The following is a 144179-nucleotide window of genomic DNA, read 5'->3' as shown; positions in this document are numbered from 1 at the left end:
AAATGCGAATTTTTCATTCGACGATTGCGGCAAACTCCCACAATATTTCGCTATTGGTTGGTCTACTTTCTTTTGATACGTTTCAGGTCGATGGACCACTTGTCGCCATTATCGACACCTGCCATCAAATTTGTTCAAATAGACCCACTTCACGTTGGTCCACTTTCTCTAATCTTCGAATGTGTCTGAAAAAATTTGCATATCGATGAAGAGGAAATGAGGATTCTTCTTCTTTTTTTTTGCGGAAAAGATTTTATCGCCTAACACACTCACACAGACAAGTACGTGCTCGAATTAATTTCCTATGTACGAGACGATCGCCTCGGTGTGTGTCGATAGCGAGTATATTTATTAACGATCGACGAAGATCTTCCTCCTTCATCATCATCATCATCATCATCAAGCTCTTTCACGCTCTCGTCTATATAGGTTCATCTTCTTTGGATCTTCTCTAGGCCTTTTTTTTATCTTGGACGCAACTTTTTTTCTTCGCCTCGATGCAGCAGCAGCAGCAGCTCGTTGCTGCGCTATACGAAGTTCGTTAACCTTTCAACATCGCACGATACATACACACATATACGAGATGCATTTCGATTTTTGATGAATTTCTATATTGATATATTTTACCCCTTACATTTTCACACTTGGTTTTTTTTTTTTTTTTTAATATTTTGTTATGCAGAAATATTGAAAAGGCGAGGGAGATGACACAATTACGCGCCACAATATAATATATTTATTTATACACGAATGCAGGGATCGGAATGTTTTTTTCGCGGTGCGAATATTTTTTCTCACACTCGTTCGTTTTTTTATTGAATCGACGCTTGTTATCGCAATAAAAAAACAAAAAAAACAACAAGAAGCAGTCGATGCATAGCTTTATAAATGTATATTTCTTCACCTCCGCAGAGATCGGCTGATTTATTATTATCAATTTTCACTTGTGAAGCATCGCATCGTCGGTCCGCGCACGGGGTGAATCATCGTCATCTTTCGGGTGCCCCGAAAAATGAAGTTTTATTATAGGTACGTGTCGACAAGAAGCGAGCGAGCGAGAGAGATATATGCTTCAGAGTAATTCGCAAGGTCAAAATCGCATTGTTTATATGATTCGTGGGAATTCTCATTTGAATGAATATTAATCGATCCTTATAAAAGACATCTTCGAATTCTTCCTAACCACTCTTCTCCGTCTTTTTTTCGGTATATTTCTTCATTATCGCCTTTATTTTTCTTCTCCTATACTTTATTCGTTCTTATTATTTTAACTAAACGCGCAACAACAAACCGCACAGAGTACCGTGCACGCGCGGAGGTACGAAAATACAAAAAGAAAAAAAAAGCGCGAGTAATTAATTCAATTCGATCGCGCGGCGCGATCCAAACGAAGGTCGCGATCGGCAATAATACAATGCACGCGTTCGTGGATATTTTCTATTTCGTCACGTCGTCGTCGAGCGGGTAATCCGCTGCTGCCGCTGCACGTGTCAATTTTCGTCGCGCGACCAGGAAGTATATAGTCGTTGTATTTATTACACACGCACCGAACAAAATAAACACACGACTTGTAAGCAGTTTCGCGTTAACGAGCCTCTCGTGCGAGAGAAAGTACATAATATTAACGAGACATTATATCTCTCTCTCTCGAGGCTCTCTTTGCATATTATATACTCGTGCCACACGGCCGGGGCCCCCATTCATCATTGCCGATCTCGCTGAGAGGCAGCTGGTATACTGCCTGCGGCGCGCGTTGTACCTTACCGATCCATCAGTCGGTCTATGCACATTATATTATAGATAATAATAGCGCGGATAAAGAGAGAAAGAGGGAATCAATCAATGGCTTCGGCGCAAAGAAAACGCGCAAACGCCGAACGGAGGGAAATGACTCGTTACGTAAACTAATCATTAATATATATGTACACACGCTCTCGACGCTATAGCTGCATATAGCCAACTCTCATTTTTCCAATCGACGCGCGTGTTGAGTGCGGTTCAACTACCACACGATCGCGTCCCGATATATGTATACAATAGAAAGCTCGACTGACGCACACGAGACTTTTCCTTCCGTTTTTTTTCTCGCGATGAAAATCTCCATGAGTCTATTACGACGATCGCACACACACACGCACACACATTGATGCATTACAGACAGTCCGCACGCGCGTAGTAGACCAGTCTCTCAGCACCTCTTGATTTTTTTTTTTTTTGCTCGAAATCGTGTGCGTAAACTCACGAGTATATGAATCACGCGCCGCGCGTGCTTAAATCTCCGCGCTCGTAATATAATCGATGCATCGACGTACATTCACGATCTTTGATAGCTCTTGCGTTTATAAGGTCTATATAGCGCGAGCAAATTTTCGATGCAATATGTTCCGCCTGATGACGAGGTTTTTTTTTCACTATCGATTTCCGCGTTGATTTAAATCCGCTCGTGAAAAGAAAAAAAAACCCTAATTAGATCTTAATACGCGCGTGTTCCGTACGATGTCCAAAAAAACGCACGGCAGCAGCTTGTAACATGCATACACACTGCTGCTATACATACGTACGCACGTGTATTACGCGCGTACACATTGAATGCGAAACCCCAAACCACATTGTAACAAAAAAAAAACTACTAAGCATCGTGCAGCAGCACCAGCACCAGCACCAGCCCGTATAATAGAAAATTACAGCGGACAGGTATCCGCATTGTTTCATCGGTGCGAGCGTCTGTGTGTGTGCTGCTGTATACGTGTGTGCGCGTGCAGCCACGACGACGACGACGGTCGAGCGAGCGGTTAAGCTTTGCAATAAGAAAAAGAAAGAATAAGAGAGGGACCGCATATATACATGCGAAAGTGGGTCAACGCCAACATACACACATATGTTGTGTATATAAATGTGTATGTCTATGTGTGTGTGTGTGTGTGTGAAAACACTTAGAATGTGGTTTCTGATGGGTAAATAATACAATATGCACTTCGGAGCTCGAGAGTTATGCGCCGCGACGACGACGACGACGACGGAGACCGTCAAGTTCAGGGGCGCCGCGCCGCGCACAGGCAGCTATATACTTCAACCCACACTTATACAACACTATTATACACGCCGGTAATCTCGTATTTGATTTTTTTTTTCCTTTTTTTTGAAGATCTCGGCTCGTATCGTAATTAGATTAGATTTATGTACAAATAATAACTTACGATAGACGCTAGCGGAGCACTGAAAAAGTCACGCCGATCGCGCGCACACCTGTATACAATTTATAAAGACTTTGTGACTTACAAATTATGTATACAATGGCAACTTTTCAAATTACGCTACCGAATAATGATGACGATCACAGGTCCCTGCGACGACAGACAGGTTGTGCACACACTAACACACACAGGAGGTACATAAGGTTGGGGTCAGGTTTTCATCCGCAATACAATACACGAGCGAATCGAGAGCGGCACACATATGTAGATCGATACTGGTTTAAGGCGGATGAAGTTTGTGCGCGTATATTGATTCAACGTGTGTCGCTCGAGGTGCGACGAACAATAAACTTTGTTCAAGACAGACATGACCTGTCGATCGAATCGTAATGACTGATAAATGTGTGTTTCTTTTTGATATTTGCATTGCGACGCTTGTAAGCGCCAACGAGAGATAGAAAAATTATTTGAATATAAAATTTTTCATTTCATATTTTTCCCTCGAACAATTGATTAATAGTTCAAAGATTCAAAATTTTTCTATACAAGTAGCAATGAATAATTGAGAAAATGTTCAATGTTAGGCTTCAAAATGGTTATATTAGATTATTATAAACATTTCATCAAATTGTAATCAGTTTTTTAAGAATAGCAGTTATAATTTTAACTTACACCAAATTCCTCAAAAATAAGAAAAAGAAGCAAATGATTGAGTTCAATCTTAACGAATTAACTGGGAATAAGCACTTTACGAGATTTATCGTAGTCAAAGATGTCACATTTGATTGTGAGCTTTTTGATTTTGTCAACAGATGGCGGATTGTAAAACCACAAGTGAAAAACAACGTTTTCATACTTATAATGCCTACCTATTTGAGTAGGAATGACTTAATTGGAACCTTGGGTCACGATTCTCTGTATACACACGTAATACATACATGAGAAAAAGGAATCTACTTAACTATTATAAATTAATCCAACTTACGCGTATACGCATCTGTTCTCACTCGTATTATAGGTACTTCCGATAGAAATCTCTCGTATACACACGCGTGGGTTATGAAAAAAAATAAAGAACGAAGGAAGAATAATAATTTCTCGCTATCTTCGTGTGTACGGACACGATGATAAACGAAAAAGAAAAGAGCAGCAGCAGCAACGCCAAGTAGTGCAAAAACAATGAAAAAAAAAAAAAAAGATAAATATCTCATTGCGATCACGATGACGACGACGATGATGATCGCATTGTAGTAGTGGTGGTGGTGGTAGGTAGTTGTAGTAATAGCTGCAGTGTCTGCACGTGAGCTTCGTCAATTCACGCGACCTGTGCAGGGCGCTTCCGTGTTCGCGCGCGGCTTCTTCTCTCTTCTCTCTTCGTCTTCTTCCGCGCCTCGGCTCGCGCGCGCGCAGATTCTAATCGCGAGAGCAGCGCGAGGGCCTAATATAGTACGGTTGAAGCGAAAGATCACGATTTTCTTTCTTCGCTTTGTTCCTGACTCGTATACACACACATACACGTATATCTTTTATTGCTGTATATATAATAAAAACTCAGAATCGTGCATTAGATCGAATATGAAAAACTAATTTTTCTCTGTTCTTCCATTGTTGCAGATAACCCAGCGGATATGACTTTTTGCACTGCCGACTGATTACGAATACGAAGGAATAAAAGATGAATGGGAAATACGAAGGAAAAGAGGGCACTCAACGATTGCCAAAATCTCGACGTTCGCTCGACCTTCTTCTTTGGTGTTGGATTCGCAGAAAAATTTTCGGATGAACTTTGATACACGATAGAAGAGGAAGGAAACTGAAAAAAAAATTCTTCGGATTTAACAGTGCGAATTTTTCTACTTACTGTGGTATGCGTCATCGTCGGTTTCCGTGTAACGAGCCAATTTCTCGTATAGCTCGTAGCATAATTATTAATAATGTATCCATTACATATTCACGCATTTATTATTGAAAGATAAAAAACTGAATCTTTTCGTAAAGTTTGAAATCTTACCGCTTAAGCTTACGTTTTTTTTGTCGTTGTTGTAATGTAAATTGAAGCAGATTTTTACCGCACCCCCGAAAAATATTATAATGGTTCAAAGGTTGAAGTGTGGACACCTCCAGGGAGCTCGATACATTGATTTATTTTGCATTTCGGTTTAGCGTTACCTGTAGTTTGTAAGGGTTTTCAAAGACTTTTTGTACTCTTCTGCTTACTCATTTATTTCGTTGCATCACTTTTCTGAAAAAAAATACAAAAATCCATAAAAATCTAAAAAACAAAAGAGAAATTGTTTTTATATTCTTAGACTGTACGATTTTTTTTGTTGCACTTCGATGTCTAACACAACTCTACTGTCTCTTCGAATTAAAAAAAAAAAAAAAATAAAATCGATCCAAAATACAAGAATAAAAGCTTTACTAGCTGTAATACAAAGAAAAAAAATACAAACTGACATGATGGAATGGAAGTGGCGGAAAGGATGTATTTCCAATTGATCGTGTATTCACGTATTTATTATGTGTAATTTATGTGTACGAGTTACCAGCTGACAAATGCGTCGTTATATTTATTAGATTTTTTTTGTTGTTGTAAAAAATTCCCAATCGATTCACCAGCGACTTTTCATCGTGTTGCTCCCAAAACAAGACATATATTGTAAAAAAAAAGAAAAGAATAAAGAAAAAACCGTTGAACGATTTTCCAGTCCATTCTCAATTGCTCGAATTACAAAGACAGTCGTTATTTTGCATTGCAATGGCGTTATTACGATATGTTTAATTTTTTTTTTTTACAAATATTTCACCAAAACGTTATATCTTTACGATTTATCAACGTAGGTACACACATGCTGCTTTTTGAATGTTTTTTTTTGCCTGTATTTTTATCAATAAACGTAATGTTATACACGTATCAACGAACTGGCGACTGATGAATAATAAATTCAAGCGAATTGGGGATAGTAAAATAAATAATACATGTTATCATATGAATATTATGAATTAACTTTGTCCAATTGCAACTTATAATTGTTACCCAATCATGTACTCAGACTTGCATTTCTCATTTTATGTTGTAACGGTAATTTTTTATTATTATTATATTTTTTGTGTTCTATTTCAACGAGTTTATATACAGTATATATTTTTTTATACGAATATTAACGTTTGCTTGCGAACAAGAAATAACACATGCAAACGAATTTGAAAGAGGAAAAAAGTATCGATAATAGCTTGTTATTTAAAATGTATGAATCCGAGGTTGAAGTGGATGAAAAACAGTATATATATTATATATTTACATTGTACTATCTCATAAATAAAATATATTTTTGTACTACGTACTTTTTTTTTAAATTTGTTTGTTGAAAAAAAAGTGGAGGGGGAAAAATTGTGTCAAAAATGTAGATTCAAATGATTTTTCACAATTTTTCGACGACACGCACAAGCACACTCAACGATGACTGGTGGCATAGTCAATTTTATCTAATTTAACGTCTTAGCAGTTATTTATATTCATTGTATATGGCACAATTCAAATTATTGAATTGGATAATTTTTACGTACAATAAAAAGTATTTCGATACGTAAATTATAATTTTTTCCATTATTTAAATCCCCATTTCCTGATTAGAAACTACATCGATTCAACCGGTGGAGGAAATGTAAGAAGAAGATTTTTATAAAAAAAAATCTCAACCTCGTTCCTTTTTCGTCATTTCTCACGCGCAACAGCGACGTTGTGTTTCATAGGCGAAGAACAGCAGCATAAGCATTAGCGCGACACACAATCGTCGCTGCCTATGCACGCACGAGTCGCACGCGTAGGATAAAAACGTGTTTACATATACGATCGTCTGGGCTGCTGCTACATTGTATATTACCGCGTGCGTCATAATCGTCACCGTAAAAAGTAAAATCTCTATGCTAGTGTGCGAGAGATAGACGGAAATTGCATGAGCAAGAGATCTTTTTTTGCGTACGTTAACACATCGCTCGTTGTGGGCGACCATAAAGGTATTACATATTATTATGTGTGTATAGGTCCCCGCGAGTTCTATGGATCTATATGCCTTCGGAGAGCTGGCGAGTATTGAGTTGAGATTATTCCGTCTGCGAGAATGAGAATGAGGAGAGCTCGTAATCGCGCTAAATTTTAAAACGATTAAACGCCTTTATGTATTTTAAAATGGGACGTTTCGGATGCGCCTATAGAACGCCGGCCCGAGATCAATGGAAGGAGACGAGAGACAGAGAGAGATAGAATAATGCGAATATCGATGAATCAGATATATCGCGATCTGTATGCGCGGCTCCTCTGCCAGAGGAAGCATGTGTATCAGCCGTTCTCACCCGCCGTTCCTTGTATATATGGGATGTACCACTTGGAGTAGGTGAAAAAAAAAATTGTAAAAAAATCTGTAGTTAAATGGGCATGTAATGTAAAACTAGATATTGAAATAAAATTAACTGATAATGAATTTTAATTAAAGTACTTTTGCATGAAATTATCGTTGAAAATTAATGTATCAGTACTGACTTATTTTTTTTACATTGACTGTACAAAAAATGTATGAAATTGCAATCACATACACTACTTTTAATGCATAAATAACAAAAAATGTTTATTTTATGCTCGAATTTAAATATTTTGATTGAAATCGCTCGAAATTTCACGAAGCTTCCAATACAATTAATGCCACCTTTCACCGCTAGATGGCGAGTACCTTTTTATGCAAATCTGCAAGTGGCAAAGTGAAAATATTTGTATAAGTAACCATAAAATTATATATTCAAGTTACGAATATCCCGTGAAATCTGATTTTTTTGAACCATCACATTTCTCGCAGTTGTCCCATATACACAAGCGGAAGAATTCGCTTAGCAAAACGATTCCCACAAAAAAAAAAAGAATCATCATTCATCATTTCGGAAATATTCGAAATTCCGCTGCTGCTGCTGCTGCTGCAATGGTCACTCGTAGAGCATCAAAGGTTAATTGATAATTAATGATTCATCGGTCGACAATAATTGCCGAAAATAATAATACAATCGATGAAATAGTTTAAACATCTGCCAACGTCATGAAAATCACGCATATCTCGTGGGACCATCCACACGGCTTGTAAATTTAATTTCTGCGAATAATCGTTGAGAATCGCAATGATAAAAGAAAAAAATAAGAATCAAGGGTAAACGTTAAAAGACACAAGCAACGAATTAGACAAACTCGTTATTATACACGCGCGCGCGACCTCCTCTCGCGGACGGAAGCTAATTTCTCAAGCCACGTAAAAGACCTCCTATATTAGCCACCTCGAGATATAATACAGTTGTCATGGATTATACAGTGCGCGCCGCGCGCGAATACGAATCTCAACTCGTATATTTTATTGCAAGAGATAGACCTCTCGTCGTTATTGGATTTTCCGATCGGCTTATATAGAGATTTCTTCCATTGGACAACGGCACTCACCCACCAGGCATCTCCATCGTCGTCGTCGTCATCATGGTTTCCAGTGGTACCCACGCGCGAATCCGCGACACAGATATTGTGTGACTCGTGCATATAATCTATCGGGACTTCCGATCGTTACAGTTCCGCCGATCCGTCGTTATTATTATATACTTCTGCGTGTGTGACGGAAGTAACTCGTTCGATTTTTCATTCGTTGGATGTCAATATAAGGCCGGTTTAAATGGCCGCAATGAAATAAAAAACGCCATGGCGCATGGAATATCGCGATGACTCTTTCGCTGATATGTAATATAGGCGTGTTGATTTTTTTTTTTTTTTTTTTAATAATATAACGGATTTGCATAAATAGGTGTCGATTCTCTCTTTTCTATAGTATACGCGCCGCGACGTTTATCATAAAAATAAATTTAATATATATGAATATGACAGCAAAAGAGTTTCGTGTATTATAGATCGATCGATGTACATTCACGTGGGCTATTGAAATCCAAGGGGGAAAAAATTATCACAATCGTCATCTCGTCGTCACCTATGAATAATAGCAAACCTTACGTAATGACCTCGTATACATACAAGATGCAACACGTCGCGGGGTAAAGCGTACATACATTATTTACGGGTTAATGCAATGGACACCTTCCATTATTCTTCTATGCATTCGTCTGTTGCGCGCCTATTTATCGAACTTTCGGTATGCCAAATGGAAATGAAAAAAAAAAAGAACGAAGGGAGTCTCACATTTACAGACGTGCAAAAGCGCAGCTCCCGATTCAATGCCGAAGGTTGCTGCTCCTTTCTTCCTTTTTTTTTCTCTCTCTCTCTGCGTCGTCCCGTAATAAGGCAACCCTTGCCGAGAGAAATTATACGCACACAGGAGGCAGATGCAGGTTCAACGGTGAAGTACGTATATATCCCTTACACATGTGTGTACACCTCTTACATCGTGCAGCGTGCGCTATATATTAAAAATTGAATTACGATTTTTTTTTCCGAGCGATCGTTTCTTACGAATTTATACACTTCGCGGTAAATGTATATAGGAAAAATAATTATTATACGGCGTGACAATTCGCGCGCACCGATGGGCCACGTGGAGTCCAGGAAAAATCCGCGCAAATCCTTTTTTCACGCTTAAAATTCTATGACTAAGCGCCGGGCACACAACACGTGTGTTCAGCCCATCCATTATATATATTATACAATTAATATACCGCGTATACCACCGCAAAATTGACATTTATGTACGCGCGAAATGTTGCGTGTGTCAGTGTGTCGATTTACCGCGAATGAATTCTCTCAAATATTAATAGATTCGAGAGAGAAAGAGAGAGAGATAATTTCCTTGTATTTAACGCTGTTAGCGCGTAAAGCATGAGGCTCTCTCGTTTCGTGCATTCTTCCGACCGTATATACCTACACACACGAATTTCTCGTCATCTCGCGCGTTCCTTTTGCCAGGCTCTCCTTCCTGGATCTAAACTATTGCACTTACATCTCTGACATTCAACATCTTTCTCTCTCTCTCTTGAGAGACTTTTATCGTCCTTGTTTGCGATGAATAAAAAAAAATAAAATAAAATAAGAAAGAAAGGAGAAAGAGAGAGACAGAGAGAGAAACAAAAAAAGGCCGGCCATCGTATGTGTGCGCTCGGTGTAGTACCATGCGACCTTGGGCTCGCGCTCCTCGCCTCGCTCGCGCATATGTATGCGGTCCATTGATGTTTCGTCGAACGCGTGCCTCTACTGCTGCTGATGCTGCTTTTATATACACGCCATAATAACATAATGTATGCCAAAAAATGATGCGAAACGAGGTTGCAGGTAATACACCGACACACATGCATATAACAACACGCGTATATTACGTGCTCACGTGCGCGCGTCGTTACATCTAGGCGAAATCGCAATATTGAATCAGCGAATGAAAAAAAAAAGAAGAAGGAGAAGAAAAAAGCATTGGAGGTGGTCTTCCGCGGATATAGCTCACCCACAAAGATACGCGTTTGTATTCATAATGACTCGAATGCGAGAGCTAGAGATGCCTTTATATAAATTGGTGACGATTCATGCACGCACACACTGTGCCTCCTTTGATGTCGCGAGTAGCGCAGTGTACAAGAGAGGCCCCCGCAGCCGCAACACCAGCAGAGAAAGAGAGAAAATGAGATCCATCGGTGGTATATAGTGGCGCGATGATTATCGTTTATATACCTGCAGCACATCACAGACGAGGCGCTAGACGCATGACGATGCCGACGCCGACTGCGATCTTCACGCGCGCGCGCGGCATTATTGTATTGCTATATAGCTCTTGATCTATCTATCTATCTATCTATTCGCTATGTAGGAGGGCTCAATTTTGGAGCGGAGAAGATAAATTTCGTGACTAATTTTTATCATCGCTTTTACGCCCGCTCGTGCGATCGCGCACACCATTTTACAATTTCATTATATTATTATTCAGATGAATCATCGAGACTTGATTTTGACAGATGCTGCAACGCGGTTGATGGTGCTGCATTGGCGATATCATAGCGGCTGTGTAAAAGACGTACAATAGAAAAATTGTATCCCTCCCTATTTGTCGTAATTAGCATCTCGAATCACTTGTTTGACGATTCTTATATATACACACACAGCCCCCTACGTTGTACGTGCTTTAATGTATGCATAATACCTGCGCACCGTAACTATAACCGAATGGAACGGAGCTTAGCTGCCAAAACAAACACACGACAGACAAAGCACCTCTACTCGGCGTGTTATTATCCTTACAAGCTCGCGCGCGCGCGGGTGCAGATCACGAGTGCACACATAGCGTTTATAATACCGTTTTATTTTCGCCGCGTATCACCTTGCATCCGCGACATCTGCTCGATCTTTCGCGTGTGCTGTTTTTTTTTTTTTTTTTTTGTAAGTATATACCATAAACGGCAAGCGTATATATACAAACACGTGCCTCCTCGGCGCGCGGGTCGTGCGCCGAGCTCCATATCTATCTCTCTCTCTTTTTCCGCACGCGGCGGCTGCCCGATCCTGCTACTACTGCTACTACTACGTACGAGAGAAGAAAGACGAGGTCCCGCTATCGGAAATGCGGAAGTCGCGGATTCTCGTGTTCTGTAGCAACAGCAGCACAGTTAACCCGCTCGCGACGGTCGCGCGAGCTACTATATATATATGAGAACTGCTGCCGGTATAGCGATCGTGCGCGAGCGGGGGGAGGATCGCGAAAAAAGAAATGAGTATTATGTACGCGCAAAACTCGCGTGGGCGCACTCGCATCGAGAAAGAAAAGGATTATGTATTATGAAAAAAAAAGAAGGGCCAGGAGACGCTCGTGACGCCACCACCACCACCACCGAGAGCATGTGCAGGAGGACCAGGTACAGTTTAACCGGTATAAAAATATAATACGAGCTTCGCGACCAACGCACGTGAGCTACTGCTACCGCTGCTCCTAAAACTGCCGAAATATGTACCGTAATAGCCGTTGTGTGCGGGGGTGTTACCCGCGCAAAGATGTGTATTTTTACCTCTCTTATTATAAAGCATTAACGAGCTTCTCGGTTTTGTACTCGAAATTGGATTTACGTTTATATTATACAAATGCCACAATAGCAGTGCTCCATATAAATTAGTTCGGTCATTTTTCGGCTCTTTTCATTTTCTTTCGTTCGTGAAATCATGGAAATAAGCACTTAAAGGATATAAAATAAATTTTATTACGCAATCGATCAAAGATTTAAATCTCTATACCGAGCCAATGAAATAAAGTATTTTTTTACACGTTTATGCACCGGTTCTAAGAAAAGAATCGTTATCTTTTCCGTACACGCCTGCGCGGTATATGAATTTTCCAACGATTTAACTCGAAAACTACGTATATATATCTAGAAGTATACTCGCGAATTCGATCAATCGATGGAATATCAATGAAATGTCTCGCGAAATCCTCTTCCCATCGACGAACATTTTTCCGTATAAACGTTCGTGAAAACGAGAAACAGTGGAAAAAAAATCGTGCAGAGATCGGCTGCCAACTCCGCCGCGCAGAGATGAGTTTAGCGCGTTGAGAGAAAGAGAAAAAAAAACAGATATCCTTGCAAAAAAAAGCGTCGAGATTACAATGTAATGTAGTTATCGCACGAGCGCCACCACACACTTATTCCGTGACATTGAATTATCTTTGACGGCCGCCCTCTCGACTTCCGCGCGCTGCTTACTACTGCTACCTACTACTGCTCATATAGCCGCGTGTTTTGCACCTCTCTCTCTCTTTCTAGTATTAGTAGTAGTAGTAGTAGTAGTCGTGTGGCCAAGACAATGCCGCGAGCGCGGCAAAGTGAACAATGAACTTGAACAATGATCTTCGACTTGCGCAATTGGCGGCGGGGATTTTTTTCAAATGTACTACACACTCGTGCATCGAGAGCAATTCTCTACTTGCCCGCAGCAGGATTATATACTTGTATCGCGGGCTGTGTGCAAATTTCGTTATTTCTGTTACATGAGATTCGAGATAACGCGCGCGACAAAAAAGCGTACAAGGTTTTTTGTCGTTGGGCAGAAAAAAAAGGAGGCGATAGAAATTCGATCGATCGCGTTTGTGCTTTTCGCGCGAATTTTACGACGAGAGATATGCCCTGCATCGGATGCGGCCGAGACCCATGACTACTACTACGACTACTGCTGCTGCTAACACAGGAGGCCGCCGACAAAGTGACAGAATCTCGGCTTCGAAAATCACCTACGCGCGAGCGTATATATTTATACACGCGTTGTAATATTGATTCCGCTAAAAGGTTATATGAGGAGAGAATATAAATATCCGTGAAAATAAAATGAGACGTGTATATGGTGACGGTGGTGGTGGTGGTGATGGTGCTGCTGCTGCGCTTGCACACGCACACACAGAGAGAGCCGCTATCGATCAAATCAAATTTTACCCAGAATGAGAAGTTAAAGAAAAAAAAAAAAGGAGTTGAGAGAAAGAGAGACGCCAGCAGCGTGCAGGAATGAGTCATTCGCACACGAAACACACGAAACACACAGACAAGGAGCAACATGAAACGCACGTCGCCGCTCGCGCGCTGACGATCGTATTATATGCGCATTTTTAATTGGCTTATCAGCGCTCGTAATATTATATGCACATTATTATTGTGTGGTTTATACGTGTCGAGCGACGAGGACGACGACGACGTCGGGGGCAGAAAAGATTTTCGGGGGTCTTCAGATAGAGAGAGCTGCGCGCGAGGCATAAAAGCGATGTTTCGTGCTTGTTTTGTATATGGGCAAATTCGTATATTACTGACCGATTTAGATATATCTTTTTGTTTCTTGAATCTTGCAGTCAGATTTTTTATTGCTTATAACTCCAAAAATGAGCGCTGGAGTGTTTTTTATATTTTTTGTTTACATTTTGATGAGTTTGCTTGAAAAGGACTGGATCTTCGATTTTTGCGTGTTTTTATGGATCGAATGATACATTCGTACATCTCGACATGGCATTTTCATAAACCGGACTTTAATGCGATTTTTAATAGATCTTGATTTTTACTATGTGTCAAAAATGGCCTCTGTGGTATTGCTAAAGTGTGGCAACGATGTGGATAACATGTTGCAAAGGATCACCTATTGTTCATTCATCGACAAAGAGCTTCCTCATAAAAATGTGATTTTCGTATTTTTCCTTACAGATTATAGAAATCTGAAATTACACAAAAAAGCCACATTTTTTCAAAATCATTAACTTTTCATGTAACCATTATATTGCAGTATTATAACCCTATTGTAACGCAACGATTAAATTTGCAAAGGGTTTCGAGCCAGCCTAGGCGCTGAAAGTGAAATGATGTTCGAAAAAATGATGTAAAACTAAATTGTAAAGGGTTAAAAGCTCAGCGCATAGGCTGGCTGGAAGCGATTTTCATACACAATTACAGTTCAGTGCGTTACCAGGCAACCAAGAGTTGATGTCACCGGGCAAAATTGTGCACTGTCTAGACTTTGTAAAATTCGGATGTATTAATTAATCAGTGAAAAATAAACATTCTAAAATGTTAAAATTTACCATGAAAAGGAAAAGAAAACCCTTTTTTCAGAATTGAATTAAAAAAGGTTCGATTTAAAGGTGCCTATGAGCCCTTGATTTGTAAACAAAAATTTATTAATATTCATATTAAAAAGTGTATTAAAAATATATTAAACGTAAGCAATTCATTAATGATTATTTTGGATAAGTTTTAATAAAATATTCTATTCAATTGTCTGTGGAAGTAGTCGAAGTTGATCTTATGCTTAGCTTGAGGTTGCACTGATGGCCAATGATCCATCAAACAAAATGAAACCACCTACGCAACTCGATTGTGTCATGCAAACACTTGGAAACCTACGGCAGGCAGCTTAGAGACGACAAATACTTATCTCTGAAGGTTTACAGACTTATACCAGTTAATTTAAGTGTTTTTAAGTATCTAACTGGACGTACTTTCAAATGGGGTATTAAAAAAAGGATCTTATGCCTGTTATCTGAAAGAAATTTTTTTTTTTGTTTCAGCTTGATACTATAAATAGAAGTATAAAATTATTTAAGCCCTCTTTGAGCCCTCAAGCTAATTATGAATAAATTTTAATTTTTTTCGGGTTTGCCAGCAGATCACATTTTTAAATCAACATATTTTTTTAATAATGCCAAAAGAAATTTACAATCGACATTTGAATTTCGCACCAACTATCGAAGCGCTGCACTCGTAGAGTAATACCATAGTTTTACCATAGCGAAAATGAAAAAAAACTTGAGATCGAAGAGGAAATTTTGACCCGTAATGGTTTATCAAATTACAAGATTTTTGGTTTCCAGGCAAACTTGGGAAATAATGAGATTAAACGTTTTGGCCATTTAACATTAGATCTTATGGGAAGTGGCAGTTTTCGTTTACTGTGAGCTCAAATCTCTTTACAAGTTAAGGTGGCTCGTCAGCAATCATAACAATAGTACCGCGAGGCATCTGTCTGTCTCTTTCTCGCATTATAGGCAGGCAACCGCTCGCACTATTCGAAATCAATAATTTTACGCACATTTTGTTTAATTACTCATTAGTTAGTTCGGTAAGGGGTAATTTTTAACATATTTTCACAGGCTTCGTTCTAAAAAATTAGTACGCTGAAATTTCTACAGCATATCGAGGGCATTTTAAATGACATTTCTGCAAAGTTTCATAAACATCTGTTGTCGACCCGTTTTACTGATGAGCCACCTTAATGAAATTTATACATGTTGTAGGAAATTTCATTAGCTTTTTCGAATAATATAATAAAAAATGTGTGTTTCCAGACAAATAAGAAAGTTATGATTTTTTGAAAAATGTTACCGCAGCAGTAACAAGTCACACGACGTAAACTGTATGGCTCTGCATGTAAATTTGAGCTTAGCTGTAGCAGAGGCTGCTGTTTACAGTGTGCCGCGCTACGCACTGCGGCGCAGCGTAATCCAAGTGCACCTTAGGTCGAGCTAGTCGCTACGCCTACAGCCTTCTTTGTGCAAGCAAGAAAAATAGACACGTCAAGTTACAACGCGGCAGTGTTGTAAGTGAACAGCTGCGAAGATCGCATATAGACTCGAGCTTGTGTTTCTCGTGACAAAAAATAAAAATTATTTCTATAATATTTTGTGTTGTGTGTGATTGCGCAAAATGGATCAGTTAGAAAATTATTCTCTCGTGCAGCAAGAAAAATTAGAAGTATTGAAGCATTTACGAGAAAATATTAATTGGGAGATCGATGAGAAGCGATTAGAATTTCTTGGACAATTTGAAAAATTATTCCTTTATTGGCCGGGTCAACTTCCAAATCTTCAAGATATTTTTCAAAAGGAAGAAATCGAGCGTCTTCTCTTGGATTCCATACAAGACGTGCATCCAGTAGAATTTTTTGTTAATTTTGTGCTACAAGCTGGCTACGAGAACGAGCCCGACGTAGATGAAGACGGCAAGCCACTATTGCATCGCACTACGGCACTGCATCGCGCGGCTAGACTCCACTACGAAGACCGGATCGTTCGTAAACTTTTTGATAATGTGTACAACAGATTTGACGTGAATTACACCGATAAAGATGGATTGACGCATTTCCACTTGGCCTGCAGATATGGTTACGACGAGATCGTTGAGAGATTCCTCGAGTACGGTCAAGATCCCACGTGCGTCGTGAAAAGAACAGGTAATTCGCCACTACACTTTGCTCTGTCCGGGAGCCATATAAAATTAGTCCAGCTGCTACTGCGAAGAGGCGCCAATCCAAATCTGGCCAACAAAAAGGGATGGACTCCTCTGCACGTCATCTGTTGCAAAAATCATGACGAAGACTTGGTACAGATTTTCTTTGCGTGCAACGACAAAATTCAGCAAACAGTGCAGATTGATGCGAAGAACAAGTGGGGTGACACAGCACTGCACTTGGCTTTGCGCAACGGAAAGAAAAAGACAGCCGAACTGCTGCTGAGACGTGACGCAGACCCTAATCTGGCCAACAGTTATGGTAGGACTCCTCTGCACTTAGTATGTCAATATTATCGCGACCATAGTCTTGTAGAATTTTTCTTCGATATCATCGACGACCTCCAGAAGACTGTGCAACTCGACGTCCGCGACGATTGTGGAAAAACCCCATTGTACTTGCCTACGTACACCCGCAACCTCAAGGCAGTCGAGTTGCTATTAAAAAGAGGTGCCGATCCCAATTTGACCTTCGAGATGGGTCGTACAGTTCTGCATGTTTGTTGTACCGGTCAAAATATTGAATTCGCAAAGATGTTAATCAAGATCGACGGCGAAAACCGTAAGAGGTTGCAGATTGATGCTCGGGACGAGTCTGGTGACACACCGCTGCACGTTGCTCTGTATTGGGACCGGAAAGAAGTAGCAGAATTACTGCTGAGAAACGGAGCGGATCCCAATGCGATTAACAATGACGGATTGACGCCTCTCCTAGTCATTTGTCAGAGAGGGCACGGCGATGGCTTGACACGAAAATTTTTTGAGATCTGCTCCGAGCTTGGGCATACTGTGCTGATCGACAAGTCGAGGCGCACACCACTACAATGGGCCGTGGCGAATATCTTGCCGGATGCAGTTGACGTACTCTTGGATTTTGACGCTGATCTGTCCAACTTCGTTTTCCCCACCGAGGATTACTATGGGGCGAGGTACGACCCGAACATCAATTATTACTGTACAGTTAAATTGAGAATGGCGTCCGGAGCTCTGGCCATCCTTGACAGTCTCGAGGACAAGGGATACGAGGTGGACCGTAGCATCGCCCTGATGATCATGAAATTTTTCGCTAAGCATGGATTGTTCGGAAAGTTAGCGGATTTTGACAATTATTTGCGTGGCAATGAAGCGTTCGAGATCGCAGCAAAATATATAATGGGAGATCAAGGCGTGTCGCTCTACGACTCAATGCAGTTACCACCCGATGTGGCCTCGACAATTGTCACGTACAAGTACTACTTCAAAATTGGCTGTAATTTTATTAATTTTTACCCCTCGCATCAAGCGAATAAATGTGCTGTGTATCTGTGCGAGAAACTATCGAGAAGATTTTTCCGCAGTTGGGCCATAGAATCTTTCATGAGGCTGATAAATTACCAAGTGCCACTCGAGTGCGCTGAACTAATCATAGACGAATCATTTAGGAACAAAGATTTGTGTAATATTTGCTTGGCGGCTGCAGGTGAAACTATCAGTTACGGTAATAGCAATAGCGTTGACAATAGCAATGATAATAGCGTTGATAGTAACGATGATAATAGCGATGATAGTAACGATGATAATAGCGATGATGAAAGCGATTATAATGGCGATGATTATAGCGATAATAATAGTTACATTGATATGGAGGACGATAGTTATAGTGATTACGGTAGTAATCGCAAAACTGTTTCCCATCGTATGATGGCTTTTAGATAATAAGATTATATGTAATAATATATTATAAAAATATCTGATCCACTAATAATGTTTTCACAAAAAAATAGCACTTATTTTAGTTGTAGTACGTTGTACAGTTTTTAATTTCACATTCAAATTACCTATATGTAATTAAAAAATGTTAAAAATATTATTGAGCATTAAACATTTTTTATCACCTCTTTCTACTTCCAACAAGTCACAAACGATAACCATAGTAATAGCGATATATTCAAGGGCTCAAAGGGGGCTTAAAATCGAAAAAAATTGTATTTCATGTTCGAATAGGATTTTTTGTCCCCTTTCCATTGCATTTTCTAAAACTTAAAAAGTTTGATTATCACTGAGATACAGCTATTTCCGTGAGCCTTTTTCGTATACTTTGTGTTTTAAATTTTTTCTTCTTTTGCGAGTTGATCGAACTCATAGGTCACTTTCAATCAGTAGATTCATGATGGAGGTCACAAACAAAAACTTACAAAGAAAAAAAAAATCGTGTTTATGTGTTTGTGCAGGGTGACTCAAGGGTCGGATCGGCTCGCCCGAGGTTGCGACCGTAACCATTGATGCCCTGAAGAAGTGTACACGACCCTGGTGCTGTAACTCAAACGGTACGCTCTGCATTTTACGACAACTGAGGTGCACTTTGTAAAAACATAAAACGTCAAAAAAACGCAAAAGAAGAAAAAATTTTACCCGCAAAGTATACGAAAATGGCTCAGGGAAACAGCTGTATCTCACTGAATGATCAAAATTTTGAAGTTTCAAAAAATGCAATGGAAAGGGGACAAAAAATCCTACTCAAAAATGAAATGAAAACTTTTTCGATTTTAAGCCCCCTTTGAGCCCTAAAGCTATTGGCAAACAGTCACAGTCATTTTTGTTTCGTTAAAAAAATATTGTTCTTTCAAAATTAGGAAATATTTTTTTATTCCATTGAAATAGTACAAATTTCAAATTAATTAAAATTACTCAATTTGTGATGAGCACTAAATTGTAATATTATATCTCTCATAATTGGCAAATTTTATTTCATTGTCTGCAACACTGAGAAAAAGGTTTAGTTGAGTCAATTAAATATATTTTATTTTATTTAATTAATTTTTATTTGATTGAAGTAACAAAATTATATTTAAACCAACTAATTATTTTCTAAATTCAAAGAAATATTTATTTATGTCAATTAAATTATTTCATTTTTGGATTCAACAAAATATTTATTTATCATGAATAAATATTAAATAGTTTTGAACAACTCGTTTAATTGACTCAACAAAATCGATTTCATTGTTTGCCTGCATGAATTTCAATGAAATATTTATTTGTTCGAAATAATGCTAAAACTTTGCAATTTCTCTTTTGGTTTCGCAAAATTTGTTCATACGCCATCTAGTGTTCACTCATGAACCACTACGTACTCGAAAAAAAAGTTAACGTACGTGGATTTTTAACATGCTTACTTTGGTTTCACAGTAAATTGAAGTTCTGTTTGTAGTATACTTACTTTTATTTCAATATTAGTATCACTTCATCGATTTAAGTATTTTAGTATTGATACATTATTTTTCAAATGAAAATTATTGGTCTTTTAAGAGTAACTTTTTTAGTTTTAAAATAAATCCAATGTATTCGTTTATGCAAACTCACTTAAATAATAAAAATACATCAAATTTACGAATAATTTCTACCTGTAGTTACAATTTCTTTCAATCTCGATAACGAAGAATTCATACTGTCTCATTTATTGGCTACAGAACTGCAATTTTTTCGTTTGATAAGTCTTACAACTTTTGTCCAAAAAAATAATCATTCAACTTGATGTTTCTTTTCAGCATCATAGCTGCACTTCAAACTCACTCAACAATCGGTAACTTAAAATCAATTTGAGATACGCAACACCACGACAAAGTTATTGTTACGAATCGGCCCATATACGTAATATAGGGAATTTTTTCACGCATTCCTGCACGGAGGGCGGCATCGGCTCGATCGGCCACACTACACACGCAGTGAAAAATGAAATGGTCTCGCGCGCCTCGAGTGTCGATTCCGCGAAACATCCCTGATTATCTAGTCATTTCCTTTTTTTGTCTGTGCGTGTGTTATAGTATTTCGCGTGGCATCTAGCAGCAACAGCAAAAAGAGTTGTCGAATACCTATATTCCTTTTATTTCCGGCCCGCCTCGTCCTTTTTTCGCACGCGTTCGCTCGCGCGCGCATATTTACACAGAGCTTCGAGCACGCGTCTTCAGGCTGTGTGCGTTTCGATCTATAAAGATGCCTCACGCGTCTAAACTGCCTCGCGCGAGTCTGCACGTGTGTGTTCTTGTTCTTTTGCCGGCCTGGGCGGCTGCGGTCACTGCTGCTGAGCTGATTTATGCGCGCGAATTCGGGACACATATTTATTCCGGGTAGCCTTCTATGCTATGGTTTCCTCTTTTTAGAGCTGCTGTCGCTGCTGCCGATGCTGCTGCTACTTTTGCACTGCTGCCCGGCTACTCACTCACGGCTTCTGGGACCATCTTCATAAAAGAATCGGAGATTCATGGAATAATAGCGATGGCCTGGCAATACGCGCGCGCACGAGGATGATATATATCTTAAAAAGGCGCGAGAAGAGATTATGCGCCTGAGAAAGATCAATTATAAATGACGGCCTCTTTATAAATCGGTTACGAATAATCGGTTTCTCTCTTTCTTCTTCGTCTTCTTTATTTTTTTCTCTTTAAGGGATTGAAATGGACATATTTCCGCTTTCTTATGTATGCGCGTGCACATAATATGAATATGCTCTCTGGCGCTCGGGGAATGAGGTAATACGTGTTTTGCGACCATTATGTGCCTTATTGAGCGGATCATCGTGTATATAATACACACTTGACCGAGTGGGACGTGTTACCGAAAAAAAAAAAAAAATATTTTATACACACGTTACGCATACATACATGTAACGAACCTCTTGAAAAACTCGCCCGGGACAATAATGTGTCAGATTAAAAGATTCACACAGGAATTCAACGAAGTGCTGCTGCTGCCGGGGGATGGCCCTATTAATGCATTGCTGCCGCGGCGCCATGCATCTCGTGGCGCGCCGCCACCGCGGCACTCTCTCTGTCTTGCGCGGGCGGCTCCCCCCCTTATCCGCATGCCAATGGGGTTTTCCGCGGAATTGTGTGTGTTTGTGTTATGCGACGACATAGGCGCATAAATATTTGACGCAAGGAAGAAGAAGAAAAATAAAATCGGAACAAGAATTAGTACTCGCCGGCATTATATTATTTAAGGTAGGCGTATCGATCCTACATGACGTATATTACGTATGTATCTCTCCTCTAAACGCGTCTGACTCACCTCGACTCAATGCTGCTGCTGTTGTTGCGCGTGCGATCGCGCAAAATTCATCGGAACAGAGAGTGAGAGAGAGAGAGGAAAGAAAAAAAATGTTGCAACTTCGCGGAGCAGTTGCAACAACGTTATTCAATTTGTGAATCGAGTCTCGGGGAAGGAAGCATCGCGACATGATTTTGCTATACTCTTTTAATGTGCCGTGTCATCGTTGCTTCACGATCGCTATATTTTATTCGTAATTTGATACTTCGTTTTATTTATTTCGATCGAAAATTATATTTCAAAGAGCAGTGCAACTTCGAGTGTAAGCGTCTTTTTTGCTTCGACCTTAAGTGTCACTTTGTGACGATACGTACACTTCGATCCGGAGGGAGAAGCTTTGAAGTTTTCACTTCGAAGCTGTTTCGAGCGAAAAGTCAAACGGCTGAGTTTACTTCATTTACTTCGAAAAGACTGGAGATACATATTTTTTTAATAGGGTGAAGAACGCGTTGCATGGGAAGTTATAGGGGGAAAAAAATAGAGATCGAAGCTTTTTGACGTCGAATATGCCGGGAAAAGGGGTGAAACTGTTAAATTGTCAGGTAAAAGGTAATGTCAGTCCGACGAAACATACTTCACTTTTGTCAGGTTGCGCTGAAAAAGTAAAATAAGAAATGAAAGGCGCTCGTGATTTTGACGAAGTTTGAAGCTACTTCTAATGACAAGTTTAAAATTGTGTTTTCTGAAGTGTGAATTTTTGGTAATCGAACGTGGGGTACATTAAATCGTATTAAAAATTGTTCCTGATATAACACGAGAGTTGACTATTCAATTTTTCATTCAAACTTCATTTCGAAGTGAAGTCCATAATATAGCTCGTACAATTTTTTATGGCACTAGCTCTATCTTGGAAGGATAATTTAAGAAAATTTAAGTTTTTTGCCGTAAAATATTATTTATTTAATGATGATTATTATTCACGAACGAGATCAATCAATTTACCTCGTCAATTGTATACACTCTGTTCGCATGAGTTTCCCCTACTTATCGATATGTAAATATTATGGAACTGGAGTTCGCTTGGCGCGTAACATTACTTGTACAGAAAGATTAGTCGTTCACAAAATATTATTTGAGAATGATGGAGCCAAGTGGTTTATACAGTGTCAGGTAAATTTTATTGTATGAAAATGAAAGAATGAAAATATTTCAACATAATCCTTAATCTCACTGAAAATTTTTTAGAGTGAAAAAAGAGCCTTGTGAAGAGTCTTTCAATGAGATTGATTATGAAGTAATTGACGAGACGCCAGCTGCTAGAGATTTTCAATCCTTGAGGCATCTGCGGGAAAATTCAGTAAGTGTTGAAAATTTTATGGGACCATGGCATTTTAGTTTTCTAAATAAATATTTTTACATAAATTAAATTTTATTATAGACTCAAGCGCTTCGAAAATGTGACGGAAATCAAGAAAATGAAGTTGCCGACCTGCGAATCGAATTGGAATGCAGAGAACAGAAGCCTATCTTGAATTTACTAGCAGTCAAGAAAATGGAGGATCATTCTCAAAATTACTTGCAAGGCATAAAGTATTGCTACGATTATCATACTCTTAATATGATTAAAGTAGAAACTGCAGATGTAGTAAAAAAAGAATCTTTCGACGAAGATCCAACAAATGGACTCAGCGAGCCCAACCAAAACAGAAGAGTTGAAAAAAAGTTAATCTATGAATGCGGAAGCAAAAAACACATCGACTCGACACATGATCGTATCACCCACACTTGCGATATATGCGGGAAGACATATGCCCACAAAAAGTCTCTCAAAGTACACATCGATTCAGTGCATAATAAAATCACTCACGCATGCGAAATATGCGGAAAGAAATTCACGCAAAAGAAGAATCTCCAAATACACATTGATTCGGTGCATAATAACATTACTCACGCATGTGAAATATGCAAAAAGACATTCAAACATAAAGTTAGTCTCAAAATTCATGTAGATATGCACAATGGTCAGAAAAAGTACAAATGTGATGTATGCGAAAAGAAATACCTGACAAAGGGTGATCTCCAACAACACATAGATTCAGTGCATAATAAAATTACTCACGCGTGCGATATATGCAAAAAGATATTTACACGTAAGAGTACTCTTCGAGTCCACGTCAATGCAATACATAATGGTGTGACCTACGGATGTGATTTTTGTGAAAAAAGATACACCAATCGATCTGGTTTACATAAACATGTCAAATCGTCACATAATAGTATCGAACATGCTTGCAAGTTGTGCGGAAAGATATTCGGACGAAAAAGAAATCTCGAAAACCACCTAGGTGTGGCGCATCGCTCACATACAACGACCGAATAAATTTATAAAATGTCTATGTTAAATAGAGTCAAAAGCCCTGACGTGTATGTTTGACACGATATTATGAACTCCAATATTATGTTACTGAAAATAGCTTGAACTTGAAAGCATTGTCAATTTCGATAATAAAACAATACATATTTTTGTGGCAAAGAAACCATACTGCTTGTTTCAAATCAATCTTCATAATATATCGCCGTGCACCCTTCATATTTTGCGTTGAGCTGCAATCGTAATAAGACAAGATGATTGATTCCTTTGCTCGTATCAATGCGAATTTAAAACAGCTTCGCATCATTTTTTTATAGAGTATAATAAATTAATAATGCCAAAAGTAAATTGAAAATACAACGAAAATGCAACGAAAAATGCACGATGTCTCGAAAATTCACCGTTACGAATTTTCAGCTGGACAGAGTAAATCGGTATCCACATACATACATTCCATCTGCGTATACGAAAGTGCTTGGGTTACAACATATCCTCACTAGCTGCATGACTGCTGCTGCTGTATCGTAGATATCTTAGCGCGCACACACACACATAATTGCAGCCGGCCATAGCAGTAAAATATCAACTCTCTGATTCATCGCGTAGAGATTTTTGTACGCGTTATCCCTAATTCTCTCAACCACCCTCATTGGCATTTCCGGCGGTATGTCTATGTGTATAAGTAGAGGCGATCGCGCGCTTAGCTCGTTCGGACCGATTATTCGGAAAAAGGTCGGTGTCTTGGCCTCCCTCGCACACAAACACAAGCGCCTGATGTATGTGTCTGCGTATAGGATACTTAATACACCGCACGCGACCGATGAAGAGGAGAGAAGAAGAAGAAAAAAAAGACGAAGAGAGAGAGCGAAGCGCTGCACACGACGAGGCGCGCGCGCGCGGGCGGATGGCCTTTTTTCCAGATTTTCGGTATGTGCTACCTACGCGTGAGTTTTTTGCGCCCCCGAGCGAGCCTACATGTTATATATACATACGTATATATGCGTATATGGAAAAAAAATACGCACGTATCTAGATTGACCAGCGCGTGTCCGGCACGCAGGAAGTGGGGACGGACGCAGCACATCGGCCGAAATCGAAACTCGATCTTTTGTTTCTTTTTTAGAGGGGCTACTGTGTTGCATGTGGCGAGTTTTTGATTTTTATATACTTAACGATCGATTGCACGTCTCTCTCTTATATATATATATTGGAGAGAAAATGCGTATCTCTCTCTCTTTCTGTCTTGACGTCGAACTGACATCGCTATATACATCGGAAGGTATTACTTGCCGAGAGGCTCATTGTGCTATGCGTATTATATAAAAGGTGATACTGCAAAAGAAAGCGATTTAATAGGCAGATGTTGGTTTTTTTTTGCGCTGTGGCGTGGAAATGTCAACCTATGCGCTCGCACGCACACATGGTCGACAATAGAGAGAGAGAGAGAGAGAGAGAGAGAGAGAGCGAGAAAGACATTGGGTGATGAACTTTTGTATAGTACATCGCGATAGATTTCACGAATGGATGCATCCAGTGTGTCGTGGCACATTTCTACGTCAAGTGTCCCTCGCACGCACACACACGTCAACCGAAATCGATACGAAAATCCGCATCAATTTCGATTTACCGAATGCAAATTCGTTTTTTATTTCATATACAGCATTATGCATCGATGAGACACACGCGATCGTTCAATTATACAACGTCGCCTATGATATTGTTATTAATCGTTTCCTTGAACTCGAAGCGACAAGTTCGCCGGTGTGACTTTCTTTTTCCTGTTGACCTCAAAATTGTTCAAATTCAAGATATAATAGAGGATGGAGAGAAAAAAATGATTGAATAAACCGTACACTGGCTTTATCCTTACGTAAATGGGAGGTTTAACGTACTCGCGCAAGGTAAATTTTATTATGCACCATTTGGTGATATAAGACTATGCGCTTCGGGTGTATATTGTCGGTTCGCGATGTTTCTGGTCGATTCGGTGGAAGCTTGGAGAAAAAATAATTCAATGATTGGGTTGTTTAATCAGACAGGGTGCAAAGAATCAGATCTATGATGCACTTAGATGCTATTTTTATTCTGTATGCCCCTAAACTAAACTTACCTAAAAGCTTATATCGTTTTTTCGAGAAACTTCAAGGTTACTTATTAACATAGGCCCAATTCACAGTCGTTCTTGATGATGATAGTCGATTTTTTCTTTGCTTTTTGCACTTCGACTGTTCGAGTCCTTAATCCAAGAAATAATCAAAGGTATTACACATGGCGGTATAACAAAAAGATAGAACAATTAACTATCATTTCAATAACTTAAACTAATTTTCGATCTTCATATTGAAAGAAAAACGAATTTCGAAAATGTTCAAGAGTAACGCTGTTATCATGATCAGATATAAGTAAGTAGGTCGCATTTTTACCATCGAAATTTCTACATTACCAACAGTGTGTTATCAAAAGTAAAATAACGCATTTTTGAATCGTTATATTTAAGAGCTTTAATTGTATTGTATTGTCTTTAAAAAATCAACCACCAGCAGCTTTTAATTGTTTAAATTTAATAATGCCACTAAATCCACTTATATTCGTGTAATTGTTCGTTGGCTAAACATGAATCGACCTTACCAACCGATTCGTACCAATTGAGGTTCATGTAGTTACTTTGTGAGCCCAGTTGGTAAGAAAAATTCGAATCGATTAAAATCGAATACTTAAAGCTATGAATAAATAAGAGAAATGTAATATAATAATTATAAGAAAAGACTCGAGGTCAATGTATTTTCGTGTAACAACGTAGAAAGTCTTTGAAATAATGAACTTTGAATTGTTTTTCTCTACCACATCGAAATGCTTTGAAAACTTTACAAAAATAAATCTATCGATCACAGTCTCTGAATTTCAAAGGTCAACCGCAAAACGAGGCATTTCATCATCGTTTAAAAGAAAAAAAAGTCATCATCAAGGAGACAGCGAGCGATATATTCGTGGCTGCGGGTAAACAAGGACTAAATTTCGAAGTAGCTGTCATTACGCGGAGGCATTCGTGACTGGAGCGCATCAATCGCAGGGAAGAACTCGCGCACAAATTGGAAATGGAACGATGTTCATTGCACATGGCATGTGTTGTCGGTCACGCGCCGAACTAAAGGTAAAGGAGAGAAAAATGCCATTTCAATATAAAACGTAATATCGCTGCATCGGAACAGACATCATGTTTTTAATTAAAAAAAAAACAATCATAATCTTTTCTCTTACGTCGTTTCGATTCGTTGTGTTTTTTTTTCTAACAACTTTCCGAAGCCGCGTAAACCTCCAAGCGACACTCTTGGCTACCCTCGCACGACGATTTCTCATTACTGTTGTTGTCGGTACGGCAAGGTCGAGCCGTGGTCGAGGGCGAGCACGTCACCGGCTTGCAGAGGATCTTGGTCGAGGCGGTCTTGGTCTGGCTGACGGTCAGGCACTTGCCCTGGATGAGGCAGCAGTAGGCCAGACCGAGCACGGGGCTGCCCTCGTAGGGCTTGCTGCACTGCGGGTAGAGCGCCTGGCCGGCCATGTCGATGTGCGTGTACTTGATCGGCGCGCAGCTGTACAGGCCGTGCTGCGAAAGGAGGAACAAATGAGGGAGTTGGGAGTGGGTAAGGTTCTCAAAGATCATCATAATGTTTTTTTTTTTATGAACAAAACTTTATTCAAGTGAAATATTAAAATATATTCAATAACAAATGGACTTTAACTGTATTTCTTTTCTGTTTTTTTTTATCATTTTTATTATTTATTCCTCGGTTTTCAAAGCCTTGAATTCGTTGGTGAGGAAACGATTGGCCAAGGCCAAGATCGGTGCGCCGGTCGGCGCGTCGGGCAGATCGCCCGCGCTCGCCGCGATGTCCAAGTGACTGTACCTCAGTGGCTTCTCGGACGCTTTGCCGTGCTGCGGAAAGTAATTAAAAAAAAAAAAGAAGTTTTACTCCTGTTACTGCGTAAAAAAAAAATAATAAGCTGGAATTCGAGGACGGAGACGGGAGAGATGGATTTCAGCAGAGCTTGAGTCCCGAAGGAGAATCAGGATTTACCGTAACACTTAGCCGAGATCCAATTTGTGAACGGCGATATCCGTCAAGTCGTGCAGTATATCACCAAAAAGTAATTCTTTGGCTTTAAAAAAAATTGCCGCTGCTCGTGCGCATAGCGAGATTTTCTCGTAACCCGACGTAAATTCGAAGTAATGCGCGCGATATATATGCGCGACGAAGAGTCGTCGTCGTCGTCGTCCTACGCTTACAACTCTTCCAACTCTTACATCCTGGGAGTAGAGAGAAGAGCTGCAGTAGCAGTGGTAGCCCATGCATCATCTCGAGCGCGAGCCTTCTTACTCTACGCGAAAGCTTCGGAGCGGGAGGAGGAGGAAAAGCTCCGCGGACCGAGAAAAAAGATTGTGTGTGTGTGTGTGAAAGCTCCGATCCAGCGAGCCATGCTGCTGCTGCTGCGCTGGGGTGCCCCCCTCAAGTTAAAAGTAATAAGTGGAGCGAAGAAAAATGGAAAAAGTTCCGTGAGTTTTCGGGGGAAGCTGCTGCTGCTGCTGCTGCTGCTCCTCGAGCTTGCAAGCTCGCGCGCGCAAAAAAGACTTATTGTTTCTCGCGTAAATATCTCTCGCGTGTTGCGTTTTAATGATTGATTATACTTACAAAAAAAAAAAGAAGACGAAAGAAGAAGAGAGATTTAATTACGAAAATCTCGCGCGCGAAAAGACGGGGGCGCTTGTCGGATATATTATAGCCCCCTTTTCCCGGCCAGGCGCGAGAGTAACACGTGTATTACCATCGGTGACAGCAGCAGCAGCGCGTGGATTGTTTGTTGTGTTATTACGTAGAGCGAGACAAGCGCAAACAATGTCGGCGGCCGAAATTCATCGCATACAACAGCAGCACGCGACAACGATGTTGAAAATAGAAATTAAAGCGTCGCGCGCCTCTCGTGGCCCAAAAGGCCATTACGGTATACAAGCGATAAGCAGCTCTGTATCTTGTCAACGTCGACGAGTACCGACTCCGAAAAAGGTATAAAATCCTGAGTAGAGGATGTATAAAATCGATCGAGTTTACAATCATCGCGCATCCGAGCCGAGAGAAACGTTTAATTGCCCCCTTTCGCGGAGAGCTATTAAATACCGTGTGTTGCGCCTCTCGCCCTTCGCGAGTTCGAACGGATTATTTATTACACGAGTGCGCGAGTTCGTCGTTGTACACTCGTGTTGCTGTAAGCGGCGGCGTTCGCGCTTAAAAATCCCATTTTAATCGATGCACAAATAATTATTGCGCTAAAGAGAGGGAGAGAGCCGCGAGCTTGAAACGATAGATTTCTCTTGTTTTCCGTGTATAAATATAAATACACATCGCACAAGGGGGTACACTGCTCCGCTGTTCGTGCGGGAAAAAGGTATTATATACAGGTGTGTGGAAGCTCAAAGCTCTTCGACAAATAGCCATCGAATAAATCAAAATGACCAAACGAAACTCGTAAATAAATTCGATCAATTACCTTGTCGAGTCCGGAGGCGAGGACGAGGAAGGCGCAGGCGCCCTGGTGGCCGCGCTGTCCGGCGGTGCTGGCGCCGCGGCCCTGAGTCTGCAGCACGTCGTCGCCCTCGCACTTGCCCTTGTAGTTCGTGAAGTCGTCCTTGCGCAGCACCGAGACCTCGAACGGGTCGCCCATCACCTCGCCGCAGGCCTGCAGCTTGTAGGCGTTGGATATCGATCGGGCCACCGAGTTGTCCATGGCGATCTGCGGTAGAGAGAAAGAGACAAGTGTCATCGGTCAATCTCACGGTGTTATATACATAGTATGCGCGTTGGGGGGAAAGAATCGATTCTTGTCGCCATCGAGTGGGGGATTAATTTGCTCAATTTCAATTAGGTAGTAGGTTGATGGGCTACATGTGTAGAGAGAAGCCCCAACTACAGCAGTAGCAGCAGCAGAGAGAGAGAGGATGAATGTACAAGTTAAACGGATAAAAAGTGTCGGGAAAGAGGAAAGGAATTAAGGGCATTTGTCCCAGAGATGATTAAACTCCGGCAAATAGAGAAAAAAAAAGTAAAAAAGAGAGAGAGAACGAGAAGAGAGAACGGGAAGGAAATGAAATATCGCGAGCCATTATTAAAAGTAGCGAAAGAGGTTGCAGCCGAGCGATCTTTCAGTCGGTCTCTCGCTCGCTCGCTCACTCACTCTTTTACGCTGAAACGCGCGCGCGCCACCATCCCGCGATGACGTCTATACCCTCTCACTCGCTACTTTGGAAACTTTTTCTGCTAATCATCTGCTTCTCTCTCTCTCTGTGTTCTCCTCGTATATAAGCTGGAGAAGAAAATTTCAAGCCCCCGGACGAGAGCGTGTGTCTATATAAGCGACGACGACGCGCTGCCGGGGTCTCTAACGAGAAAGATTCTTCGCGATTTCGGGGGGAAAGCTCATGCCGAAGCTTTCTGTCGATTTCGTATAAACGCGCGCGTGGATTCGACGTACGCGTATATAGGAGAAGATGAAAAAAAAAACGGCGAGTCGAACGAGAAGCGGCTCAGAAGCAATTAAAAATTTCCATGAGGGAGAGAGACGGAGAGAAGCAGATGCAGAGGGAGAAAAAATCGGACAAGAATTTAATTATTGTTTGAGTTTGACAAACTTCAAAAAAGAAGAGGGAGAAAGAAAAAACTACCGCGTAAGAAGGCCAAAATGAGAAAAGAGTCGAAACTTTGTTATTATTATATAACGTTGTGATGATATATATATTACCGAGTATCCGCTGCCGGCCGACTTGACGGCGTGTCCGGTCAGAGTGGCGATGGTGAAGATGTGCGGATTCACCGAGCACAGGGCCATCTCCTTGACGTGGTAGAGGATGTCGGCCATGGCCATGCGGCCCTCCGCGTCGGTGTTGGTGACGCGCACCCTAGCGCCGGAGCGCGCGGTGATCACCTCGTCCGAGACGTAGGCGTTCTCGCCGCAGCTGTTGCGCACCACGCCCAGGGCCACCACCACCTTGACGGTGGGCGGCTGCAGCACGTTCACGACCTGTTTGTTTTTTTTTTTTTTTTAAATAACGTTAGCGACGTGAAAATAAAAAAGTATAAAAATGCATGCGTTGTAATTGTTTTCGTGTGCGGATTTTTTAAAAAAAAATGTTCTGGGATAATTAAATTTTTTAGTTTTCATATACGCGAGAGAATGAAAACGTAATTCTATATTTCCCTCGTGATATTTTTAACACGAAAATTCGTTTACCCACTTTTTACCCCGAATTTCCGCACACAACACAACAAGGCGCGCGCGCGCGCGCACAGAAAAATAAATCCATTACCTGCATGAAACCAGCCGCGGCGGCGGCGCCGCACTTGTCGCGGCTCATGCCGGCCATGTGGCCGTCGGTCTTGATGTCGTTGCCGCCCGTGTCGTAGGTCACGCCCTTGCCCACGAGCATCACAGTCTCGAGGACGCAGCTCGGGTCCTGCGGCTCGTAGGTCAGAAAGATGACACGCGCCTGATGCCGGGGCGTGACGGAAGCGCCACGATTGACCGCGGCCAGGCACGGGTACTCCTTGAGCAGGGTCGGCTCGTCGCAGATCGACTGGACGGAGACGCGCGAGCCGTGGAAGAGCTGGCGCAGGTACTCCTCGACGCGGGGCGCGGCCATGCGCTCCGGGTCGGCGCCACCTGCGAGATAAAGAGTAGTTTTTTTTTTTTTTTGAAAAAATGTCGGAATCGGCAATTTATTCGCTGCGCTAAGGTGATTTTGCCGTGCAGGCAGCAAGAACCATTCATTTTTAGCCCCAAAGACGGCATTATTTAAGATCGATCATTAATTTCATTTCATTCATACTGCCGCGCACTATTAATCATTTTTTCCCCCTTACGTACACACATACACACCGCAACAGACGTTTAATCGATAGTCATGTTATGAGAAGCTGAAAAAAAATTTGACACACCGAGCGAACACGATTAATTCAGTCTCTGCCGTGCACGGGTTTTACGCGCGCGCACATCCACGCAATCGCTGATGAAAAGCAGAGAGAAAAGAGCAGCACGCGAAGAAAATTATTAATCGTATAGATCGAACATTTTTTCCGACGTTTCGTCATTTTCGGTCGGGTTATTCTCGCTCGTACACTCTCCTCTCTCTGTGCACGATAAAACGTCGTATACGAAAAGCTTTCGTCGTGGCAGTGCTGAACTGCAGCTGCAGCTTTATACGACGCGGTTCTCCCCGCAGAGAGCGATAAGCGCCGCCGCTGCCGCGCGACTTTGACAAAACGATTTTCTCGTATTTCTCGCGACTGCTGCCGCTGCTGCTGCTCTACCGGGGTAAATCCAGAAACTGCACTTAGATAGATCTCGCGTCGTTGTGCTTTTAAAACACGCGAAGAGAGAGAGATGAAACGTTCGATCGATTATTTGCTACGAAATTGCCGATATAAAAGTTTTCGAATTACATTTAAACGTACACACAAAGTGAGCAAAATGCAATAAATAAACCAACACACACACACACACCTGGTCTCAAAAGCGAATCTCGCAATATATATAAACGCAATATTTGATTTGTACATAGTAGACATATATATTTACTCACCGATGTCACGAGCGACGTATCTGCCGCTCTCGAGGGCCTGGGCGAGCTTCACGACGCCCTGAAGCTTCGTGGCGCAGATCGGGCTCCAGACACCGAGGCGCTTGGCCTTGTGGGTGCGTTCCGCACTGATTTCGCGTACCTCCAGGGGCTACAGCAGCAGCACAAGCAGCAGCAGCATGGAAAAGAGAGGCAAAAAGAGAGAGGACGAGCCATGAGACATCAGAGCTTTATATATTCATTATATACACAGAGATAGAGAGGAAGAGAGAGAAAGAGAGAGAGATAACATTTGGAAAGTTGCTTATTTTAAGTAGATTACGGGGGATGATTCGAATTATGTGTACTCTCGCTCTTTTCCTGCGTATATATACATTCCGCATTCGCCATAGCTGTACGTTATATAGGTATACGCGCGTGTGCATTTAATAAAGCGACACAGAGAAAAGAGAGAGAGAGAGTTTGAATCGTCAAAAGTTTTGGCCCGCGCGTTGCTAACCGTAGGACAAGTTGCCGGGAGTTTGCACATTTTACCCGCGTGCGCACGAATTTCGGTGCGGGATATGGCAATTAGTCGAAATTTCAGTTTAGTCACTCGCGCGCAGCACAGCAGCGGATATAAAAAAAAAATTGAAAAAAAAAAGTACCCACGGTTGGGAGCAGTAGTAGAAAAAATATAGCACGTCAATTTTCCAAATAAAAGTCGTAAGGGATTTTTTTCAACCGAGTCCTCTCTGTGCGCGCGAGGGCCAAAAATAATCAATCCTGTCCTCGCTCGCTCGCTCGGTCCAATCTTTTGAACATTCCATATTCTCTCTCGCTCGCTCTCTTATTCGATCTTGGCCCTCCGGAGTTTTGCACTACTGCGGGCTAAAAGTTTTCCTCTCTCTCTCTCTGCAAAGTGCAGCGCAGCGCGACACGTATACCCTACGTGTGTTATACGTATATAGAGGCGTAAATCAATGGCGCTTGGGTGTTTGAAAACAGCACCATCTGTTAGCTATACATACGAGACACACACAGAGTTGGATCTAGAGCTAGACGAATAAGTGTGATTCGACTTTTTCAAACTGAATGACATGCCCTCGCGCGCGCTATCTTTTACAAAGAACACACACACACAGACACACCAACACCCAGACGTCCGTTACTATTTGTCAGGCCTTCGCTTTCCGAATTCAAATCCTTTCCTCGGTGCTCTCGGGTGGTGCGGCGCGCGGAGCCTTTAAAATTCTGCTTGCGCGCTTTTTTGTGTGTGCAGCGAGCAGCAGCGGTAGACTTCAGCTTGCGAGGGCCTGAAAGGGCGTCGAAAATCGGAATAAAAAAAAAAAAAGAGAGAAAAAGAAAAGTAAAGAGGAAAATTCGGTATTTTCTTCTTTCAGCGCGAGTCATCTCTATAGGTATATTTTTTTCTTTTTTCAACCTCGAAATATATTCTGCAGCGCTGCCGAGAAAATGTTTACGCGTTTCGATTTTTGTGTCAATCACCACCAGTTGAAAGTGAACAACAACAACGGCCCCCCCTTCGTACATACATACAGCGAACAACGCAACGCAAGTCCGCCTCTAGCTCGTTCTCTCGTACATCATACTCATCCCAAGTAGAAGCAGCCGAGGGCAAGTCGAGAATTCAATCGATGCTAAGCATCTCAAGAGTGCCGAATATCTATCCGGTTGCCTCTCAGGCATCGAGACTGCTGCTGCTACTGCTACTGCAGTACACACTCCGTAGAAGCAAAAGAAGGCCCGTGAAATTTCGCTAATTAGGTCGGTACCTCTCTTCCTCTGGCATTATATACGCGCGTATAATCCCTCTCCCCACCGGAAGAAGAAAGAAATTAAATGCCTCGCTACGCGGACATGCCTCGTTGTACACATCGTTTATGTATATCATCCGATGCTGTACGTGCCATTCGCGCGTGTGTATAGTGTGCTTACATAACGGAAGACAAAGTTTTCGGCAAAATTCGCAGGAGGCACGGTGTGTATATGCGAGTATGTGGAGTGTGCATAACGTGTACATAATACGGCACCGATAAATCGATCAAACGAGCCGAGTGTATGAGGTTGTGCGGAGCTCTGCGCTGCTTCGAGGAGGAGGGGAAAAATATTCGGAGGCTCGTGGTGATGATACAGCGAGATAGAGAGAGAGAGGCAAAAAGTTCCTCTATGACGGTATTTGATTAGTGTCTCGTTCGACAAAATTTAGCCGGTCAAACGTGCTATTATATAAGCTCACCCCCGTTACGACCCTTGGCCTTTTAGTTATTTCCTCCTCTTATCCTTGCCTTTTCTTTATATTATCGATGACAAGTATGTGTGTACGTTGGGAATTTTCGTTAATGTCGTGGTCCGGAATGGGTGAATGTACTTTTGCAATCTCTCTCTATGTCTTTCTTTTTATCTCTGGTAAGAACTCGACGCGATGATGTAAGTAATTTAGTCATCCCTGACGTGGGCGTGTTCGTCTGCGACTCCAAGTGGCAATTTTCACCCGAGTAAAAACAACGAAAAGAAAAAAAGAAAATAGCACGAGGGCACAAGAAGGACGATGTCTCTCGAAAGTATTACTTTGCCGCCCCCGGTATATAGCGTGTGGCAGTGATTGCATTGCACGCGTCGACGCGCGGAACATACACACAGAGCAGAGTAGAGAGAGAGAGACAACAGTTTAATGCCAGAGAGAAAATTGCAGTTACCGCACAAGATTTCGGGTATCTACTACAACTACTTCACGGAGGAAAGAGCAACAAGAGTAAAAAGCTAAGAGAGAAAATGAGAGCGAGTGAGAGATTTTACTTACCACGTAGAGAGCCTCGAGGGCGCCGAGCAGAGTAACTAATTCCACATTCTCGAAGCGCGAGTCGGGCAGCAGCACGAGCAGCGGACATTTCACACCTGCTTTCAGAGCTCTGCAATGAGAAAAGGAGAGAAGAAAAAACTTAGGCGCGTTATGTACAAATGAGAAAATAACGCAGCTCTCCTCGTGATTGCGGCACGATTGTCCTTTCCGGAGCTTGCGCAGTTGTTGGTTGCTTCGCTTCGTTGGAGTGATTAATTTTCGAATAAAAATCATACTACTGTATTACTGACTGACATATATTCTGTATACATTTGCACGCTCGTTCGACCGTGAGTTCAAACAATTTTTTTTGTTCTGCACCCCTCGCGTCGCGTTAGAATCGCGTTTGATTATAACGAAAATAGACGGCCGAACGAAATAATAAAAAAATAGAAAATACGAAAAATCGAAGAATCATAGACAGCAGCGAGGCTATGCATATAAACTTGGACGCAAACGTCGAATAATATCGGAGGGTACGCACGCGTATACGTGAATCACGCCCCGAAATTTCGGGCGATATCAATATTTTTCCACGTACGTATGTATAAGCTCGACACATATTTTAACAATGAGTATATCACGGCGGTACAGCCCTCCGTCGCGCGACGAGTGTATACTTATCCCATGAATTATCGTACACATCGATGCTGGATTAGTCATGCAATAACACGCGCTCGAATTTTCCCTCGAAATCTCGAATACACACTCGCACGTATAAATACTTGCAGTTTGTACACGACATTATATTTGCGCGTGCGTATGCATCCGTGCCCGTTATCCATGCAACGAAAAACGATCGCTTTTCTTTCGCGCGCGCGCGAAAATTACTCAGCGCAGCAGCAGCAGCAGCGCCACGAGCTTTTCTCGAGAGTACCGAGTATATAAGAAAATTCCATTATCTCGTGATTCACGTGTATAAATACACGACGATGTATGTATAAGAAAACCCTCTCGACGCACGAAATACACGATACATGTATATAATATATAGGATAGCCCGCGAGACTTTGAATCGCATCGCATCCCCTTTTACCCGCAAGAAGAAGAAGAAGAAGAAGACGCGGTCGGTGCGGGTACACGTACAGTAGCGAAATTTAATGCACACACACGCTTACATACATAGATACGCGCAATTCTATGCTTGTGTGTGTAGAGCTTGCGAGCTTGCACGCCCTGTTTACGTATACGTATTATATACGCGTATATATATAACGACTAACGCACACGATCAAAGCGGAAAGTTCGCGTCGGTATAGGGTATATATTGCCTCGGCGGAAAGGAGAAATCCGTCACGCCTCGCACACGCGTGTGAGTATATATTCTCTACTACCTGCCGCGCCGCAGAGCGAGATAAGCTGTCGTTACCGCCGCTGCTGCTTTTCCCGCGTGATGCGATTTTTTGTTTACTTTTTATTTGCGGTATCTTCTTTGCCCCCCATATATGTGGTGTATATATACGTAGGTAATTCCCTTCTTCTCCCTGGCTGCTGCTGCTGCTGCTGCTCTATGTGCCGCGCGTGACTTTCCATTGTTATTTCTGCATTATGCACCCCCGCCACGCCGATAATACATACGTATACTCGTTCTTTCTTTTTTTTTTTTTTATTACCATATAAGAGCGCGGCGAGGGAAAACGCGCGCCTTGTTTATATCGCTTTACGCGGAATATATAAGTTGACGTTGTGCAGTGTAGGCGATATAAACAAAGTTGACGCGCTTGTAAAAGTTTCTCCATTGCTTTTTTGATAATAATAATAATACGTGCGCCTCCCTCCGTCCGACTTACCGTTTGATACCTTTGGCGGCGGCCTCCTTGAACACGCGCACGTCGTCGTAGTCCGGATTGATGGCGCCCGTGGGGCTGTAGACGAGCCGCTTGGCCGGCAAATTGATGGGCAGCACGGCGCCGCAGTCGAACAGACCCGAGTCGAGCTGGCCGCTGCAGTAGAGGACGGATTTGAAGGGCTCGGGCTCCTCGCCCTGGCCCGGCGGCTTGCCCGACACGAGCACGACACCGTCGTAATCCGGGCTGCAGACGTTGGTCTCCACCAGCAAATCCGTGGGGATGTACCTGCGTAAAGTAAGGATGAAAAATCAGACCGAAGATCATTACGTATCGGAGTGCGATGTAGCTACTACTAGGAGGATCGGAGGAGCTTAGGATAAGAGATGTGTGTAACAGTTTTATAGGGTAAAAATTAGTGGGCGTTGTGAAATTTTTATCAGTACGAATAACCGTCTAAAGAGTGACAAAAAAAGGTCAAACGATTCTTTTTTTCTGCAAACACAAAGCACGAAAGGCAAACAAAATGCATGCGTACACTGAGTCAGAAATAGCCTTTGAATAAATTCCACTTTGAGAATAAGTAATATCGCGCATACCGCCCCCGAAAACCCCGTGTGTTGCTGCTACAATTATCAATTCCAAGTTGGAATTTATCCGACTCGGAGAATGCCTTTCTCTCTCTCTCTCTCTCTCTCTCTCTCTCTCTCGCTTTGACGGGTTTGGAACAATGCACACGCGAAACACTCATCATCTTGCAACTGCAACTGCTGCATTGCACACTGGGTTGCAGAAAAAAAGGCAATTCGCAAAATAAATAAATACGTTGCAACCCGGAGAGTTGCACGAATGGCTTATATACAGCTGCGAGCGAGCTCTGGGCGGTCAAGTTAAATGGACCACTCGCGAGAGAGGATATATTTCACGTGTATGTGTGTGTGTGCGTGGGTGAGTGAGTGCACACATGGCCAATAATAATACGTACGATCGAGAGTGGAAAAGTATAAAAAAAACGAGTTTGTGTGTGCAGTCGTATAGCGCAAACGTGCGTATTTCTCGACTTACTGAATTCAAAAAGATCAATACAACGGGGCAAAAGAGAGTGAGTGAGAGAGAGGACGTGTGCATACAATGCGTGCGCCACGTCGACGACGCTGGATCAATTTTTCTCTTTTCTTTACGCGCTCGCGGGATCTATATACATTCGTTCGGTTACAATGCGCAAATCTCCATGGTGCCGTTTTCTCGCGGCATAGGTCAACGGGAAAAGATGTTGATAACACGAAAAAAAACAGCAAGAGAAAGAGAACGCGGAAGGAAGAAAAGCCAAGTGGGAAAAGAGTCGGATTATACGCTGCAGTAAAAATGTATGTAGGTTGTCAAGGATCAAAAACTACACACACACGCACGCGCGCACCCGTATGTATTTTTCGCACGAGAGAAGAGAATAAAAAAGTCGAAATAAGAGTTGGGGCGAATCGGCGATCAATTTGTAACGAAAAAAAAGAAGGAAAGAAAGACAGAGAGCATGGAAAAAAGCAACGTAACCCAGGAAAAGTTTTTTAAATCCTCGCGTATTACAACGATGAAATATTACAAGTCCGCGCGATTGGCCGAGTAAAAAAGTTTTAATTCAATCCACTGGGGGTAGTTAGAGCTTTTGCCGTTTTATGTACCTTTTTTTTTTTTGATAAATTTTGGAAACCATAACGCGAGTTAAGTAGTTTGACAGTTCTTAATGAAAAACAATTTTTCGGATTTATCCAATCTATTACGGTACTTTTCGAGAAAAAAAAACACAACGTTGTATGTTTCAAAGAGATGAAAATCGATTCGAGAAAATCACTTTCCAGGGAAAAATTTTTCTTGGTACAAAAATGGAAAATGCTATGATAAACTTTTTCTTGTTTTTTCTTTTTTGTTTCGTCAAAGCTATTCGAAGTCAAGCCGTGAGAGAGAGAGAGAGAGAGAGAGAGCAGTTGAACGAGGAATGTCGAATGAACTCGACACACAATCACTCGATCCATTGTTTTCTGCAACTTCATGCATAAATTGTTGCGCTTTTGTTTGTCGCGCGCGCACGAGAGAGAGAGAAATTTTATGTATCGCCGAGGTTGTTGCTGCCGTGCACGGGGAAAAAAAAACATCTCGACACGCACCATTCAACCGTTTAAAAAGTATAGATGATCCGGTTAGTTTATTATATCGACGATGAAAAGCTCGAGTTGCATTATTATTATTATACCTTTTAAAATCAACATAGCATTGTGGAGAGGCTCTCTAAATTCTAAACGAGAATACTTGAACTAGAGTAAAAAATTTAAAAAAAAAAGATTTAGTTTCGCTAGTCGACACACAAGCAGGAAAGAAAGAAAGAAAGAAAGATAAAAGCAAAATCTACAAATAAAAATACGTTTACGACAAAAAAAGCAGTGAACAGTACGTTGAGTAATCGTTGGCCATGGAAAATCTGTTGCTCCTCAAGAGTCTTGAGAGTCTAAAGTGAGCCTGCCTATCGCCGAGTAGCGGCGAGGTCCGTTGCGACAGTGTACGAAAATGGAAGGATCGGCTCGATGGAATGCCGCCACCACCACCCCCCGTTCTTGGCAGCAGCACTCGACTTCCGCGTGATCCTGTGGCTAGCAAGAGTCTCGCGTCTAACCTGACCAGAGACAATATCGCGAGCCCCGCACCTCCCGTCATGGTCGTTTTGTTTTGTTTTTTTTTTTAATATCTAATGTATGCTGTGTTTTACGATTTTTTTTTTTGGTTTTTATAAGAGTTACGATAGCATTAGAATGGCACTACGGCGGGCTGAAATAGGAAAAAAAATAAAAAAAACAATGCTTGGTAAGAAAAAATAATTTAGATTGAGTCTCGCAGCCAATAAATTAGAAGAGAAAGAAAAAAAAGCTAATTAGTGCAAAGTAGGCAGAAAATACATGCTGGAGAGAGAGAGTCATTAGAAAAAACCAAATGTAGAAAGGAAATTACAAGTCAAAACGGTCTTATTTTGTAACGAGGATATGTACAGAAAGAGCACAGTCATCCGATCTCATTGCAACCGTTAGTCGGTACTAAGCAGAAAATTGTCGAATCAGTACCACGTTGTGTACTCGAGTGATTAATTTTTACCGTGAAAACGGCGACGTGTGAAAAATTTACACAGAGGCCAAGGTATTATTATTTCTTTTTTCATTTCACCCACAGACGCATTAGAATTGGATCGATGTAGCTTTCGAGAGCCGAATCATTCGAGCGCCTGAGAGAGTGAACAGACGAAAAATAAAAAAAAAAAATAAATAAAATCATCGAGAGAGAAAAAAACACGATAAGATGCGCGTCGAGTGCCGCGCGCGCTCTGTGACAATAAACAAACGCGAACTGGTATACGAACTCGTCGTGCCGTATCTTTCTCGACTCATTTAACTGCTATCCATGTGTATTCATATTTCTGTTCTTTTTTTTTTTAATATCAAGTGGACAGTGTGAGCAACAACAAAATAAAAAAGCCTGGGAAAGAAGGTAGGTAGGTAGGTAGGTATAGGTGGGTGAAATCAAGAAGAGATTATAAAAATTATTAATTTCTAAAAACTCACCTAGTCTCCATTGCTGTGCAGCGATTGTGTCGCAAGGCGACTTTCGGCGATTCTCAAAAAAAGGTTATATCAAATCCACAGTAGCACCCTGGATCTGTCTTGGGTCGAAGCGATTAACCTAGAAGGCAAAAAGAGAGAAAAGGAAGTTAGTAAAAAAGAAAATCAATCGTACCGGCTCGATATCACGGGGATTCCTTATGGAGTGTTGTCAATGCTTGTTTTTTTTTCATCATCTTCTTACCTGTATGCTTACGATACATAAGTAAATGACAGTCGAACGGGTATAGACACACGCACACACGGAGAAAAGAAAAAAAATTGATAAAGACAAGAGCTGCTGCTGTGCAGAGCGATGCTGGGAAACGATAATGTTATTCAACGGAGTTGAACTGCGTACGATTAGATAGCGCGCGAGGAGGCGCAATTACATTGCATAAAATTCCACCGGTGTGGCGATGATGATCGACGACGACGATGATTAATTAATAATTTCGTTCGTAAATCGCAAAAAAATATGAAGAAGTAAACATGGAATTAACGGCCAACGTAACAGTACATTTTATAAAAACACAAACACGACTCTCGTACGTATAATAAGCAGCGATATGTGCGCGTAGCAGAAGCTATATATAAGTACACACAGACACGAACCACAGACCTATATTTTGCTCGCTTTACATATGACGCGTTTTCTCGAGTTTACTCTCTGCGTGGCATTCGTGAGCAAATTTGTAAACGACCCGTCTTGAATGATCGACACGATGCGTAAAAAGCACGAGAAAATCGACGAGAAAAGCTTCTTCGCGCGAATCTACGTACAACGATGACATCGAGGAAGCAGCGCGAAATAACCTCAAAAACAACGTCGATGCCGCGCGTATAACTATACATGCATACTACGACATCGTCGCCGAGCCGCGGGGGGTTAATTCACACACGCACACAAGAACTCGAACTGTTATATATCGCATAAAAACGAAAGAACGAAGCGAAGAAACTGGACGAGATATCGCCTTTATCGCTAGGTGCGTTTTTGTCTATACGTACTTCTCTATGCGGGTCGTGGACTGCAGTTCGCTGCCGAAGGATGACTATATGACGATGATATGTATCTTTTTCGGTATACACGCACGCGCTGCAGCACAGACGATTCAACGCCGACTGCTGTATATAATCTTCTCAGGCGGCGGCACGGAGACAGCCTATATATCGTATACAACTCGAGACTCCGAGTGACTGGCCTCACCTGTGTACACACATATACAAGCTGAAGTTTGTGGTACTGGTGGTGGTGCTGCTGCTGCGACTACACTTGTATACAGCATGCGCGCGTGTAAGCCGGGTCGACATAAAAAACGGCGCGGCAAACCCTTTAAAAAATCAAAATTACTCGTTCATTTCTTGGGCTTCATTTCTTGGATTTTATTTCTTACACACATCGACCGACTCATCGCAGGTTAAGTCCTGATTTTTGGTAGTGACTCTCGTTCGATCCACTAAGAAGTTTCGATAACACGTAAGTTCGTATATTATTTATATACAAAGTATATAAGTGTGTCAAAGGGATTGTCATCTCTCTGTCCCAATACGTAATATTAAGGATATGTCATCCGATAAAATCTTATACATTCGAGTTGATCGTCGTCGTCGTCGTTGTCTGGCGCATAAAGAAACTCACCACCGCCACTATCCACGAATGAAATATAATTGAATTCTCGTCATAATTCTGGATTCTATATCCAGTATGACCCCTGCTTCGTATATGTATAGATACTCTCCCTCGGCTATTAGCTCCTCGAAGCTCGAGCTAGCTATCACTCGGGTCATGTGCAGAGACAATATTCAGAATAGTTCCTCGAAACTCTACTGCTACTACTACTCCGCTGCGATCCAATCTTCTTCCTTCGCACGAGCAGCTGTATAGATATGATAAATGTTGGATATACATATAGATGTAGAGTATATTGGAAAAGGATCGTAATGAGTGGTGGTAGACACGATCGATTTTACTAACAAAAATTTGTTTTAATTCGACGACCTCGACGCAATCATGTACATTGTACATGACGATCGTGGTAATAATAGTAATAATTATCTACATTTATTATATTATATAGTTCTTTTAACTACACGCCTATTAAAAAATAATAATTAATAATAATCAATGATATCTACTCGATAACTCCTCTCCTTTCTTTTTCTTTCTTCGCATCATCGTTATTTCGCATTGGGCGGGAGAGCGATTAAAAAAAAAAAAATTATCGGAAACACGTATACACGCACTGCTACGTCGCTCTCGAGATTAGAGCACACACACGATTATTTAAGACATTTTTACAATGAATTCGGATAATAACATTTAATTGTACACATTTATAATAATGATAATAATGTATAGGGCTCTCGCCAGTCGATTCGCGGCAAATCACAATGCACTTTATAAATGACAAACAACAACAACAACAACAACAACAAAAATCATCTATCATCATCCACGTCGAAACGTCGATTATTCTTTCAAACATGTTACGTAACATGTATCGCTTATTATAATATTATTTATATTTAAAAGTCGCTCTCGCACAGTACTTCGCACTCTATACATAAATCGTGTATATAAAATATAAATATTTTCCAAATACTTTTACAATATACATTTTAAGATACATACTCCTACGTTTATGGTTTATTTTTTTTTTATAAAAAAGGGTGTGTATTATTTATAAACTTGCAGCCTTTTACCCAAGATATTTTTCTTTAAAAACGGCTGATTATTTAAAAAAAAATCAGCCCTCGACTAAAGACCGATTCAAAGGATACGCACGATATACCCTCCATTTCTTTTCTTTTTTTTTTGTCGTACTTATCAGCGAGTATTCGATTACATATTTCGAATAATATGCTCGATTTATGATTATAAGTATTATTTTTTTTTAATAAATTAAATATACACATAGGAATATATCAGATCCTACCGCAGTATTCGATTTGTTTTTTTTTTCCAAGATTTAAGCTAATATACGATTGCTATACATTAAAAAGATACGCACTAAACAACGATTAATTAACAATGCACATATTTAAAAAAAAAAGTCCCTCGATTCAGGCACTCGAGTCGTTGATTAATTTTTCCGCTCGCTTCGTTCGCTTTGTGTGGTCACCGATCACCGAATACTGACAACAACATCGTCCTAAGAACCTCTTCCATTCGACACAATTACATCTACTTATATTTAATGCAGCCGCGCGCGCGCACGATATTCTCTCGGACAACAACGATTTAAAATTAAAAAAAAAACGAATGAATAAATAAAGAAAAGTCTCAGTCTCAAAAGTTCGAAACATCGGTATACACGTGAAAAGCCGCTGCTCAGCTCTCAGAGCTTCGTACCGTTGTTTTGCACTTCGTTCGTCACCTCGAGGGTGGCCTTCTTCAGGGCGTCGAGCTTCTCCAGATAATTGATGTCCATCTGGACCCTGTGCTCGCCGACGCCGTTGCTGCCGAGCTTCTCGCCGTTGACCTTGAACGAGTCGTCGCTGATCCCGGTCGAGGCGCTGACGTTGTTGTTGTCGCTGCCGGCGGCGCTGTTGTCGCCGCCACCCGCCGCCCCATCGCCTCCGCACGTGGCCGGCGCGTAGAGTCGCTGCTTGCCCGGGAACATCCTCGAGAGTTTCAGCACGCAGGGATGCAGGAGATGCTCCTGGTAGGCGTCCTCCTTGGCGTCGGCCGTCAGCAGGCTCACTATTATGCCGACTATGACCGTGGATAAGCTGCCGATGAAGGCGTAATACATGTAGGTGATGCCGTAGATGTTGTCGAGTATGGACTCGGGTGTCTCGTCGACGAACAGATGATCGGGCGTGGCGCTCGACCACTGCTTGGGCACGAGGTCCAGCGGCTTGGTCATGTGCGACGAGAACGTGTCGTTGCTGCAGCCCGCCGTCGACAGCGGCAACTGCTGCACCGGTATGTCGAGACTGAGCCGGCCGAAGGTCAGCCAGAGGGTCGTGGCGTGACTGAAGATCATACCAGCGGCGGCGCCCTTCCAATTGGCGCATGGCACGAGCATGGCTAAAATAAAGGCGCCCAGAAGCGGACCCGACGTCGCGGAGGTCATCAGCATCGACGACTCGATGACGCCGGGCAGTTTGCCCACGAGAAAACTGACGCCGATGACGAGCAGACCGTAGACTATGGCCAGCGACTTGATGATCTTGAGCTGCTGATTGTCGCGCAGATTGTGCATCGCCGGGATCTGACTGAGGAAGTCCTCGAAGGTGACGGTGGCGAGGGAGTTGAGTATGGACACGGTGATGGTGAGCGAGCTGTTGAAGAGGGTGGCCATGACGAGACCGAGTAGACCGGGCAGATAGACGAACTTGTCCTCGACGTAGAACGGCACGATCTCGTCGAACTTGGAGGTGTAGCCGAGACTCAGCGGGTCGCAGTCGGCGTAGTTGGCGAATATCACCATGCCGACGATCCAGGAGAGCGAGAACAGTACGGTGATCACGGGGATGTTGGCCATCATGGTTCTGTAGGAGACATGAGAGAGAAAAAAAATAATAATAACAATGATCGAGTTCGAATTCGAGTTTGAAAGTGCGCGACACTCACTTGACGACTTTCGTCCGACTGCCCATGCTGAAGTAGCGCTGAACGAAGTTCTGCTGGCAGCCGAAGATCGAGAGGCTCATGAAGAGCTGGCCCAGGATAGCCGAGACCGTGTTGACTCGTATCGTCGGATCCATGTTGAAGCTGAACGTTAAAAAAAATAATTCATGATATAAGTATATACAAAGATGAAGATAACTATCTATATTATGTAATTGACGATAAAACACGTGTGTGACGACTCACTTGAAGAATTCGAGACGGCCGCGTTCCTGGGTGATGTTCACGACGGTACTGATTCCGCCGACGTCTATCGTGCCGTGAATGATTATCACGAGCGACACTCCGATCATCGTCAGTCCTTGAAGTACGTCCGAGAGGATAGCCGCTTTTAAGCCTCCCTGCGATCATCATTTTTTTTTTTTTTAGAGAATATAATGCGACGGATTTTTAATCGATTAGTGTAATAACAGCATACCATTAGTGTAAAAACGATGGAGATGGCCGTTATCCCGCAGATGCTGGCCCAGTAGGGCAGACCGATGACGGTCTTGAGGGCCACGCAGGGCGTGAACACCGTCACCGAGACGTTGAGCAGGCTCCTGATGACGTACGTGAAGCTAGCCAGTCTTCGGACCAATTTCGATTTGAATCTGGAGGAAAATTGTTTCGCGCGGAAAACAAACATGTTATTATTCGGTACGTGCACTAGATAAATAATAATTATACGAAAATTGTAATTGCATTACGGACAATTGAATTACGGACAATTTTTTTACTGACGCAATAATTGTTTTCTTTTCTTTTTTTTTTTTATTGCATGAAAATGTGTGTGAAAATGGCACCTCTAGTAGTATTATAGTATGTAGACGATGACTAACGCGCGGGACTATATGACTAATAATTATTTCGCGAAAATTTGTAAGAGAGAGAATACTCGATCGACGCTTGCAAGCTCTAAAAATACAATACGTACGAAAACTCGGTGAGGAAGCTATTGTTTTTTTTTTTTTTTTTTTGCTTCTCTTTGTCTCTCGGTGCATCATCGTGCGCATCATACTTTGTACTCTTCGAGTTTCGAGTGAAAAATTATTAAGCTTGTAAAATTGATTAACAGTTTTCTACGACGTGACGCGTGCGCAAGTACACCGATAATGACAATAATTTATGACTCGCGAATGTATAGTAGTAGTACGTTCGTAACTTTAACATCGGCGAAAACAAAGTAGTTGTAAAAATGAAAGTCGAGATAATGCTGGGAAAATCTATATACTTCAAAAAATCGTACACTTACCTCATGTCCAGATACTGATACACCGAGGTGATGCCTAGACTGTAGTAGACCGGCACGAAGGTGAAGCAGACGATGGGATAGGCCAGCACCATGCCGTACAGCGTCTCCCACATGGCGCTGCCCCGATAGTAGAGCTCGCTCGGGTAGCCGAGAAACGATCGGACCCCGAGGGTGCCACGGGCGATGGACAGCATCATCGCGCCCATGGACACGCTCGAGCCCGTGGCGAACACGTAGTCGGCCTTGGTCTCGGTTTTTTTGCGCGCCCGAAATTTGCCCCACAGCGGTATGACGAAGCTCACGGCGATGAACACGGTGAAGACGAGATAGTCGACGATCAGCGACGACGACTCCATGGCTGAGTTGAGGTAGGCTGTGGCACCGGAGTCCGCTGCGCAAGACAAAGAAATAGGATCGTTGGTTAAATTAGTGAGACGTCGACTGGGAGCTTTTTTGCGTTGAACGATGCGTGATATATTATGTACGCACGCGAGGCCGCGAGCTTGAGCGGGGGCAGATTTTTCGCGGCGATTAGATCGGATCGCTGTAATAAAAAACGAAATCCATCATTGATCGAGTGCGTATAGGTGTTGTTTTTTCATTAGCCATGCTAATACCCAAAAATCATGTACTTTTATCGGGGTGAAAGATCTAGCCGTGCGTAGCGATTGAGTAATAATTTTCTGCTTTTATTACTCGACATTTTTATATGCGTGCCCGATTACATTGCTCCAAGGCCGTTGGTTCCGAACTCGGCACGTACGCGTTAAAAATCAGAGCAACGACATTTGACGATCGTCGCATAAACATCTCTGCACACTCGTGCGGGATGACGAGATGTGTGTGTGTTTGGGTAGAGAAAAAAAATGACTCGGCTATTATTTGCTCGTAAACGTGTTTCAACCAGTTTTCATATTATAATGATCGCGATTGAACGATAATAAACTTCAAAGCTCGATGAAGGAGAATATCGAGGAATCGCAGAGATTGAAACGAAGAGAAGAAGAAGACACTTATTTTCTTCATTTCAAAGATAACGCAGCTGCCGATTCGTCGTGACGCTCGTGTGCGCCTCGCGGCCTCACGAGAGTCGAGCGTCTGCGCGCGGAGCTTATTTAAAAAAAGTAAGAAAGAGAAAAAAGAAGATCTTCTGTCAATACAATTGCATAATATACCTGCGTTCGTTCGCTCGCGAGCTTGTGTGTGTGCGTGTGTAAGTGCGCGTACTTACGAATTATCTATACGTGTGTAGCGCCTCTCTTGACGAGAGATCGCGATGTCAACGTACGCTCCGATTTGTGACATTTTTGCGCGCGCGCGATAAAAATATCTCTCGCGGCAGGCAGAAAACGCTCTGCTCTCTCTCTCTCTCTCTCTCTCTCAAAGTGCACACGCATAAAGAGAGAGACACACTTAAATACCGAATCGCGGGCCCGTGTGTAAATTATTACTAACTCGTTATGTAAATCAACACGCATCGTTCGCGCGAGGAATAAAAAAAGGAAAAAGAAAAAAGACGAGTAAGCGTGCTGCTGCTACTTTTTTGGAATATGGAAATGAGTGAAAATTTATACGGCGATCGTTGGGAGGAAAATCGGTGCACTTATAGACGCGCGCGCGCGAGCGAGCGAGCTTGACAGATAACTAGGCACATACTCGCGGTTGACATTTTCGCGTAACACGCCCGATTTCGTTCTATAAATATAATTTTAGGGAATTTGAAAAAAATTAATGAATCGAAGTTATCCGGAGTGCTCTATAATTTGGAGAGGATTAGAAAGCAGTGGGACGTGATAGGAAATTCCACGACGAATAAAAATCGGCTGGCACTTGAAATTTTCACACAAAATCAACGATAATGCAGCGAATGAAGTAAAGAATCGTTAAAATACCAAAACTCACAATTCGTTCGTCTTCTGAACTACACTATATATCAACTCAATGAGTCCGTAGTAGCACACGCACAGAAAAAAAGTCCTGCTCTTCTCTGGCGAGAAATTAAGGTGCGCTCGCGCCAAGTGTCGCAAAAATCGATGAATATATTAATTAGATTATTTCTGATTCATTTATAAAAAAAAACGCGGTAACACTTCATGGGACGAGATCACTTTTTTTGGTTGTATTATATAGAAAAAGGTGAAACACAGCTCGTTGGGTCTCTCCTCTTTTTTCTCTCTCGATGTATCAAGGAATATACGCGCTCGCAGTGTCACGCGTAAGTCTCTCACTCAGTCTCTCTTTCTCTCTCTCTCTTTTCTCACTGTTATAAGGCAAGTGTCGACGAGCAACTAAGCAAGTGCAGCTCGTCTACTTAGGTATTATTATGAGGCATATGACTATACGCGCGACTGTGTGTGTGTGCGTATATATCCGCGACTCGACGTTTGAGTAAATACCGAAACCCCCGTCCGCTTGTGTTGCTACTGCTGCTGCTGGTGTCGTCGTTGTCGCGCATCCTCGGTGCCGAAGAAGAAGAAGAACCGCACAGGGTACTATCGCACTCGCGCAGAGAGAGAGGACACGACGATTATGCATGCACACAAATGATGATGATGTTGCCTTCTGCCAGCAACAGCAGCAGCAGCAGAACGCATGTATGTATGCATGTAAAAGATCGCCGAGAAAGACCGAGAAAGAGAGAAGCCGTCGACGTACCGCGAAAGGAGGTGGAAACGATATTATACTACTATATGCGTATACGCGGCCTGTGTGTATCGTGCATGTACATACAGACGTACATATTGCAACTTTTGCATAAAAGAGGTGGAACGAAGAGCCGTTTCCTTTTCTTTTCTTTTTTTTTTCATTTTCATTATATACGTGCATACGTGCGTACACTCAGGCGTAAGGATAAATTCCGATAAATTTATTTGTTTGTTATATTATACTCTTAGTCCCTTTTTCCTCTTTCCATCTCTCTCTACTTCGCTCCTCGGCAAAATCGATGATCTCGCGCTATACACATCGCGGCTGGCTATTCGTCGATACTCGCAGGATTTGTGTGTATAATACCTCAGCAAATAATATCGGATTTTCCTGTGCGCTCAGCAAAACATTCGACGAACGAAATTTATACATATTATACGCGAAGGCCGCTCACACAACTTCTTAGCGAGTTTAGTCATTGACGTATTAGAGACATGATTTTAATGTGTCGCGTAGCTATGACTCAAAGTCACGAATACGATTATTGTTGTTGCGGGCAGCGACGAAAAAACTCGCGGCGTAGTTTCTTGAATTATTGAGAAAATTTACCGTTCGTAAAAAGGGCCCTCGTATCGCGATCGATATGTCACTTGCGTACGCATAATGTCGCTTTATAATTACCGAATCAAAGTCGATGATAATCGTATTTGCGACCACGATTAAACAATTTTTTATATAATAAAAAAGAATCTTGATAAAATTCTATATATAAGCCTGCGTAAATAATTCAGCAGCTGATAAAAGCATTATTATTCGAGAGTGTGTATATGCGATTGTTGCCGTGCTATTTCTCGAGTGCAACGCGTGGAAAAAGCTCCAATTTCAAAGAAATCGAGGTCCACAGCGTGATATCAATCGACATCACAAGACATCGTCTCGTTTCAAAGAAGTGTTTTTAAACTATATTATTCACTACTATATATACTGGTCACGAGTTTCGAACGTGATGACCCCACTCGAGCATTTCTTTCCTTTATTTATTCTTACATGCATACATTAGTGAAAAATTGGAATTACCGATTCGTCTTTCTCGCGCGCGCGCGCGAATGACGAGTACCTTATCTGGACCACGCGCGAAACATTTTTCACATTGACCAATACGGTCTCGAGTGCCCGTAATCTGCTATCGATAAATTCGCCGTCTCTCCGCGAACGAAGCCCCCGCGAGTGCACCGCACTTGAACGATATTGAATGTATAAAATAAAAAAAAGACGAGCGAGGAGAGACAACGACAACAACAACAATCTCGTCGAGTGTCTCGGAGCTAAGAGAGATCTATCGATCCTTATCTCTCTGACTCGAAAATAAAAAATATATTAACCCAAAGTTCGAGTGCTCAGAGCGCGTTGATCCTTGTACATATATTTATCGAAACTGCGAGCTCTGATAAGGCGGAGGCTAAAAAAAAACTGCAATGTGCGACTAAACACTATGTACCGTTGTATAACGAGGGAATAAAAATATCGCGCGCCCAAGTACGAAAAATATGTATAATAAGTACCGAGTGGAAATTTTATTATGTTATACGAGCGCTCGAGAGTGAGAGACTCGAGATCATTGTTCGGCACGTGTTCGTACGTTGATGCCGCCGTCGCGAGGGAACAATTCGGCTGACGCGATCACGTGCTTGGCGCAAAAAGGCATATATAGTGTTGTAATTTTGCTATATAAAGCCGATATATACGCCGACGTTTGCTCGGCAATAATAAATATAATATCGGAGATGTGTGAGCACAAGTGCGAAAGATATTTAAGACTCGGTTAATTACCCGCCCCGCATATATTTGCAGAGAGTGCAGCCAGCCGTGAGGCTCGTAAAATCCTTTATTAATGTTTTTTTTTTTCGCGAAACATCGTGCCGATCTTTGCGCGACGATTTTAACCCAAATAGCGCAATGGATCATCGACGTCGGAAATGTATCGAGGCTCGAGGAATAATACAAAAAAAACAGCGAAAATATTTTCCCACATGATTTACTGCTTTTTTTAACAAAATTTTATTTATTATTATTCAATCAATATTTATCGAGTGCCTTGGTACACAGCAGCAGCAGCAGCAGCAGCACTGATAATGATATTTATCCATAATTACGCGCATGTTTTTTCATGCGAATCGGATTGTTTACTCAGTCACATTCTAGCGCGCGGCGGGATGTGTCTGCGCTACCTGTGTGTTGTTTTGAACGGATGGATTTTCCATTGTGCATCGAGAAATGTGTATGCAAGGCTCGATTTAGTTCGCGCTCGCGATTTTCTCTCGATCGTTATTCAATTGTTTATAATGGAAAGCCGCACGAACACATCATCATCGTTATTGCAAAAACAAAATCGTTCGGCAAATTTACCAAGAGCAAATCCTGGGAACACTTGAGCCCACACCGTTAAATTGTTTAAATTAAAATCAAATTCTTGTTCGTGACATAAATGCAAACAACTTCTGAAATAATAATCTCTTTCTCTCTCTGCGGATTAGTAACTAAATCGCAACGAAAAAAAATTTCGTCAGTCTAGTCGTTTAAACAACGGCTCATTTGTCCTCCGCAATTAAGGTTAACGTCGCGTCTTTTATTTCAGTTTAAACATCGAATCGATCTGTCGCGAGATTATCTCTGTCTCTCGCGACTGGCGCACATGTAATAAGCCTTTTAAGCTTCCCCTTTCGGAGGCATTAAACTGCACCTCCTCGAAAGAGGTTAGCCAAATAATTGTATTCCATGCTGGTATGCAAGATGCGTTAGAAGAAGAAGAAGAAGAAAAAAAGGAGTCGATATGGCTTTTTTCGCGTTGTTTACATGACGCGCCAAAAAAACACAGCAAAAGATCGGTGTGGCGAAAGGCAATTTTTTACTGAATTTTATCGATTCGTTCGAAGAGCCGATCGACGCAAGGAAACTCGTTATTTGTCCAACGTGTTTGTTGGATTTTTGTTGCATCGCAGGAAAAACGAGAGGAGAGAGAGAATTTTACTAAATATCGACAACAAGATGCGTTATTTGCGCACGCATACACGGCAAATTTCGGGCAATCCGCGTGTATGCGTGCGCGTGCACTACACCGCGAGCAGGATCTGAAAGGCAGAGAGGCATCGGGGGATCGAAACTGTTGCAGCGCAGGATCCGGTTTATGCGCGCGATAATAAACTTGTTTTTCGTGAATTTTTAATGCAAACTTCGATCGTCTACGCTGTAAGCGAGCCACGCAAAGAGAGAAAGATATACGCGCGCGCGAGAGTAAAGTAAAAATGCGTGCCGGAGACTCTTTCTTTTTGTTTTGTTTGGTTTTATAACGTTCCGATGCGCGCGGAATATGTTATTTTTTTTATCAGGGAAAAAGAAAGGTACGATTATCATTGCGCTAAATGGCGCTTGCTCTATAATCACGAATCGACGTACAGTTCGTGTAAGATTTTTTTTCGTATGGGGTAACTTGCCATCTATTTTTTGGCCCCGCGGATCACCTATTGTCCAAGTTTTTCGTCCGAAGTTATACCACGTGTGTGCAAAACAATGAGCCAAAAAAGCTATATAAGTATTTTGAGTAAAATAAAAAAAAAAAGAAGTAATATACGAAAAATACGAAGGGAAGAAAGAAAGAAAAGCTCGTCGCTGGCCCGAAAGAAGGGCAACAACAAATGTCACGTATAGAAGGAAGAAGCCAATCAGGTTGTACGTCGCGCGCGCGTCACTTGGCGCTCGGTTTTAGAGAAGTTTTAACTTTTGCCCTCTTATCTACACGCTCGATTTTGCTCTCTCTGTATAAATGCTGCACCGAGATCCATTGTCTATCTTCCCTTTTTTTTCCCCCAAGACTCAGCCCTTTTTTTTCTGGCGCGTTCCATCACTTGCTTTCGAATNTCCCCCCCCCCCCCCCGTACCTCCCGACACGTTGGCTCTCTTGCTCGAAAAGCGGTAAATTTTCTGATTTAGCTTGGTTGCACACCCGAGACTCTTCCAATACGCCACAAATTTCGCGTTCGTGTAACAAAAAAAAAAAGCCACGGGCCAATGATGGAAGGGAAAGAAAATTGTTCGTTTGGATATACGGAGTAACAAATAATTCAGTTCATCTATTAAGGAAAAAGACAGAAGCGACTCTTATATAATGTAAGATAACGTCGACGGTTGAACCCGCGCGAGCGAGCGATGGATCCGGACCGAAAAAGCTCACGTACGTACCAGAGGCACGTACATACACACACACACACACACACACACACACGGACAGGCGGGAACGACGACGAGTCGACGCACGATCGCAGCTCCCGTTGTTTTTTCGCGAAAAATGAGGACGAAGCCTCGAGTATAAGAGGACACACACACACACACACACACGTGCTTGATCCCTGGCGACGATTATCGCTTATATGTATGTGTGTGTGCCGCGCGAAAAATCCTCGAGAGCTGCCTGGGCGAATACCAGCGCACACGTGGGTAGAGAGAGAGAGAGAGAGAGAGAGAGAGAGAGAGAAGCGCTTCAGAAGAAGAACGAAAGAAAAGAGAAAGAGGAAGTGCAGCGAGTCGCGCTGCTGCTCGGCTTCCGCAGAGCCAGAGCAGTAGCGAGAAAAGCCGAGCGTATAACGTATATAGGTATATGTATGTGTGTGTGCGTGACTATATATATGCGCGCGCGCGCGAGGAAAGAAGTAGTATAGAACCAGCAGCAGCAGAAGAAGAAGAAGAAGTAGAAGAAGCCAAATTGGACGGGAGAATTATGGGAGGACGTGGAAAGCGGAAAGGAAAAGCGCCGGGCGAGCTGCCTGGGATTGTTGTTGTAAATCACCCTGCGCGCGAGCTGCTCCTCTCTCTCGCGCGCGCAGGACGAGAGCGTCTATAAGTAGCCCTCTCCCCGACTTCGGACGTGATTTCTTTCCTTTTTTTTGCAGCTTTTGTTACCCTTTTTTGCTTTGCTTTCTTCCCTTCGTTTTTTTTCTTCTTTACACTCCGTACTCTCTGCATCCTTTCGCACATACATGTAGCCCTTAGAACAAAATCAGCGACAAAGAGAGAGAGAGCTTATCTGGCCGAAAGCTCAGCAGTCGGCGCAAAATCTTTCGGAAAATTTTGCCATATACGTATCAATCCTCTCTTGCTAAGCGCTGTAAATGCTGTAATATACAATAGCAGCTGCAGTCGAGCGTCGTAAACTTGCAGCGAGTCGCGAGCTTGCAGTACGCCGCATTAAGCCGAGAGCAAATCTCTCGACAGACACGGCGCGCGCGCATTTGTTTATAAACGACTTACGATTGTCGTAAATAAATCCGCATGCCCGTAGTACACAGGCTCTCTCTCTTGCAAGTGACAAGATCAGTGTGGTAGGCGAGATCGTATGAAAAAAGAAAAAGAAAAACAGAATAACCCGGGTTAAAGTTCCAAAGTGTGTTTGGGCGCACTTGCATAATAACTATAACGGAATCGTTTATCCCCGCCTCTGTGCGCATCTCGAATCGTCAGCTCGCAAGCGACAATCGCTGTCGTATTATACACTCTCGTCTCTCGTCTCAGTCAATAAATTCGGCCGCGATCAGCGCGCGCACATGTATCGCGCGCATAATATATATTCATGCGCCGCGTATTTATATTGACGCACCAGTCTCGTGACTATATTACTTGCCACTAATCAGGCTCTTTGATCGACTTCGTTTATGTGTATGTATGTATGTGCGGCGCGTTCCATGTGCCTCGTCGTCGTCGTCGTCGTCGGAAATCTGCGCTCGCGACGATGACTCAATTGCTTATCAATGCGCCGCATACTATACTATATACTATATATCCAGCGGCAGCCGCAACGTAAATACTGGATCGGCTTCAATGTCGCGTAGTATATACATCTCGCTTATACATATACGACGCGCGATGATATTGATGTATATAAAGTAGCTGCTGCTGCCACCGCAGACACGCCCTGTGCAGCAGAGCTTGCAGAGAGAGTATAGTATGGATCCATCCACTCCGCTCTCATAGATTTTAGGACGTATTATGTGTATACCTATATTTGTATAGGTATCGAGCGGACTGCTACCTCGCGTGGCATTGGACGAGCTTCCCTGTAGCTGCAAATTTTTGGCAGCTTTCGCGGCCGCATCGTTACATTTTGCCGGTATAGAGCTCTCCCTAACCCAGTCGCGCGATACGCCCGAAAATCAAGTTCAAGTTTAATAGCCGCACTAATTCAATCGTTTTATCAAAGAGTTTGAGCCGAGCCCCAACGCCCCGCTAAAAGCTCGCGTTTTCGTTTTCTATATATCTCTTTTATATCCTTGCGGGCTAATAAAGTCGGCCCCCGCACACAAATGTACATATAGACATTCGGTATAGCGATCGTTATAATCACCCAATAACTCAGAATATCGCTCGGCATGAGGCATACAACCTCGCGTTAAATTCAAGGCTCGGTACTCTATGACTTTCTTTTTTTTTTGCTTTCTTACCCTGGCGAGGCATAATAAAAGAAGCTCTCTCTCTGGTCGAAGACTTCGACGGGGCTACTATCCGCTTATAACATACACACACACACACACACATAATACTATGAGCAGGCATGCATGCATAGGTGGATCGATGCGCGCCAGGCACATCATCATCATCATCATCACGCGAGCTCGTGTGTGCAGCCGCGAACAAATGAGAGTAGCAGCGGCGGTGGTAGCAAAGATTGACGCGCTCCGAACACGCGCCCGCCACGAGCTGCTCGGGAGAAACTCGTGCACGTAGTAGTATATTTACCTTTTGTTTTTTTGATCTATATATTCGCGCTTTTCGGTTCGTTACTTCCTCTCATCTCTCTTTCTAATTCTCACGGTCACCGATACCATTAAAATTTACGAAGTTCAAAAATATGATCTACGTTTTGTTTTTTTTATAATAAAAAAAAAAACGACATCACTCGAGGTATGCATACTTTATGTATAGCAAGCGTTGAGTGTCGAGCGATAATTAATTTATATTATAAACGATTATTAACCGATAATGTACAATAACCGTGATATAATCGCTGCACGAGATCTCCCACGTTTACGCGATTTATTTTTCTTTCTTTCTTGCACTTGTCATTTATTTATCGGAGTCGCTATGTACACGCACGTAGAGCGCTTCATATACGTATACATTATAATGTAGTGACGTGCAAAACGTCCCGCGCGAGCGATATCTCGCAAAAGTGAAAAGATACGGATCTCGACTGTTTCGCATGGCTCCTCACGTGGCCGTACGCGCGATCACGCATGAGTCACACACGCCTTTCGCTGCTAGTCAGTCATATGTGCAACGAGAGGGAGAGACGCAGACTCGGGACCAATATCTTATATATATTTCGCGTAAATAATGGATATGTAGGCGCAGCAGCTACCGCGTGTCGACGACGATGACACGAGACAGATGCGTCGCGCGGAGAATAATAAAGACGGGCGCAGAGAGAGCTCGAGTGTGTGTAATACCCGAAGTCTTATGTCACGCTAATTTGCTAATACATTACACACACGCACACAGTTGCGTTGTTAGGTTCGAATTTGAAGAGCGGATCGCTGAAAGCTTCATTTTTTATTATTATTTTTTAATTTTTGATTCGCTTCCATACGATGATTCACGTGACTTTTTTCTTTACTTTACTCGCAGATCCTGACATACATCAATTTAATCTAATTTTTTTTTGCCAGTGGACTCGTTAGTAGCACGATTCGTGCACACGTGTGCATCGTTCGGCAAAAGCCCGACGTTTTTTTCTCTCTCCATTCCTTTTTCCATCGTCTCCATTTTCGCACGGAAAACAATATATATTTTTCGATGCTCCATCGACCGATATGTTTTTCTTTTTGTACTTATATGGAAAGCTTTTTAAATGTTTCGCGCGCGCGCATACGCACAAGAGCAGCACGTGACTGATCGAGCAGCCGCCAATAAACTCGAGAGATGATAATATATAGTCGTGTTCTGCTTCATTAAAATTCAATATCATTAACAATGCGATCACCGAGAGAGACAGAGTCTCTGTTTCGAAGACGTATTATAATGCGCCTCCGAAAACTCGTTTCCGCTTCTGCGAAGATCGATAAGAACCTTAAAAAACAAGAAAAAAAGAACCTACAGCACGATCAACTTCGTGCTAATCCAATAATCGCAATAATAGCGTCCAAACGATCGAAGTTAATTTTCGCAGGACAAAAATTAATACACGCGCAGCTTTATAATGATCGATCCCTGTCTAAATAACTCTCGCGATCTATCGTATATCGTGTATAACAGCAGCAGTATAAGCTAGTGTAGCAGCTGCAGCAGCAGCGACGGCGGCTCCGCAGATTCGCACGTACTACGCAACTCACCTTAATAGCGGACGCGCAGGCGCGTGTACTACTGCTGCAACTTCTTGTTCTTCTTCGCGCGGCTCGTCGTCGACCGGTCCGGTCGCGCGCAAGCTCGCTGCTGCAGCTGCGATGTAGCACAGCATGTAGTATATAGTGTTATTACATATATATATCACATACACCACTAGATGCACACGTGATACGTATATACCACACACGGTCGTGGAAATTTTCTCTCTTTCTCTCTAACTATTGCTGCTGTTGATGCTACACCGATGCTTCGTACACCCCCATTTTCTACACTCAACGTACGTACGTTATTTTATTTTCTCGCGTCCACAGTCTCTCGGTCCTCCGCGAACGATTATTAACCATTTTTTAAATATTAAAAATATTATACACGGAAGCTCGCGTAAACACTACGGTGCGAGGGGGGCGACTTTGCATCGCAGCGCCTCGCGCGCGACTCGCGCGGGCGAAAAGAGAGAAAGACAGCAGCAGCAGCAGCCGCAGAAAAAACGAGATCAGAGGTAGGAAGGTCAAGGGTCTTACGTAGGCACGATCTAGATATATGTATGTAGAAAACCTCTCGCCCCGCGACGATCGACGCGCGCGCGCGCCTACGTACACGTGTATCTATATAATATACACTACTTGGAAATTTAGCCTCGCAAGCTTTAAAGCGTCGTCGTCATCGATGCCGTACTGTAGCAGCACGCAGCTTTCACGAGCGCGCCAAATTTTCAAAACGAAAATTCTCGCATTACTCATCTATAATCTCGCGTATGTACGCGTATACGATACATAAAATGTGCTGCAGTTGCATCTTGTGCTGCTGCTACGAAAAGCGCACACATATCCTCGTTTCTCCCCGTCAATTTGTGTATATTTGATCGGCGCAGCGTGGAAACTCGAGACAACACGACGCGCGGGGGAGAGTGTGTATTATATCTGCAGCTCTGTATAGCATATATACTTATGCTTATTGCTTGCTTGCTTGCTTCTGCATCTGACTCTGCTGCTGCTGCAGCTGCACGTGTGTACATATATTTGTATAAAATAATCATAAACCATTTGCTACGCTCGTGAATCAGCAGAATTTAAGCAGATTAAGCGCTTTGAGAAGGCGCCCGCCGTATACGCGTACGTATACGTACGTACACGGCAGTTAATGTATATGTTATATCGGAGCCATGTGCAGCTTCTGCTGCAACATCACAGTGAGATGTATGTAGGAAGCTTATATATCCTCTCCCTCTCTCTTTCTCTCTGGTTCTCGGAAAATCGACAAATCTGTGCGTGGCTAAGTATGTGCGTGTGAAGATGTATAGATGTATACACATGTTTATGATACGCGAATGGTCTCGGCGCGTCGACTGAGCTCAAATTACACCAGAACCCATGAGCATTTCTCGTATACAGCGCGTCGACACGATGGAAGGACAAAGAATAGCTAAAAAATCTGTCGAGGTTGCGAGTACATCTCGCTTACTAGTTGTGCGTGTTCGGTCGGCTAGTGAGCGAGCTGAATTTCTGTCGCGAGCCAGTTATTATACAATAATGATATCGGTATCGATGTATAGGTGAATTTAAGGTATAGTGTGTACGTGTGTGACCGTGGCAATATTTTTCGCTGCATTTAGAGGAAAATTCAGCGTGGAAATACATCGAGCAAGGAATAGAAAAAAGCCAAGAAGACAGAGTGAGGTATATACAGTTTTGTTCGTGTCATGATAATTTTTCGAGAGGTCACATATACCTTAAAATCGAAATTTCTTTTATTGGATTTTTGAGTACGAATTTTCTTTCCCTTTGTGTTGTATTCTTCAGAACTCCTCCCTGGTAGAAATACAACATTTTTTGACCAAACCATAAAATGGCCATTCATGGCAAATGACCATTAAATGACCATTTTTTATGAGAAAAAGCGTTACACTAACGGTCAAAAAATGTTGTATTTCTACCAAGGCTGAATCTTGATTTTTCTCTGAGATACAGCTATTTTTGTGAGTCTTTTTTGTATACTTAATGTATTAAATTTTTTCTTTTCTTCTCGCGTTCTGTCGAGTCGTGATTTTGGTCACCTAGGTAATTTTTAGAGGGTACCGATTGAGCTTCGGCATCAGGGTCGCGAACACATCTCCAGAGCATCAATGGTAACGGTCACTCCTACGATGAGTGATACAATCGAGCCCATATGTCGCGTGTTTCAAGCCTATAATTAAAAGTACTTCAAAATTATCAAAATAGTTCAAATTTTGTTTTTTTTGATGGTAAAATATGTTTATATTACACCCGATTGAAAAAAACTTCTACTCAAGCTCTGGAAAACCAATTAGATCACTTCTTTCATATGACTAAATCACTTGCCGCATGATTTTGAAAAGAGTTTTTCATCGATATTCATCTATGGGCTGTTAAAATCCTCTGAAAATTACCCTAATCCAATTGAGCGAAGCAGAATTTGAAAAAAAAGTTTCTTCTCTAGCAAGAGCTGGAGTATAATATTTAGTATTAATAAAATATTGATTTTCTTAAAAATCGTCACATTTTGACATGTATATAAAGTTGTACAGAATTTTTCCAAATTTTGCTTCTCTCAAGTAGATGTGGGTGCTTTCCTGAAAAATTTGACACCCTATAGATGAATATCAATGAAAAACTCTTTTCAAGATCATGCGACGAGGGATTTATAACACAATAGTTAGTTATATGAAAGAAGTGATCTAATTGGTTCTTCAGAGCTTGAGTAGAATTTTTTTTTGGTTGATCAGGTGTAGCATGAACATGTTTTAATAAATCAAAATAGTTCAAAATAAAGAAATTTGAACAATTTTGATAATTTTGAAGTATTTTTAATTGGGGATCGGCTGCCACAACGGTATACTACGTTAATTTTCTCGAACACTGTTCTTAAAAATTGCACTAAAAACAAGTCTTATGTTTAATATCATATGACCAGGGTTGTAAAAGTTTAAATCAATTTTTAATTTAAACCAGTTTAATTAACGAATCAATTTTATTTTAAATGTACTCGAGAAGTTCACTCTTGGCTATTTTTAATACCTGGAGCATGAACAAATCAAAGAAACTGGAGACATGAAATTTGATTTAACTCATGAAAGATTTCAATCAAGTTCAGTTCACGAATCAAATTGATTCGTGAATTAAAATAGTTTTAATTCATAAATCAATTATATTTATGATTCATGGTGTTTTTTAATTGATTTTTTTACAACCCTGTATATGACAAAGAATGTCTATCGATTTTTAAATGATGACCGCCCCGCAATCAATCAAGTTTTAATTTACTTTACAGCCGAACAACAGCATACCTATCTGCTTACACTAGTGTGAGTGTACGCGTATACAGCGCGAGAGAGTTCGTAAACAGTCAAAGCTAGAACGTTCGAAGAAAAGGCGGTCCCGTCTTTGGACTGTACACACTGTACAGGCAGACCTTAACTTTTTTTACACTATCGCATATGGCTGATACATCCTTAAGGGTAATTTTATTTTCATTGTACGTTTTTTTCGTTATCTCTGTCATAAATCCTACTCAAAAATCCAAAAAAATTTCTATTTTAAGGAGTATGTGTTCTCTTAAGCGATCTCGTTTCATAAAACTTGACTATTCTTCAAGATGAAGGAAGAGCTGAACGATACTTGGACAGATGCAGGCGACGATTATAAATCGCCAGTGAGTTAAATTATTGATTTTACTTGTGTTTACGGTTTTTCCAATATCCAAAACTATTAAATAATTTTAATTTCAGGTCAATCACGTCAACGAGGCTGTTATTCCATTACAAAATGAGTTGGATAACAGTATATCGATCGATTTTGAGTGTCAAGATGTCAAACCTAAACTCAAGTTTTTGTCAACAACCATCTGCAAAACGGAGAGTCAAAGTTATTCACCCATTGTGGAAATAGAAGACCGAATTGAGATTGATAATTTAAATAAACAAAAGAAGTCGGATAATAGTGTTATGATCGATTTTGAGTGTCAAGATGTTAAACCTAAACTCGAGTTTTTGTCAACAACCATCTGCAAAACGGAGAATCAAAGTTATTCACCCGTTGTGGAAATTGAAGACCCAATTGAGATTGATAATTTAAATCAACAAAAGCTGATTATTTTGATAAGAAAGGACTTCGATTATGATAATAATTGTCAGTTTCGAGTAAATTATGGTTTAAGATTTACAAAAAATACAGACGTGAAAAAATTTAGAAAAACTTGTCAAACAAAATCATCTTATAAATATGAAACACTTCGAAAAACGTATAAAGGAAAAACGAATCCGAAATCACGTAGCAATAGGACCCATAAAAGCATTAGACCAGCTGAATGTGATATTTGTCATAAGACCTTCTGCTCCAAGAGCAGCCTCACTAATCACATAAAGTCAGTACACAATCGTATCAAACGATTCGGATGCGATATTTGTCACAAATCATTTGGACGAAAAAGTATCCTTAAATTTCACATAAATGGGGTACATAATCGTATCAAACTTTTCGAGTGTGATATTTGTCACAAATCATTTGGACAAAAAAATAGCCTTAAATTTCACATAAATGGAGTACATAATCGGATTAAACCCTTCGAATGTGAGATCTGTCACAAATCATTTGTATACCAGACTATACTCAAAAGTCACATTAACGCAGTACATAATCGGATTAAACCCTTCGAATGTGAGATCTGTCACAAATCATTTGGACTAAAGAGTAGACTCAATAAACACGTGAATACAGTACATAATCGTAGCAAACCCTACGAATGTGACATTTGTCATAAATCATTTGGAGAAAAACCAAACCTCGTAAGACACATCAAGCAGGTACATAATCGCAGCAGACCTTACGAGTGTGACATTTGTCATAAGTCATTTGGAGATCGGACTTACCTCAAACTTCACACAATAGCAATACATGATCGGAATAAACCCTTCAAATGTGAAATTTGTCTAAAATCATTTGGATACCAGAGTAAACTCAAAAGGCACATTAATGAAGTACACCTGCACCTACAGAAAAAACCCTTTGAGTGTGACATTTGTCACAAATCATTTGTATCCCAGAGTTACCTCAAAAAGCACATAAATGCAGTACACCTACACCTACAGAAAAAACCCTTTGAGTGTGACATTTGTCATAAGTCATTTGGAGATCGGACTTACCTCAAATCTCACATAAAAGCAGTACATGATCGACTCAAACCCTTCGAATGTGTCATTTGTCGCCAATCATTTTCATACAAGGGTAACCTCATTCATCACAAAAATAAAGTGCATAATGGGATTAAACCCTATGAATGCAAGATTTGCAAAAAGTCATTTGGATACTCGAGTTCTCTTACTAGGCACATAAGCTCAGTGCATGATCGAAGCAAACCCTTCGAGTGTGATGTTTGTAAGAAATCATTTGGACAAAAAAGTTCCCTCAAAATTCACATCAACTTAGTGCATAACCGTGTCAAATCCTATGAATGTAAGATTTGTAAAAAATCATTTGTATACCACAGTCAATTAAAAAATCACATTATGTTAATACATGATCGAATTAAACCCTTCGAATGTGATATTTGTAAGAAATTATTTAGATTAAAGCACCATCTTAGAGCACACATAAGAGCAATACATGATCGACTCAAACCCTTCGAATGTGTCATTTGTCATAAATCATTTTCATGCAAGGGTAACCTCAATAGTCACAAAAATACAGTGCATAATGGGATTAAACCCTATGAATGCAAGATTTGTAAAAAGTCATTTGGATCACGGACAGATCTTACTAGGCACACGAAGTCAATGCATGATCGGAGGAAACCCTAGGAGGGTGAGATTTCTTGCGAGATGTATACACAACGGAGACTCGAAAAACTACATAAATAATAAACTATGAAAGTTAAAAAATTTTTTACATAATTATTCTTCAATTCAGTGGAAAACAATAAAATGTTCCTAATTGGTATTAATTTTGTCGTTTGTTTTATTCAGCTTTTCAATTTTTTTATTGATTAAAATGTAAACAAGATTTCCAAAGTACGTAATCCCTTTCGGTATTCCAGTAGAAAATCCTTGCCTTATAATAACAATTATTTCTAATCGTCACGCGCTGCAGTTCGGCTGCTTCCCGTACGCACAAAAAATTCAGCAAATGATTGATAAAAAGTAAGTATCTCATTCAATGTTGGTGTCTACCCCATACCCAAAGCTTCCGGGACGAAACTCAAAGATACATACATTTTAACGAAAGAAATATCGGGGATAGATTCGTGTGCGAGCTGTGCTGCGAGCCGAGGATACGCTGCTGCCAGGCGCGCGTGGCACACATCGCAGCCTTTTGACTTTGACGTTGTGTGCATTCCGCACACGGCATACTTGCTGCAGCGAAGGAGCTGCAGTACTACGCAAGCGAGTTTCATACATATTATATAGCTATCTTTTTCATTTTACTACGCGTGCGCGTCTCGGCCAAAGGAACATTCGTTTCTTTTTTCTTTTTTTTTTATCTAAATGAAATGAAAAAGCTCGTACTACACACGCCTCATTGATGTACGAATGTGCGCGCGCGCGCGAGCGAATGAGTACAGCGTATAATACGTATACGCATTGATCATCTTTTTTTTTCACTCTTCTCTTTCGCTTTTTGGAAAATGGGTGTGTGTGTATAAGAATTCACTGGAAATTTCGCGCGAAATAGCAAAAATGATTTATTTTAGCGTCGATGAGTGCCGCCGCTGCCGCGCGCAGGATGTATGCATATATTATAACTACTACTACTGCTACGCTGCTGCTGCTCGTTGCAAACGCGCGCGCGAATGAATTTTTAATTTCATCAAAACGCGAACGGCGATTGTGTGATATACATACACGTAGACGTGGCACGCGGGCTTTGAGCGAGGCGATGAATTCCGGGTGTTATATACACGCGTTTTGGCATCGAAATAGGTGACGATGGAAAAACTTTTGGAAAAGCTCGGATCGCTTTTTTATACATCGGCCCTGATCCATTTACGCAGTTTTCGAGTCTGGGTATAATACGACAATACAGTTTTTTTTCGACGTGTCAAATCAATTGCAGCTTGCTGCACACACACACAGCGCTCGTAATATGTAAAGTGGATTTTCATAATCAGCGGGGCGCGCTGTGTATACGCGCCGATATGTAAAATCGAATTACCAATTCCAAAGGCTCTTGATTCAGAAGCGATTGTCGAGTATGTTGTAAAAAAAAGGTTTTGCTTTGCGAAATTTTCATTCAAAATGACAGATTGGTCATTTTTATACTTTAGACATTCTAAACTTTAATAATAGCGTCGTAATCGAAAAAATTACCATGGAATTCTGAAATATAATACAATTAATTGACTTGTTTTTCGCCTCGTTTCCGTTACAATAAAGTTAAAAATATTAAGCGAGTTTTAAATGATCTAAAATGATAATTCAATTGCTTCAAGAAAATTAGACCAACTACTTGAATACGATAATATCACTTTGATCTTCCACCACTAGATGGCGAGTATCTGTGTTTGTGAAAATTCGCAAGTGATAAAATAAAAATATGTGTATAAGATAGAGCAAAATAAAGAGAACTGACGATATTTTAAGTTTATTCATTGTATATAATAAATGTATCATAAATTCATTGTATTTGCCGTTTTATACTTCAAATGTATAAAATAACTAGATAAATGGTCGTTTGGACGAGTTCTATATCGTCAGTAGGTAGATATTCAATGGCAACAACTAAAAAAATCATGTAGCCTTACAATAACGAAAATATTTTACACTTTTGATAAGTATATGACTACTACCAATCAACCTATTATGTCCAAGAAACTTTTTCGCGGGCCAAAAGACTAGCCATGAAATATTGATAATTTTGACCAGGATTCGAAAAATTGAATCCTAAAACAGTAAGTTCCAATTGAAATTTCATTCAGCTTGAGTCTATTTTTTCCACCCACGACGCGATTAGTTCGACAATACAAGCTACAGGGAGTGCTCGCTAACTACTCCGCAGCAATTACCACCATATTCTCACACATCAAACAGTACGAATTTGACATTTTTCCTGTCGTCGAATGCCCAAGCGCGTCGAGGCTCGAACTTGCAGTAAACAGTGCGTCGGTGCGTGTCCGAGCGAGCTTCAACACCAAAGCGAGAGGCTTAAAGGGGCGGGCGGCGCGCTCATGTATACAGAAAAGGATAAAATTGAAACGACGCTAATCGTAAATAGATGCGGGCCGCAATGGCAATCGTGTAAATTTGCCTGACACAGGCCGGAGCTCTGCTGCTGCTGCTGCTGCTGCTGCTGCTGCTGCACCGTACCGATCGGTCGTCGCGCAGTAGTCGCGCATATATAAACTGCCACAGACACAATGGTACTGTATATGTACTCGACATTCATACACACACACAAGCACAACGGACAATGAAACTTTCGGCCCGCGGGCGCTGAAAATGAGCGCGACGCACTATACGCATTACGCGGATAATTAATTGTCGAACGAGTACATACTCTAAACGCGCGTATATAGAAGTATTTATATGTGTGTGCGCGCGCGTGTATATTTCTCGTTTCTAAATTACTCGAGCGCGCTTAATTTATGTATATATAACGCGGGGGGCGCCGCCGCTGCTCTCGTGCTATACAATTAATGCACAGAGGCGCTCGTCACCAGGGTTTGCGCCACCGAAATGCGCATTTAATAATATGTATGTGTATGTATGTGTGTGTGTGCGCGCGAGGCACTCAACTTATCTATCCACGCGTGTGGCTATGTCCGCGGCGCGCGTCCCTCTCTTTGTGAGCGCGACGCTCTCGACCACTATACATTTATAAACTTATCATGCCTTTAACCGGCCGAACATATATACACACGATGATGCGCGCAACGATGAGAGCTTTTGTGTCGTATATAGTGCGAGAGGTGCGTTACGGTGGTCGCGCGCGCGCGCTTGTTTATTGAAATTGTTAATCATTGTTTTCTGTAGCACAGCAGTCAGCTAGTCTCCTAATTCTTTCATGACCGTGCAATGCAGCGGGTCAACAATTTTCATAATTTGTAGAATGTGTGAAACATTCCCCCCCGTTGAAAATGCTCAGTATTGAAATAATCGTTTAATGATCAAAATAACCGATTATTGAAAATGCTTTAAATTATATGATCATTAATTGGTTTGTTTTTAGCGAATTTGTTTTTAGACTGTTACAATTACGTCAGAGTATCAAACGCATTTTGAATGATCTGCGAATCAAAATTTAAATGTTTCAAAAAATTTAGACCCGTTCTCACTTGCTTTGAATACGATAATAAAACTTTAAACCTCCGCCACTAGATGGCGAGGGTACGTTGATCCGTAAATCTGCAAGTGGCAAAGTGAAAATAATTGTATAAATCAAGTCATCTTTACACAGCTAAAATAGCATTGTCGATCTCTAGTGGCCCTTTTTTAATCTAAAATATCAAACATTTCTACCAGGATAAGCTTTGATATGAATGAGGCCCACGTATATTCCTGTTTTGTTAAATTATTCGCGCATGATCGAACCAAATAAAATGGCGAAAATTGAGTGATTAGCTTGGCATATCCTACTTCTTTTCTTTTTATTAATTACTATGAAAATTAACGATGGTAGTTGTCCAAAAAAGTAGCATAACGCGTGAAGAGATACACAGCATTATAATCGCGTGTATTATTTTTTCCTTCTTCTGCTTCCCTACAAAATACAATTCTTCAACTCTATATTTTTACGTGTGTGTGTGTCGCTCGCGCGCAATCAGTCGCGTAACACACCGCGCGCCGGTATACATAAAATACACACGGAGCAATTGTCAAAATTGACTCGCGCGCTCGTACGAGATTCACCGGCTCTAATCCAAGAATAATAAGAGCTGCACTGCCTTTATATACATAGTGCGCAAGCTCGCGATTACAGCCTAAAAATAATACGATCCGCGCGTATGTATTGAGCTCCTCGTCGCGCCTGCCGAGCCCGAAAAACAAAGCGATTAAAAAGGCTTAATGATTTCTCTCCGTCGATCGGAAAGAAAGTGTATATTCGAGCGGCGCATAATAATTATTTATCGCTTCGCGCGTCAAATCGATCTTTACGTTGCCATGCACGAGTGCATGCATATGCGCCTCGAGATCGGATGAACTGATTGATCGAGCGCGCGCGAGACTGTTTGTATTATTATTGCGGCAAATATCGTCATGTGATCGAGGCGAATGTGTGTGCGCTTCTTTCTCTCTTTCTCGATCGTCTTGGCAGACGTGTCTCTCTCCTTCTTTTTATCTAGATACGCACGAGGGCAGCCGCGAATAAATAACAACAATTGAGAGCGCATCGGTTTCATTTTGCCTGGAATCGTATTATGTACGACCGATTATGTATTCGCTTTTTTTTTATTAATAGTTTTCCTAAGCTCTTCGAGCGAGAAACGGCGATGCGTAAATAGACACACACGCACACACTCGTACAGTGTAAAAATAGCCGATGCAACGACACATTCAAGGTCTCGGCAGCGGTAATGGTCAGATGTGCGTGTGCGTGTGTGTGCATACGCGTGTTCTCGTAATTGCTCGGCCGTCGCCGCCACTGTGTGATCAGAAGAGTTCAAGCAACTTTTCTCGATAGACAGATAGATATATGTTCGCTATATGTAATTGCATATATAAGAGCACGACGATCCTATGATTTATGAGCGACGTACCGTGCGTTTATTTTATTTTTACGCAAATATTCCCTCGCCGCGCATCGAGTCGTGTGTCATGGGTGGTGGCAAAGAAAAACAACAACTTTTATTGCCGGGAATTAACTTTTCCATGTATAATCGAGTGCTCGACAGCGGAGATTTATTAAATGGCACGTGACGCGTGCGCTGGTCACGTGCTGCTGCTGCGGCAGCGTTTATATAGATGCAATATAATTATTGGTATTATATTTATATACATATGCGCGCGCGACAAATATCATCGTTCGGCATTTGCGACCGTATTAAGTGTAATGCGCTGCTGCAGAAATTCGTCGAGCGGCCACTTGCAACGATGACTCGACGTTACCATATATTAATAACGATGACGATGATTCGCGAACGACGACGATCGTTATTAACGATAGAGAAAAAAAAAACAAGAAACTCTTACTCGATGGTAATTGTTCGGCATTATTATCGGTGCATGCGTATGTATAACCGCGTATACATAAGCCCTCGAGAAAGAGGAAGTATTTGGAAAACTTATTTTGCGCGATAATAAGAAATTGACGAGGTTGTAACGCAATGTGTGTGTATTGTGTCGTTCGATCGTCCGTCGAGGAGAGAGCCAATTGTTTTTTCCTTCGAGAAACTACCATTACACCCGATACGACGATTGCTGCACGATTGTTGCTCTTTTCTTTTTCTTTTTTTTTAACGCCTTCTCGTATTATGCGTATGCATAGCATACGAGCAAAAGAGTATGCAAGAGAGTTCGATCGGTCTTTGTGTATATTATTGAGCTTCAATATTTCTCTCTCGAAGAAGTCGCGTTAAGTTTCTCAAGTTTAAGGTTAAACTAACCGCCACCCCGCAGCTTCGAAAGAAATGAGAAGTAATTTTTTTTATTGGAAATTGTAAAATTGATCTTTCGTGGCTGCACAACTCGTCTCTTAACGTCGAACGCTAATTTAGCTGCACGATAACAGAAACGTCGCTGTATGTTTACTTACGATCGCGCGGAGTGTAGGCGTCGTTTCTGTCGGTCATATTTGGTTGCGGGATGCTGCTGTATCGTCGTCTCACGCACAAACACACGCACACACAACTCACAAGACACAACGACACGATTTATTATTCAAAAATCCACACTGTTACGTTTTGCCTGCAGGTATGAAAATGACACGATGCAGACGCGTCAAAATCGAGTAGTTTACAAAGTAGCCGGACACGTGCTTATATCTCTATTGATGTATTAAATAATAAGATGTATCTCTATCTGTTTAATATAATAACGTTCTGAGGCGCTCGCGCCGATCGATGCTTATATACGGACACTCGCGAGCTTGACACTGGCCAGGCTACAGTAGTGCCAGGTGAGCTATATAACACACGACAAACGGCACACACACACGATATATAGTGCGCTGCTCTTTCTGCTGCTGCTGCAACACGAGTGTGAGTATGTGAGGTTTGGGTATCGATACACACACATACAAGTGTTATATATACATATGTATATATAATATGTATAGATAGATCGAGTGAGAGTAAAGGCGCGAGCTTGACGCGTGCTAGCTAGCTCATATAGGCAACCGATCGTCCGACTGATAAGGGGCCATGCTGCGGCTTATAAATATACGCGTATACATCGTCGGCTATCGTCACCTAGCTCTCGTGTATCCTATACATTACGAACGATTGTCGCTGGCAATTGCGTCAAACGAAAATTTGGCGCTTTTGTTTTATTATCGCTGCGCTGGCGATGTGACTCGTGCGTGACTCCTGTATCGCCGCACCGGCGTATATATATCATATAACGTAATATTTGGAGAAGAAGAAAATATTATCTAATATTGAATTACGATTACATATGGTGGAGAGAACTGGTCCGTGACATTAACCTACTCACGGAGAGAGGAAAAAGACCAACTTAGATAAAATGACAAAAATATATAACGAGCTGATGAAAACTATATGGAGTCTCTGTCTCTCGAACTTGCGTACACTCGAGTACGGATGATCGCGATCGCGAGATACTCTCGAGTATTGACGTCGATACGCCGTGTAATATTCGATTGTTTGCTTATATATCTATCTCTCGTTTTACGTATATACACAATGTGTATTATTATGTTATCGCAGTTCCGATTAAATTCGAAAGACGCACTTATTATATTATATATTTTTGTGTATGTGTATTATTATAACGTGCTGCACTCGTGCGCAGCTCACCGATCATTATCTCGACGACGATGACGAAGAAAATGTATAAAACGTCTCCCGCTAGATTTTCTGCGAATTCTATATATATACCGAAATAATCAATTATTCTTATTTTTTGTCTCAAAGCTCGAGGATCGAATTCAATGGTATAGCTCCGATAGTCCTTTGAATTATATATGTGTATGGCTCGATCGATGGGAGACAAATGTTTATACTCATCTCGGTGCGCACATACACACACGCACGCATTCATTAATCTGTCTTCTCGTCGCCTTCCATGCATTAAATGCCGCGCGCAAATACATATATCTATATAGTACGGTAAACGCAAGGTGCACGAGACACACATACACACGCACAGCTCTGATCCTCAAAATAAACCCGTAGCGACCTCGAACAATAATTCGCACATCCGATAAGCATACAGTACGAATACACACACATATATATGCGTATATCATATACGGAATTAAGCTCAGGTAGAATTCTGTCTTTGCCACACACACACGCAGACACGACGACATAAGCATGACGAGAATATTATAACGTTCGTATCGCGCGGGGCCCAAAGGAGAACGACTAGTTTCTAGTAGGAGTAGTAGTCGTCAGTAGACAGTTACACGCATCTCTCACTATCTCTACGCCCTCGCTTTTATGCACGTATGTAGATGTGCTAATTAACGCTTGCGCTCGGCACACACACACACATAGGCATATATCGTGCGCGTTCGCGCGCAAGTAGCTATATAGCACTGACTTTCGACTACTGCAGCTCTACGTACGGCGGCGGTGGTGAATCTGTTGTGGATGGATTTATGCATAAATACGCCCACCAACCCCCCGTTGTACGTCTGAGTGCGCGCGATTGTGTCGGTCTCACTCTAGCTCTGCGTTATATACGTATGTATGTATGTATATATAATATCAAACATGTAGCGTGTCTCGTGCAACGTAGAGCTAGGAGCTCTGTATATAGCGCAATGTTACACAATTGCGCGCAGTGCACTGCTACTAGAGAGAGAGAGAGACGAGCTCGTATCATCTTGCAGCAGTGCGCGAATATATATATGGAGAATAGGTAACATGCTACAATCGGTCTATTGCCCCCCTCCACCCCCTCGTCGTCAACATCTAGTGCGCGCCATCGCGTATTACCTGCAGGTTTATGTTTATTGTGCTTAGGTACTTCTCTATTTGTTTAATTCGCGTAGGCTCCTCTGCTTTATATATTACACACGCTCAAATCTGCACGTTTTTCTCGTTCGTTTTAAATCCACCCCCGGAAAATCTATGTCACTCGCTCGCGGGGGGTGCACAAGGATAATATAAATATATTTTTTCCAACCCTGTGCTACTACTGCGAGCTCGGGGCTGTCGTTGTTTGCATTTTATTACCTGCTACAACTGTGTGTGTATATAGCCGGTCAACGCGGTCACTGCGCGGAGCGTTGTATATCGCTGTAAATGCATACGTATACATGTGCCATTGGCCGAGATTGATACCATTAGAAAAGTCCATCGCGCGGAGAATCATTTAACGCGTTCGCGTGTGTGTGAACGGAAACGATCAATTTTTTTTTTTCAGTCAATCGGCTAATGGTATTTTTTTTATCTTCCTTCATCTACGTCACGTCGTACGTTTTCGACAACGATCTTTAACAATAAAGAGGAAAAAGAAATTGGCTGCATCGATCCCCGCTTTTCCGAACCGAATTGAACATTTTTACACATTTTCAGGATTGCGTATTCGCTGGGAGTTACGTAACGTTACAAAATCTGATGCTGATCGCATCATCCCCTCGCACGGTCACGCGGGAGCTGCGAACGCGAGGAATTAAGCGTAAACATTAACTCGTCGTTCTGCCGAGTGTTCCGCGCGGTAAACGTGATAAATTCCAAAAATGGTTAATTATAAAACTAACAGCTGCGGTGGTGGTGGTCGTGCCTTTAAATTGATTCCATTAAAGCTTTCACCCCACCTTTCACTTAGCCGTTTTGCAAATTGTGTGTGCTCGCGAATACTCAAGAGAGAGAAAGAGACAGAAAATAGCCACTCGCGTATTTATCTATAAAGCGTTTACGTGAGCGGCTCGGTTGATCATTTGGCATGATTTCCCAGATCTGCCGCAATTAACGCGCCGATGAATTCTAATCGTCTGTGTTTACTCGCGCCTTTTTAAATACACGGACACGCAGCAGAAAAAAAAGAGCGAAAGAGAGAAAAAAAAAATATATGATGTATTTCCGTTCTTGACCCACAATCGGAATTTTACATACTTAAATCGGATGAATCATAAAAAAAAGGAGAGGCGAAAAAAAAGCGAACGTTAAAAAGCTGTAAATGAAATCGTTTAAAAAATTATCAATAAAAGATTGATCGCTAGCTGAGAGAAATAAAAATGCCAACGATTCGTTTGATGGCTCTCTCACTGCACATATTATATCGCGCTGCTGCGAGAGAGCATTTAATTTCTTTTCCTCGCGGTGATTTCGGAAAAAAAAAATAGATAAATAAATGCGAGATTGCGTACTTTAGCCGGGCTGGCACGTCAAGAAAGTGTACAGGCGCGGTATTAAGACCCCGAGAGTATAGCTCGGGAGAGACAGCTCGGGGTGCGGGTGAAAAGATGCATGTAATTAATTATACGGAGGTGCAGCACTGCAGCACCCGCAAGAAGCCGAGGAAGAGGAGGACGACGACGACAATGCGCGTCCCGCGCTGCAAACTTCAGCGGGGGCAAATTCGATTTACTTCGGGTAACTTCCCCCAAGACACTCGCAAAAAGGAGAGATAGCTAGATAGATGGATAGATGGATGGAGAAGATAGAAAAGAAGAGCTCGAGCTATAAGAGTGACAAATAATGACGGGCGAAAGAAGCTCTCGCTAAAGTGCCCGATATATATTGTATACTCGCGCTCATTGCGGCGTTATTAAGAACTTTGGAGCTGCTTTTTTGATTGGATCCAGGTGTTAAAGTGTCTCTCCCGCGAGCTGTTATATATTTAAACTGCCGGTACCGATTAATCCTGCTGGGTGCGTCGCGCCGGCAAAAACTTGCAAAACGCGCCTCGCGGTCGCTTCGTTGCTAATGTATAAAAAGCTCCTCCTTCTCAGCTTCGAGCTTATATTATGTACAGTGAAAATTAATAGAACGATTTTTCATCTCAAGGTTTCGTAGATTTTCAGCACAAATACATTATGTACACACACGGACCAGCACCGTCGATTTAATCCTCGCGCGGCTGCGTCAGGACAAAGTTTGCGCCCCGCTCGTTGAAAATTGCAAGGATCGATCGAAACTTGGACGGGAATATAATGCGAACTGTACACACACACACACACGTAAGAGAGAGCGAAATTCTTGTGCCAATCCTTCGACAGCAGCGCGAGGAGTCGAAGCTCTGGCTAGTTTCAAATATAATCTTACGCGAAAGATCAACAGCGCGTCGAGCTGTACGTCTGATGGGGTTTTCCGAAGGAAACTTGCGGAGTTATATATACGCGCTACTTCGACACAATGTTCTATATTGGTGCGGAGAAATTTATACGTCTTATGCATATGAGTTCTCGATGTATGCATCGCAGCTGTACGCCTGGCTTTAGGTGATCCGTCAGACGCGCGAATGAAGCAGGCAGCTCGATCGTTGCTTTTTTATATAAAATGATCAGCAGCAGCGGTAGCGGCAACGGACGAAATCAGTTCTTCTAGATCTTGTGCGTATGTTATAATTATGTTGCTGCTCTTGTTATCTTCGGGTGAAACATACCAGATTAATAATTCCTTCGATCTTACGCATTGCAAATTATTTTTTAAGTAACTTACTAGCGGCAACGTTCGTTGCATAGTTAGAGTGATGGTCAAAAATAAAAATTTGAAAAAATTATATGAAATCATGATTTTTAATGAAAAATTTGGTGTAGAGTTCAAATTCGTACTAAAAATCATATTTATAACCTAGAAAGTCTTTGAATATGATAAAATAGCAGAAAAATAGCATAAAAGTCAGAAAAGAAATAATTTCGTATCACTCGATTAGGCCAATATTGTTGACTTCATTAAAGCGCATTTTAATAATCAAAAAACATGGTTTTTCTCTAATTATCCACGTTTTTAGATTCTGACCTAATGGAAGGAGATGAACAAGTTTATTGTTAGACTTTTCGAATTATTTTTTTATGAAACCTCCCCTATAAAAGGCGCGAAAAAATTTACGTCAAATTTTGAATCTGGGCCCTAAAAAAGACGGAAAAAAAAATTATGCCCTTACCTCGTATGAATAAAAAAAAACTTCCGCAAATCATATGATATCCATTTCTTGACAGTGCATCATGAGTGCATAGAAATTCATTTTTGTCTATTCTTATATAAGAATGTCGCTCAAAAATTATACAGCACTGCATCCACACTTTAACTAATACTCTATAAAATTTTCATATCGATTGGTTATCCCTGCATGAATTATGGCTGTTAGATTAAAACATCGAAACTTGGGTGTTATGGAACTATATATTGGACCGGTTCGTTTTGGAAAAATTTTTTTTAATTTTGAAAGCACCAGTAAAATCCTTTAGTTAAACTAAAAACATGAAGTTTGCCGTCGTTTACCTGGTGTGGCTAGGTGCCCTGAATAGCTATCGATAGCTTTTTGAAATTAATAAACGTAGTGCAAAAAGTGGACAGCATCACTTAATAAGATTTTATTTGCCTACTGTGCTCTGAGGGTAAAATCAATATTAATAAGAAGTTTTCTTACGTAATTTTTTATGTAGAATCGATCCCCGTCGTTATTTTTGACCTAGGAGTACGATAACATCGAAAAAACGTATTTTTTCGATTTTTTTTTCATAAATTTCGAAAAGTTCATGTTCGAGGGAGTGTCAAATGCACAAAAAAATCTAGAAAGCTTTTTGACGCCACCAAAATCTAGGATTTTTCACGAAGAATCCAACGGTATACATGAGTATATACTTTAAAATTATTTACATACAAAAAAACGACGTTATCCCCAAAAACGGCATTACGAAAAATTGAAAAATCGGAAAGTGTATTAGTTTCTTCCAGGAAACCCCTAGGTAGAATCAACTATGGAAAAGATTGCATGAAACTATCTGATAGGTTTTTGTCTCACTTTTCCAACGCTGGTTTCAGAAGTTAAAAATTCGCATGCATCGCTGAGATACAGCGGTTTTTGTACGATGAATTTTTTACGAGGATCGATTCTACATAAAAAATTACGTAAGAAAGATTTTACCCTCAGAGCACAGTAGGCAAATAAAATCTTATTTAGCGATGCTGTCCAGTTTTTGCACTACGTTTTTTAACTTCAAAAAGCCATCGACAGCTATTCAGGGCCCCTAGCGACACCAGGTTCATGTTTTTATTTTAACCATATCATTTCGTAGATGGTCGGAATATCTATACGTAAACTTTATTTTGATTTATACAATTATTTTCACTTTGCCACTTGCAGATTTAAGGATCAAGGTAGGCTCGCCATCTAGCGGCGTAGGCATAAATTAGTGGTATTATCGTGTTAAAAAACTGGTCTATACTTTTTGAAACATTAAAATAGTATTTACCTGAATATTTTTGAACATAATTGTAACAGAAAAATCACCAAAAACAGATTAATTAATCGCACTGTGTATGGCCATTTTTTTAACGGTAACTTTTAGTTCTAAAGTAATGGTTAATGTTGAGCATTTCTATCAGGGAAGTGAGGTATGGCATTCAGTTTCTTTTATTATACATAGTCGCTGCTGCTGTTGCTCGCAAAGTCAGAGTTATTACATTCATGAAAAATCAACAAACGTGACTCGCGGCTCAAGTTGTTCGATTGTTTTTTCGAGTGTGATAAATTAAAAACGCAATTTGCAGAGGACCAATTAGTCTTGTGCTGCTCGTACCAGGCGATTACATAAAAAAAAAAAAAAAAAAAACNAAAAAAAAAAAAAAAAAAAACGCGATGAAAAGGCCGAGAGAGCCGCGTGGCTCGCTATTATATGGCTTATCTTGTCGCGCAAAGTATACAAATCGCGTCACACACAAACACACACACACGTACACCGAGGCGCTGCCGTACCATCGCGTGTGTGACATAATACACAATTTGTAATTATTTAAACATTACTAACGCGCGCGGGCACGCAGACACACACGCGAGCAGCCGCGAAATGTCTGTCAGCAGTTTAAGAAAAATCACCTTTTGCAAATTGTGCCGCCGCCGAGTGATGATATAAAATATGTAGCGCGTGTGTGTCTGTGTGCTCGGACACGACACATGCCGGAAGAAAATCACGGAAATAAAATGAATGAAATTGCTCGCGGTTGCAGCAGCAGCAGCATCTGCACCCCTTGCGCGGATTTATTTTTTGCCCAACGATATACGTATGCGTCGTATTTTTTTTATGGATATTACTATAGTTATTGTCCTTTTTTTTAACGTTGAATTACTACAGTTACGTTACACGAGTATACTTAAAAAAAAAAAATTGGCTCGTAGCTCGACGTTCGCTTACGAGTAGCAGTAGTAACGTGTCTTCCTCATTAAGGTCGATCTTTTGTGACAAGTATGTAAACACAGACTGCCCTTCATGCATTCGAGTTCCGACGTCGACTCACTTTTTTTAAACTTCTCTTGAACTTATGAATCCGGATGGGCATAAAATTTGAACTACGTTGTGTCCTGTGCTTGACTTTAAACGTGTCAAAGTTTATTTGTCATTTATAGTGTTTTTTTTTATTCTAGAATGAGTCACTCCGTGCTCTAATTTTGCGTTTCAGCTTTTTTATTTTTTCTTAATTTTTTATATTCTGATCAAAATGTTATGAAATTGTATTCGATATAAAAATTGTAATAAAAAAGGATACGTAACTCAATAATTAATTACCAATAATGTAGAAATAAATGACCCGATCATCCTAGATCGTGCTGAATGTGGTACAAGGTAGTTTAAATCATCCAGAATGATCGTAATATATTTAATCTTTTAATTACACAATACTCTGCGAATCGAATGCCATTAGCGAGTCCGGTTGATCGGACGACCATTGACATCTCTGACCAGCAGTAACATATGTTTCGCACAACGGTTCTCCCGAAAAAATGCCAAGCTATTAATCTAGATCTTTTACCCTCTCGATGCGAGTGCAAGTTTCGTCGCGTGAAACTTCGACGGATGTTTCGTCGACCGGAGACGTGGGCGTGAAGAGCAGCAGAAAGAAAAATAAAACAAAAAAAGCATTAGACAGAGAGAAAATAAAGGGAAAAAGTTCTGCGTCATACGGATACGAGATAGCTTTTTAAATTTTATTAGCAAGGTAAAATTTAATTTTGAACTATTTCATTACCGAAAATATCCAAATAAGAAGATATTACCAAAATATTTGCATGTTGGTATCTACCTTACCCTAAATTACACGAACCTGATTATGATAATATTCTTATATACCTCATATATCTTACGTCGATGACAAGCTTCTTGTGGGATTGACCTATCTGCTTCAGCCATCTAGCGGCAGAAGAGAAAGTTCAAGAGAGTATACGGTTGAGCTACATAAATATTAAGGCAGGAATAATACATAAACATAGTTTCCTCGCTTAAAACATGATATAACTAATAAATCTTAAAAATTTCTTGAGGTTTTGCGAAGACCGCAGTCAATATTCTAGAGAAAGAGTCACTAGTCCCGAATTTTTTAGCCTAAAATGATCCTGCTGTACAACAGCATCTCACACACATACACTCAACCCATAACGAACAAAATTGTGTACAAAGACAACGCCTCTGCGCGTGCAGATCTCTATGCATACCTTTCGCATCCTCCAAACCCAGAGAAAAGCAAATTAGAGTTATACAGCTGTCCGTAGAGAATTATTACGAGTCTCTCTCTCTCCCTCTTGGAGAGAGAGAACTTTAAAGCACAGAAACGAGAGGGAGAGAGAGAAAGAGAGCGAGGCAAATGTAATATACAATGTTATGGTCCTCTCTCTCTCGTCGGTAGTTGTGTGAGGCGCGATTCGGCGCGGTCATAGTCACTGGTACATAATATACTTTCATGCCCATGCCGCTGTTATACCGCTACAACGACGTGCGTAACGACCCACCACCACCGCCGCCGACTCGACTCTTCCGCGCGCGCGAGCCTCAGCAATCCCTATGATTTTAATCAGAGCGAGTTCATTCGCGAAACTTTATCGCACAAAGAAGTATATGTACGCGCGGTACGAGATTTATTAATGTATTACCGAGAATTGGCTGCAATTTGGGGTAGGTCTTGCTGCTGCTGCATTGTAATTCTACGCGCACGGGCGGCTATATATATCGATGTAATACAGTTATATATCGCACGCGGGAATATAAAGTCCGAGATTGCGGCAACCCGATAATTTTCTCGAATCCAGAAATTGAATCAAAAGTTCAGGTGGAAATCGAGCTAGAAAATTTCACGGAAACAAGGGCTGATCGTGTATAAATCCACTGCATTTTTGATGCACTTAAATTTTCGGCATAACGCGTGGACTATGCCGAGTGTGTATACGCGATATAACGCAACCAAAACACGGATTATGATAATTAACGTGGAACAACTGCATTTAAACACACGCCGCATTACTCGCGCACTCGCTCGCAGACGCGCATCGGAAATAGCAAAGTACACACGCGAGTGCGTATTATATACATATTATTATTCTCGCAAATCACGTGCACGCACGACAGATATAGTCGCTCGCTGCAGTGGTCGTGTTTTGTCAGTCGAGCATTTTTCGATTCTTTTTCTCGGCCCTTTTAAAAATAGCATTCGGCGCAGCGGCCTATGAGTGTTGGATATATAAATGAGGCGCAAACGCGTTTGTCTGTGTATACAAATTACAAACACGATGAGTCGATCTGCATACGTATTACGACGAATAATATAACGATGATATGATTTGAATGAGTGATTTTTCGCATGGCCCGGAAAGTTTTCGCTCATTTTCCATATACATATACCTCACGATACGATACACACGTTTTCTTTTTCTAGTTTATAGTATTTGGCCTTTCGTAATATAATAATGCAGATGCGCCGAAGGAACATAGATAATGATCGAGAAAAGTGTGCTTTTACGTAACGCGCGCTCTGCGTTGGCGCTCTTTGCGTGAAATATTTCTTGGCTTTTGTCCCCAAAAGATTGCATAATTTTCAGTTCATTTTTTCGCCTACGTTTTCCAATACGTACAATGCACATTCCCTGGTAGAAATGCTCGACATTGATATAGTGACCTAATAGTTTCAAAAAATTACCGTTCAAACTGTTTTAAAATCTATAACCATTGATTAGTCTATTTTTGACGATTTTTCCGTTGCAATTGTGTTATGCATTTTAACCGCGTTTTAAATGACCCTGAAAATTCAATTGCTTCAAAAAATTGTAGAACGATTTTTCGCTATAATACAGTGATACTACTTTAACACTTCACCACTAGATGGCGAGTACCTTGATTCTGTAAATCTGCAAGTGGTAAAGCAAACATAATTGTATAAGCACTTGTATATAAGCAACGAAGATTAACACATTCAGCCCCTCGAGTTTCAGAAACTTTCTGCCATAAAACGCGTCGCTCGGAATTCCACGATTTCGTTGTGTCGAACTAATATAAGTGTCTATAATGGCCAAATCGCTGACTTACGTCGATATGCCCACATAAACGTACACTTACACAAACGCATAAGTACGTATAAGCTACGTTCGTATGATTCGATATCGCAACGTTGATTTTCGCGCGCGTGAAAATCTCAATTTACGCCTCGAGACGCAGAAAATGTCAAACGATCGGCAATTGCACTATTTACTTACTGTGCTTTTTCGGAATCTCGCGCGCGCGCACACGTGCGAGTAAACACGAAATTTTTATTGTTTTTTTTTTTCGTTTCTTTTTTCGACAACAATAAGCACACGCGAGCGCAGTTTATTTGCGGCGCGCGCAGAGTGCAAAATTTTTACCCAAGAGAGTTCAGTGCCAAAAGTCGCTTGTACGTATATTATACACACACGCGCGCGCGCGGATCTATATATTTTTCTCCCAAGCTCGGTTTAGACAATCACGGCCACGATAAAAAACACAGCACGCGTATACGTGTGTAACGAGCTCGAGAACTAAATATAATTCAATAAAAACAAAGTTTTATCCTCGTCGCTCTCCTCGGTTATTATTACTATTTTTTCTTCCTTCCTTCGCGCGCTCGAGGACGTAATTCCATGAGCTAGTATATCGATGGAGGGTCGAGGCAAGGGTGAATCATGGTTAAAGTACAATTCGAATATTTTACTTACCGAAGTAGACGACGAAGACGACGACGACGAGCAAAAACGATTTCTGGTTATATCTCGTTTGTGGCTCTCTTCGATTCTACTTCTTCTTCTTCTAATCAACGTGGACACATTATTCGATCAACATTTTATTCCTCGCGGAAAGACGACACTGCGATGGCATATTATCGTGGAAAATTCAGCGCGCATCGCATCGCGTGGGTGTACACAAAGTCCGATATAAAAATCGCGAGCACACGCAGTTTCGCCGGTGGTTGCGGGGGAAGTCCTCGCAAGAGAAATAAAAGGGTTTATACCGAGCTAAAAAACTGCTTTTGAAAGCTTTTCTCTCTCTCTTTCTCTATGTAAAAAAGACGCGACGTCGTCGTCGTCGTGAACGAGCACACGACGTATACATACACAGCACGCGAAACGAAGGTCGTGCTCTTGCACATAAGCAGAAACGCGTACTGCCTTCTCTCGCTCTCTGCTTAGCTCGGGAATTTTCTTCTCGACTATATACGTATACACGCGTGTCCGTGCATGTGTACGTTATAAATATATGCGCGCGTGTGTGCGAGCGAAGATACCTCGCGGCGTGTGTACTGCACACATACATGTGCACATGCAAACGCGCACACACGTGTTCGCGCGCTGACCGATTTATCGACCGGTGGTTCAGCAGTAAACCGACGACGGCGACGACGATCTCGTTGATCATTCGAGATTCGCTGCGCTCGTGTGTGCGTACATAAATTGTATACTCTCACGCATTTCGCGAATGATCTATCGATGTGGAGCAGCAGCAGCGGGGTGATTTCGCGCAGCGCGAAAAAAAAGGGAGATGTTTCAGTGTTTCGCGGGAGTATATATATCTAGTGCAGTCTGTGATTTGTGAGGACCAGAAAGAAAAAAATACACTCGCTACGTACTCTACTCCTATGTACGAACTTTATTAAAATTTTAATTTTTGGATTGTCTCTGGTGGAATTTAAAATTTTATGTCTAATTTTTAGTCGGTTAAATTGATATTCAGACATTAAAGAGATATTACAACTGAATACGTACTTATCGAAAGTGTAATGTTTTTTTTTGCAATATTTTATAGCCTTTTAAAATTCCACATTTGTTTGATTACCATTTTTTAGTTTTATAAAATTCTTGTAAATCATTAATTAAACACTCGTTCAATGGAACGAGAAAAGTAATTACTTCGCAATATATTCCAAAATAAAGCACCACCTTGACAATGAACAAAGTTGTAATGATACCAGTCAGTTCAAATAAAATACGATCGTATTAGAACAATTTTTATTAAAATTGTAGAAAAAGGTCCATATAATTGTGAAGAAAGAAACATTATTTCACCGATAGTTAAATGTCTACAATTATGTACGAGACTTATATGTAGACAAAAAATTATTTATGAAACTTATCATGTAATGTGAGACTGGAGGAATTTCGCATATTCAAATGTAGTCTTGTCGGACTTCAAGAATCGTCTGTGAATGATTTTCGTGCACTGCCATTTGGTGCCTGGTCAAATTCACTTTTTGAGAAAATTTTTTCTCGCACTTGTCACATAGGAAATCTTTGAGACCTTCATGGATTGTTTTTTGATGCTGGATCAAATTGGCCCGTTCCCCAAATTTTTTCTCGCATTTTTCACATGCGAAATCTTTCCGTCCTTCATGTATTATTTTCTTGTGACTGATCATATGCTGTTTATGTCCAAATTTCTTTTCACATTTGTCGCATGCGTAATTTTTACGACCCTCGTGGACTGTCCTTTGGTGACGGAGCAATTGCGAGTTGTGTCCGTATTTCTTGTCGCACTTGTTGCATGCATAATCTTTGCGACCTTCGTGGACTGTCCTTTGGTGCTTCAATAAATATGCATTACTTCCAAATTTTTTCTCGCACTTGTCGCAAACAAAATCCTTACAATCTTCATGGACTGTCTTTTGATGGTAGAGCAAATTCAATTTTTGCCCAAATTTTTTCTCGCAGTTATTGCAAGCAAAATCTCTGCGGCCTTCATGAACTACTTTTTGATGCCTGGTCAAATCCACTCTTCGACCAAATTTTTTCTCGCACTTTTCGCACGGGACATCTTTGCGTCTGTCATGGACTATTTTTTGGTGATCGATCAAATTTTTTTTATGTCCAAATTTTTTCTCGCATTTATCGCAAGCGAAATCTTTGCGACCTTCGTGGATTGTCTTTTGATGGCAGAGCAAAGTCGCTTTTCGCCCAAATTTTTTCTCGCAGTTATTGCATGCAAAATCTCTTCGCCCTTCATGGACTGTCTTTTGGTGCTTAATCAATTGCGATTTTTGTCCAAATTTCTGTTCGCACGCTTTGCAAAAGAAGTCTCTCCGGCCCTCGTGGACTGTATTCTTGTGACTGAGCAAATTTTTTTTTATTCCAAATTTTTTTTCGCACTTGTCGCATGCGTAATCTTTGCGAAGTTCGTGAACTATTTGTTGATGTTTTTTTAAATTTGTTCGATCCCCAAATTTCTTTTCGCAATTTTCGCATGAATAATCTCTGCAACCTTCATGTACTATTCTATGGTGCTTCAACAATTCCGATTTTCTTCTATATTTCTTCTCGCATTTATCACATGCATGATCTTTGCCACCGTCATGAATTGTCTTTAGGTGGGTGAGCAAATGCAGTTTTTGTGTGAATTTGTTTTCGCATTTCCTACATGAAAAATCTCTGCGAATTTCATGGACTGTTCTTATATGCAAGAGGAAATGACATTTTTGTCTAAATGTCTTTCCGCAACTATCACATGAATAATCATTGACGACACTGGAGCCGAAATCTCTCCGACCTTCGTGAACTGTTTTTAGGTGACGGAGAAAAATTGATTTGCTTATAAAGTTCTCCTCGCACTTGTCACATGCAACATTTTTGCAATGTTCATGGACAGCTTTTATGTGCAAAAGCAAACTTTTTTTATTTCCAAATTTCTTGGCGCACTTTTCACATAAGTAATCTTTAAAAACTTCGTGAAATATTTTTTTGTGCTTGAGTAAAGCTAATTTACTTTCAAATTTCCTCTCGCACTTGTTGCACGTGAAATTTTCTTGATCTTTGTGTACCAATTTTTGATGCGTAAATAAACTTGATTTTTTCACATATATCTTCTCGCACCTGTCGCATGCAAAATCTTTGCGGCATTTATGTTCTAATATTTGGTGTCTACTCAAATGACTCCGAAAGTCGAATTTATTTTCGCACTTGTCACAAGCATATTCTTTTCCTTCATTATGAATGGTGTCTCGGTGTGTTATCAAGCTTAATCCCAGTGTAAATGCCTCCTGGCAAATATCACAAACGTATTTTTTGCCGTCTAAAACAACATTATAACGTCCACATACATTAGTTTCGGAAATAAATTCCTCAGATATCTTTTCACTTTTATCCATTTGAGATCCGAATGAATCGACGGACCCTTATATTTAGTGCCACGTAAATTAAATGAGTGAAATTTATCTTTTCGTATTATGCCTTGCTTTGTTGGGAAAGACAACATTTAAACTAATTTGTTTTCACTATATACATGATGAGTGTGTCAAGAAATAATTTTAAAGTAGTTTATGATTATATTGTTTACAATTAAATTACCGATTTATCTGTTTATACATTCTCTTTACAATATTTGAACAATTTTAAAATCTAATTAAATGATGATTTTTTCGGAGAATTCTTTTGTAGATCATACTGTGACTTATTCGAATATTTTTACTTCGCCACTTGCAGTTTTATACAATTGTTATGGATTTTCTCGTTGCTTTCATGAACAAGTGCTAGACCCGTGTTTAAGCAGTGTCGATGATTAACAATTATCGGACACATAAGGCCTTACGACAGGTGTTTTATGCATTGCATACAAGGCGTACGTAACACTATAAGATTTAGGCCCAAGTGTCGACGTTATGTTCCGAAGTCTCATGTGCGCAGCGTATTGGTCGGTAACATAAGTAGCGCTTTTTCGGAGTCAGTTGTCGGGGAACGAAGGTTGTTTATCTCGCGTATATTGTTTTGCTCCGGTTCTTGCTTTTATCTTCCTCTGTAATATGACTTTGAATAAAATAACATTATTTCTCCAGCATTAACAAAAATAGTGGATTAAAAAAAGTCCAACCCCCATGCATACGTTCATGGCCCATCAGACAGTTGAATTTTTGAAACTTCGGGATATTTCATTCACAAATTATCATTCGAAGTTTTAAACTAAACGTGAAAAAAACTTTTGGCTCGTCGTTGTACGAAACGCTGCAGGAATCAAGTAGCCCATAAAATGTATGGCGAGGGTTTTTTTTTGGCAGTACATGAAATTTTGTCTGATTCGAAATTAAAGCATCATCTGAACAGTGAAAAAGGTATGATAGTAGATTACGAATGTACGAGACCAAGGTAATTCACAATCATTTTGGCACAATTTTTATTGAAATATTAGAAAAACATCTGTACAAGTTTTATATATTTTACAATTGTCCAGAAAAAAACATTATTTCATCGATGAGATACTGACTGCAATACGTACAAGATATTTGTATAAACAATAAGATATTTATAAAAACTTATCATATGATGTGAAATTGGAGGAATTTCGCTTAGTTGCGATTATGTCGGTCATATTGAATATTTTTCCGTACATCTTTCTGCATTTTGAAACGTAGTCTTGTCAAACTTCGAGAATCGTTCATGAATAATCTTCGTGCACTGCTTTTTGATGCCTGATCAAATTCACTTTATGAGCAAATTTTTTCTCGCACTTGTCACATAGGAAATCTTTAAGACCTTCATGGATTGTTTTTTGATGTCGGATCAAATTGGCTCGTTCCCCAAATTTTTTCTCGCATTTTTCACAAGCGTAATCTCTCCGACCTTCGTGTATTATTTTCTTGTGACTAACCAGAAGCTGTTTTTGTCCAAATTTCTTCTCGCATTTGTTACATGCGTAATCTTTCCGGCCTTCGTGTACAGTTCTTTAGTGTATCAAAAGTGCTGATTTTTTTCCAAATTTCGTCTCACACGTGTCACATGCAAAATCTTTAAAATGTTCGTGTACTGTTTTTTGGTGAAAAACCAAGGTCGACTTGTGTCCAAATTTTTTTTCACATTGGTCACATGCGTGATCTTTGCGACCCTCGTGGATTGTTCTTAGGTGGGCGAGCCAATGCGGTTTTTGTGTAAATTTCTTTTCGCACTTATCACATGTGTAATCTTTACGACCCTCGTGGACCGTTCTTTGGTGGAAATGCAAATGCGATTTTTGTCCGTATTTCTTGTCGCACTTGTCGCATGCGTAATCTTTGCGACCTTCGTGAACTGTTCTTATATGTAAAAGTAAATGACATCTTTTTTCGAATTTTTTTCCACAAGTGTCGCATAAGTAATCTCTGAAGACACTGACGGCAAAATATCTTGGACCTTCGTGAACTGTCTTAAGGTGGAAGAGCAAATGAGATTTTTGTTTACAGTTCTCCTCGCATGCAAAAGTTTCGCAATCCTCATGGACATTTTGTATATGCAAAAGCAAACTTTGTTTATTTCCAAATCTCTTGGCGCACTTTTCACATAAGTAATCTTTGAAAACTTCATGGAATATTTTATTGTGCTTGTATAAAGATAATTTATTTTCAAATTTCTTCTCACACTTGTTACAAGTGAAATTTTTGTGATCTTTGTGTATTAATTTTTGGTGCGTAAATAAACTCGTTTTTTTCACAAATTTCTTCTCGCACCTGTCGCATGCAAAATCTTTGCGGCATTTATGTTCTAATATTTGGTGTCTACTCAAATGACTCCGAAAGTCGAATTTATTTTCGCAATTGTCACAAGCATATTCTTTTTCTTCATTATGAATGGTGTCTCGTTGTACTATCATGCTTGATTTCAGTGTAAATGTCTTCTGACAAATATCATCAATGTTTTGTTTGTCGTTCGGAACAACAATGTCGTGTTCAATTAAATTATCTTTTGAGAGAACTTCCACGGAGATCTTTCCACTTTTATCCATTTTAGATTTGAATGAAACGTATTAAATGGACCCTTGTATTTAGTGCCACAAAAATTAAATGAGTAAAATGTATCTTTTGGGACTATTATAGCTTGTATCATCGGGAAACACAACATTCAAACTAATTTTTGTTCACGATAATAATGATCAGTGTGTCAAGGAATGGTATGAAAGTAGTTTATGATTATATTGTTTACAATTAAGTTTCCGATTTGTCTGTTCGTACACTTTCTTTACAATATTTAATAGTTTTAAAATCAAATTTAATGAAGATTTTTTTGACGAATTCTTTTGAAACCCATACTTTGATTAATTCAAATTTTTTTTTCGTCACTTGCAGTTTTACGAAATAGTGAATTTAAAAAATCTATTCACTTGCTACTCAGGCAGTTGACTCTCGAAAACTCGTAAATTTTTAATTATCATTCACAGTTTTGAACAAAACACAAAAAAAATGTTGGCTGATCTTTGCAGGAAGAGCTGCACGAATGTACTAGCCCAACATTTTTACGGATCAGAGAAGCTTTTTTTGTTGTATGTGAAATTTTGTATCATTCCGAAATGAAGCACCATCCAGTGAAAAAAGTAAAATGATAATTGCGAATACAAGAGACTCCGGCAATACATGTTTTTTATTGAAATTTAAAAAAAATGCCTAAATAAAAATTTTTACATACTAACGATTGTCCACAATAAAAAATTAGCACTTTTCATTATTTCAACGATGAGATACTGACTCTCCCATACGTTCGAGACATTTGTCTAAACTTTACAATATTTATAAAAACTTGAAAATCTTTTGACATAAGATTGAATATAATTTTAGTTATTTGCAATTGTAGTGGTCAAATTAGTATACCTTTTCGCATCTTTAAATGAAAAAATTTACGAACCAATCAAATCTCAGGAATCAAGTTGCATTTGTTTGCAAAAATTTTATCGTGTACATCACATATATATCGAACTTCAGAATCTTTCTTAATGATTTTTGTGAACTGTTCTTTGGTGCTTCAACATAACTGATTTAGTTCCAAATTTCTTCTCGCACTTATCGCAAGCGAAATCCTTGCGACCTTCATGAACTGTTTTTTGATGTGTTTTTAAATTCCATCGAACCCCAAATTTCTTTCCGCATTGCTCGCATGCATAATCTTTACGACCTTCGTGTATTGCCCTTTGGTGTTTGAGAAAATTGCTTCGATGCCCAAATTTTTTCTCGCACTTGTCACATGCAAAATCTTTTCGACCCTCGTGCACTGTTAATTGGTGTCTGATCAAATCGGTTTTTATTCCAAATTTTTTCCCGCACTTGTCGCATGCAAAATCTTTTCGACCCTCATGGACAGTTAATTGGTGTCTGATCAAATCGGTTTTTATTCCAAATTTTTTCCCGCACTTGTCACATGCCGAATCTTTTCGACCCTCATGGACTGTCCTTTGATGTTTCAACAAATCTGCTTTGTGTCCAAATTTTTTCTCGCACCTGTCGCATGTGAAATCTCTCACACCTTCGTGAATTGTCCTTTGGTGATAGGTTAAAAGCTGTTTATGTCCGTATTTCTTACCGCATTTGTCGCATGCAAAATCTTTTCGACCCTCGTGGACTGTTCTTTGGTGTCTGATCAAATCAGTTTTTATTCCAAATTTTTTTTCGCACTTGTCGCATGCGTAGTCTTTGCGACCTTCATGAATTGATTGTTGGTGTCTGTATAAATGCGATTTGAGCCCAAATTTCTTTTCGCATTTGTCACATGCAAAATCTTTGTTACCTTCGTGAACTATCTTTTGGTGGGAGATCAAATTTGATTTTTGCGTAAATTTATTTTCGCACTTATCACATGCGTAAGCTATGCGAACTTCGTGTGATATCTTTTGGTGGATGAGCAGATACTGTTTATAGCCGAACTTCTTTTCGCACTTGTCGCATGCGTAGTCTTTGCGGCCTTCATGAACTGTTCTGTGGTGCACACGCAAAGCCGATTTTATTCCAAATTTCATCTCGCATTTCTCGCATGCGTAATCTTTACGACACTCGTGTACTATCCTCTGGTGTTGTATCAAATTGCTTCGATCTCCAAATTTCTTCTCGCAATTTTTGCATGCATAGTCTCTACGACCTTCGTGGACTGTCTCTTGGTGTCGAATCAATTTTGATTTTACTCCGAATTTCTGCTCGCACTTGTCACATGAGTAAAATTTTAAGTTTCGACAATCAAAATCTGTCTGACTATCGTGTACTGTCTGTATGTGCTTGAGCAAACTATTTTTATTTACAAATCTTTTCGCGCAATTTTCACATAAGTAATTCTTAAGAACTTCGTGAAATATTTTTTTGTGCTTGAGTAAAGTGGATTTATTTTCAAATTTCTTGTCGCACTTTTTGCACGTCAAATCCTCGTGACTTTTGTGTATCAACTTTTGATGTGTAAATAAACTCGATTGTTTAGCAAATTTCTTTTCGCAATTGTCACATGTAAACTCTTTGCGGCCTTTGTGTTCGGATATTTGGTGTCTGCTCAAATGACTTCGGAGCTCAAATTTTTTTTCGCACTGGTCGCATGCGTAATTTTTTCCATCATTATGAAATGTGTCTTGATACGTCATCATGCTCGATTTCAGTGAAAATGCCTCTTGACAAATATCACAAACATATTTTTTGTCGCCCGAAACAGCAATTTCATGTTCACTTAAATTTTTTACCGACATAACTTTCTCGGATTTTTTCTCACTTTTATCCATTGTATGCTTAAATGAAAAAATGGATTTTTCTATTTAGTGCTACAAAAATTAAGTAAGTAAAATTTATCTTTTGGGACTATTATAGCTTGTATCATCGGGAAACACAACATAGAAACTAATTAGCTTTTACTATAAACATGATTAGTATGTCAAGACACGATGTTGAAGTAGTTCATGATTATATTGTTTACAATTCAGTTACCGATTTATTTGTTTATTCATTCTCTTTACAATATTTAAACAGTTTTGAAATTTAATTTAATTGTGATTTTTTCGAATAATTCCTTTGTAGATCATGTTGCAACTTATTCGAGTATTTTTACTTCGCCACATGCAGTTTTACATAATAGTGGATAAGAAAAGGTCCCGCCCCCGAGCAATCATTCATTCGACTCTTAGGCAGTTGAATTTTGAAAACTCGGAATATTATATTCGCAGATTAACATTAGAAGCTTCAAACAAAATGTGAAAAAAACTTTTGGCTGATCGTTGCACGAAGCGCTCCTGGAACTAAGTTGCCCATAAAATTTACAGTGAGAAGTTTTTTTAGTCAGTGCATAAAATATTGTCTGATTCGAAATTAAAGCATTATCTTAACAGTGAAAAATGTTATAGTGATAATTGTGAATGCAAGAGACCAAGGTAAGAAACGATCATATTGAAACAATTTTTATTAAAATTTTAGAAAAACGTCAAGAAAAGTTTTATATATTTTTACATTTGTTCAGAAAAAAATAATATTTCATCGATGAGATACTGACTGCAATACCTGCAAGATATTTATATGAACAATAAATTGTCTTTAAAAACATATCATATGATGTGAGATTGGAGGAATTTTGTACACCTGCGATTGTGTCGGTTAAATTGAATTTTTTTAAGTACATCTTTTCGCATATCGAAACGTAGTTTTGCCGAACTTGCATGGTCAAATTCACTTATTGAGAAAATTTTTTCTCGCACTTGTCAAATGGGAAATCTTTGCTACCTTGTGTAATGTCCTTTGGTGTTGGAGTAAATGCTGTTTACGTCCAAATTTTTTCTCGCATTTATCGCAAGCGAAATCCTTGCGACCTTCATGGATTGTCTTTTGATGACAGAGCAAAGTCTCTTTTCGCCCAAATTTTTTCTCGCAGTTATTGCATGCAAAATCTTTTTGCCTTTCATGGACTGTCTTCTGGTGTCTAATCAATATCGATTTTGCTCCAAATTTCTGTTCACACGCTTCGCAGACGAAATCCCTCTGACCCTCGTGGACTGTATTTTTGTGTCTGAGAAAATTTTGTTTTATTCCAAATTTTTTTTCGCACGTGTCGCATGCGTAATCTTTGCGAAGTTCGTGAACTATTTGTTGATGTTTTTTTAAATTGCCTCGATCCCCAAATTTCTTCTCGCAATTTTCGCATGAATAATCTTTGCAACCTTCATGTACTATTCTTTGGTGCCTTAACAAATCTGAGTTAATTCCGAATTTTTTTTCGCATCTGTCACATGCGTAATCTTTTCGACCTTCGTGGACTTTCCTTTGGTGCTTGAACAAATTTGATTTATGTCCGAATTTTCTCTCGCATTGATTACACGCGTAATCTTTACGACCATCATGGACTGTTGTAATATGTAAAAGTAAATGACATCTTCTTTCGAATTTTTTTCCGCAAGTGTCGCATAAGTAATTTCTGAAGACACTGAAGGCAAAATATCTTGAACCTTTGTGAACTGTCTTCAGGTGGAAATTCAAATGCGATTTTTTTTTAAACTTCTCTTCGCACTTCTCACATGCAAAATTCTTGCAGTACTCATGAACTGTTTTTATATGCCTAAGCAAACTTTGGTTATTTCTAAACTTCTCCTCGCACTTGTCGCATGCGTAATCTTTGCGACTATCGTGTACTGTCTTTATGTGCTTGAGCAAAATATTTTTATTTCTAAATCTCTTCGCGCACTTTTCACATAAATAATCTTTAAAAACTTCATGGAATATTTTTTTGTGCTTGAATAAAGCTAATTTATTTTCAAATTTCTTCTCGCACTTGTTACAAGTGAAATTTTTGTGATCTTTGTGTACCAATTTTTGATGCATAAAGAAACTTGATTTTTTCACAAATTTCTTCTCGCAGCTGTCGCATGCAAAATCGTTGCAGCGTTTGTGTACTGATATTTGGTGTCTACTTAAATGGCTTCGGAACTCAAACTTCTCCTCGCATTCATCGCATTCGTAATTTTTTTTATCATTGTGATTTGTGTGTCGGTGTGTTGTCATGCTCAATTCTAGTGAAAATGCCTCTTGACAAATATCACAAACGTATTTTTTGCCGTCTAAAACAACATTCTTACGTCCACTTACATTAGTTTCGGGAATAAATTCCTCAGATATCTTTTCACTTTTATCCATTTTAGATCTTAATGAATCGACGGACCCTTATATTTAGTGCCACGTAAATTAAATGAGTGAAATTTATCGTTTCATGTTATGTTTTGCTTCGTTGGGAAAGACAACATTTAAACTAATTTGTTTTCACTATATACATGATGAGTGTGTCAAGAAATAATTTTAAATAGTTTATGATTATATTGTTTACAATTAAATTACAAATTTATCTGTTTAAACATTCTCTTTACAATATTTGAACAATTTTAAAATCTAATTTAATGATGATATTTTCGGAGAATTCTTTTGTAGATCATACTGTGACTTATTCGAATATTTTTACTTCGCCACTTGCAGTTTTATACAATTGTTATGGATTCTCTCGTTGCTGTCATGAACAAGTGCTAGACCCGTGTTTAAGCAGTGTCGATGATTAACAATTATCGGACACATTAGGCCTTAAGACAGGTGTTTTATGCATTGCATACAAGGCTTACGTAACACTATGAGATTTAGGCCCAAGTGTCGACGTTATGTTCCGAAGTCTCATGTGCGCAGCGTATTGGTCGGTAACATAAGTAGCGCTTTTTCGGAGTCAGTTGCTGGGCAACGAAGATTGTTTATCTCGCGTATATTTATTTGCTCCGGTTCTTGCTTTTATCTTCCTTTGTAATATGACTCTGAATAAAATAACATTATTTCTCCAGCATTAACAAAAATAGTGATTTATAAAAAGTCCAACCCCCATGCATACGTTTATGGCCCATCAGGCAGTTGAATTTTTGAAACTTCGGGATATTTCATTCACAAATTATCATTCGAAGTTTTAAACAAAACGTGAAAAAAACTTTTGGCTCGTCGTTGTACGAAACGCTGCAGGAATCAAGTAGCCCATAAAATGTATGGCGAGGGTTTTTTTTTGGCAGTACATGAAATTTTGTCTGATTCGAAATTAAAGCATCATCTGAACAGTGAAAAAGGTATGATAGTAGATTACGAATGTACGAGACCAAGGTAATTCACAATCATTTTGGCACAATTTTTATTGAAATATTAGAAAAACATCTGTACAAGTTTTATATATTTTACAATTGTCCAGAAAAAAACATTATTTCATCGATGAGATACTGACTGCAATACGTACAAGATATTTGTATAAACAATAAGATGTTTATAAAAACTTATCATATGATGTGAAATTGGAGGAATTTCGCTTATTTGCGATTATGTCGGTCATATTGAATATTTTTCAGTACATCTTTTTGCTTTTTGAAACGTAGTCTTGTCAAACTTCGAGAATCGTTCATGAATAATCTTCGTGCACTGCTTTTTGATGCCTGATCAAATTCACTTTATGAGCAAATTTTTTCTCGCACTTGTCACATAGGAAATCTTTAAGACCTTCATGGATTGTTTTTTGATGTCGGATCAAATTGGCTCGTTCCCCAAATTTTTTCTCGCATTTTTCACAAGCGAAATCTCTCCGACCTTCGTGTATTATTTTCTTGTGACTAACCAGAAGCTGTTTTTGTCCAAATTTCTTCTCGCATTTGTTACATGCGTAATCTTTCCGGCCTTCGTGTACAGTTCTTTGGTGTCTCAAAAGTGTTGATTTTTTTCCAAATTTCGTCTCACACGTGTCACATGCAAAATCTTTAAAATGTTCGTGTACTGTTTTTTGGTGAAAAACCAAGGTCGACTTGTGTCCAAATTTTTTTTCACATTGGTCACATGCGTGATCTTTGCGACCCTCATGAATTGTTCTTAGGTGGGCGAGCAAATGCGGTTTTTGAGTAAATTTCTTTTCGCACTTATCACATGTGTAATCTTTACGACCCTCGTGGACCGTTCTTTGGTGGAAATGCAAATTCGAGTTTTGTCCGTATTTCTTGTCGCACTTGTCGCATGCGTAATCTTTGCGACCTTCGTGGACTGTCCTTTGGTGCTTCAATAAATCTGAATTACTTCCAAATTTTTTTTCGCATTTGTCGCAAAAAAAATCTTTGCAATTATCATGGACTGTCTTTTGGTGCGTGATCAAATGTATTTTTTGACCAAACTTCTTCTCGCACTTGTCACATGGGAAATCTTTGCGACCCTCATGGATTGTTTTTAGGTGGGTGAGCAAATGCGGTTTTTGTGTGAATTTTTTCTCGCACTTATCACATGTGTAATCTTTGCGGCCCTCGTGAACTGTCTTTTGGTGATAAACCAAGGTCGACTTTTGTCCAAATTTTTTTTCGCATTGGTCACATGAGTAATCTTTGCAATTCTCATGGACAGTCTTCATGTGCACGAATAAACTCTGCTTACTTCCGAATTTCTTCCCACAATTGTCACATGAGTAATTATGGAAGGCTTTTAATACAGTGTATCTCTGATTTTTGTGTACCGTCTTCAAGTGAAAAAGCAAATGGGATTCTATTCTAAACTTCTCCTCGCACTTGTCGCATGTGTAATCTTTGCGACTATCGTGTACTGTCTTTATGTGCTTGAGCATATTATTTTTATTTCTAAATCTCTTCGCGCACTTTTCACATAGATAATCTTTGAAAATTTCATGGAATATTTTTTTGTGCTTGAATAAAGCTAATTTATTTTCCAATTTCTTCTCGCACTTGTTGCACGTGAAATTTTTGTGATCTTTGTGTATTAATTTTTGGTGCATAAATAAACTCGTTTTTTTCACAAATTTCTTCTCGCACCTGTCACATGCAAAATCGTTGCAGCGTTTGTGTACTGATATTTGGTGTCTACTCAAATGGCTTTGGAACTCAAATTTCTCCTCGCATTTGTCGCATTTGTAATTTTTGTTATCATTGTGATTTGTGTGTCGGTGTGTTGTCATGCTCAATTCTAGTGAAAATGCCTCTTGACAAATATCACAAACGTATTTTTTGTCGTTCGAAACAACAATGTCGTGTTCACTTACATTAGTTTCGGGAATAAATTCCTCAGATATCTTTTCACTTTTATCCATTTTAGATCTTAATGAATCGACGGACCCTTATATTTAGTGCCACGTAAATTAAATGAGTGAAATTTATCGTTTCATATTATGTTTTGCTTCGTTGGGAAAGACAACATTTAAACTAATTTGTTTTCACTATATACATGATGAGTGTGTCAAGAAATAATTTTAAATAGTTTATGATTATATTGTTTACAATTAAATTACCGATTTATCTGTTTAAACATTCTCTTTACAATATTTGAACAATTTTAAAATCGAATTTAATGATGATATTTTCGCAGCATTCTTTTATAGATCATACTGTGACTTATTCGAATATTTTTACTTCACCACTTGCAGTTTTATACAATTGTTGCGGATTCGCTCGTTGCCGTCGTGCGAGACCCGTGTTTAAGAAGTGTCGACGATTAACAATTATCGGACACATTAGGCCTTACCACAGGTGTTTTGTGCATTCATGCATTCATGTGCGCAGCGTATTGGTCGGTAACATAAGTAGCGCCTTTTTGGAGTCGGTTGCCGGGCAACGAAGATTGTTTATCTTGCGTATATTGTTTTGCTCCGTTCCTGCTTGTATCTCTTTCTGTAATATGACTCTGAATAAAACCTTTGATCGGTAAGCATCGTCTAACATTATTTCTTTAGCCTTAACAGCAATAGTGAATTATACAAAATTCCCACCCCCACACAAAACGCTCATATCCCACCAGGCAGTTGAATTGTGGAAATTCGGAATATTTCATTCACAGATTATTATTCGAAGTTTCAAACAGAACGTGAAAAAAACTCTTGGCCCATCGTCGCTCGAAACGCGGCAGTAACCAAGTAACCCATGAAATGTATGGCGAGAAGTTTTTTTTCAGCAGTACATGAAATTTTGTTTGATTCAAAATTAAAGCATCATCGGAACAGTGAAAAAGGTATGATAGTAGATTACGAATGTATGAGACCAAGGTAATTCACAATCATTTTCGCACAATTTTTATTGAAATATAAGAAAAACATCGGTACAAGTTTCACATATTTTACAATTGTCCAGAAAAAAAACATTATTTCATCGATGAGATACTGACTGCAATACGTACAAGATATTTTTATAAACAATAAAATACGTATAAAAACTTATCCAATGATGTGAAATTGGAGGAATTTCGCTTATTTGCGATTATGTCAGTCATATTGAATATTTTTCAGTACATCTTTCTGCATTTTGAAACGTAGTCTTGTCAAACTTCGAGAATCGTTCATGAATAATCTTCGTGCACTGCTTTTTGATGCCTGGTCAAATCCACTCTTTGACCAAATTTTTTCTCGCACTTTTCGCATGCAAAATCACAGCAACCATCGTGTAATGTCATTTGGTGGTAAAGCAAACTCGATTTACGTGTAAATTTTTTCTCACATTTGTCACATGTAAAATCTTTTCGACCCTCGTGGACTGTTCTTTTGTGATTAATCAAATTTTGTTTATGCCCAAATTTCATCTCACATTTGTCACATGCAAAATCTTTTCGACCCTCGTGGACTGTTCTTTGGTGTCTGATCAAATCAGTTTTTATTCCAAATTTTTTTTCGCACTTGTTGCATGCATAATCTTTGCAATCTTCGTGTACCGTGCTTTGGTGCCTTATCAAACCTGATTTTCGTGCAAATTTCTTCTCGCATTTGTTACATGTGTAATCTTTCCGGCCTTCGTGTACAGTTCTATGGTGTCTCAAAAGTTCTGATTTTTTTCCAAATTTCATCTCACACGTGTCACATGCAAAATCTTTAAAATGTTCGTGTACTGTTTTTTGGTGATAAACCAAGGTCGACTTCTGTCCAAATTTTTTTTCGCATTGGTCACATGCGTAATCTTTGCGACCCTCATGAATTGTTCTGAGGTGGGCGAGCCAATGCGGTTTTTGGGTAAATTTCTTTTCGCACTTATCACATGTGTAATCTTTGCGACCTTCGTGAACTGTCTTTTGGTGGACAAACAAAGTCGACTTGTGTCCAAATTTTTTTTCGCATTGATCACATGCATAATCTTTGTGACCTTCGTGGACTGTTTTTATATGTAAAAGTAAATGATATCTTCTTTCGAATTTTTTTCCGCAAATGTCGCATAAGTAATCTTTGCGACCTTCGTGAACTGTTCTTATATGTAAAAGTAAATGACATCTTTTTTCGAATTTTTTTCCACAAGTGTCGCATAAGTAATGTCTGAAGACTCTGACGGCAAAATATCTTGGACCTTCGTGAACTGTCTTAAGGTGGAAGAGCAAATGAGATTTTTTTTTACAGTTCTCCTCGCATGCAAAAGTTTTGCAATCCTCATGGACAGTTTGTATATGCAAAAGCAAACTTTGTTTATTTCCAAATCTCTTGGCGCACTTTTCACATAAGTGATCTTTAAAAACTTCATGGAATATTTTATTGTGCTTGTATAAAGATAATTTATTTTCAAATTTCTTTTCACACTTGTTACAAGTCAAATTTTTGTGATCTTTGTGTATTAATTTTTGGTGCGTAAATAAACTCGTTTTTTTCACAAATTTCTTCTCGCACCTGTCGCATGCAAAATCTTTGCGGAATTTATGTTCTAATATTTGGTGTCTACTCAAATGACTCCGAAAGTCGAATATATTTTGGCACTTGTCACAAGCATATTCTTTTCCTTCATTATGAATGATGTCTCGTTGTTCAATCATGCTTGATTTCAGTGTAAATGTCTTCTGACAAATATCATCAATGATTTGTTTGTCGTTCGGAACAACAATGTCGTGTTCAATTAAATTATCTTTTGAGAGAACTTCCACGGAGATCTTTCCACTTTTATCCATTTTAGATTTGAATGAAACGTATTAAATGGACCCTTGTATTTAGTGCCACAAAAATTAAATGAGTGAAATGTATCTTTTGGGACTATTATAGCTTGTATCATCGGGAAACACAACATTCAAACTAATTTTTGTTCACGATAATAATGATCAGTGTGTCAAGGAATGGTATGAAAGTAGTTTATGATTATATTGTTTACAATTAAGTTTCCGATTTGTCTGTTCGTACACTTTCCTTACAATATGTAAGGAACAACAGTTTTAAAATCAAATTTAATGAAGATTTTTTGACGAATTCTTTTGAAACCCATGCTTTGATTAATTCAAATTTTTTTTTCGTTACTTGCAGTTTTACGAAATAGTGGATTAAAAAAATTTATTCACTTCCTACTCAGGCAGTTGACTCTTGAAAACTCGTAAATTTTTAATTATCATTCACAGTTTTGAACAAAACACAAAAAAAATGTTGGCTGATCTTTGCAGGAAGAGCTGCACGAATGTACTAGCCCAAAATTTTTACGGATCAGAGAAGCTTTTTTTGTTGTACGTGAAATTTTGTATCATTCCAAAATGAAGCACCAACCAGTGAAAAAAGTAAAATGATAATTGCGAATACAAGAGACTCCGGCAATACATGTTTTTTATTGAAATTTAAAAAAAATGCCTAAATATAGTTATTTATGTAACAAGTGCCCAAAAGGCGTTTTTGGGCACGAGTGTGCGGAAAAAGACACGAGTGCCGGCTATGCCGGCACGAGTGGGTGTTTTTTCCGCACACTGTGCGCAAAAAGCTGGGCACATGTTGCATACAAAATTTTATGCAATAGTAGGCGAAAAATACGTTCATTTAAATGAGGCGTTTTACCGCACACCCGTGTCCAAAATGGGGCATTTTACCGCACACAAGTGTCCAAAAACGCTTTTTGCGCACTAAAAAATGTGCGAAAAAAGACATTTTTCGTCATACTATTGCATAAAAAATTTTTACATACTAACGATTGTCCACAATAAAAAATTAGCACTTTTCATTATTTCAACGATGAGATACTGACTCTCCCATACGTTCGAGACATTTGTCTAAACTTTACAATATTTATAAAAACTTGAAAATCTTTTGACATAAGATTGAATACAATTTCAGTTATTTGCAATTGTAGCGGTCAAATTAGTATACCTTTTCGCATCTTTAAATGAAAAAATTTACGAACCAATCAAATCTCAGGAATCAAGTTGCATTTGTTTGCAAAAATTTTATCGTGTACATCACATATATATCGAACTTCAGAATCTTTCTTAATGATTTTTGTGAACTGTTCTTTGGTGCCTCAACATATCTGATTTAGTTCCAAATTTCTTCGCGCACTTATCGCAAGCGAAATCCTTGCGACCTTCATGAACTGTTTTTTTATGTGTTTTTAAATTGCATCGAACCCCAAATTTCTTTCCGCATTGCTCGCATACATAATCTTTCTGATCTTCGTGGACTGCTCTTTGATGTTTCAACAAATCTGCTTTGTGTCCAAATTTTTTCTCGCACCTGTCGCATGTGAAATCTCTCACACCTTCGTGAATTGTCCTTTGGTGATAGATTAAAAGCTGTTTATGTCCGTATTTCTTACCGCATTTGTCGCATGCATGATCTTTGCGACCTTCGTGTGATGTTCTTTGGTGGATAAGCAAATAATATTTATACCCGAACTTCTTTTCGCACTTGTCGCATGCGTAGTCTTTGCGACCTTCGTGGACTGTTTGTTGGTGTCTGTATAATTGCGAATTGAGCCCAAATTTCTTTTCGCATTTGTCACATGCAAAATTTTTGTTACCTTCGTGAACTATCTTTTGGTGGGAGATCAAATTTGATTTTTGCGTAAATTTCTTTTCGCACTTATCACATGCGTAATCTTTGCGACCTTCGTGTGATATCTTTTGGTGGATGAGCAGATACTGTTTATAGCCGAACTTCTTTTCGCACTTGTCGCATGCGTAGTCTTTGCGGCCTTCATGAACTGTTCTGTGATGTACACGCAAAGCCGATTTTATTCCAAATTTCATCTCGCATTTCTCGCATGCGTAATCTTTACGACCCTCGTGTACTATCCTCTGGTGTTGTCTCAAATTGCTTCGATCTCCAAATTTCTTCTCGCAATTTTCGCATGCATAGTCTCTACGACCTTCGTGGACTGTCTCTTGGTGTCGAATCAATTTTGATTTTACTCCGAATTTCTGCTCGCACTTATCGCATGGGTAATCTTTTTGACTTCCGTGTACTGACTTTTGATGCCTAATCAAATCTGTTTTATTTTCAAATTTCTTCTCGCACTTGTCACATGAGTAAAATTTTAAGTTTTGACAATCAAAATCTGGCCGACTATCGTGTACTGTCTGTATGTGCTTGAGCAAACTATTTTTATTTACAAATCTTTTCGCGCAATTTTCACATAAGTAATTCTTAAAAACTTCGTGAAATATTTTTTTGTGCTTGAGTAAAGTGGATTTATTTTCAAATTTCTTGTCGCACTTTTTGCACGTCAAATCCTCGTGACTTTTGTGTATCAACTTTTGATGCGTAAATAAACTCGATTGTTTAGCAAATTTCTTTTCGCAATTGTCACATGTAAACTCTTTGCGGCCTTTGTGTTCGGATATTTGGTGTCTGCTCAAATGACTTCGGAGCTCAAATTTCTCCTCGCATTCATCGCATTCGTAATTTTTTTTATCATTGTGATTTGTGTGTCGGTGTGTTGTCATGCTCAATTCTAGCGAAAAAGCCTCTTGACAAATATCACAAATGTATTTTTTGCCGTCTAAAACAACATTTTTACGTTCACTTACATTAGTTTCGGGAATAAATTCCTCAGATATCTTTTCACTTTTATCCATTCTAGTTCTGAATGAATTGACGGACCCTTATATTTAGTATCTCGAATTTATCTTTTGGTATCATGTATTGCTTCGTTGGTAAATACAACATTCAAACTAATTTGTTTTGACTATAAACATAATCAGTGTGTCAAGGAATGATGTTAAATTAGTTTATGGTTATATTGTTTACGATTAAATTTTCGATTTAACTTTTCACACATTCTCTTTACAATTTTTGAATAGTTTTAAAATCTGATTTATTGAAGATTTTTTCGAAGAATTCTTTCAAAAACTATACTTTGACTTATTGGAATATCTTTACTTCGCCACTCGCAGTTTCACACAATAGTGGATTAGAAGAAGTCCTACTTGCACACGTCATCATTCATTTTCATATTTACAATGGCCTAGAAAAAAATTCACCATTTCTCATTATTTCACGCATGAGATATTGACTGCATTACGTTCGAGTCATGTACAAGGGCAATCAGTTATTTATGAAAATTTGAAAGTCTTCTGGCATAAGGTTGAATGTAGTTGCACATATTTTCGATTGTGATTGTCAAACTGTTTCTTAGTACATCTTTTCGAATATTCACATGTAAAAACTTATGAGCAAATAATATCTGAGGACTCAAATTGCGTTTGTATGCAAAAATTTTATCGTATTTATCACATATGTTACTTTGACGAACTTCATAAATCTTTCTTAATGATTTTCGTGCACACTTTTTGGTGCACGGTCAAATGAATTTTTTGACCAAATTTTTTCTCGCACTTGTCACATACGTGATCTTTCCGACCTTCATGGACTATTTTTTGATGTTTTTTTAAATTGCTTCGATCCCCAAACTTCTTTCCGCATTGGTCACAGACATGATCTTTCCTATCTTCGTGGATTGTGTTTTGGTGAGACAGCAAAGACTGTTTATGTCCGAATTTTTTTTCGCACTTTTCACATGTGAAATCTTTGCGACCTTCGTGGACGGTTTTTTGGTGCTTAATCATAATCCATCTTTTTCCAAATTTCTGCTCGCACTTGTCGCACGGGTAATCTTTGCGACCCTCGTGAACTGTTCTCACGTGCAAGAGCAAATACGAATTTCGTGTAAACTTTTTCTCGCATTTCTCGCATGCATAGTCTTTGCGACCTTCATGGACTATCCTTCGGTGTTTTTTCAAATTGCTTACAACCCCGAATTTCAATTCGCACTTGTCGCATGCGTAGTCTTTGCGATCCTCGTGGACTGCCCTTTGGTGTTTAAGCAAATCTGATTTTTGTCCACATTTTTTCTCGCAATTGTTGCATACGAAATCTTTGCGGCCTTCGTGTACTGTTATTTGGTGCTTTAACAAATGTGCTTTTTTCCCAAATTTCCTCTCACAAATGTCACATGCGTAATCTTTACGACCTTCATGTATTATCCTTTGGTGCAGGAGCAAACTTGATTTTTGAGCATATACTTTTTCACACCGGTCGCATGAGTAATCTTTGCGACCTTCATGAACTGTTTTTTGGTGTATAAACAAATGATCCTTTCGTGAAAATTTCTTCTCACAGTCGTCACATGCGTAGTCTTTCTGACTTTCGTGTGCTGTCTTTTGGTGAAGAAGGACATGATGTACATGACCAAATTTTTTCTCGCACTTATCGCATGCATAATCTTTTATGACCCGACAATGGAAATCTTTCCGACTTTCGCGTACTGCCTTCAGGTGAAAGAACGAATGCGATACTTTTCTAAATTTCTTTTCGTTCATTTCGAGTACACGACCATCGTGTACTGTCTTTATATGCTTGAGCAAATTATCTTTATTTGCAAATCTTTTGGCGCACTTTTCGCACAAGTAATCTTTGAAAACTTCGTGAAATATTTTTTTGTGCTTAAGTAAAGTGGATTTATTTTCAAATTTCTTGTCGCACTTTTTGCACGTCAAATCCTCGTGACTTTTGTGCACCAATTTTTGATGCGTAAATAAACTTGATTGTTTAGCAAATTTCTTTTCGCAATTGTCACATGTAAACTCTTTGCGGCCTTTGTGTTCGGATATTTGGTGTCTGCTCAAATGACTTCGGAATTCAAATTTTTTTTCGCACGTGTCACATGCGTAATTTTTTCCATCATTGTGAAATGTGTCTCGGTGTGTCATCATGCTCGATTTTAGTGAAAATGCCCCTTGACAAATATCACAAACGTATTTTTTGTTGCCCGAAACAGCAATTTCATTTTCACTTAAATTATTTAACGATATAACTTCCTCGGATTTTTTCTCACTTTTATCCATTGTAGTGCTTAAATTAAACGATAGATTTTACTGTTTAGTGCTACAAAAATTAACTGAGTAAAATTTATTATTTGTTATTATGGCTTGTTTCATGGGAAAAGTTAACATTCAAACTAATTTGTTTTTACTGTAAATATGATCTGATGTCGAGGGACGATGTTATAGTCGTCTATGATTACATTGTTTACAATTAAATTACCGATTTATCTGCTCATACATTATCCGTGCAATATTTGAACCAATTTTAAAATCGAATTTAATGACGATTTTTTCGAAGAATTTTTTCGGACTCCTAAAAATCCCTGTAATATCGAGTCAATATAGATTATTAACACGGGAGAAAGGAGGGAATGTCTCAGATTATATGTAATTGTCACCCGAGACGAAACCGAATTCCTTACTTTTACTCCCTTGTTGTGTAATATACTAATAAAAAATGATAAAAATGTTCAAATCATTCAAAAAATCGCTACAGCTGTTTTTGGCCGTCCCGCCTTGGGTTTTACAGATAAAGTTATTCGCTATGAAGCAGTTGATGCTTCAAGTGGTATTATAGTGGTTGAAGACTAGTTTTTATTTTTTCATACAATCCGAATGTCATTTTCTGGTTATTTAATAGGCGTTTAATATCGGTATAAGGTCATTCAATGGTCAATAGGCCGTTGTTAACGTTGAGCTTTTCTACCAGGGATATAACGCGTTAAAAAACCCTACACGTTAACATCATAATATCTATCTCACCCTAGAACTCGAGGAGCATTAGCAATTTGCTATTCTGATACATTCGGGAGCAATTAAAAGCAAAATTCGTAAGCTGCTTATATCAAGCTTCTTAGCGCGGGCTGTATTCCCCGTTGTTATATAAACGCATGTTTATTGAAATCGTATCGAAAAGTCATTCTACAAAATTCGCACTCACACGCACGCAAATGAAACGGCAAAGATTTCGACGAATGCAATGCATATTACAATCGGACTAATAACGCGAATCCACCGATCGTCCTCGCAATACGATTCAAATCAAACGAATCATTTAATGATTAATATCGCTCTAAAACGCTGCTCTCTACATTAGCTCCGTACAGTGTATTGTTTTTTATCCATGAATCTCGTATCAACCTTCCGCACATAATACATCATACAAAGAGACGCGGATGAATATTATCACCCTCGAGCACCGTAAATAATCCCTCTCTGTGTTGTACACAATTCAATCGGGCGCGCGGATCGCAGTCGTGGCTCGTGCTTTATTGCCAATCGTTCGCTATTCGTTTTGAAATTGTGTAATAAATAAATTAAATTCAATGCGTGCGCGTACATACATTGCTACTGCTATATTATATATTATACGCCGGGGGTTGTTGTGTGTACACGCATACAAGCAGTAGCAGCGAACGCGAACAATTTAAAACGATCGCTGAATAATAATGCCTCGCGTCGACGCAACGCACAACAAATCCCACAGCAGCAGCGGCAGCGGCAGAGACATCATCGATTTGATACAGGATTTCCACGGATGCAGCGACGAGCATTTAGTTTATATACATGTGTTGTAGTACTACAATGTTACGCGCCACAGCAGCTAAGTTTATTGCACGCACCAGCTAGCAGCTCTGCACCGCTCTAAGCTGGTTATACGAGATATACGCGTGTAACGTTGATGTGTATAATTAATTATTAATTATATTTATAGCGCATCGAGTATGCGCGTCGAGCTGCACAACTCGCAGCACGAGAAGAAACACACGTGTGTTTCGGCATACATATAAATGCTATATCGATTGTTTGCAGTTCGAGTTCGATCAAAAATTTTAGATCGAGTGTAAACCCGTTGTTGTGCTGTAATCGAGAGTATAGATTCGGCCGATCTAGTATATATTTGCTCGTAAATATATGCAGAGAGTCGATTTAATATTGGTACGTATTCGTTCGTTTCACGACTCATTTGCATTCACGCGCGCGTATATTCTATTAAAACATTTCTATATACGTGCACGCGAGTGAGCGAGTGCCGGAGGAAAAGAGGGTGAGTTTTTCAACAAAAAAAAAAAAATAATAATAATAATATATAGTAACTCGCAGTTCACAGGAAAAATACTTATCGACTTCTTAAGAAATCACTCGGAGAAAAGAGAGTGAGAGAGAGAGAGAACGAGAGTAAAAGAAAAAAGCGTCGATAAATCACACGCTGACACATGTACATACATATATAACGAGTGAAAATAGAGCAGCGGCACTGCATCGCTCGCGTATATATATAGAAAAATTGTGATAGTTGAGCGAGAGTAAGAGGAAAAAAGCTCGCGCGCGCAAAAGCTCCGCGCTGCACACTGCGTGTGTACCGCCTTTAGCTCGTAAATTCGTTTTTCGCGATTTCGCTTCTTCCCTTTCCCCCCCGCGCTATATAAGAGCTAACGCAACGCGATGCACTGCATTTTTAAGAATGTCGTTCTTTAGATAAAGCGGAAATGGAAAACAAGTCGCTCTCGCTCTGCGAAAGAGAGATGGAGGAGGAAAATTATTATTTTTTGATAGAGCCCCCGCGCGCGAGCGAGCGTAGCGCCCGGAATATATAAGAGCTCGAAAGGATGTACACTTTTTACCTCGCGCGATATACATATATAATAATATATAAAATACGGAAAACGGATTTTTTGAACGAAATTAATTATTTATCCGCTCGGGGGATGAAAATCTTAAGATAATTTGAATTTTTCAAAAGCCGCCCCAGCGAAAATACACTTATCTTTATGAATGCGTATATAGTAGCGTATATACGGGGGGGCAAAGAGGCGCGGTTATTAATAATGCGAAAACTGCTCGGAAGAGTTTATCCTTACCTCTTCCAACTTTCTCTCTCACCCATTTTTTTCTTTTTCGTTGTTTTTTTTTTGGCTTATATATAAAAAGCTCCTCCAGCGCGAGCGATTGAAAAAGTCCAACAAAAACTATATAAAATACTTTAATGGAGTTTTTTCGTAGTTTTCCGGAGTTAATTGATGCGCGCGCGCGCGAGCAGCAGCTTTTACACACGGCTGAAATAAGCGCGGGGCTCCAGCCACTTATAAAATTGAACGAACAACATGATACACGCGCGGCGTATAGCCATTAATCAAAAATGCAATTAAAAATTGACAAGAGCCGAAAGAATAATTTATGCGCGCGCCGCTTCTTGCGCACACAACTTTTGTCCGTGTATTATATCGCTGCGAAACAATGTGTGCGCCGGGCGTGAGCGTGTTAATACTTACCGTACGCGTGTCAGTATTATTTAAAACTGCGCGAGAGAATATTACAAACAACGTGTGTGTGTGTGCGAGAGCTGCGCAACACTGGCAAAGCTCAACGCTTTTCGTGTGTGTATGTGTGTGCGTGTACACATGCTCTCCTCGCGCGCGTGGCACAAACTCACAAATTTATAAGTTCCTTTGTTCATTTCCTAAGTGAAATTGAATTTATGATGCGGCGCGCGCGCGCCGATCTGCAACGAACGATGCCGCTAGAATAACCATTTTCCTTTTACTTGTAATGCAGTTTAACTGCTCTCTACCGCGCGCTATTATACGTATACGTATCGCGCGCTACACAACTGTGCCATACATCGAGCTTTCGCGAAATTGAGTATATATCGTGCATAGGACCGTGTGTGCACACGGAGCAGTTAATCGAAACACGCTGCTTTTTAAGGCAATTTCATGCGCTGGCTGTATCGATGAATTTTTCTCCTTTCTTTTTCTTGTTTGTCGTTGTCATTTTCGCAGTAAAGGGCAAAAGTTTCTTCTCGCTCGTTGATCGAGTGAAAATTTATGAGGCTCAATTATGCTTCTTTTGTTCCATTATTGCTTCTTTATGCAGGATGCTATGTGAATACCCAAAAAAGCCCTTATGTACTTTTGTCCATTTTTAGTTTGTTGCTCCAGCTAATAACGTGTAAAGGAGATTAATAATGTAAAGTAATAATTTACTATATAATACATAAAAATGAGAATATGAATATTTTTTGAGGAATCTCTTTGCCAATGAGCGGCTTTTTTCTAGTTTTGATTTTTCATTTTTTTGGTTTTTCTTAAAGTAGAAGTAATTTTTTAAATTATTTTTGCAGTTATTTCTTAATGTTACATATACTAAATTGTATTATCTAATTTGTGTAGCTTAGAATGATTTAATTAAAACATAACCTTCAAGTTATTCTCTAAAAAATGTAGATCTGAAGTTATTCAATCTTCTGTAAATCAGTTTTGGCGGTTGTCGGGTGATGTTGATGAATACCATATAATGATGGCATTCTAATTAAATAAAGAGTTGGTACTTAAGCAAATTTTCAAATAATAATTGGAATAATGAAAGGTCGATTCAACATTAAAGGACGAAGTAAAAATAAATATTGTTAATATTTGACTTTATGTATGATGACAGATAAGACAAAGTGAATAACGGTTTGAAATATTATAATGTTTTTAACAAAATTAAAGTTTTTCATGTGAAAGATTTTTTCAATTACAAAGCATATACATGTAGAGGTAGAAAGTTTTCATATGGATCAAATTTATCGTTTAATGCGATTATGCACTCCATTGATGTGTTGATTGAGGTTTCCTTTTTTTCCAAATGATTTTTGACAAATCTCACATTCGAAACGTTTGCTCCGATCATGTACTGCATTCATGTGACACTTGAGGTCACTTTTTTGTCCAAATGATGTATGACAAATCTCACATTGAAAGGGTTTGTTCCGATCATGTATTGTCATTATGTGCCTATTGAGTTGACTTTTTTGTCCAAATGATTTGTGACAAATTTCACATTCGAAGAGTTTAATAAAATTATGTACTACATTCACGTGACGTTTGAGGTGACCTTTTTGTCCAAATGATTCATGGCAAATATCACATTCAAAGGGTTTAATGCGTTTATGCACTCCATTGATGTGTTGATTGAGGCTTTCTTTTCTTCCACATGATTTTTGACAAATCTTACATTCGAAAGGTTTGCTCCGATCATGTACTGCATTCACGTGACGATTGAGAGTACCCGTTTCTCCAAATGATTTTTGACAAATCTCACATTCAAAGGGTTTGCTTCGATTATGTACTGTTTTTATGTGCACGTTGAGGGTACCTTTTTCTCCAAATGATTTGCCACAAATTTCACATTCGAAGAGTTTAACAAGATTATGTACTACATTCACGTGACGTTTGAGGTGACTTTTTTGTCCAAATGATTTATGACAAATATCACATTCGAAAGGTTTGCTCCGATCATGTACTGCATTCACGTGACGATTGAGAGTACCCGTTTCTCCAAATGATTTGTGACAAATCTCACATTCAAAGGGTTTGCTTCGATTATGTACTGCATTTATGTGAATTTTGAGATTATATATTTTTCCGAATGATTTGTGACAAATTTCACATTTCTCTTTATAAGTTTGTTGACACAGCTGGCGGTGATGAGAAAATTTGGTTTGAGTAACTCTTTTCAATATTTTTATCTCCTTATATTCTTTGATTTTCAATTTTTGGTGATTTATTTGAAATGGACAATTATCATGATAATTGAAACCTTTTTTTATCAAAACTATTAGTATTTTTTTGTTGCAGGAACTTTTCTGAATTGGATCTTCAAACTTCACAATAGCTGAACCACTTGGATGTTCAGTTTTGCAGATGTTAGGCGATGAAGGCTTCAGGTCAGGTTTAACATCTTTGCACTCACACTCAATGAATATATTTTCATTTGTGTCGTTAGTCTGATATTTTTTTTCTATTTTTACAGCAGGTTGAAAATGTCTATACTCCGATTTACTGTTGGTTGTCGATGGAAATTTTAATTCAAGTTTAACATCTCTACACTCATAACCAATAAATATTTTTTCCTTCATCCTTTCTTGTAACGTAACATCATCATTCACATGATTTTTCTATAAAAATAAAATTTCGTTATAATTTTTAATAGTGAAAAATTAGAATACAATTCAAAGCATTAAACTCACTGGTGTTTTATGAAATGGGAATTTTTCATAGCTTTTGACTTGACAAGAGTCCACTGAATTGGAAATGTAATCGTCGACGGCATCTAACCAAGTATCACGAGGTTCTTCTTTCATGCTGAAAAATAATTAAGTTGGATGAAGCTGCCTCTTGGAAAAATATCACGGCATTTAAAAAAAGTTATACCTAACTGTGCCATCTTTGTTTTCCATCTCTAGCTTGATTATATTATGTATTTTCACTCTGAATTTTCGCGTAATACATCGAAAAAATATTTGAGGTTAAATGTCTCGAGCAGCCAACACTCACTATACTTGTTTGATTTCACTTGTTCTCTGTACTGATATTATTTGTAAACACTTGCTCACCGCAGTAATCCAATGCCATCACTGTAGCGACTCAACGCCCATGATTGCTAGATTTCCTTGGCGAAGCTATCTCCATCTACCGTAGGTTTTTATTTTATTTACATACATTGATTTTTTTTTAATATCAATAGTTTGCAGCAAATTTTGATTAGACTTGCCAATAAATCGCACAATATAGTGTCTTAAATTGGTATTTTTTCTTTTAGGTTTTGAAGATTCGGCCATAAGCCACCCATCGGTAAATTATGAACTATTGCGTACCTGAAAAAAGTTAAAATGCATTAATGTTCTGTATTTTTCAAGAATTTTCCATTACATTTAATACATTCAATGTAATTAAATGTTATAGTATTCAAGTTTTCACTTATAAATTCACATATTGGTAATTTATTTTAATTTTAATATTGGGACGTTTCATTAATTTTAGAGTCGGTTTTTACGAGTTATTTACTTAATATCAAAGTAATGTATTAAAAACTGATGCCTACTCGAATACTTCGGTACAAACATCCAATAAAAATTCTTAAAATCTAAGATTAATTATTACAGTGAATTGCATTGAACGCGATCTAGTACGGGTATGATTTTGTGTATCGTTACGACACGATTATGCATCAAATCCACGCAAAATAATCACAGAATCAATCATTCGAAATTTTTCCATCATAAAAAGAAATTCTATTTGCTTCCACCTATCCACCCTCGCCACAGATTTTCATTCGCAATGCGAATCGGCGCACACAGAGGGGGGACCATAGCTTACAAATCACACAGCTCGAAAGCCAGACCGAAACTGAATTAGCGCGGACTTCTGCGGCCAAGTGGATCGTGGGTCTAAACACACGTGCGCACATGTATGCACAAAGTCCCGAACGATTTGCAACAAGTGCCTCTCGTATCCCTCGCGCGCGCGCGCGCACCGATCGATTACTCTGCTACCCGCTTACGTATGTACACGCGCTTACGCATATTACGATCCTTATACGGTCACGTATAGAAGCCTTTGAATATTCATTGCGGCGAGTGTAATTGTGCCGATCGTATTGCGTGGGTATTGAGATCGCTCGGACGTACTGGGGGACATGTCAAAGCAGCAGCAGCTGCTGCTGCTGATCGCATAATCAGAAGCCGATTCGAAAAGCTTCGTGATTTCGAGGTCGTCCTTATTATTTAATAAGTAATTGACAATAGCGTTGAAAAAGTAAGTGTCATCCGCGTGCAAGCTCGCGCGAGCTTGCGAAAGATAATATACACTCGAAAAGTCGACTGTACTATATAGCTCAACCTGCAAGCGAAGGGCGCGCGGAGATCCGTACACGACTCATCTAGCGCGGGGCTCTTTCGAGAAACACTCCTACGTCGTTTCGCACGCTCTACGTTCTATCATTGGGCGATTGTTTACACGCGGTGTAGCACGACGCGGCATATTTCGCGCGTCGGTGTGCATCATCGTGGTATTATACTCCTTATAAACGATATATCGTTCGCGCTCGACTGCGCGCCTTGGCTGTACAAGAAGAGAGAGAAGAGAAAGAGATACATTCGTTGCGGTGACTTAATCAACTGAACGATGAAGACCCTGTGCGTGGATGTACGTTATATATGCATACGCTTGAACCGCGTATATATATAAGAGTAAGCATGATGCGTGCGGCTATGAATGTTTGCTGCCGCCGAGCTCTGTGGCTTGAGCGTCGAGCTGCTGCTTCTGCTGCTTCTGTCAGGGAATATGACATACATGTACAAAGCGAAGCTCTTAATTCTCTCTCTCTCTCTGCGCTTTAATAATACTCGACGACGTTATCATCGCGTGCACGATATAATAGTTTGCGAAATTTCGAGCGCACGCGCGCGTCGAAAAAGTGATGAAATATGTATTTTTGTTTTCGTTCATAATACACGCGTCGACTGCAGACAACAGTAGTCGACGGCACGAGTCTTGGCTTTTAACGAAGACGCGATGATTGTAATTATCGAGCCACGCGCGTCATTTGGAAAATATATACGAGTAACGATCGAACACGAGCTGTCGACGCGCCCATACGTCGACATATTACGCCCGGCTTTTCTATAAATATTCGCGATTAGTTGATTAATTAACAATTTCAATCGAGAAGAGCCCGATTGCTTTTGTGCGCGCCAATTATTATAACGGATTTTGTTGTTGTACGCACATACGGCGCGGGACGTTGTTTTTCGTTCGATTCTGATGTATACGATACAACATAACGATATATAAATGAGGGGTTGTATCGACTAATTACAAGCGTGGAATTTCTAATTTTCCATCCACGCGCAAAGCTCGACCGGGGCATTATAATGATAATTAACGCGTACTCGCGCGCGTGCCGTAATCCGATCATCGACGGACAAAAAAAAGAGGGACAAAAATTAAAAGCTCGAATTTGTGGTCCTTTGCGGCTAGTTTTCGGAGCATTAAACATGTATTGACCAAAGTTGTAACGTTTTTTTACATTATTTATGGTCTTATAATGCTCCAAGTTTTCTGTATTGATTGGCCAATATTGATATTATTGTATGATTATATTAATATGATTATGTTGATTGAAAAAGATTGTATTGGTGAAAATATGAGTAATATCAATTTGTATTTGTATTCATAAATACTTATATTTAAGCAGCTATTTTTAATCTACCACTTGCAGATTTCCAGATAAAGGAACTCGCCATCTAGTGGTGAAAAATTTGCTATAAAATAGTAGTGCAAGATTATACGATCGGATCAGAACCCTTACGCTTCGATTTACAGAATAATTTTTACCTTGTCACTTGTAGATCTTCGAAGATTTTCTGAATTATGAGGATGGGAGAATTTAAGAACTGTTCGCAACGGTGTTCAAAGTGGAAAGAAACATAAAGAGAATACCTGCAGAAATGTTTTTGCTTTTCTTTCAATTTTTTTCTTTTATTTTTGCGAATGGTGACGATATTTAATTTCTGTGTAAGAATGAAAATATTTAATAATTCATAAAAATCTTAAATTCAAATCATGAAATCTTTTCTTCAATTTAAGTTTCAAATTGAATTGAATTAAGTCAAGTTTTAAATTGAAGAAAAGATTAATTTAAGTTTATTAATTTAAGTTTTAAATTGAAGAAATGATTTTGTGATTTGAGTTTAAGATTTCATGAATTATTATATTTTAATTAAATTTAAAAATTCAGCAATCTCTAATTTATTAGTAACACATAAATCTATTTCATCACTAAAATTAATTTTATCTCCATATTTAAATACAATTAAATTTCTGTATTAAATAAACACTTGAATTGAAGAAAATAATTTATTTAGGGAAAATTGAATTATGTTTGAGAACGCCACCACTAGATGGCGTCGGCTCACGGAGTCGCACACGCAGTCAAAGTAGGTGATTTCTCTGCATAAGATAGAGCTCAGCTCACGGTCTTATGCACCACAAGTACACATGAATAAATTCATGTACAATTGTGGCATCCATCGCTTCCGAACCCAAAGTGTTATGCAAATAGCTGGAAATTTTCACGGTCTTCTTGGTAAAATTCGTTATACCGTAATTTGCCCTCATATTCTTCTCCAGCCGCACCTCAAAGCCCGGGAATCTGTGGTTGGGGAAACAAACATCCCAAATTTTCCTCGCCATTTACAAAAATCGGTTTGTTACTTGAGTTTTCAAACCACATTTTGAAGAACTTTTTTCTCTGCTGGGTCGTGAAATCCGATTTAAATACAACGGCATGCACTTGGTTGCTATCGAATCCCGCAACTGTGATAACTGGGTCATCTTTGAGAGACTGGACAAATTTGTAGCAAAATGAATTGGCGGAGGTCACAGGTTGCCTGGCAGCAACGATGACATCCATCATGCCGGTAGTGAAGCGACACATACCAGGATACATCGCCGGTGGCCACAAGTGAAATTGAAGAACCTCGAAATTGTCAGAACCGACCGCATCTGTAAACGAGAAATTACAAGTTAGAACATACATAATTACAAATAGGGTAATAGCAACAAATATTATTAAATGTAGACCTCCCCCCCCCCATTACGCCAACTAGAATATAAAAAATATCTATATTTTTATACATATTGCGTATATGTATATGTCAGTATACGAATTTTTGGCGGAAACGGGGGGAGGGGGGGGGGGGGGGCNATCCGATATTTTTTCTGTGTTTAAACTTGTAATTTTTGCTGCAGCACTTCGAGTGCAGCGTATTTATTTAATGTTGTAACGTGTATTTTTTAATGTTGCAAATTGGAACGTTTAGTATTTAACAATGATTTTAATTCGGATTAGTTTAAAAAGAGTGAAAATATCGTAAAGTTTTTTTTCGGAATCACAACAGTACACGCAACTTGTGACGACTATTATTTCATTGAATCATTAATGTGGAATCTTTTAGTTTTCGGATCAGTACCGATTTTGAGTTGCAAAGAACGAAAGTGCGAAGATTCGATAGTCGCGATTGTAACGTTAGAACGCGTATATTTTCATTTTTTATTGAACTATAGCGAAAAAATAAAATGATGGTTTACTTACTCTTTATCATTCGCAGTTGGCGCAAAATCGACGGTCCCCAGTTCTGGTAAGCCTTGATCCACGTTGCGATCGACGTCTCGTCGAATCGTGCCGCGGTGCTGATCAGCGAAAAGGCCGCGTACAGATTTTCCGCGCACATAAACGCGATTCCGTATTTGAATGTGGAAGAGGTGAGCCACAAATGTTGGTACGTGAACAGCCATTTGCAAAAACACCACCAATTCATGGTGTCTGAAAAGGTGCGTGTAAAGTCTGAGCTCGGCAATGGCGGACCGGCCGCTTCTTTTCGCTGTCCTTTGTATTTGGATCTGTTTCCTGGCCAACCAATTCACCGGGATTGGAGCGGGTGGATCTACGACTACTCATCATTGCCGCTACTAAATAATAAGTGAACTACAACAAAAAACAAAAAGAAATAACTCAGAGTTAATAGAGTTATCAAAAAAAAAAAAAGATGCTCATCGCACATAGGCCGCAAACATGATGGACATTGCATTTTCGTTTTCTTGTCCTTACCGCGTTTACACAGCATACATCTTTTTCGTTTGGCAAACTCATAATTTTTTTCGTTGGACGATTCACCTATTTTAACTTCGAGTATCGAAGTGATACCTAATTTTATTTGTGATTGAAGAGCAGTATTAGCGTAGCGATTTTGTAAGTGTGGCGCGACAAGATATAGCGAAAGCTTGTCGAGGGTTTTTTTGGCTGTTATGCGAGACTGACTAACCTGCATTAATTTTCTGACATGTAAATAGAATGCCAGCATTTACGCTAGCTTGGTCTAGAATTCCTCAGAGAATACTCGCTGGCCAACGATTGGTTTTTCTACTTACTGTCTGCGCATGACATGACACAGCCAATCAAAACAATCAGTCCCTCCTTTGGTAGAATTGTAGTGACGAATTATCACTGGTTTCTGATTTTGAACATCAGTGGATAATTTATCCGTAGAAATTACTAAAACGATCTTATTTTTTTTTTTTTTTTTTTGTGAATATGATACCAGGCTCATAGAATCCGTATGACAAAATTTCCAGTCTGGTGGGTTTTTTGATGCAACCTTCATTTCTGCCGGAATTTCCTGTTTACTTTCGCGAATCGGTCATCTTCATGTCGTATGGTTTTTCATTCATACGCTGCAGGAGAGGAATGGAGTGAACCAGTTGTCACAGGTAACAGTGCGTTTTGGTTCCATGAATTGGTGTAGTCACTTTTCGAAAGTAATATTCAGATAACTTCTCTCCCCGCAGTTGATCAATTACCTGGATTTTTCCTAAATACGGAATCGCATGATTTTGCATCTTCTACGAAAGCCAAGAAATATTTCGTCTACGGTACAATCGCGACTTGCTTGATAACAATTCGTGCAATTGGAAATAAAAATTTCCCAGATTTTACGAATTACTCCAAATCTATCGTCCTGGTCTCTCTTGCTTTTATCGTCAAATCTTAAACAGATGAACATTACGACTGGGTTAAACATTACAACGAACGGGAACTTATTTTCTTTTGGATATTTGGACGGTACAAAAAAGTTAGTTGAGCCTTATTAGACAACCGAAAAATATTATTGAATTGTCTTGTAGGCTTGAAAAATTGTTCAATATATTTTTCAAAATCGTATCTTTGTCCCGCCTACTGTGTACCATGCCTTTCCTTCTCGTCCACTTTGCAGGTTTCAGATCAATGTCGTTCTATACGCGACGCTGTTGGTATCTAAAATCCCCTACTCTACTTGATCTAAATGGGTGGGCTTATTCAATTAAATAGATTCCTCATCGGAACGCATTTATGCATGAAATTTGAAAATATAAACTATGGGAACTTGTAAAAAATATCCAAAGTTTAATGACCTTACAATGAATGACCAATATTCACAATTATTTAATAGTATAATACTGAATGCTCGATTCTCAATTTCACTCGTTTCACACTTCTTTAAAAGGTTTTTTATTTTGATTCAAAAATATTCATCGTTATTATCTGCACAATAAATCTATTGATATTATTCTGATTTTTATCGAGAAAAAACAAAAAATTTTTGAGGATAAAAATATTTAAATCATTGCAAAATTTATTTCAATTTACAACGTCATTTATTTCTTTTTAATTTTAAATTTAATTACATATTCGATTTATGTAATTTATAATTTATAGCAAATGACCAGATAATTTCATTTCAATTTTCGACGGTGAGTTTTTAAATTATTTACTTAAATTCAATAAATAACGATTTTAAATAACAATGAAAAGTATTTATTACTTTCATTTAACTAATTTTATTATATCAATAAAATTTATTTATTTATCTTTATTCTTAAGTAAATTTATTATTGTTTAGAATTTATTTAAAAATGTTGAACCGTTTTTCGTTAAAACGACAGTATAAAACAGACCTTAATTTTAAAGGGCTTTGTTCCAGCACCTCTGTCACACATACATTGTCTGAACGCATTCGTAAGATGACGCTTTATTGTGGCTTATAACCAAAAACAGATTATAAAATTAAAATCAAATAAATATTATTCAAGTGTGTGGTTGTATTTAAGTGTACTTAAGTAGAATTTAATTTGATACTTCAATCAAGATTTAACTTCTTTTTTCATTCACTTTTATCATATACATATATCATACAGAACTTTCATTATATTCAATGTTAGGGCCAGCAAATGCAATAGGATTTCGAATAATAATAATAATAATTAGATACTATGCTCGACTTATACAATTATTATCAATTTGCCACTTGCAGATTTACAAATACACGTACTCGCCATCTAGTGGTGGAGACTCGAAGTTTTTTATTTTCAGGTAATTTAAACTTGTTTGATATTTTTAACTGAATTGTATCGGAAAAATCATAAATAACCAGTTAATTAATAGTCATCAGGGAATTATTAATTTTTTTGCACTTCAAACAGGAAATAAATCCTCGCAAAAACTGCATTATTCCTCTGCGGAAACAGAACGTCGAACATTATTACTACCTGCGCATCGCGCGCGTATCGTCTCTCCGTCATCATCGCTCGCTCCCTCCACAACTTCACATATACTCGTATGAATCGCGCACAATTGAATAGTCTGCGCGCGCACACACACACACACACGCAACGACGCGAAGGTTAAAAAGCACGCACGACGATCGTTTCGCTCCGCGCACAGCGTGCGTGGCTCATTTCGAAAATTAACGATAACAACGACAACAGCAACGAGCACGACGTCGCGCGCGCGACGATTCGCTAAAAGGGCTCGCATAATAAAAGGCTCGTGCACGGTGCAGCATGCAGTTATAGCACGCAGGCCTCGATCGGACGCGCGCCGCAAAGCTCGCCGTGGGGGGATAATTAACAACGATGCTGCACAATCGCTTCCGGCCTATATTCGTTTTCCATTGAAAATTCAATTCGGCTGCATCGCCCTAATAATAATCCGCGACGCAGAAATGATTGCTTTTGCGCGGTCGATCGTTACATTATAGCCTATACCCACCCCCTCGTCTCTGCCGCGATCTGATCGACGCGGTTTTTAATGCTCCTACGATATAGGTATGAGTAATAGCAATTAAGTATGGTTTTTAATTTTGCAATATGATTCAGCGACTTCGTTTTGATGTGAAAATATTATTATTTTATTATGGCCTCACTCGTAGTACAAAAAGCAGATATTCAATTGTGTGAACGTGCCGCATGCAGTACACGGCTCGGCGCGAGCACGATGCCAAAAATCCTGGAGAGAAAAATAGACGCTTGCCAAAAATATTCATTACGGTAATGACGAGTGGACGAGGGGGGGGGGGGGGTCGGAAAAGCTATATTGTCGCTCGCGATGAAGCTCGTTATACACCCGACGCTTTTAATACACACACATCGCTCGCTCGCGCACTTAATGCGGGTTAAAAGTTTTACCCACCCATCCAGCAAGTAGCGACAGCAGCAGCGATATAAAAATTCAATGCATGCAAAATTGAGCGAACCCGGCCGCACACGCCCGCGCGCGCATGTGATGAAAAGTTAATCTCAATAATGCTCGCTTAATTGCGGTAGCAGCTCGCCGCCACCACCACCACTACCACCGACGCCGCGAGGCAAAAGCCATGCATCGCTTGTAGCAGCACTTCGTGCTTTGTGAAAATAAAGAACTCGAATAATAAGGCTCTTGTTAAAGGAGAAATCACCTTTTGCCGCGCGCGCGCGCCCGGCCAAATGACTGCAATTTTGCGAAAGCATGTATACGCGCGCGGGAGCAAATTACTTTGAGTGTTGCAGCACTGCCACGTGCAGTTGTTGTTCGGTGTGTATATATACTGCGTCGAGAGTTTTGTTGTTGTGTATATATATGAATGTGCGTTTGTGTTGTAATGTGTGTGTAGAGAGAATCTTGGATCTACACAGCAACAGCCCTGGCAACCGAGTGTGAAAAACCTCCTGCTGAAGAGCTGCTGCTGCTGCGAGAGGACGATTCATAAATGCCACGCGCGCGGTTTTTCCATTTGGCGAGATTAAAAAAGATAACGCAGTTTCTTGGCGCGTTGAACGCCGCGACGTTGAATTTATTTTCACGTATTAGGAGATGACATAGAGCAGGAGGATTGAATGGTATCGTAATAGATTACATGAATATCTAGAATTAATCATTGGAACAAACAGTTTCACATACAAATAAAAATAAATTTTACATAATTATCGAGTGCGTGATTGATGCACCAAGTCAATGTGCAATTTCAAACGGTTCTCTTGGATAAATTTTTTTCCGCATCGATCGCATTTATGCGCGTGTTCACCATGCAACAATTTGACATGTTTACTGAGGCTAGATAGATGTTTATACTTTTTTTCACAGAAAACACATGTGTGACTAATACCATAATGCATCTCGTTCTTATGGGCTTTAAGATTGCTAATTCTTGAACATTTTTTCTCACATATATCGGAAGTATGTGTGATGCCATTGTGAATCGCATTGACATGCGCTCTGAGACCACTTTTATTTGCGAATATGTTTCCGCAAATATCACATGCATGTTTAACACCATTGTGCACCGAAACGATGTGCTTTCTGAGACTACTCCTATATGGGAATGTCTTTCGGCATTTGTCACATGGATGCGCGATTTTATGATGGACGGAATCCATGTGGGTTTTGAGATGAACTTTTTGTACGAATTTCTTTCCGCAAATGTCGCATGCATGACGAACACCATTATGCACCGAAACGATGTGCTTTCTGAGACTACTCCTATATGTGAATGTCTTTCGGCATTTGTCACATGGATGCGCGATTTTATGATGCACGGAATCCATGTGAGTTTTGAGATAAACTTTTTGAACGAATTTCTTTCCGCAAATGTCGCATGCATGACAGACACCATTATGCACCGAATCGATGTGATTCTTGAGATTACTTTTGACTGAGAATGTCTTTTGGCATATATCACATGGATGCGCGATTTTTTGATGCACGGAATCCATGTGGGTTTTGAGATTTTCTTTCCAAGAAAATGACTTTTCGCAAACAGCACACTCGTGTGTTACACCATTATGCAATGAATCGATGTGTTTCTTAAGAACATCATTCGTTGAGAATTTCTTCCCGCACGTATCGCATGGATATTTGATACCTTTGTGCACCATATCAATGTGTTTTTTGAGATTGGTCTTATTTGAGAATATCTTTCTGCATGTATCGCACGTAGGTTTGACACCGTTGTGCACCTTGCCGGTGTGAGTTGTGAGACGGCATTTCCGTGCGACACTTTTTCCACGTGTATCGTATGGGTTACTGAGTTCGTCGTTCAAATTTAATTCTTTTTTTACGATCTCTTCAATTTCTACTTTAATTGTGTTTTGGGTGTTATAATTGTGGCTATGCTTCAGATCCTGCAAGTGGTTTTGAAAATTTTTGAAGAGAGTACCTCTTCTTCTTGGCTAATTTTTGCCGCCGGATCGATTTTTAAGCAAGGTATAATAAAATTTGAATACGAAGTTTTTCGCCTGGTTTTCTACTTTATTTTCTTAATATCCACAAAAGTTCCGACGTCGAAGTGAGTCGTGTAACATAGTCGACGCTAGCGATCTGATCGACAACTGAACAACAAAACCACAATTGACGAAAGCCAACGTGATCAGTCGCACGTAAGAGCCGATGTTGGCGCTCTAAACAGTATAACGAACATACCGCCCACCTTGCTTAATACAATGAAGCAAATTTATCCAAAAATATAACAAAAAAAAGCAAACACCAATAATTTAACATATAACAAATAAAAAAAATTAGCAAACAAAAAAAAACTATTCGAGAGGTTCTTCTCCGTCTTCATCCATTGGAAGTTTCACAAGCTTGACTATTGGTCGCATCAGAGTTGATCCTCCGATTCGAAGAGTGACAACTCGCACCAGTCCGTCCTTTCCTGGATGTACAGCCGTAACGAGTCCCAGTGGCCACCTCGCTGGAGGAGAGAGCTCGTCCTTGATGATGACAACGTCACCAACCTTGTAATTTGGCTGCGGCTCTAACCACTTGTTTCTTTGTGCTAGTTGCTGAATCACTTCCTTTCTCCACCTTGTCCAAAAAGAATTTCTCAGCTGAGAAAGCAGACGCCATCCCCTTGAAAGTCCGCCTCTGGGAGCCTCCTCAGCGACCTCTGGCAGAGCCAGGCATTCGGCTCCGTTCAGGAAGTGCCCAGGTGTGAGAGCCAATAGGTCGCTCGCGTGGATGCTTGGCTTGCATAAAGGGCGCGAGTTTAGACAGGCTTCAATCTTTGCCGCCAAGGTGGAAAGTTCCTCGAATGTGAGAACGGATGCTCCGACGACTCTCTTGAAGTGGTATTTGAAGCTCTTGACTGCAGCTTCCCACAGTCCGCCGAAATGAGGAGCTCTGGGTGGAATAAACTTCCACTCGGTGCCTTTCATTGCCAGATGCGATGCCACTGACGAATAAAACTCCGACGCCTCTGCGAACATGCGAGCAATCTCCGATGAAGCTCCCTTGAAAGTGGTACCATTGTCGGAAAATAGTTTTTTGCAAACTCCTCGTCGCGCAGCAAAACGTGAGTACGCCGCCAAAAAAGCCTCAGTTGTCAAGTCTGATACAGCTTCAATATGCACAGCCTTGTATGTCATGCACACAAATATGGCAATGTAGCCCTTGGTTGTGATAGCTTTGCGACGCTTTGAGAACCGTACTGTGAAAGGTCCTGCATAGTCGAGTCCTGTGAACGCGAAAGCTCGCTGCGGCGTAAGTCGGTCGACCGGCAACGGAGCCATCTGCTGTTGGCTAGTCTTGGCCCTGAAGCGTGTGCACCTCATGCAGCGACGGCACACCCCAGACACAAGTCTTCGCACGCCTGTGATCCAGAAGCTCTGCTGCAAATGCGAGATTAGCAGCTGAACTCCTCCGTGAAGCGTAGCCCTGTGGTTCTCTTCAACAAGTCGTCTCACGATCTCATCGCTTCCTGGTAAAATGATCGGATGTCGCTCACTGAACGGTATGGGTGCATTATGCAGTCGACCAGTAAGCCGAATCAAATTCCGATCGTCCAGGAACGGAGACAAACGGAAAAGCTCACTTTTCTGTATCAGCGGCTTCTTTTTCTTCAAAAGCTCAAGCTCTTTCCTGTACCATCGCTGCTGTATCAATTTACAGCAAGCGGTTCTAGCCCAATCAATTTCATCAGCTGTCAGCTCAATACAGTTTGAAAATGACACAGTCCTCGATCGAAATCGCGCAAGCCAGCGTCCGCAGTAGCCCAAAACTCTGAGAATTCTCGGAAAGCTCGATATCCGTCGTAGTCTCGAGTACACGATGTCCTCATCTTCTTCTTTCTTCGCCTCCTCTTGTACCAAAAATGCGTGAACCTCCGCCTCTTCTGGCTCTGAGGAACCATCAAATGAATGCCAATCCGCGGCCGGTGCCGTGAGCCAATTTGGCCCCGCCCACCAAAGCGCGAACCCAGCCAACTGCGAAGGCGTGAGTCCTCGTGTGGCGCAGTCTGCCGCATTATGAGCCGATCGTACATGATGCCATACAGCGTTCGGGTACGACGAGTTAATGAAACTGACTCTGTTGGCCACGAAAGTTTGCCAACGCGATGGATGTCCGTCCAACCAATCGAGCACAACTTTTGAATCGCACCAAAAATGCACTTGCTCCGGCTGCGTTTCGACGTTGCTCAAAATCTGCTTCGTCAGCTTGACCAGTAGTTCAGCTCCACAAAGCTCGAGTCGAGGCAATGTTTCCAGCTTGGCAGGTGCAATTTTAGTCTTCGCCATAATCAGTCGCGAAGTGCAGCCCGGGATCACCATGTAGACCGCGGCCGCATAAGCTCTCTTCGATGCGTCTGAGAAGCCGTGCAAAATCCAGGTGCTTTGTTCGCTCTTACCGAACCATCTTAGAACTCTGATCTGTTCAACATCACTCAGCGATGCGCGAAAACTCCGCCAGCGACTTAAAAGCTCTCCCTCAAGCGAAGTATCCCAGTCGACTTTCTCGATCCATAGATCCTGCAACAGAATCTTCGCTGTGACGATGACTGGTGCTAGCCATCCCAATGGATCGAACAGCTTCGCAACGTCCGACAAGATGCCTCTTTTCGTTACAATAGAAGCCATTAGCGGCAATGACGGCACGAATAAAAACTCATCCGTTTTTGGGCTCCACTTAAGGCCGAGAGTCGAAACAACATCTTCGATTTTAACTGAGACGTCAGCATCATCCCCTGCATTCAATCCCAGCAGAAGAGCCTGATCATTTGCCGACCATTTTCCAAGCTGCATACATGCCGAATCCATCAATCCAATTAGTTGATCTCTCCGCTTGGTTGCCTCAACGACGTCGTCTGCTCCACCAAAAAGGTCATCAACATAGACTCGATGATCCAGCAAACGTGAGGCCTCAGGGTACCGCTCTCGTCCGTCATTCGCAAGCTGTTGCAACACTCGCAGAGACAAAAACGGAGCAGGCGCCGTCCCATAAGTTACGGTAAGCGCTCTGTAATCCCTGATTGCCTGCGTGTTGTCCGAGCGCCAGAGTATACGCTGCCAGTCGGTGTCGTCTGGGTGAACCAAAATTTGTCGAAACATCTTTACAATATCTGTAACAAAGACGTACTTGAACTGTCTCCAGCGCGATATAACTACCGTTATATCTTTTTGTAATTTCGGCCCTGGCAACAGCGAATCGTTGAGAGAGACTCGGTTCGCCGCCCTCTGCGAAGCGTTGAACACGACACGAATCTTGTCCTGGTTTCCTGCTCTGAAGACTCCGTGATGTGGCAAATAAAAGCTCTCACGTGACAGCTGTGAGTCCGGCACGAGTTCCATGTGTTTCAAATCGATGTATTCATCCATGAAGTTTTTGTATAACATTGACAGTCGCGGGCTCTTTTCTAATCGTCTCTCCATTCGGTGCAGGCAGGACACGGCGACGTCTCGCGAGCCCTCGAATGATACCTTCTTCGCGAATGGCAAGCGTACGACGTACCTTCCGTCGGCATTTCTCGTTGTAGTTTCCGTGAAGTAGTCCTCACAATATTGCTCTTCGGCTGTTAAATGCTTCGTGGGCTGCAGATCCTCCAGCTGCCAAAATTTCTCAACCAGACCGTGCAAGTCCTCTCGAGCACTCACATGAAACGCGGAAACTGCCGCTGGTGAATCGTCTGGCTTCGGTGTGATTTCTCCGGTCAATATCCAACCAAATACTGTCTGTTGACCAAGTGGGCTTCCAATTGATCCTTTTCGCAGTCCTTCGAGCATTATGAATGGTATCAGCTCAGCACCGATAACGAATTCCACTTTGTCGGGTTTGTAATACGTAGGATCCGCGAACACGATTCCTCGCAAATGCGGCCAATGATCCTCGGGCAATCTCGCCGTCGGCAAGAGTCCCGTCAGCTCTCGCATGACCAATGGTTTTGCTCTCACGCTGAAGTTCGCGTCGATTCTTGATCTTAAAAATAATTGAGTCTGCTTTCGGACTGTTGACGAGCACTGATCNCGTAGGATCCGCGAACACGATTCCTCGCAAATGCGGCCAATGATCCTCGGGCAGTCTCGCCGTCGGCAAGAGTCCCGTCAGCTCTCGCATGACCAATGGTTTTGCTCTCACGCTGAAGTTCGCGTCGATTCTTGATCTTATAAACAATTGAGTCTGCCTTCGGACTGTTGACGAGCACTGATCTCCCATTACATGCAAATTTATGTGCACTTTTGACGAGCTTACACATAGAGCTGTCAAGACGCGCTCGGTCACAAACGATCGCTCGGATCCCGGATCTATCATAGCTCGCACCTGTACTTGATTTCCAGATTCGTCTGCCAGGACTATTTGAGCAGTAGCAAGCAATACTTTTGGACTCTTCAGCTTTTGCTGAGCGAAGTAACATGTCGCCGAGCCATCCTCGCCAGCATCAGCGTCCTGCCGAGCCGAGCTCCCTCCATCTTCGATGCTCGCCGAGCCTCTGTGAGCTTGCGAGTCGGCATGAAGCTTCGCATGATGCCGCCCTTGACACACTAAACATCGTCCATCCGAGCGACAATCTCCTGCGTAATGTGAGCCTGACAGACAGTTCAAACATAACTTCTCCTTTTTGCAAAGTTCGAATCTCTGCGGCTGTGACAGCGCCGCGAACTTATGGCAAGAATAAAGGGCGTGGCTTCCGCGGCAAAGCACACATGCGCGCGCTCCTGGTTTGCCTGCTGCCTGAGCGCTGGTAGTGTGTACAGCTATCTGTTTATGATGACGATTTGGCGCGCTTTTCGGGAACTTATTGTTTACGTTTGAATTATAACTGCCACTACCTGATGATGTTGTTGATGCAGCCTCCGAAACTCGAATAGATCGCTCCAGAAATTCGGCGAGCTGCGCGTATTTTGGAAATCCGTAGGTCTCGTCTACTTGGCGCTCCCAATCGAGTCTGGTTGCCTGATTCAATTTATTCACCGTATGATGAATGAGCCACAGCTCTCCCATGTGCTCTGGGTCAATCTTTAAATTGTCCAACGCCTGCTTGGACTCACGTATGACGTCCAGCACTCGACGGAGCTCTTCTATAGATTTCTTCTGCATCGCGGGACACGATATGACGTGTGACATATGTGTCGCCAGCAAAACCTTCTTGTTATCGTACCTGTCTAAGATGGCCTGCCACGCACCGTCGTAGTTATCCGCCGTGATCTGGACATTCTTCAATCTGTTCGCTGCTTCACCAGTAAGAGAGCGAATTAAATATTGAAGCTTTAATATTGGTGGGAGGCTTGGCACGTCGTGGACCAAGACGAAGAACATTCCTTTAAATGTTTCCCACTCGAGCTGATCACCGGAGAACTGCGGCAGGTCGATGGTCGGGAGAGGTGCCTTGTAGCGCGGTGCATCAATTCTGATGTCCCGGTACTGCGCATCAGTCTGCAGCGACGTCTGAGAGCGTCCCGGGCTCAAGGCATCCATGATGTCTGTCTTCACCAGAGAATATTGCACGTATACCTCACTGTACACGTCCTCCTTGAAGTACGGGTCCTCCGCGAATTCCGCCTTAACTTTACAGATATTCCTGTGTCCCTTCTGAAATTCATCCCATTGTGTCTCGAGCTGCTCCAACTGTGTCTTAAACCAACTGATTGTCCTACGATCCCTCGGGGTTTTTAACATAGTCTGCCTGAAGCTCTTCAAGAGATCGCCCTGGACCTGCTGATCTGCGAGTACTTGGTCCATTTTGTTCAATGAAAATTTGAGCGCGCGAAACGACGGTTAAATCCAAGATCAAAATTACTCGGCTAGGGAAGTAACCACTCTCTGCTACCAATGAAAATTTTTGAAGAGAGTACCTCTTCTTCTTGGCTAATTTTTGCCGCCGGATCGATTTTTAAGCAAGGTATAATAAAATTTGAATACGAAGTTTTTCGCCTGGTTTTCTACTTTATTTTCTTAATATCCACAAAAGTTCCGACGTCGAAGTGAGTCGTGTAACATAGTCGACGCTAGCGATCTGATCGACAACTGAACAACAAAACCACAATTGACGAAAGCCAACGTGATCAGTCGCACGTAAGAGCCGATGTTGGCGCTCTAAACAGTATAACGAACAGGTTTTGAGAATCTTCGTCGATTTTCTTAACTGCTGCTAAATTCCAAGTGAGCTTTGCGTATTCGCATTCAAACACAATTTTCATGTCTTTGTTAAGTTCATCTTTGAAATTATCGTCATACTCATGAAGCACAGGGATCTGTGAGAAAATGTAAATAAAAGTAAAATATACTTGAATTGAAAAACCGTAGAGTCAGATATGATTGTGAACACTTACCTGATTTTCTCGCAGAAACCTCAAGTGTTGTAGATTCTTAGAATCGAGCGTCTTATCGAATAATTCATCATCCTCATTATCTTGCGACACGTCAGATGGTTCTTCTTTAATTCTAAGATAATTAAGATAAACTTGAGTAATATTGCATGATATTTTTATAATTTTTATTCTTATAAAATGAAAATTACCTGAGGGCAGAGTGGAATAAATCAAACGAACTCATCTTACTTACTCAGAATTACGTTTACGACTAATCTCGTACGGTATATGATACATCCGAGCAACTGACTACAATAATATTGACCCGTCATAACAATAGAGCTCAAAGGTATCAAAACTGAACCGAACAATACTGAGCCATAGTTGAAAAATTGTATTGTTGTACTGACTAATGAACAATAATAATTTTTCCATGAATTCAAACATTCTGGTAGAAATTCTCTATATTTTATCGGCCTTAAACAATGAAAAACAATTGTTTTAGTTTTTTGCGTCCCTGTGAAAAATCCGTACTAGAAAGGTCCATGTAAAAATGTTAAAGACACGAGAAATATCAAAGAATATCTATAAAAAGTATGCAAAAAAAAACGTTTAGCTCGTGAGCTTCTACGAGGATAGTCTCCCGAATTATGACAATGAAATAATGGACCTCCTGAGAGTTTAAAGTGATAGAAAATATAATAAGATACTTTTAGGAAGTTTGTTATTTTTTCTTAAATTTTTGAAGGTAATAAGAGATACCCAATTACATGCGAAAGGAATCAGTGAAATCTCTTATAAACAATCATTTTGACTTTACTACTTGTAGATTTACGAATAAGGGTATACCTGCCATCTTGTGGTAGAGACTCAAAGTGGTATTGTCCTATCCTAAGTGATTTTTATATTTAGGTCATTTACTATTTTAAACATAATTGTATCGAAAAGATTGTTAAAAACAAGTTAATCAATTGTAATGTATTTTTGAATATTTAAAATTTTCATGTTTTGATTATGAGGCAATTATTATTGATGTTAAGCACTCCGTTAATAAAAAGCCAGTTTATCATGAAATGCAGTCACTATTTATTCATAAATGAATCGATAAACTTCAATAAGTTACTTTTATTTTAAATAGTTTACTATTTTTTTATAAAAAAATTTTAGGGCACATTACAAGCTCTTCGGTTTAGAAACTCTATCGCTTTATAATGTATTATTTTTGTGTAAAACTTAATTAGAATAAATTAATAAATGAATAAACGCACACAAATTTGTGAATCCAAACCTCCTTCATTGAGTTTACCATCTTTACACGATACCTCGAGAAGTTCACTTGAGCGTGACTCTTTTCACGTAGTATTCCTACAAAAGTTTGAAAAAAAGGCGACTGAAAAAATAAAAAAGTTATTTACGTAAAAATACATAAAGTAATACACGTGTCTCGGCGGTGTAGGCAGGGACATCGTCTCGTGCAAAGCGCGAAAAAGCCTTCGACGACGACTGCACTCGATATCCTGTGCAGCAGCAGGAGGAGGATTTGATTTACCGAGTGGCTGTATGGAAAGTTATTGTTTTGCTGAATAAAGTGTTTGCTGCCTCGTAGCTGCTGTTGCTTGCCACAGCATCGCTACTACCGCCACCGCTGCTATATACTTCTCGAAACTACAGCAGTGTTACTTAGATTTCGAGTCCAATGCAGATATAACTGTACAATATCGAGTTGTGATCTCTCTCTCAGAACAGCGTGACTCGCTCCGCACCCATCCCCCCACACCTTCGCTTTTCTCTCTCTCTCTCTCTCTCTCTCTCTCGATGCATAATTTATAACTGTGTCGGCGGGGGCAAGAAGTTTAGTTTCTCGCGCTAGCTAGCTATATAGCTCCTGCCACACGTTGTATGCACCCCCGCGCGCGCCAAGTTTCAAAGGCCGAGAAGTGTGCGCATATACATATACACGCGTATAAAATCATATTTATATATACAGCAGAGAAGGTAGTTTGTATCGGTGTGTATATATGTAGTATAAGCGCACGATTGGAGCTCACGAAAACGTTTGCCGTAAACTTGCCAATTTATCCCATCGTATATCCATTTATATACGTATACAATCTTAAAGGGCTCGTAGTATAGGTACGCGTGCATATATCTCAAAATGTGCGCGCCACCCCGTTGTGACGTATTAAAATTTTCAACGCTTTTGACGCGCTCGCGCGAGTGAGCGGCATCGATATCCGACATTTTTACATATACGTTGAAAAAATATTTCATCGGGATTATATCACACCGACACACACGAGCAGCTAGTATACGTGTAATGCACTGCACTGCGCGCGAGCGATCGTAATACTTTGCTCTCTGCAGACGTCACGTGCGACGCGTAATATTATAGATGTATAGATAGTTTATATGTATATAGATCGTCGATCGCTCGCTCGCGAGAATGGCTTGCGTGCGCGCCCCGCTTTATACATACGCGCGAAGAATGAAAATGGAAAGAAGGCGAATAAAGAAGAAGACGAGAGAACGCGAGGAGAAGAGGAAGAAGCGAAGAAAAAAAAATTGAGACAAGAAAATGGCATATCGGATGGGGAAATAAAGAGGCGCGATCAAATCTGATGCGATATCGCGCGCACACACGAGTCGTTGTCGATAGTACTATAACGCAGTGGCGGCACGAAAAGTGAAAATTAAATTCAACCACCAGCGCCGACGACGACGAAAGTGGTTTCGTTAGTCGATCGGTCTATTTCTACATATATACCCCCTGGATAGATAGACCCGCATATATCCACCCCCTTTATTTTCTCATCCTTTGCGCGCCAAGTCAAATTCACTCGCGAGCGAAAAGTAAAAGAGTAGAGAGTAGAGAAAAATAAAAAGAAAGAGCGAGAACGAAGTTAGACGAAGAAGTAGGCAAAGAGAAGAAGAATGAACTTGCAAAACATCGGCAAGTGTAAAACATACGTTAGAAAATTGCAAGTTAGTACTTTCCTTTCAGCGATCCCTTTTTAAACTTTCGACTACTTTCTGCTGCTGCTGCTGCTGCTCTCCAAGCGGCCTCATTCTACGCGTGTTTCAGCTCACTCACACGTACACATATAAGCAGCAGCAGAGAGAGAGAGAGAGGCATCGATGACGTCATTTCTGTTTTCTTCATTCGTACTGCTGCTGCTGCTAACGTGTGCTCTCGTCTTATATACATATAGAAACATCGAACCGAGCTCTACTGTACTCTTTTCTCTCTCGATTTGCGCATTTTCGCGAGCAGTTGCCGCGCGGAGCTATTGCCAAAAGCATTAGCTTCTCGAGAGCAAGAGAGAGAGAGAGTCTTATCTTACGCGAGCCCGAGGAGGGAAGAAAATGTATGTGAGCGCGGATATCGATTGACAGGTATAAATATTGAATTTATACGTTCGCCAATAAAATCGAAACCTTGACGTATAAATTTGTACGCGCGCGCGCGGGCGGTGTAAGAGAAATAGAAAAAAGAAAACGTGAAAGAAGATATATACACGTTTCCTGGCGCTACTGCTGCTGCTGCTGCGTGAGATCGTTTGTGCAGTTACCAAATTTTTGGCCGAGTAAAATATAGAAGGGGGTGTAAATGAAAAAAAAAAAAAAATTCGGCCCTCGCAGTCTATTAAATTTTACGTATTCTACTGTAACGCTGTGCTACTGCTGATGCGCGACTCTTCGTCTCGCTTCCCACTTTTTTTGACACTCGATATGCGTTTTTATCAATTTCTCTTAATTCGCGTTCGCCCTACTGCTCTATTTTTTTCTTCCTCTCTCTCTTATTCTCCTTCCCCTTTAAATAAGCGCGTGTGTGTGTATGTGTACGAGCGAGAGAGAGAGCATGTTTTGCGCGCGATATATACACATATAACGCGGGTGGTATATAGCGGTGTGTGGTGCATCGAGCTCTATATAGCTAGCGTGTGCGAGCACGCGCAGATGCAACATTATACGATATATAGTCATAACGAATAACGCAAGCGTGAGTGAGTAAGCGAGAGTAGAGAGAGAGAGAGAGGGAGGGAAGGGAAGGGAGCCGAGAGTAGTGGTGGGTGACGTCACAGGGCGGGGTTCTCGTTAACGTCTCTCCCTACACTCACACACACACACGTACTGGCCCAGTGTCAGAGTGAGCGAGCGAGCAAGAGAGAGAGAGCATTGTCTGCTGCTGCACTGCAGTGTGTGCAAGTTCCAAAGCTGCCGGTTAACGCTCGCAAGCTCCTTTGCTCTCTTTCTTATGTGGCAGCTCGACTGCTACCGCTAGCGAGCTTTCTTACGTGTAAGCGCGAGTTGCTTTGTCTCTGTCTTTTCTTTTTTTTTTTACCACCCTTAAGACGTACTCGCGACTGTACGCGTGTGTGCGTATACGTAATTCAATTTATGTTTGACTTATCGATCGTCGCGTTACATATATACGTACATTTTGTCGGCGGGGGGGTTACACGAATTTGAAATGAGATTTTTTCGGGGATAAAATTATAAACTGCAAAGAGAGAGTAGCAGAAAGAGAGCGAGCGAGAGAGGAACTAGGGGGAAATAAATCAAGTCTGGCGCGCTACTACGCGAACGCTTTATGTTATGTAAATACTTTCATTATATAGCTTTTCAGGAAATTTCTTCGTTTTTCTTTTTCTCTCTCTCTATTTTCGACGCGCGAGTCACCTCTCTCTCTCTCTATTTCTCTCGTTGACGTACGCATTTAAATAATTTAATGAGCATAATACATGGTCATAGTTGAGGTTCGCGCAGTCTACGTGTGCGAGTGCTGCATGCGCACGTATATAAAAAGTGTAGACTTTTTCACTTTATTCGCGATACGTAGGAGACGACTAGCGCCACTACTACCACTGCTACTGCTGCTGCCACACACTTTTCAAAATGAAATTCTATTCACGTAGAAATGGCTTGTAGAGCAAACATTCGCGCATATCATGTATATGTAATGGCGCGCGCGGCTGGCTTTGTTTTATCTGACTTTCACGTACACACACACATGCCAGAGTCAGTAGTCGACGCGCGCGTACATTTTTATATAATTACGTCTCATTTTGCCTATAATTATACCTGTAATTAACCTCGTAATATCTTACTTTTATCACGTTGAATTACACGGGAGCGGGAAAAAAAGATGTGTTTCCGGCTCGCTCGTCGTGTGCGCGTACGTACACGTTTTTTACAAAGTTTTCAACGGGTACTTGCTGAAAATATTTTTCATATTATTTTGCAACCGATTCTCGTCCGAGCCCAATGTAGGTTGGATTATTGATATTCGCGTACGCGTGCCCTGATAGAAATGCCAACATTTAATGTTTAACTACGACGGTGATAACCGTGAGATTAAAATTAACTTAAAAATCTTTCAACTGTTGTAGTTAATGTTATGAGTGACGGAGATCGAGAAATTAAAAAAAATTTTGTATGAGCTTCGTACGTACTTGTAAAAACTTCGCTGAATTTGCGGTCAACTGTTTTCACGAATTCGTATATATTATGTTTATATAATATATATTGTATATATTGTATTGATTTCCGAAACATTCTTATATATCAACTATTCATGTTAACAATATATATAATTAATTTGACTTTGACACTTGCAGATTTACAAATAAGGGGAACTCGCGATCTAGTGGCGAAGACTCAAAGCAGTAGTATCGTATTAAAAGTGCTTGAAAATTGGTTAAGATTTGTTTAAACAATGATATTATCGTCTTTAGGTCTTTTAAGATGTGTTCTATTGTTGTAATATAGCTGCAATATAGTTGTAACAAAGAAATTGTCAATAACCCACCTTAATTAATGGCAATGTATTGTAATTTTGAGCATTTCTACTGGGGTATTACTGCATCGACCAAACTTTTGACAATTTTTCGGATATTAGAAATATAATTCGAAAATATTTCCTTTAAACCGCGATACTTTCGTCACGCTGTACTGACTATATATAGATTCAACGGATTTCCGAGGCTGCACTGCTGTGCCGCCGCGGTGCGTTGAAACGTAATATTTACGTCATTTATCGGTGAACACGTATCACTCATATAACGGTGCAAATTAGTTCGCAAAAAAACCCTCTCGGATGCGCTCGCGAGTATCATGCCAAAAAAAAAAAAAAATAAATATACATGTCTCTTACACGTCGCTACAGCAGCAGCAGCAGCTATTCCAGCCGAGTTATTGCTCCGCTCGCGACCCACACTGCTCTTTTATCTGAATGGACTGGCTCAAACAACTCTCGTGTATACGGGTACTACTGCTATGAGGTTTCTCTCCCTCTCTTTCTTTTCTTTCTCTACTCACTTTCCTGCTTGTTTTTTTTTTTTTTTTACTTTTACTTTACATTTGACTCGTATCAAAAAAATATCTTTTTCATAATATCTCTCTCTCTCTCACTTTTCAGAGCGAACGAGCTCGTACGTGTATGCCACGGCGCTTTAAAGTCACGGAGCTCGGCTATAGTATGCGCTGCTGCCGCTGCAGCAACGACGTCGGGCGACGTCGCGGGCGAGGGTTTTTATCCATGATTTTTATTGCTACACATGGAGGAATTTCACGCATGCAGGCCTCGGGTACGTCGCGCCGGTCGGCTCTACTCTACTCCGCTACATACTATAGCAGTACTATATGCCACGCGCGCGCGGCGGAATAAAAAAGTAATTAAAATTCGCTTCCCTTCCTCGCCCCTGCCCCCAGCCCCCCGCGAACGAGTTGAAGGAGGTCATTTAGTGCTGAGTCAACCTCTTTTTCTCTCCTTTTTTCTTCTTCCTCGTTCTTCCTTTCTTTCTTTTTTTTGGACCTCGTGTTACTACTACGACACGGCCACCATCACCGCCGCTGCTGCTGCTGCTCTCTTTCTCTGTTTTATCCAGATTTCATATGCAATTAATTCAACCACTCTTGCCTCTCTCGCATTACTCACCTTTCAAGCTTTGCGCGCGTATACCCCCGACCCCGCGTCGTCGTCGTCGTCGTACATGCATACATACATTTCTCTTCTTGCTCGTTTTGAGCGTGAAACACACGCGTCCTTTCAAAAAGATATTAGCCCCGTCTTGGGATGACATTGAAGCTTTATACCGTGTATACGTGTGTGTGCCACTGCGCGACACCGCGAAATGGCTTTTTAATTTTTTTTTTCGGCTTCTTTTTCACGCTCGAAATAAAATGTTGTCTCGTGTCTTCTTTTTTTTGGTCCGGTAATATTCGATATAAGAGATCATTTTCAATGCAAAACTGTTACTTTTTCCAAAATTGCTTTGATTTATTTAATTATTTTCACTTTGCCACTTGCAAATTTATTGGAGAAGGTACTCGCCATCTAGTGATAGGAGCTTAAAGTGGTAATTCAAAGTGTTGGAAACTTTACATGTGTGTGTGCCACGCGCGACATACCGCGAAATGGCTTTATAATTTTTTTTCTGCTTATTTTTCACGCTCGAAATAAAATGTTGTCTCGTGTCTTCTTACTTTTTGGTCCGGTTCATATTCGATATGACTCTTAAGAGGAAAAAAAGTGGCTGATTCACCCCGCGAAGAAGAATTATGTAACTCCTTGAAACGATCAAGCATCGCATAATGGCCAATTTTCTCTTTAGCCACCTACGCGCGCGCGCCCGAAAGGACACAAGAAGTTGCGCGGGCATGATGAAAGTAACGAAAAACTCTCGGTTGAACAAAAAGCTCCACAAGTTGCTTCTTGCTCCTCTCTCTCTCTATCTCTATCTTCTCGTCCTTTTTAGTATATACGAAAAACTTTTTAGACTATCGGCTCCGCGGCGAAGTTATCTTATCTCCCATCCAGAACAATTCCCTCGGGCCATATACCAAGCCCCATTTATTTATCTATCCATACATTAAGAAAAAAAAAAGAGTTAAGAAGAAAATAGTATTATGCGAAATCGACGGGAATATGCGTCTGTAGTTTTTTTTCTTTTTTATTGATGACTTCGTTTACCATCGTACATTCAACATTCTTCGATTGGGCACTTTAGTACATTTAAAAACGTACTAAAATGAAAATATCTTGATGAACGAAATACGACCAAATTTGTCAAAGTACATTAAAATCGAATGTTTTTTTTTGCGAGTTTTTTGTTACAAATATGTTACAGTTATTGAGGGAACTTGAAAAAATCTAAAAATGACAATCTAATTGCTTCAAAGAATCTAAATCATTTTTCAACTATTCTGAATACGATAATTACATTTTGAGCCATCGCCACTGGCACAACGGCGAAAAATTTGATCAATAGAAATCTGCAAGTGACAAAGTAAAAATCACTTTAAGAATAAAAGAAGACCTTACAATATGATAAGACCATCGAGCGCTCTTATATTCAGAAACTAATGTTTTTCACTTGCGAGTTTGTGATGCGCCATCTACAGGATGATTATTCCGAAAAACGACGAAGAATAGAATTCGAAAAGTGGCGAATAATTTTATCTGGCGCGTCTAGCTACGCTCGCGCATGCATTATGTATTTATATATTAATACGCGCGCGCTACCTACTATTATTTTCTTTTTTCCGCCTGTCTCTCTCTTGCTCTCTCTCTCTTTTTTGACATTCACGTTCGCCTTAGTCATGCGTGTTCGATCTGTGCGACGTACACTTTTAGCTGCATCGACTACCACCACTACCATATATACATATACCGTCGAGATAATGGGCAACGATGTTGTGGCGCGCGCGTGTGTACTCTCATGTATATACCATATACATACGTGTGTATGTCATGCTGCAGCGGCTCAGAAACAGCAGCAGCAGCAGCAGCTCTCACGTCGATCGCAAGCTCCATATACTACGGTGCACACAACACACACATACACATTCCATGCGCCGATGTGGATCATGAGAGGCCAGTCGTGCGCGAAGACTTCGCAGCATGTTCAAGGCATGTTCCTGTAATTAAGCCTGTATACGGCGTATACACACACACACACACGCATCGATATATGTAGCTGTATATATACGTTTCGCGTTAGTAGATATATATACACACGAGCGACGAAACGAACGTTGTACGATACGATACGATACGAACGAATGAGCGACGTCGGCGGCGGCGGCGATGGCGATGGCGGTGGTGGCGGCGATGCAGAGAGAGAGATCGTACATCAAAACTCGGCTGCGGAGAATTTGACGTGAATTGATAGAGCATGTACGTAGGTAGGTACACACACGCATACACATACACTTATACACAAAGAAGTGCACGCACGCGGCCCGGCGAGCACGAGCTCCATACGAGTAGATATATAAGGTAAGACCCCCGCCTACCCGTACCCGCCACCACCACCACCACCACCGACGTACGGAAATTTCCAATTGTTAACTCGATTTGCCTGCCTGCGCGCGCGAGATCTATGTATATGTACCTGTAACGATATGGGCGCGCGCAAGCCTAGATGCGCATATTATGTTACAAACCTCGATCGCGCGGGAGTCGCGAGAGTATACATAATATCTGCGATTTATCCTGTATTATTTTATTTTATTATGTTTTTTTTTGCATTTATAAATAAACACGCGATGCTGCGTGGGCGCGTCGATCTGCGCGACGCGCGCGGCATTAAAAGGGGCTAATTATCGGATTTCGGTGGGCGCATGTTCGTTTGTTTGTTTATACAATTATTGTTTGTTTATACACTTTTGTGAGAAACGCGTACGAACCGAATCGCAGCCGGGCGCGTCAGTGCCAATAATAATCATTTTCATCGCTCGGCGCGCATCTGTGTAAATACGTACTATATGCGAAAAGATCAAATGTGTGCGTGCGGTAAGCAATCGCATCTAGCGCGTCCGCATACATTATTATATTATTATTAGATAACTCGAGCAAATAATTTTCTCGCGCGTTGATACTCGCGGTACAAATATACGAGCAATCCCTGTATATCGAATTCAATCCTTTAATAACATATTATATCGGAAACTCGCGTATAGGTGTATGTGTTAGCGAACGTTGTGAGGGGCTGCGAGCACAAAGAGCGACGAAAACAACCACTAGGACGAGGAGAGGACGACGACGACGAGGACGATGACAACCAAAGCTGGCTGGGAAGGATCCGATGATCGTTGCGCACAGATCGAATTCGTAACTCGCGCTTGTCAAGCTGCTACTGCCGCACATTCATCATATTCATCCTTGCGAAATTCTAGAAGCTGCGAGCTGCAAGCAGAGAGAGAGAGAGCTTTTACACAGCCGGAAGAACCACCTCCCGTCGCCGGTATGGTCCTTGATAAACGTAAATCGAGTGACCGGCAGCTGCGCGGCTGTTCCTATATATGCGTGAATAATTTTCAGCGGCTGCAGCTTCGTCTCGGTATAGTCAACAATTATTCACTACCGTTGTTGTCGTTCGCGTCCGCGAGATCGATGGGATCCAGGCCAACGCACGCGGTTGGACAAATATTTAAATGCGCTCGGCAAGTTTTAATTGTAAAAAATTCAAGTCCAAGATTTAAGCTCTCAGCGTCTTATAGTGTTTCGTCCTCGCTCGCTCGCTCGCTTTCGATGTATATATAATATGTACTTATATAAGCCGCTGTGTGTAATCGCCCATCTCCTCGACGACGGCGGCAGCGACGGTGGCAGCAAAGATTCATCGAAGTTGTTTGTTATCGAGTTCGAAATTTTAATTAAATGAAGACTAGCAAGTGGCTGTGCCTCGGGAGCACTACCACCGCCGCCGTCGCCGCCGCCGCGAAAGCTTAAATCTTCGCCAAGTTGTATAGAACATTGACAAGAAATCAATCAGTTCTTGGCTGTGTGTGTAGGTGTGTATGCAAGAACTCTCTCTCTCTCTCTCTCTCTCTCTCTCTCTCTTTCTCTCTGCACACAATACAAATACGAGCTACAGTGTAACTTGGCCTCACTCGGCGGCGTGGAGCAGAGATTTTAAGTCGAAAGTTAACGAAGTTTCCCTCCCCGCGCGCGGGCGCCCGAGACTTTCTTAAGTGCACTAAAACTAAGCGCGTCAGTCCATTTCAGGGCTGCTATGTATACCGTAGAAGAGTGTGTATATAACGCCGATTTTCTTCTCGTGGAAGGAAAACAGCTGATGCATCGAGAGCCCATAGGCACGCGCGAGTATTAGGACGCGTGTACGTACGTTTATGTGGAAATCCGGGAAACTTTTAACTTTTAAGGAACCGATGTGGAACTCGAACTGTAATTATTACAACAATAAGGTTATTAATAATTAAAATTTTATAACAAATTTAGTTATATTTTAATAATCACATCGATAATATTTTTAAGAAAAACAATATTTAGGTTTCTGATAATCTAAATTTAAATTGATTCAACAACTTTTATTATTAAGATTTATTATAAAATTTTAATTATTATTAAACTTATTGTTTAATTAATTAGAGGCAATACAGTCACTTCAGATGTGACATTAGATCTGATATAAGTTCTGATGTCGATTATCGAATACAAGATCTGGTATCAGATCTGATGTCAGATCCGGGGTACATATGCCAGATCTGGAGTCAGATCTTTATACATACTATTTTGACCTCGGTATATAACTCTTATAAGTCTCTAATTCACATGACTGTATTTAATTTTTGTTCTATTTACTGAATGAATCTCACTCGGCTACCATTAGAAAGTTTAGATCACTCGTTACTCATTCTCATAAGCCTAGCCAGTACAGAGCAGTACGGATTACGACGCCGTGACGTGAGCATCGAAAGAAGCTAACATCGACCGCAACGAGTGATTTTCAAGATACAGCGAAAGTATCGTAATATTACAACGGGAATTGTGTGCTACGAGTTCGCGAGTCCACTGAAAAATGTTTGCCTCGTTGGAAACAATTAGAAGCTTACGAGAAAAGGTGAATTGGGAGCTCGAACAGGACCGTCTCGAATTTCTCAAAGAAATTGAGCGCAGACACCGGCGAGGCCGAGCTCCCAAGCTTCGAGACTTTTTGCGCACCGAAGAGATCGAATCGCTTCTCTGGGATTCCGCAGGCGTGTCACGGCGGGATTACGCGCAACAAAGAATAGTGGCGTCGTTCATCGAATTCGTGGTCGAAAGCGGCTACAAGGACGAACCCGAGCTCGACGAAAACGGCGAGCCAGTGTTGCGTCGCACCACGCCGATACATCGCGCGATTCGACGCGAGTACATTGGCCACGTCGTTCGCGGTCTTTTTCAAATTTATAACAGATTCGACGCGAACTACGCGGACGAGTCGGGATTCACGCATTTCCACGTGGCCTGCATGACCCACGGTTGCCAAGAGATAGTGGAGAAATTCCTCGAGGCCGGCCAGGATCCCAACGTCGTTTGGCGAGAGACGGGCGATTCGCCCCTGCATTTGGCCGTGCGTTACGAAGAAATTGTCAAAGTCCTGCTGAGAAGCGGCGTCGATCCCAACTCGACCAATAAGCACGGATCGACACCTCTGCACGCGATTTACAGACGCACTTCCAACGTCTGCAGAATGGCGCGGACGTTGTTCGAGTTCAGTCGCGAGCCAGTGCTGGTCGACGCCCGAGACTCGTCGGGTAACACACCTCTGCACTATGCCATGATCAGCGGTAACAGCGATCCACTGATCGTCCTGGTGCTGCTGGAAAACGGCGCGGATCCGAATCTGGCCAATGCCAAGGGATCGACTCCTCTGCACACTTTTTGCCAGAAATCCTCTAATTACGAGTTGTTGCTGGCGTTATTCTGTATCTGCGAAGACGAGGGGCTGCCGTTGCTGATCGATGCCAGGGACGATTCGGGCCAGACGCCCATGTACTACGCCGTGAAACGCAACAGTCCGAGACTCGTGCGACTTTTACTGGAACAGGGCGCCGATCCGAGCTCGACCGACGCGAGAGGGTACACGCCTCTGCACGTCATCTGCCAGAAGAGATGCGACGACGACAACGGCTTGGTGGACGTTTTCTTGGATACCTGCGAAGAGATAAATAAGACGGCGTTGATCGACGCCCAAGACAAGGAGGGCCTGACACCGTTGCAATGGGCGGTGGCGAATTACAATCCGGACAACGTGGATCGACTCCTGGATCGTGGCGCCGATCTCGAGAGCTTCGTTTTTCCCACCGCGAGACGCTTCCACGGGTTTGTCGATAGATTGGGTAATGGCGAAAAGATACAATGCATTACGTTTGCCAATGCATTGGATAAAGGCGAAAAGATACAATTCGCGGCCGGCGTTCTGACCATCGTCGAGCGCCTCGAGAAGAGAGGATACGAGCTGGATCGATGCGACGCTATGACGATCATGCGACTGTTCGACATCTGCGAATTGTTCGAGAGATCGGCGAATCTCGAAATACCTTGGGGTTACGACAACAAGTTCAAGAGCGAGGCAAAAGAATACCTGATTCATCCGGACCTGTCGCTCTACGATCTGATGGGATCGCGAGCCGCGGAGGCGAAACGACTCGCGTTGGCGGACTACCACAGGTTGGCTCGATCGAGAATATTTATGAGCTTTTATTATCATAGCAGCGTGGACGCTTGCGAGCGGCGCCTGTGCGACATGCTGTCGAGGCGATTTTTCCGGGACTGGGCACTGGAGTCGTTCTTGGTGCTGATACGTTACCGACTGCCGATTCTCTGCTGCGACATGATCATTGAAAATCTAACGAACCGAGACTTCTATAATATTTGCTTGGCGGCTAGCCGTCTTTAGTGGCATAAATCACCCTTGGCGACTCGACTGAATACCGATTGACAATGACTTTTCTATCGATAAACACATCTAGAGAACCTTTGGGCACTCGATTTGTTTTCTTTTATCGACTCAAAAATTGAAATATTTATACTATGATTCATCGATCTATTCCAGAAAAAATTCAAATTGCATCTGTTTTCGCTAGCGACCTGATCGCTAAATCATGCGAATAATTTTTATTTACTAGTCGCATCTATACATGCAGAATGTTGAACGATTTCAATAAACAGAAAACATTCGCGATTATACTAAATCATTAAATTTTTATAATACCTTTGCAAAAATCCTAATCTTATCATTTTCCAGCGCTTGAACGAAAGTTCACAATTCTAGAATACGCATAAAAAAAATAGTATATTTTTCAATCGGTGCAGTTATGATTTTTGGGCAAAACGAGGGATCACGGCACGACCCGAGGGCGAATTTTCAGCTCGAGCAATTTTTAATAGTACTTCACGATACCCAGCGAGTAACGTGCAACGTATACTCTCAGCACAATCGGTCAATAGCTTCAATTGAAGATTTATTATTAATTTGTCAATGATAAAGGTTTGCTCGGTTTATATTAGTGGTCATGTATATAATAATAGCATTTTTTATGAGGAAACTCTATGCCAATAAATTGACAGCGACTTTGTGTTAATAAATTAAATTCCATTTGATATTGCTTCGTTGCTGTATACTCAAGTATACAATAAGTTTTATTAAATGTATACTCAAATTTTAATTTGTTTCACAAAATAAATTTTGTACGCTAACAAAAATATTTCAAGATCGTTGATGGAGTCAATTTGTAATTTCTCCACTTAGTCACCTGAAATGCAGAATTGAAAAGTTTAAAAAAATTGATGAAAATTATTATTCGGTGGGTTAAAAAAGAAGAAAAAAAAAAGAAAAATAGATACCATTTATACAATCAGACCTTCATCCGCACAGTCTCAACGACTATACCCAAGATTTTCATAAGAATTGGTCAGCCCGTTTTTCCGAAACCGTTGACTCAAAAAACGATAAAAAAACACTAAACCGAAAGAAAAAGTCTTTGCACCCTTGCTACGTTCGGGTGAAAACAACTCCTGGATGAGTCAACTGCTTCGCGCACTTGTTACAAAATATACTATTCCTTAACACTGCGTGCACGAAACACGGATTTTCTAACCTTAAATCGTCAGAAAACCCTAGTTTCTAGCAAACAAAGTTGAAAAATATCGTTTGCAACTAATCCGCGAGGAAGTTGACTCATCCAGGAGTTATTTTTCACCCTCGCTATGCTCGGAAAATAACTCCTGGATGAGTCAACTTCTTCGCACACTTTTTACAAAATATACTATAACATAATTGCTATACAAAAAGTTCAAAATCAAGACAATTAATATTTTTTTGTATTTTAGAACACTTTAAGAGATTATTTTTTAATCGTTATTTCATTATTGATGATGAGCGTTTCTACCAACGAGTAAGTCATTTTTAACTGATACGAAACTATATTTTTACATGAAAAAAAAAATAAATGTTTGAGCAGAAGCATAGCCGCATACTCACAGGTAAAATAATAAAAAAATCGAACCGCCGATATAGATTTTCAATTCGAGACCACTTGCAAATAATATATAATATTGCGCGGCACATAAGCCAACACGTCTCGCGAGACATTATTCACGCCTTTATATACGCGCCGAAGAAACCTTGAGCAGATTAATCACGGTCAGTGGCAACGCGTCGGCGGCGTCGGCGTTTTTCGCTATACACACTTTTATCATCGTCTATCGAGCACACCATCGATCACATCACATAACGTCTTAATGGAAGGTCACGCGCAACGGCGACAAGAAAAGAGAGAAGTTTAACATTAAAAAAAAAAAGGTTAACAAATAAAAATGAAACGTACGCAGTTCGCAAGGGGTTATCGCGAGGACACCTTGTCTCCTCGGCATATATAATAATAAGAACGTCGTCGCAGCACGGGACAAATAGGCTTCTTCGGCGCTTAATAGTATAATATATCTAACCCAGAGCAGCAGCAGCAGCAGCAGCAGCAGCAGCAGTGGAGGGTGGCGGGGAGGATATTTGCCAAGATGTGATACGTTTCAGAGGGCCATTCGACGGGATGAGTGTATAACGTTATATATATAACACGTTGTATCGACGCGAGGAGGCGCGCATTGAATACTGGAGTGTATTACTTGCCACTCAAGGACGAAGAAGCAAAACTATACTATAGTACCACTACTACTACTACTACCACCACCCATCACTACCACTATAGTGCAAGTTTCCCCCCGGCTGGGAGAAACTTCGAGGAAGTGTCAGTGATTGATATAAGCTTAATTGATTCGATTGCTTCTTCTCTATATACTTGAAAGGAGCTATGTGTACGTGTGTGTGCGAGAGCTTGTTCAACCTGTTCATCGTGTGCGATGCATCGGTCAAACTTTATATTTCATGACAATTTACTGCGCGCGCGCGCAATTTGACTGGAGCTGCTGCTCGGCATAATAGCACTAGTGAAAATTTATATAAACTATGCGATGTGTGCTCGCTCGGTGCGGGTGGAGGAGACGTACGATCGTTCGTACGAATTTCTAAATTCATCATTTTCGATTCGTTCTGAATTTATCGAGGCCGTCACTGATAGGAATGCTTAGCATAATAATGTTGGCTTGATAACTAAAAAATGACCATTTAAATTAGGTTAACATCAATTGGTCTGTTCTTTTGCAATTTTTCTGTTACAATTATTTTAAAAATTTTGAGCGCGTTTCAAATGATCTATGAATGGAAATGTAACTGCTTCAAAAAATTTAGATCAGTTTTCAACTACTTTTTGTACGGTGACACCTCTTTGAGTCTCCACCGCTAGATGGCGAATACCTTCAAGTATAAATCTGCAAGTGGCAAAGTCGAAATATGTGTATAATAATAATATGTGTATTATATGCACTGTATAATTATAAATACCATAATTGTTTCAAACAATATTAAAGATACGATAGTTCAACGGATGTATTTTTTTTTTGAACCTCGCCTATAAACATTCATATGAGGAGTTACAATTTGTTCGCTGAATATTTAAATAGTTACTTACTGACTTCAATGATAATATCCTTTTACGAAAGCCGTTGAATGTATACCTGCTTACGTAATAATTTTATGATTTAATAGCAGAGAGTGCATTCGTTTGAAATGCAAATAGAAAGGGAATAATATACAAAAGTTCGAATATCGATGAAGAGTAGCAGTAAAGTAGTAGTGCTTACGGAAAAAGGTTCAATAGATCGTGCATGCCCCCCCTCTCGTGTACGTACACACAAAGCAGCAGCGGCATTAATGCAGTTTGAGAGTATGTATACGATAAAAATGAAAAATGGGTAAGACCGAATTCTCCGAAACAATCAATCCCTTGCAAATACGGACTCTTTTGTTCTTGTACTTTTGCATTTTTACAACGAAAAAAAAATGGAGAAAAAAAGAAAAATAATAAAATAAAAGAAGAAAAAATCCTTTTAAAAACGTGCACATACCGTTTCGGGCGAATAGTTTTCCTCCATACCGATTGTTTACCTTGGGTGCTCGCGAAACAAATAAGAAACTCTCTCTCTATTTGATGAAATTGATGAAATGTTTTCCGAAAGTTTTCTGCGAATCTTAGAAATTTTACTCCACGCACTTTGCAGAGAGAGGAGTATTTTACCCGAGAGATTCCGTGCTGAGAGATTTTATTTATACTCTCTCTCTCTCTCTCCCAGAACGCAATGAAAAGTTTCCGAATGATTTTCATTTTTCGCGCTTGCGAAAGCTCTCGATTTTACGGAGCGCTACAGGAAAAAAAAATC

At 40.4% G+C, this 144179-nt stretch overlaps 6 protein-coding genes across 11 annotated transcripts; 1 reads left to right on the top strand and 5 right to left on the bottom strand.

Moving 5' to 3' along the window:
* Positions 1 to 22973: 22973 nt before the first annotated feature.
* On the top strand, positions 22974 to 24508 carry LOC106649245 (zinc finger imprinted 3-like). Its single transcript, XM_014366549.2, has 3 exons — positions 22974 to 23147; positions 23223 to 23334; positions 23416 to 24508. The coding sequence occupies exons 1-3, from the start codon at positions 23116 to 23118 to the stop codon at positions 24355 to 24357; spliced, it is 1086 nt and encodes a 361-aa protein (XP_014222035.1). The 5' UTR covers positions 22974 to 23115; the 3' UTR covers positions 24358 to 24508.
* Positions 24509 to 28116: 3608 nt separating this feature from the next.
* LOC106649178 (putative aminopeptidase W07G4.4) lies at positions 28117 to 42458 on the bottom strand. 3 transcript variants are annotated; one of them, XM_014366460.2, is made up of 10 exons: positions 42247 to 42458; positions 41200 to 41317; positions 40044 to 40414; positions 37604 to 37888; positions 35775 to 35883; positions 32975 to 33122; positions 31703 to 32055; positions 31138 to 31416; positions 29890 to 30132; positions 28117 to 28282 (listed from the first exon to the last, which is right to left on the bottom strand). In XM_014366460.2, exons 3-10 carry the CDS (start codon positions 40301 to 40303, stop codon positions 28127 to 28129), a joined length of 1833 nt encoding a protein of 610 aa, XP_014221946.1. In that variant the 5' UTR covers positions 40304 to 40414; positions 41200 to 41317; positions 42247 to 42458; the 3' UTR covers positions 28117 to 28126. The 3 variants fall into 3 exon arrangements, with proteins under 3 accessions (XP_014221946.1, XP_014221947.1, XP_014221948.1); XM_014366461.2 differs by lacking the exon at positions 42247 to 42458 and adding an exon at positions 41441 to 42086; XM_014366462.2 differs by lacking the exon at positions 40044 to 40414 and having other exon boundaries at positions 42247 to 42456.
* A 1460-nt stretch (positions 42459 to 43918) lies between these two features.
* On the bottom strand, positions 43919 to 81757 carry LOC106649323 (sodium-coupled monocarboxylate transporter 1). Of its 4 annotated transcripts, none has more exons than XM_014366681.2 (6): positions 81376 to 81757; positions 47109 to 47499; positions 46293 to 46467; positions 46061 to 46215; positions 45818 to 45958; positions 43919 to 45735 (listed from the first exon to the last, which is right to left on the bottom strand). In XM_014366681.2, the coding sequence occupies exons 2-6, from the start codon at positions 47462 to 47464 to the stop codon at positions 44577 to 44579; spliced, it is 1986 nt and encodes a 661-aa protein (XP_014222167.1). In that variant the 5' UTR covers positions 47465 to 47499; positions 81376 to 81757; the 3' UTR covers positions 43919 to 44576. The 4 variants fall into 4 exon arrangements, with proteins under 4 accessions (XP_014222167.1, XP_014222164.1, XP_014222166.1 ...); XM_014366678.2 differs by lacking the exon at positions 81376 to 81757 and adding an exon at positions 69842 to 70237; XM_014366680.2 differs by lacking the exon at positions 81376 to 81757 and adding an exon at positions 58130 to 58581.
* Positions 80425 to 109754, bottom strand: LOC106649062 (zinc finger protein 595-like). The gene is made up of 5 exons (XM_023458154.1): positions 109619 to 109754; positions 109435 to 109549; positions 108100 to 109362; positions 83808 to 84365; positions 80425 to 80445 (listed from the first exon to the last, which is right to left on the bottom strand). The coding sequence occupies exons 1-5, from the start codon at positions 109642 to 109644 to the stop codon at positions 80425 to 80427; spliced, it is 1983 nt and encodes a 660-aa protein (XP_023313922.1). The 5' UTR covers positions 109645 to 109754.
* Positions 109755 to 120631: 10877 nt separating this feature from the next.
* Positions 120632 to 126047, bottom strand: LOC111693480. The gene is made up of 2 exons (XM_023458153.1): positions 124351 to 126047; positions 120632 to 124286 (listed from the first exon to the last, which is right to left on the bottom strand). Exons 1-2 carry the CDS (start codon positions 126045 to 126047, stop codon positions 120632 to 120634), a joined length of 5352 nt encoding a protein of 1783 aa, XP_023313921.1.
* Positions 126048 to 126370: 323 nt separating this feature from the next.
* Positions 126371 to 126866, bottom strand: LOC111693479. Its single transcript, XM_023458152.1, has 3 exons — positions 126826 to 126866; positions 126638 to 126749; positions 126371 to 126559 (listed from the first exon to the last, which is right to left on the bottom strand). The coding sequence occupies exons 1-3, from the start codon at positions 126858 to 126860 to the stop codon at positions 126371 to 126373; spliced, it is 336 nt and encodes a 111-aa protein (XP_023313920.1). The 5' UTR covers positions 126861 to 126866.
* Between the last annotated feature and the right edge of the window lie 17313 nt (positions 126867 to 144179).

The sequence above is a fragment of the Trichogramma pretiosum genome, unplaced genomic scaffold, assembly GCF_000599845.2.
Source record: "Trichogramma pretiosum strain Unisexual culture from Peru unplaced genomic scaffold, Tpre_2.0 scaffold17, whole genome shotgun sequence".
NCBI classification, from domain to species: domain Eukaryota; kingdom Metazoa; phylum Arthropoda; class Insecta; order Hymenoptera; family Trichogrammatidae; genus Trichogramma; species Trichogramma pretiosum.
This window is presented reverse-complemented; position numbering and strand designations above follow the sequence as displayed.

Excerpts from the sequence above, each read along its gene's own strand:
- LOC106649245 (XM_014366549.2), top strand. The coding sequence starts at position 23,116 with ATGATGGAGCCAAGTGGTTTATACAGTGTCAG. Across the intron at positions 23,148-23,222 it reads AGTGGTTTATACAGTGTCAG|AGTGAAAAAAGAGCCTTGTG; the intron begins GTAAATTTTATT and ends AAAATTTTTTAG. Across the intron at positions 23,335-23,415 it reads GGCATCTGCGGGAAAATTCA|ACTCAAGCGCTTCGAAAATG; the intron begins GTAAGTGTTGAA and ends ATTTTATTATAG.
- LOC106649178 (XM_014366460.2), bottom strand. The coding sequence starts at position 40,303 with ATGACGGGAGGTGCGGGGCTCGCGATATTGTCTCTGGTCAGGTTAGAC. Across the intron at positions 33,123-35,774 it reads CCCTCGAGGCTCTCTACGTG|CCCCTGGAGGTACGCGAAAT; the intron begins GTAAGTAAAATC and ends CTGCTGCTGTAG. Across the intron at positions 31,417-31,702 it reads CCGCGGCTGGTTTCATGCAG|GTCGTGAACGTGCTGCAGCC; the intron begins GTAATGGATTTA and ends AAAAACAAACAG.
- LOC106649323 (XM_014366678.2), bottom strand. The coding sequence starts at position 69,878 with ATGACCGACAGAAACGACGCCTACACTCCGCGCGATC. Across the intron at positions 47,500-69,841 it reads CGCCTACACTCCGCGCGATC|CGGACTCCGGTGCCACAGCC; the intron begins GTAAGTAAACAT and ends TGTCTTGCGCAG. Across the intron at positions 45,959-46,060 it reads GGCCGTCTCGAATTCTTCAA|CTTCAACATGGATCCGACGA; the intron begins GTGAGTCGTCAC and ends TTTAACGTTCAG.
- LOC106649062 (XM_023458154.1), bottom strand. The coding sequence starts at position 109,644 with ATGGAAAACAAAGATGGCACAGTTAG. Across the intron at positions 109,550-109,618 it reads AACAAAGATGGCACAGTTAG|CATGAAAGAAGAACCTCGTG; the intron begins GTATAACTTTTT and ends ATTATTTTTCAG. Across the intron at positions 80,446-83,807 it reads ACGAACTTCGCAAAGATTAC|GGTCATTTAAAACGCGGTTA; the intron begins GCATGCGACAAG and ends TTGAATTTTCAG.
- LOC111693480 (XM_023458153.1), bottom strand. The coding sequence starts at position 126,047 with ATGGACCAAGTACTCGCAGATCAGCAGGTCCAGGGCGATCTCTTGAAG. Across the intron at positions 124,287-124,350 it reads CCGCATTTGCGAGGAATCGT|ATCAAGAATCGACGCGAACT; the intron begins GTTCGCGGATCC and ends ATTATTTTTAAG.
- LOC111693479 (XM_023458152.1), bottom strand. The coding sequence starts at position 126,860 with ATGAGTTCGTTTGATTTATTCCACTCTGCCCTCAG. Across the intron at positions 126,750-126,825 it reads TTATTCCACTCTGCCCTCAG|AATTAAAGAAGAACCATCTG; the intron begins GTAATTTTCATT and ends TAATTATCTTAG. Across the intron at positions 126,560-126,637 it reads GGTTTCTGCGAGAAAATCAG|ATCCCTGTGCTTCATGAGTA; the intron begins GTAAGTGTTCAC and ends ATTTTCTCACAG.